At 41.1% G+C, this 144,179-nt stretch overlaps 1 protein-coding gene and 1 pseudogene across 1 annotated transcript; one reads left to right on the top strand and one right to left on the bottom strand.

The window, feature by feature from the left end:
* The first annotated feature begins 12,606 nt into the window (after window positions 1–12,606).
* On the top strand, window positions 12,607–19,305 carry LOC141496646 (E3 ubiquitin-protein ligase RLIM pseudogene; annotated as a pseudogene).
* A 27,011-nt stretch (window positions 19,306–46,316) lies between these two features.
* On the bottom strand, window positions 46,317–101,473 carry RALA (RAS like proto-oncogene A). The gene is made up of 5 exons (XM_074199217.1): window positions 101,374–101,473; window positions 62,626–62,776; window positions 61,565–61,773; window positions 56,101–56,275; window positions 46,317–54,020 (listed from the first exon to the last, which is right to left on the bottom strand). Exons 2-5 carry the CDS (start codon window positions 62,737–62,739, stop codon window positions 53,898–53,900), a joined length of 621 nt encoding a protein of 206 aa, XP_074055318.1. The 5' UTR covers window positions 62,740–62,776; window positions 101,374–101,473; the 3' UTR covers window positions 46,317–53,897.
* Window positions 101,474–144,179: the final 42,706 nt, after the last annotated feature.

Genomic DNA, 144,179 nt, shown 5'->3' with positions numbered 1-144,179 from the left:
GTGGTGTCTGAGGCCAGATTTGGACCTGGGTGCTCCTGGCTCAAGGGCCAGTGATTTGTCTGCCACCCAGCCACCCCTACTATTATTAGTAGTACTTTATTTTATTTTGGGTCTTTTGGGGTGGGTTTGTAGGGCAATGGGGTTGGGGTGGCTTGCATGGGGTCACATAGCTGGGTGATTGTTGGGTGTCTGGGGGCAGATTTAGGCTCGGGTGCTCCTGGCTCCAGGGCCAGTGCTCCTTCCATACCTCCTTCATACCTACAATTACTATTATTTTTTAATTTTAATTTTTTTCTCTCCCCTTTATTGCTTATGCTGGTCTATTATTTTCTTGGGGGAGGGATATTATGTTTACTCTTAAACAAGAATATTTTAGTAATGTATAAAAAAATTTGTACAAAATAAAAATAAATAAAAAGAAAAGAAAAGAAAGAACACTATGGAAGTGTTCAGCCCATCTCTCTAGAATCAAGTCTCTATCATTAATCAATGTGGATCCATCAGCACTGAATAGTGGAGATGCACTTTATCTTTGACCCATAAATAGCTTTCAGGGAATTATGAAAGCATTTTGGCTTATTACTGTCTACATAAAATTGAATTTCATCTGCCTTCTTACTGAGCCAAGAGTCCTGCACCTCTCTAAACTTCACTTGGACTTTACTTTTAATGGAATTAAATGCTGCCTTCTTAGAGATAGATGAACTATCCTGCTGGTAAATCCTGTGGAGTTCTCGTTTTTCATTTAGCAGCTTCTATATTTCCCTGTTGTTTTCATCAAATCAGTCTTGACGTTTATGAGTGTTCTGGCCCAGATGAGCAAATGCAGTGCTGTACACCAGATCTCTGAAAGCTGCCTATTCTTTTTCTGCTGCACTGTTGCTACCTGTGTGTTGCTTCAGTTTTCCCTCCAAGTTAGCAGCAAACTGTTCCCATTCAGCAAGAAATTAATCTCTTGATATTAATTTTTCTAGTATTCATTTTGCCTTCAGCCTACCACTTTGGTTGAATAGGAATATTTAGCTTAGAGAGGATAAGTCTGTGATCAGTCCAATACTGCACCACACATTGCCTTTGTCACTCTCACATCTTGTCTGTCTCTTCTCCTTAGAATCACACAATCTAATAGATGCCAATATTTGCTACAAGGATGCATCCAAGAAGTTTTATTGTGTTTAGGTAAATGGAAGACAGTGTTTATGAGATGCACAAATCTTCAGTAGAAGGTAACCATTGCTGCTACTGTTACCAATTCCATTCCTCCCAAGGACTCTCTGCCATGTCTGGTAATTTGAGTCCACTCTAGCATTAAAGTAACTAGAATTATAATCTTGTTTTCTTTTGGTACATTGATAAGGGTCTCCAAGTCTTCATAAAATTTTTCTTTAACTTCATCAGTGTTCATCATGGTGGCATGGCGTCTTCCTGGGAGTGATAATCTCATTGTCATGAGCCTGTCATTCACTCTTTTTTTGATAGGCCTTCAAGAATGTTGACTAAATTGGGTTTTCCCCCCCAAGGCAGTGGGGTTAAGTGACTTGCCCAAGGTCACACAGCTAGGTAATTATTAAGTGTCAGGTCAGATTTGAACTCAGATCCTCCCGATTCCAGGGCTAGTGTTCTATCCACTGCACCACCTAGCTGCCCCTGCCACATAGCTGCTCCTACTACATTAGTTTTGATTGCAAAACCTACCCCCGGTTCATTGAAAGTCCATCTTTTTCCCTGAAAGAGGACATTCATTTTTGCTGGGTAGTTGATTCTCGGTTGCATTCCAAGCTCTTTTGCCTTCTGGTATATTATATTCCAAGCCCTATGCGCTTCCAATGTAGTTGCTGCTAAGTCCTGTGTGATCCTGACTGCAGCTCCATGATATTTGAACTGTGTCCTTCTGGCTGCTTGTAATATTTTCTCTTTGACTTGGGAGTTCTGGAACTTGGCTATAATGTTCTTAGGGGTTGGATTTTGGGGGTCTCTTTCTCGGGGGGATCGGTGGATTCTCTCCATTTCTGTTTTGCCCTCTGCTTCTAGGATATCAAGGCAGTTTTCCTGTAGTAATTCTTTGAAAATGATGTCAAGGCTCTTTTCCTCATCATGACTTTCAGGTATTCCAATAATTTTTAAATTATCTTTCCTAAACCTGTTTTCCATATCAGCTGTTTTTTCAATGAGATGTTTCACATTTTCTTGTAATTTTTCATTTTTTTTGGTTTTGAAGTAATGAGTCCTGATTTCTCATAAATGCATCAATCTCCATAAGTTCTGTTCTTTGTCTGAAGGATTAGTTTTCCTCAGAGAGTTTTCTTATCTCTTTTTCCGTCTGTCCAAATTTGCTTTTTAAAGCATTCTTCTCCTCAATAACTTTTTGAACTGTTTTATCCATTTGACCTAAGCTGGTTTTTAGCATGCTATTTTCTTCAGCATTTTTTGGATTTCCTTGACTAGGCGGCTGACTTCATTTTCATGTTTTTCCTGCATCTCTCATTTCTTTTCCCAGTTTTTCCTTCTAACTCCCTCATTTGATTTTCAAAGTCTTTTTTGAGCTCTGTCATAGCCTGAGCCCAATTTCTATTTTTCTTGGAGTCTTTAGATGCAGGAGCTTGTGTTTCCTCATCTTCAGACTGAGTATATTGATCCTTCTTGGGATCATAGATAATGTATTTCTCAATGGTGTTCCTCTTTTTTCTCTATTTGCTCATTTTCCCAGCCTAAGCCTATTTTGGGGGTGCTTCCTGAGCTTTTGAGACACTCCCACAAGGGTGCTTGAGGCTCAGTCCTCCCTCCTGGTCTATGAATGACCATATGCACCCTCCTCTGCCACAGGCTGAGGTGGGGGGAGGCCCTGCTGTTCTATGGGGGGGTCTAGACTGCGATCAGGATCTGAATGTGGTCAGAGCCCCAGAGTCCTGTTCCAGGTGCAGAGCTCTGCAGTCTCTCTTCACTCCCCTCCCTAGGTTCAATGGGCTCATGCCCTGGGGGCTCCTGCTTACCAGCTCTGCCTGCTTATGTTTCCTAGATCTGGCAGAGGTCCCCCGCTGTTCCCCTAATTTGTGCTTGGTGCTCCCTGGGGTGTAGCTCAGGAAACTCACCCACTGCTGTGAGTTGCTGCTCCCAGCACCCTGGGGCTGCCTCTGAGAGGCTGAAGTTCTTTTGCTCTGGCAGGCCACCCCTCTGGCTGCCACCCCTCCAACCCCGGGGGAGCAGAGCCTTTCTGCTCTTTTCCAGGTTATCTTGAGTAGGAAAACTGCCTCACTGGGTCCCTCTGTGGGTTCTGTCTCTTGAAAATTTAGTTAAAGTCCTTAGTTTCAAAGATTTATGAGAGAGCGCCTAAGACAGGATCCCTCTTGTCACCATCTTGGCTCCGCCCTCTGTCCTTTATTCATTCTTTTTGAGCAGGTAGTCATTTGACTTAAGAGAAACTCTTTTTTGGTGTAGGAGAGGCTTTTTTTTTTGCTTCAGCATCTTCTGAAGATGAAACTCTAAATTCCCTATTCCTATAGTAACTGTTTATGGTTGGGTTCTTTTTCTTTTGTCAGTTCATTTAAAAAAATTATCAGTTATAGTTCAATATAGCTTATTATTATACTTCTAGTCCTGTGGTGTGGAGGATGGTGCCTGTGGCCTCAGGAGCTTTGTTCTGGGCCCAACCTCTGGCCTGAAACCAAGGCTGAGACCTCAGTTCTCCTGTAAGTGTCCACAGCCAGCAGTGTCCCAACGCTATGCTTCTGAACTCACCAGGCATGTCATGGTTTCTTCTTGCTGAGAACTTTGTCTAGGCAGCATAGATCTGTCTAGAGTCCTTTATCTCCAATGGTTCCCTCTTTTCTCTGCTCAGATACCTGATTCTCCACTCCCCACACCATTTGGGAGATAATTCCTGTGCCTGAGGCAGAGGCTCTCTCCTAAACTTGCTACCCTAGTGATTCCCTTTTGCTGTTTCAGGGAGTAGCCTGGGAGTGTTTAGACTTCACCTCAAACCTCAATGTCAGATCTTTCTTCTGATTGTCTCTCGAATTCTGCTGCAACTCTTTTTTATTTAAAGCAACCAAAAAGACATAAATATTGTAGAACCACAGTTAGGATCACACAAGATTTAATGGCTCCTATGTTAAAGGAGAAAGAGATTTGAAATATGATATTCTGAAGGACAAATGAACTAGGACAACAACCTAAACTTAATCTACCCAGGAAAATTTAAGTATAATCTTTAGGGGGAAATGAGTATTTAATGAAATGGAAGACTCAAACATTCCCGATGTTTGATCAAAGCTGATTTGAAAATTTGACTTTGAAATATAAGATTCAAGAAAAAGGTAAATATGAAAAAGTAATCATAATGGATTCAGTTAAGTTAAACTGTTTATATTCCTATATGGAAAGGTGATTTATTTAATTCCTAAGACCTATATATTTTTAGAGCTGATAAAGGAATTAGCATAGACCAGAGGCATGAGTATAAGTCAACAATCTTGGAATAAGGAGGAGAGGGGTGAGGAAAGGGATGCATTGAGAAAAGGGTGGAGGGAAATTAGAATGGGGAAATTTTCTCACATAAAAGGCATACAAAAGTGGAGGGAGAAATGGGGGAGGGTTGAAATATGAAACATGAAAGAAATTACCTTTCAGATATATGGATAAGGGTTTGAAGAAAGTAAAATGAATAATATCAATTATAAAAATTTGAAGGTTTTGCACAAATAAAACCATTGTAGCTAAAACTAAAAGCAGGAAATTGGTTAGGAAGGCAAATCTTCTTAGCAAATTTCTCTGAAAAAATCTCATTTACAAAATATATAGAAAACAGTGAAATTTGCAAGTATAAGAGGCAATTCTCAATTGATACGAGATTCCATTCCAACCTGGTTTGTTCAACTCTTAATTCATGATGTTATGCCCCTTGGAGTTCTGGCTCCATGTTCAATAAACTGTCCTTCAATTGAAACACCTCCTTATTTTAACTGAAACCCTTATGAATACCAGATCTCTTCTAGCCATCTCCAATAGAAGTCTACTTCATTTTCTGCCCATATATCTCTTGATTATATCTTAAATCCCTATGTGTTTCTAAAACTGCTTGATACTTAACATTTCTTCCACTTCTTTCAGTCAGAAAAGGGCATGAGTCAAAAGCTTCATAATCTGCCTGTCTCCTCAGCTTGAGTCAACTAGAGGTAGGACTCCTCCTCTGCTGTCATTCCTTTTATCATTTTCCCTTCATTTCACTCCTCTTTCCTGAGGCTAATAAGAAGGCAAATGCTCAACTGCAAGCACCCACCATGAAAAGATAGGACTCCATTTTTAAAATTATCTGCATTTTTATGAGATCTGCCTAACTGATAGTTAAAAATAAAATGCAGTACAAACAAAAGACAAAGTTGGTTCAGTATTGACTCAGGTAATTGCTTAAATATAAAACAAGACTAAAGAAAGAAGGATTCTAGACTATGACCTGAGGAATTACATATACACAGATACACACTGAGTTACATGCCGAGTTTGCATTTTTGCATGTTCTAGATCAGGGCTGTTCAATGCAAGGTGATTTTATGTGGCCTCCTATGGTTTCCTAAATGCATAAGTAAACTAAGCCAAACTATGGCAGAACTCTCAGTAAAATGGCAAATCAAAATATATTTTGTATGTTTCAATAAAAACTTTTAAGAGTAAGATGGGGGGTGGGGGTGACTAGGTGACACAGTGAATAGAGCACCAGTCCTGGAGTCAGGAGTACCTGAGTTCAAATCCAGCCTCAGACACTTAATAATTACCTAGCTGTGTGGCCTTGGGCAAGCCACTTAACCCCACTGCCTTGCAAAAACCTTTAAAAAAAAAAGTAAGGCCAGACAGCCCTGTTCTACATGCTTTTTACAATATACACAATGAAATATACTTGTCTTAATGTTTTGTGAATAAAGGGGTTTTTTTTAAGTTGATCAGACATAACCAAAGAACATACCTCAAAGATTTGCTTGACACAGTAAAAGGAGATAAAGGGGGTAAGGGAGGATGAAGAAAAGAGCTTCATTGTCACATAGTAGGAGCCCAAGATCCACATGGCTGCCTCTGCTCATTTCATACCCTCAAATGCATTCATCATAGATTTCTGACACCAACCTGGTCCCCAGCTCCCTCTCCTCCTCCTCCTCTCCAACTGCACCTTCCCATCAGCTGAGTAAATCTCCCATATTGTCAAGGAAGCCCAACCAAAAAAATCCAAGATTCAGAGGGCTTAGTAAGGTATCTGCCCATTTTACTGAAATGGTATGCTTACGTGTATTTCTCTGCTTCTATACATTTATTTATTGGAAATATGTTGCAAAGTTTACATTGCCTTTTGGATGATTCACAAGCTTACTGCTTTGGAGATGGTAGTGTTCCATGCCAAAAAGTAGGCCTTTGATTTAGAAGTACAGGATCATTAAATATACTATGAAATTCCTGAAGATAGGGTTCATAGGGCAGCTACTTGCCACAGTGGATAGAGCACCAACCCTGGAGTCAAGAGAACCTGGTTTGAATCCGGCCTCAGACACTTGAAACTTACTAGCTGAGTAACCTTGGGCAAGTCACTTAACCCCATTGACCCACAAAATAGTTAAAAAATACATCATTCTTGGGGCAGCTAGGAGGCACAGGAATCAGGAGGACCTGAGTTCAAATCCAGTCTCAGACATCTGCTATCTGTGTGACATTGGACAAGTCACTCTACCTCAACTGCCCTCCTCCTGAAAGACATAGTTCATCCACCTCCTGTTCTATTCTGGGCCCAACTAATTTTCTACTCCCTCCCCCATGACTATCAAAGAAAGGTATTCACTGAACAGTTTTCTCAGGTTTATGTTCAACTATTGAGTATATCACAGTCCAAGAAATAGGCATTCTTCATCTTGACTTTTTTCTATATGAAGTTAGACCAAACTTTGAGTGATTATGTATCTCATTTAGGTTCCAGGTCTTGATGCAATCAAACCAATGCTATCTGCAAATGCATTTGGATTCTGCAATGAATATCATCTATCACAATGGCAAAGACCACTGATGGGCATATATTTGCTTGTTTTGTGTTAATATTCCTGACCTTTAAGATTATCCCAGGGATATCTTTCAATAAATCTTGTTGGAATAGATATATTCATAGGAGAGGCTTTATTGGAATTCAATTCAATACAAATTTATCAAGCATGTGGCACAGTGCTAAGTACTTGGGATACAAAATGAGGCAAAAGACAGCCCCTGCTTCTGAGAGATTACAGTCTAATGAGGGAGGAGGACAACATGCAAACAGATATAAAGCTAGCTACATACAGAGTAAATAAGATATAATTAACAAAAGGAGGGCACTGGAATTAAGGAGGGTTGGAAAAGACACCCCCAGTGGGATTTTAGTTGAGACTTTTTATAGGAAGTTGGGAAGGAAAGTAGTCAAAATGGAGAAGGGAAAGTATTCCAGGCATGGGGGACAACAAGATAAAATGCCAGAGCCAGGAGATAAAATCATGCCTTATTTGTGGGAAAAGACAGGATGTCATTGGATTAAAGAATACATGTTGGGTAGTAAGATGATGAGCTAGAAGGGGGCTAAATTATGAAGTCTTTGACTACCAAACAGAGCATTTTGTATTTGATACTGGAAGCAAAAGGGAACAACTAGAGGTTTTGAATAGAGGATGACATAGACCTGTTTTATTTTTATTTTTTTTTATATTTTTAGGGTTTTTTTGCAAGGCAGATGGGGTTAAGTGGCTTGCCCAAGGCCACACAGCTAGGTAATTATTAAGTGTCTGAGACCAGATTTGAACCCAGGTACTCCTGACTCCAAGGCCGGTGCGTTATCCACTATACCACCTAGCCGCCCCTAGACCTGTGTTTTAGCAAAATCATTTTCATGGTGGAATATAGGTTGGATTGGTATGGGGAGAGACTTGAGATAGGCAGACTGACCAGCAGCTATTGCAATCATCTGGGTGTGAAGTGAGGAGCCAGTACAGAGGGAGAGTTTGAAAATAAGTGAGAGACTTAATTAACTCCTTGCTTGAATGAAACAAATACAAATATAGGAGTATCAGAAGGACATAAATTCCCTATTCCCAGGGAGTTGCTCTCTCTCTGCTAGAGAGAGTTACAATATTGTGCTGATCCAAAACTTTCTAGTGAACTTCCGAGTTCCTCAATTGTTTAGATGCTGCTGGCTGGGCAGTCTCTCTCCTGTATTGCCAATCTTTAACTCTCATGGTTCTTGTTATCAGTCCTGATCACCCTCTCTTATTCCCTTACATGAAAACTGACATGCCTATACTATCAACCCTTGAAATTCTACCCTTTCTAACCTCCACAAGCTCTCCCACATCATTGAACTATTAAGAAACAATATTTCCACCATCTCCATTTAAGTAGAAACAGGAATTCCCCTAAGATCATTCTTTCCCTTGTAGACCATCTCCACTGCTTACCACTCCTACTTCTTTGAGTCACAGCACCAGGAAAAGGAGCTGACTTTGTCCTTGCTCTCTTGTACCACTTATGTCTTTTTAAATCAATTCTATTTACACTGTCTCTTTTTCATTCTTTTTTGGGAGGAGATTTCTTTTTTGTTGTATATTTTATTTTATTACAATAATCTTGTTGTGAGAGTAAACATAACCCCCCCAAAAAAAGATGAGAAACCTCAAGAATAGTGAGAGAAAAAAATGTACTTCAGTCTGTGGTCAGATTCCAATGGCTCTGTCTCTGGGATGAATTGCCTTCTTAATCATGAGTCCAACAAAGAAGTTGCTTCAGTATTTTTCCCAAAGTTGCTATTACTAACTGTATTTCCCTCCACTCTATTCCTTCCCACTCTTATTTATTCTATTCTCTCTCTCCTTTCACCCCCTGAATACCCTCTCCCATGATCTTCCCTCTTTTCTATCCTCTATTCTCCCCCTTCCCTCCCCCATACCCCCCTTATCCCAACCCTTCTCATTTTTCTCTAGGGTAAAATAGATTTCTATAACCTACTAAATATGTATGTTATTTCCTCTCTGAGCCATTTCTGATGAGATTGAAGATTCACTCATTCCCCCTCGCCTTCCCCTGTTCCACTCCATATAAAAAGCTTTTTCTTGACTCTTATGTGAAATATCTTTCTCTTTCTCTCCTTTCTCTTCCTCCTAGTACTTTCCTTTATCACCCATTGACTCCATCTTTTTACTATAATATACCATTATATCTCAGCTCCTTCCTATGCCCTGTCTATATATGGTCCTTCTAAATGCTCTTATAAATGAGAAAGTTCATATGAGTTATCAGTACCTTCTTCCCATGCAGGAATACAAGCAGTTCAATATCATTAAGCTCCTCATAGTTAGTCCTTCCCATCCACCCTCTCTATGGTTCACCTGAGTCCTGGACTTCAAGATCAAACTTTCTGTTCACCTCTGGTTGTTTCAATAGGAAAGTTTGCAAGTCCCCTGTTTCATAGAAAATCCATCTTCTCCCCTAAAAGAGTATGTTCAGTTTTGCTGGGTAAATTGGTGAATTCCCTCAATTTCTATTTTAGTCTTTGCTTATAGGATCTCAGGGCAATTTTGCTGTATTATTTCTTGAAAAATGAAGTCTAGGATCTTTTCCTGGTCATGACTCTCAGGTAGTCCAATAATTTTTAAATTATGTCTTCTGGATCTGTTTTTGAGGTCCATTTTTTCCTCCAAAGAGATATTTCCCATTTTCTTCTAATTTGGGGTTTTTTTGGAATAGTTTTATTTCTTCCTGATATTTCACAAAGTCATCAACTTCTTTTAGTTCCATTCTGCATTTGAAGGAGTTATTTTCTTCAAAGATCTTTTTTTATCTCCTTTTCCAGTTGGCTAATTCTGCTTTTTAAGACATTCTTCTCAATTGTCTTTTGTGTTGCTTTTTCCATTTGGCCTAAACTGGTTTTTCACATTATTTTCTTCTGCCCCCACTTTCACCAAACTTCTGATTTGGATTTCATGATTTATCTGCATTGCTCTCATTTCTTCTCCAATTTTTCCTCTACCTCCCTTAATTGCTTTTCATTTTGAGCTCATCCATAGCCTGAGCCCAGTTTCTATTTCTTTTAAAGGTTTTGGATACAGAAGCTTCAATTTTGTCACATTCTGAATCTTCCATGGGACCAAAGTAAGTTTCTATGGTCAGAGTCTTTTTCTTTTTGTTTGCTCATTTCCTCAGCCTATGACTGATTTGCCACACTTCCAAGACTTTGGGGGATTTTAGGGACAACTCACAGGGACCTTAATTCCTCCAAGGTCTTATGAGAGGCTCTGACTGCTCTCTTGCCTGTGCTCTGGGATCTGGATGACTACAGGCCCTCTCATCTTCCCTGGAACTATGAGGAGAGTCCTTGTTCGGCTATGGTGGTATGGGAACCCAATATGCAACCTGGATTTGAGTGTGAGCAAACAGCTGAATCCTACCCCAGGGAGAACAGAGAGGCCTCTGCAGTCTCCCCTGACCCCCTTACTGTCTGTGGGCTCTGGGAGGTGCAAGCTAGCTTCCCCAATTCCCACTGCAGGTTCTTACCGCAGGGCTGCTCTGAGGCTGGTGCTCACTCCACACTCACTCGGCTGTGGCAGAGTTCTCTCACTACCCCTTGAAACTGTTCCCAGTGATCCCTGGGCCAAGAGGTCTGGAAACTGCCCCCTCTGCCACAGACTCAGGTGCCCAGCCAAGCTGTGCTACATTTGTGGCTGTAGCTGCGCTCCCAGTGGCTTTTTGCAACCCCCAGTCCCCGTGAAACAGACCTTTCCCATGGAACTTCTAAGATGTCTTGGACTGGGAAATTGTATCACCCAGTCTTCCTGTGAGTTCTGCCCCTCTAAATATTGACCAGAGTCATAATTTGACAACTTTTGGAGTTTTGGAGGGAACGAGTTTCTGAGAATTCCTGCCTTCACACTGCCATCTTGCCTCCACCCCCCTTTTACATCTTTTTTGCAGTCATTTTCCAATTCCCATGTAAGTTGCTCTCTTAACTTTCTCAATGGCTTTCATTGTTTTGATTTTAGTCTTTTAAAATTTATTTTTGTTTGTATTTGACAAACATTAACAAACATTTCTTTATATGAAGCATAGGAAAGAACTCTACTATCTACAGTTGGGATTTTTTAAGTATATAATAAATTCAACACATGAGATCAAAAATACAAATTTATATTATCTCACCTCAACCTGACCCTCAGTGATTCATGGCAAAAATTCTGTTCATCTTTGATTGACAATTTATCCCTCTTAGTAGTGAGTGTTCTCAATCAGAATTCTCTCTCATGCAAATAATCTTGATTCTTATGTTTAGAAGGTGAATATCATTTGTAATGAGCTTCTTCACATCTCCTTTCTTAATTCTGTGATAGAATCATAGGATGTTCAAGTATACAGGGTGGGTGTGAGAGAGGGCTGTTCAATTAGAAATATGTCAAATTCAATAAATAGCATATACTAATTGGCTGCAAATCACATTTGCAAGAAAGTTTAATATCCAAAACATCTTAGAATGACTTAAAGTACATCAAATATACAGGGTGTCCATGTGCATATTTAATAGCTTAAAAAGCTTCACTAGCTTAAAAATGCACTAATACTTTTGGGACACTGTTGGTCATATGCAATTTTGAAAGTGGCACATTTGAAAAGGGCACAGTGGCATAGAGCAGGAACTGGTAAATTAGATTTTGATTGACCTGGGAAGCTAGGACAACTGATCAAAATAGACATTATGACTAAAGAAGAGGCAATCTATAACTTTCACCTAAAGCAGTGATCCTGGAGGACAGTGACTGGGGAACCAATACAACGGAATCTAGGTTGGAGTAATACCATATTTCCCCATGTATAATATGCACTTTGGGGGCCCAAAATTTGAAAAAATTGTATTGCATAAAGCTATTGAACTTTTCTCAGTTGGAGGAGGACCAAACTTACGTTAGCAGCATGATTTCCTTTCACTTTTGCAAATTGGATCACTTTGACTTTGAATTCAGTACTGTATGAAAATCTTTTCTGAGCCATTTCTGGATAGAACATGATAAAATATAACCTAGTATACCTGTTACAAATGCAAAACAATGAATGCAAAAACAAGTGCAGGAAATGCACGTAAAAAATCTACAACAAAAAAAGCGGGAAATGAAAGTTAAAAAAAAATCTTCAACCACTGTATAAAATGTTCACAATTTTTAGACCTCAAATTTTTTGAAAAAGGTGCATCTTATACATGGGGAAATACAATATGTAGCTAAAGCTCATAGAGACTGAGTGAAGTTAATTGGAAAAGGACAAATTGAATGGAGTATATAAAATATAGATAAGTGACTTTGACTTGAATTCTTGACAAAATTCTGAAAGAAAATTAAGTGTTGATAGTGAACATCTTAAAAAACCCTAATCATTAAGATTAGATAATGCTAATTTTTTAGAATTTTTACCTTTTTTTTTTGAGACTCTGTATTATAGACTAAAAAGAGTGATATAGTGATATGTGTGTGTATATATATGTATGTATATATATATATATATACGTATATATATATATATATATATATATATAGAGAGAGAGAGAGAGAGAGAGAGAGAGAAAGAGATATTTACCTAGATTTAAATAAAACATGTAATGATGTCTCATGCTAATCCTCTGGAAAAGATAGATATTGTCTAGTACAATTCAGTGAATTCAGAACTGAATGACTAAGTAGTCATTAATGACTATATGTCAACATGGAAAGAGGTCTATTTTTGCTGATTGTGTGAACTGAGGCAGAAATGGATATGTACTATATTTACAAATGATAAAATCTGGGAGAGTAGCTGATATTGAAAACTAGTCAAAAAACTTTTACAAGTTAGAAAACTACCTAGATTTATGAAGATAAAATTTAAAATAGGATAAATGGATGTATTGGGCTCAAAATTAAACTCAAAGACAAGACCTAAAGATGCTTTAGACAGAAGTTCATTTGAAAAATGATCTTGGAATCTGTAGAGATCAGCAAATTTACTAAAAGTTAACAGTGCCAATATCACAGCAAAGATGAAAAAAATTTAAAGTCCATTGGGAGAAGGAAATGGCCACCTGAAAGATGTACAGAGTGGCAGTCAGCTCCATCATTGAGTTTTCCCATCCTGGTTCAGACAGTAGTGGCAGGGGTTGGGAAACATCACAGACCCTTTGAGGGAGTCTCATCCCAGCAGTAACACCTAATTTGGAACTTGGAAGAAAGAGAAGCAATGCACAGTGTGTTGTGGCACTTGAATGGTAATTTAGCTTACCTTGACCTCTTATTTCCAAAGATAATTTTTCCAGTCTTTCACTACAATGGAAAGATCAGATTCTAATGATAAATGAAATATTGATCAGTCTAGAGTTCAACAAACACATCAGCTGGATTGATTGGATTGAGGAAAAAACTTTTTATCACTTTGTAAAGAATCTGAATGAAGATTATAGATGATGAGTAACAATTTTCAAGGTATCCCAGGTGAGATTACTGAAAAATAAATTATTGAGAAGACAATCAAATAAAAAAAGGTCCCCACAATAAAACAGTGATGAGAGTAGAGAAATAGCGGGTGATATTTCTAACAGTGATTCCAACATAGACTGGTTAAATTCAGTTCAACAGATTAAAAATACAACAAGAAATGGACAGAGAAAATCAATCTTGAAGAGCAGGGAGTAGTACTAACTCAAATAGTAATCATTTCAGATTCATTTTGGAAATAAATGTGAACCATAATGGGACCTCAGATTCAGAGAAAAAACGACCCCGCTGGGGAAGATATTGAAAATAATAGCACAAGTGACTTCAAACTTCAAGAGTCAAATCCCCATTTATCAGGCAGCATGGATTTGAAATGAATGCCCTTGAGAAGATAACTTCCCAGAAAAGGGCAAGATGCAGGAATCCAGAGCAAGAGGATCCAAGCTGAGACCAATTGAAGTAAATCACTTTTGACTTCAGTAACTGAGTTTCCCTGAAGAGGCCATTACAATATCACATTTCAAACTTTTAATTATTCTATGTTAATGAGACTGAAAGGAATTCTAAAACTAGGTAGCATGTTACATTGAGGCAACACATGATGAAAACTGAACTGTCAAATGGAAATGCAATTTCACTTTCAACTTATATCCTTTAGACATCAGGTTCCTCAGAAACCAGTGAGAGTAATGAATCTCTAGTTCCTGAACAGAAATTTCCAACTGTAGTCCTTGATCTTCAAGTGAGAAGAATTTGTCCAGGGGAATATAGACAAAAAGATAGCATAGCTAGTAGAAATTGGTCAAGATCTCAGACAACAAACAATATGGTCAATTATGAAAGTGAACATGGAGAGTTTGTGAGCAAATTTTCATGTTCAGAGAGCAAGATTAAGAATTTATGTCTTCACTATCAGAATTCTTATTCCTAGAAACTTAAGTGATGGGATTGAAACAATGTTAAGGCAGTTAATGACTGATTTTGGTGAATTAAGGTACTTCATGCATAGTGATAGAAATACAGACTCTAGTGGCCTTAATGCAAGTCTTAAAGACCTAGAACTCAGAATTATTTATGTTTTTGCTTTGTTGCTAAGGAAATGGTTATGTTCAAGAACTAATGGTGCCATCACTGTAACAGGCTGTTTCTGTGGGAATGGGAATCACACTGATGGGGTCTTAAGAGGTATTCAGGTAAGAAGGGGAAGTATGTTCTTATGTCACTGGAGAGACTGAGATTATGGTAGAGGTGCTTCTCTTGGAATACTGACCTACAAGTCTGAAGGAGCCAGCACAGAGATTGACTGGGGAAAGCACTCCACATAAGTATATCCCACATAAGTGTTATATAAATATATCCTTTTTAAAAAAAGAAAGATTTAAAGAGATGGAGATTCATTTTACCTATAAAAATCTCTGACTCGAGATTTTTTCTAATTAAAATTTATAAGATACAAAAACATAAAATTCTATGATCAAGATGGACAAGCACAAAATTTGATAGGTTAGTTTGATCATTTTCATAGTTGAGTCCTTTCAGGATTGATGAGTTCTCTCCCTTAGAAATCAATTAGGTTTTCAATAACAAATGATGTGTAAAGCATTAACTTCAGGACATTTCTAAATTTCTTATTCAAATTCTTAATTTTACTAAGGAAGAGTGAAAGGGAGCTTTGTGTGCTTCCATAATTCCATACAAGATTATCTTAATATATAACATTTTGTTAGATATTATATGATAATATATCAGGACAAACATCCTTGTGCTAATTTTTTTTCTTCATATTAGAAGCATCTTGAACATTAGTCCCTCAGTGACTTCAAAATTTTATCATGCTCTGTATGTTTCTTCTCTGTGTACTTAGTCTAATCCAACAAAGTTTTCAGAACAATGAAGGGCTGAATTTCAAGACACATCAAAGAGGGAAAGATGTCAAATGGATTGGGGAAAGGTACAGATGATACTATTATTAAAAAAAATGACTGAGAAATCTCAGACACTCCTAGGAAGAGATAGGCTTGTTCACTTGTTTTCTCTTCTCCAAGACCAATAACCATCCCAAAGAAGGCTTTATGGTGAACTGAAAAAGAATAAAAAATGTTATTGTTGATGACTTGTTTGCAAGAAGTGCTTTAAAAGAATTCTACTTTGGAGTCAGCCACACTGAAAACAGAGAAGAGATATTACAAAAAGGAGCTGTCGACCCTTCCTCTTTTTCTTGCCCTTCTCCTCAGGGTCATGGACCCAAATATATCGAGCTTTAGTGACTAAAGAATCCATCATTGTGGCATCTAACTCAGCAGAACATATTCTGATGACTCTTACAATTTGGCCATTGGTTTTTCAGTTTAGTCATAATTGTGAACTATGGAGTCCAGATAGTTTTTCGCATGAACTTTTTTTTTATTTCAATGGGATAATTGGTGAAGCAGTCTCTGCTATGAGCCTCTGGAACCTGAGAAGGACCTCCAATGATTCTGCTTATTTTGTAAGACTACTGCTGCTGCTGCAGGTCTCATTTACATGCTTTGAAGGTCTATTTTGCATACTTAGTGGACCTTTGCTTCTCTTTGCATATGCATACAGGATGCCAGCAGTCAGTAACTTCATCTCAAGAGGCAAACTCACAATTATCACAGAGGATTTTTGCTTAGACGATTACCCTTTGCAACCCCTGACCTCAATCTCCCCTACCCCTATTTCCCTTTTCTCTGTTATGCATACAAAGATCAGAAAAAGATTTACTCTCTGTGAGGGGCTATATGTGAGCCATAGTAGTTGTGGAGAGACAGAGAAAAGTAAAGGATGAGGATGGGGTCATGTTAGTGACAATGCAGATATGTATTTTGATGAGTCAGCATGTGAGCTCAGCAATCAATCAATCTTTATTAAGTATGTTCTTTTTTTACTTTATGGCTCTAAAAGAAAGTATGGGAGAGAAGAGGTATTAGACTGACTAGCAAATGGAAGGTCTACAGAGCCACTGTGCTGACTTCATTGCTGTATGCCAGTGAAACCTGGACAGTCTACCAGTGCTGTGTCAGGAAACTGAATAGCTTCCATTTAATTGTCTTAGGAAGATTCTGAAGATCCCCTGGCAGGGAAAGATCCCAGACTCCGAGGGCCTTTCTGGAGCTAAACTGCTGAGCATTCCAACATTACTACAGAGAAAGCAATTAGAATGCCCAAGTGTATGTTTGCCCAAAAAAATTTTATGAAGAACTCACCCAGGGCAAGCAGTCACAAGGGGGCCAGAAAGAGCAATACCAGGATACCTGAAGGTCTCATTGAAGAACTTTAGAATTGATTGTATAGCATGGGAGACACTGGCCCAGGACTGCCCAGAATGGCATCAGGGAGGGGGCAGAATTGAAGGAGCTCAAAGAAAATGTGGCAGCCATAAGCTTAAAGTACCCACCCCAGGGGTACACAGGTACACATGGACTATTTGTGCCCAACCTGTGTTAGAACATTGTGAGTTCATATTCATCTGATCAGCCACAGCAGGACACACTGTAATTTGTCTCAAACCTAGTGATGTCATTTTGGTCTTCTTCGATAAGGAACAACTATAACTGTTTGCTTTGTGCTGTTCACTGTGTTAAGTGCTAGAGATGCCAAGGAGACAAAAGATAGTCTCTGCCTTCAAGAAGTTTTCAATCTAATGAAGAAGTCAAAATACAAGTAGATACAAAGTGAGTAATAGAAAGAGAAAATAGGAAATCATTGACAAGAGGGAAGGCACTGGAAATCAGATAAGTTGGGAAAGTCTTCTTGTTAAAAACTGAGATGTTAGTTGGGACTTAAAAGAAATCAGGAAAGTCTTTAGGTGGAATTGAGGAGAGAGAGCATTCCAGGCATAGGAGAAGACAGAGAGAAAATGCCCAGAATTGAAAAGGAGAGGGTCTTGATCCTGGAATTGCCAGGAGGGAGATGTCACTGGGGTTGGGAGTATAAGGTGTAAGACTAGAAAGGTAGGAGGGGGCTAGGTTATGAAAAGCTTTGAATGCCAAATATGGCATTTTGTATTTGATCCTTGAGGCAACTGTGAGCCCATGGATTTTTTAGTAGAGGAGTGACAAGATCAGGGCTTTAGGAAAATCACTTTGGTGGCTGAATGGATTGGAGTGGGGATAGACTGAAAGCAGGCAGACCCAGCAGCAGCTATTGCATAGTGCATGAGGTAATGAGGATCTGCCCAAGGATAATAGAACGTCAGAGGAAAGGAGGGAGTGTATTTGACATATGTTGTAGAGGTAACATTGGCCTTGGTAACTACTTGAATTTGGGGGATGAGAGGTAATGAGGAATCCGTGGTGTCTCCTAGGTTGAGAGCCTAAGGGACTGAGAGGATGGTGGTGTCCTTTCGCATAATAGGGAAGATGGAAAGGCATGAAGCTTTAGGGAAAAGATAGTGGGTTCTGTTTTAGTCATCCAGTTCAGGATGTCAGACAACACTTGGAGCTCAATAGATCGAGATCAGCATCAGCACAAAGTTTAGGGCAGGATAGGGCAGATTTGAGAATCATCACCAAAAGGATGGTAATTACATCTACAGGAACTGATATGATCACCAAGGGAATTGGTATGGAAGAAGAAAATTTTAAAGGAGCTTAACTCTGAAAGACATTCTGGCATACACCATTACCTATGTGAGGACACTGGAACAGCTAGTATCTCCTTGGCATTCTCTCTGCCAGATTGGAGTCATGTCTCCCTCTGCATATATATAGCTTATTTAGTTAGATGTAAATGTGATTTCCTACATTAAAATGTGAGATCCTTAAGGGTAGTGGCTACTTCATTTTCTCTTTGTCTTCCCATCTAGCATAAAGTAAAGAGTGTTTGGTGATGTGATTGAGTACTATTAAGCATTTACTCCATCCCTGGCTTAGGGTCCCACTAAACTTCCCTTTTTTCTTTCAGCAGAGACAGGAACTTCCCAATGCCAGCTTCATGGTCTACTGAACTAATAACTATTAGTGGAATCTATGAAAAAGAGAAAGAAGTGAATAGAAAAAGCAGGCGAGCTCAGATACCATTTCAAAGCCTTATATCTCACCCTTGGATATGAGACTAGTCAGGACATAATATATGTTCAAGTTGGAGCTCTAGAATGCCATCACTGGTTTTATGGAGGCTCTAACTTGAAAACTTAGCCTGTGGGTCATCAGTGGTCTATGACAGAGATCTGAATAGGTTGGGGTATCTGGCTCTTTGCCTTTTTTTTGGGATTTTTGCAAGGCAAATGGGGTTAAGTGGCTTGCCCAGGGCCACACAGCTAGGTAATTATTAAGTGTCTGAGACCAGATTTGAACCCAGGTACTCCTGACTCCAGGGCTGGTGCTTTATCCACTATACCACCTAGCCGCCCCGCTCTTTGCCTTTTGTTGTTGTTCTTCAGTCATCACTCTATACCAGTTTCCTTACACAGGTAGTGGAACCCCAGAGTTTTTTCAGAGAGAGATACATGGAGAGGACAGGCAAGAGAAACTAGATCCTCCAGCTGTTGCTGATTTTCAGCTTGCCTTCTAGGGTCACTAGAATGAGTTGTCTCATGTCATATTTGTTCCTCTCTCTAGTTGTTTGACCAAAAAAACCATTTTCTTGGGCATATTCTCATCCAAATAACTTCTCCACTTCCTTTGGCATGTTTGGATTAAACAAGTGAACTCACTGTTCTCTGTAATGGTCCTTTGGGCAAGAGGAAGGAATTAATGATGAGGAAGAAAAGCTTAGGGTTACTCTCCCTATTAAGAGCAATCAGGGGGCAGCTAGGTAGCATAGTAGATAAAGCACCGGCCTGGCAGTCAGGAGTACCTGGGTTCAAATCTGGTCTCAGACACTTAATAATTACCTAGCTATGTGGCCCTGGGCAAGCCACTTAACCCCATTTGCCTAGCAAAAACCTAAAAAAAAAGAGCAATCAGGAAAAATAGCATTAAGCCTGGAAATCCCAAAGGATACTACACCTACAACTAAAGCTATTTGAGGGGTGGCAGATAGATGTCATTCTAGTCTGATAGTCCTCTGAAAGATAGGAAAGGGAAGGGAGAGATAAATGTTCAGCAAGAGGCCATGCAGCATTCAAGAAGGGGAAACGTGTTAAAAGACGAGAGAGATCGGTTTCCCTATCACATAAATTGGGAAGTTTTCAATGTCATAAACAAGATTATAGTCGATACATGAAGCAATAGGGAGCCACCAAAATTTGTTGCTATTGAAGAGGAAGGATCAGAATTCCATCTCAGGAAAATTCCTTTAGTATTTGAGGGGGGGATGAGTAACAGGAGTTGAGAGAATTTGGGAGCAAGGAAACAAGTTAAGAGGTGATGAGATCCTGAACTGGGATGTGGGCCATGCCAATGTTAAAAAAAGGTACATATTGAAGAGATGGAGTAGGGATAGAAATACCAAGATTTGGAAGCTGCACTGTGTGCAGAGACAGAGAGTAAGAAGTCCAAGATGTCAATGAGCTTGTGAACTTGGGTGCCTGGGAGGATGTAGTGTCCTCCACAATAATAGAGAAGTTCAGAAAGGGAATCTTTTGGGAAAGAGGGAAAGATTTGGACATCTGTTTTGGACATGTTGAATTTCAAATGTAATGACTTGAATTTATAAGAATACAAATCATTCTCCAATTGATAAATGATCAAAGGATATGAACAGGCAGTTTTCAGATGAAATTAAAGCTATCTATAGTCATATGAAAACATAGTCTAAATCATTATGGATTAGAGAAATACAAATTAAAATTATTTTGAGGTACCACCTCACACCTACCAGATTGGCTAATATGATAGGAAAGGGAAATGATCAGTGTTGAAGGGGATTTGGTAAAACCAGGACTTGAATGCATTGATGGTAGAGTTGTGAACTGATGCGGTCTTCCTGGAAAGCAATTTGGAATTGCGCCTGAAGGGCAAGAAAACTATGCATCCCTTTGATCCAGCAATACCACTATTATGTCTGTATCCCAAAAAGATCACAAAAAAGGGGAAAGGAGTCACATGTACAAAAATATTTAAAGCAGCTCTTTTTTGTATGGCCAAGAATTGGAAATTGAGGGGATGTCCATTAATTGGGGAATAGTTGAACACATTGTGATGAATACTAATATTCTGTAAGAAATCACGAGTGGGTGAACTTATCCAGCCTTTCTGGAGAGCAATTTGGAACTACACCCAAAGGGCAACAGAAATGCACATCCCCTTTGATCCAGCAATACTACTACTGGATCTATACCCTGAAGAGATGATGAAAAAGGGTAAAAACATCACTTGTACAAAAATATTCATAGCAGCCCTGTTTGTGGTGGCAAAGAATTGGAAATTAAGTAAATGTCCTTCAATTGGGGAATGGCTTAGCAAACTGTGGTATATGTATGTCATGGAACATTATTGTTCTGTTAGAAACCAGAAGGGATGGGAATTCAGGGAAGCCTGGAAGGATTTGCATGAACTGATGCTGAGTGAGATGAGTAGAACCAGAAAAACACTGAACACCACAACAGCAACATGGGGGAGATGAACAACCTTGATGGACTCACTCATTCCATTGATGAAACAATCAGGGACAATTTGGGCCTGTCTGTGATGGAGAATGCCATCTGTATCCAGAGAAAGAACTGAGTTTGAACAAAGACCAAGGGCTATTACTTTTTTTTAAATTTTTATTAAAGATATTATTTGAGTTTTACAGTTTTCCCCCAATCTTGCTTCCCTCCCCCCACCCTCACCCCACAGATAGCACTCTGTCAGTCTTTACTTTGTTTCCATGTTGTATCTCGATCCAAATTGGGTGTGATGAGAGAGAAATCATATCCTTAAAGAGAACAGAATTCTCAGAGGTAACCAGATCAAACCATAAGACATCTGGGGTTTTTTTCCCAAATTAAAGGGAATAGTCCTTGTACTTTGTTCAAACTCCACAGCTCCTTATCTGGATACAGATGGTACTCTCCTTTGCAGACAGCCAAAAATTGTTCCCAATTGTTGCAACTGTTGAAATGAGCAAGTCCTTCAAGGTTGAGGGTGTACAGTGTTTTTCTGGTTCTGCTCATCTCACTCAGCATCACTTCATGCAAATCCCTCCAGGTTTCCCTGAAATCCTGTCCCTCCTGGTTTCTAACAGAATAATAGTGTTCCATGACATACATGTACCACAGTTTGCTAAACCATTCCCCAATTGAAGGACATTTACTGGATTTCCAATTCTTTGCCACCACAAACAGGGCTGCTATAAATATTTTTGTACAAGTAATGTTTTTACCCTTTTTCCTCATCTCTTCAGGATATAGACCCAGTACTGGTATTGCTGGGTCAAAGGGTATGCACATTTTTGTTGCCCTTTGGACATAGTTCCAAATAGCTCTCCAGAAGGGTTGGGTGAGTTCACAGCTCCACCAACAGTGTAATAGTGTCCCAGATTTCCCACATCCCTTCCAACAATGATCATTATCCTTCCTGGTCATACTGGTCAATCTGAGAGGTGTGAGGTGGTACCTCAGCGAAGCTTTAATTTACATTTCTCTAATAATTAATGATTTAGAGCATTTTTTCATATGGCCATGGATTGCTTTGATCTCCTCATCTGTAAATTGCCTTTGCATATCCTTTGACCATTTGTCAATTGGGGAATGGCTTTTTGTTTTAAAAATATGACTCAGTTCTCTGTATATTTTAGAAATGAGTCCTTTGTCAGAATCATTAGTTGTAAAAATTGTTTCCCAATTTACTACTTTTCTTTTGATCTTGATTACATTGGTTTTATCTGTGCAAAAACTTTTTAATTTAATGTAATCGAAATCATCTAATTGGTTTGTAGTGATGTTCTCCAACTCTTCCTTAGTCATAAACTGTTCCCCTTTCCATAGATCTGACAGGTAGACTAGTCCTTGATCTTCTGATTTGCTTATAGTATTGTTTTTTATGTCTATGTCCTATAACCATTTGGATCTTATCTTGGTAAAGGGTGTGAGGTGTTGGTCTAATCTAAGTTTCTTCCATACTAACTTCCAATTATCCCAGCAGTTTTTATCAAAGAGGGAGTTTTTATCCCTGTGGCCTGACTCTTTGGGTTTATCAAACAGCAGATTACTATAATCCTCTCCTGCTTTTACACCTAGTCTATTCCACTGATCCACCACTCTATTTCTTAGCCAATACCAAACAGTTTTGATGACTGATGCTTTATAATATAATTTTAGATCGGGTAGTGCTAAGCTACCTTTGTTTGCATTTTTTTTCATTAAGCTCCTGGCAATTCTTGACTTTTTATTTCTCCATATGAATTTACTTACAATTTTTTTCTAGCTCATTAAAGTAATTTTTTGGAATTTTGATTGGTAGGGCACTAAACAGATAGTTTAGTTTTGGTAGAATTGACATTTTTATTACATTAGCTCTCCCTATCCATGAGCAGTTGATATTTGCCCAGTTATTTAAATCTGATTTAATTTGTGTGAGAAATGTTTTATAATTGTTTTCAAAAAGATTCTGAGTCTGTCTTGGCAAATAGACTCCCAAGTGTTTTACACTGTCTGAGGTTACTTTGAATGGAATTTCTCTTTCTAGCTCTTCTTGCTGTTTCTTGCTAGTCATACGTAGGAAAGTTGAGGATTTATGGGGGTTTATTTTATAACCTGCAACTTTGCTAAAATTGCTAATTGTTTCCAGTAGTTTTTTAGATGATTTCTTGGGATTCTCTAGGTAGACCATCATGTCATCTGCAAATAGTGAGAGTTTTGTCTCTTCCTTCCCAATTCTAATCCCTTTAATTTCTTTTTCTTCTGTAATTGCTGATGCTAACATTTCTAATACAATATTGAATAGTAGTGGTGATAATGGGCACCCTTGTTTAACCCCTGATCTTATTGGGAATGCCTCTAGCCTCTCCCCATTGAGTATAATGCTTGTTGATGGTTTCAGATAGATACTGCTAATTATTTTAAGGAACAGTCCATTTATTCCTACACTCTCTAGTGTTTTTAATAGGAATGGATGCTGTATTTTGTCAAAAGCTTTTTCAGCATCTATTGATATGATCATATGATTTCTGATAGGTTTGTTATTGATATAATTGAGTATACTAACAGTTTTCCTACTATTGAACCAACCTTGCATTCCTGGAATAAATCCTACTTGATCATAATGTATTATCCTAGTGATGGCTTGTTGTAGTCATTTTTTTAAGATTTTATTTAGGATATTTGCATCTATATTCATCAGGGAAATAGGTCTGTAATTTTCTTTCTCTGTTTTAACTCTTCCTGGTTTAGGTAACAGTACCATATTAGTTTCATAGAAAGAGTTAGGCAGAGTTCCATCTTTCCCTATTTTTCCAAAGAGTTTATATAGGATTGGAACCAATTGTTCCTTAAATGTTTGGTAGAATTCACTTGTGAATCCATCAGGCCCTGGAGATTTTTTTTTAGGGAGTTCAATAATGGCTTGTTGAATTTCTTTTTCTGAGATAGGGTTGTTCAGGTATTTAATCGCTTCTTCATTTAACCTGGGTAACTTATATTTTTTTTTTAATATTCATCCATTTCACTTAGATTATCAAATTTATTGGCATAAAGTTGGGCAAAATAATTTTGAATTATTACTTTAATTTCCTCCTTATTGGTAGTGAGTTCACCTTTTTCATTTATAATACTAGCAATTTGGTTTTCTTCTTTCTTTTTTTAATCAAATTGACCAGAGGTTTATCAATTTTATTGGTTTTTTCATAATACCAACTTTTGGTTTTATTTATTAATTCAATAGTTTTTTGCTTTCAATTTTATTAATTTCTCCTTTGATTTTTAAAATTTCTAATTTGGTATTTGATTGGGGATTTTTGATTTGTTCTTTCTCTAATTTTTTTAGTTGCATGTTTAGTTCATTGATTTCCTCTTACTCCAATTTATTCATATAAGCATTTAGAGCTATAATATATCCCCTGAGATTTGCTTTGAATGAATCCCATAGGTTTTGGTATGTTGTTTTATTATTATCATTATCTAGGATAAAATGGTTAATTCTTTCTATAATTTGTTTTTTGGTCCACTCATTTTTTAAGATGAGGTTATTCAGTTTCCAATTTGCTCTGGGTCTATATTTCCTTGGCCCAGTATTGCATATGACTTTTATTTCATTGTGATCTGAGAAAGATGTATTCACTATTTCTGCCTTTCTGCAGTTGATCATTAGGTTTTTATGTCCTAGTACATGGTCAATTTTTGTATAAGTTCCATGTACTGCAGAGAAAAAGGTATATTCCTTCCTATCCCCATTCTGTTTCCTCCATAAGTCTACCATATCTAATTTTTCTAACAATCTATTTACCTCCCTAATTTCTTTCTTGTTTGTTTTATGATTTGATTTATCTAGATCTGATAGCGGGAGGTTGAGGTCTCCTACTAGTAGAGTTTTGCTGTCTATGTCTTCCTGTAATTCTTTCAGCTTCTCCTCTAAGAATTTGGGTGCTGTCCCACTGGGTGCATATATATTCAATATTGAAATGACTTTATTGTCTATGGTACCTTTTAGGAGGATAAAGTTTCCTTCCTTATCTCTTTTAACGCTATCTATTTTTGCTGCTGCTTTGTCTGAGATAAGGATTGCTACCCCTGCTTTTTTTACTTCTGCTGAAGCAAAATATATTTTGCTCCAACCTTTTACCTTTACTCTATATGTATCTCTCTGCTTCAAATGAGTTTTTTGTAAGCAACATATTGTAGGATTCTGGTTTTTAATCCACTCTGCTATTTGCTTACGTTTTGAGGGAGAGTTCATGCCATTGACATTCAAGGTTATGATTACCAATTCTTTATTGCCCTCTGTGCTATCTTCCCTCTGTTTGTATTTTTCCCCCTTCCCCCCTTTTATCCATATTTCCCAGTATTTTGTTTTTGAATACCACCCCCTTCAGTGTGTTTGCCCTCCTATATCACACCCTCCCCTTTCTTTCCCCTTTCCCTGTTCCCTTCCCTTCCTTTTGTTATTTCCCCTTATTTCCTCCACTCCCCTTCCCTTTCTCTATCCCCCCTCCCCTTTTCCCCTTTTACTTCTTGAAAGGTTAGATGTTTTATAAGTTAACTGAGTATGTGTAGGTTGCCTTTAAGCCAAGTCGGATGAGAAGAAGATTCAGGTGTTTCTCCTCTACTCCCTTCTTCCCCTCTATTACCATAGGTTTTTTGTACCTCTTAGTGTAATAAGATTTGTCCCATTCAATCCCCTCCCTCCTCCCATCTCTTTCCTGTCCCCCGTTTTAGGGAGGTAGTGTATTTTTTTAGATCATTCTATCTAAGTCATAGAAAATTCTGAGTGTCTGTCCCTTCTAGTTCAGTATATTTTGTTGAATAGAGTCAAAATTCCTGAGACTTATTAGTCTTTCTCCCCAGTGGAGTTAAAGCCAGTTACATCCCATTAGATATCAGTCTCATGGATAGGTCATTGATGTCCAGCATTTCTGGCTAGGTATATTCTCTCTGTTAGAGTTACATTTCTCAGGATTTATGAGAGTCTCTACCCCATGCCCCCATGCTGGGATATAGCCAGTTTCAACTTGCTGGGTTGCATTTTTTTCCTTTTATTGCGCCCCCCCCTTTTTTACCTTTTCATGTGTCTCTTGAACCTCCTGTTTGATATCCAAATTTTCTGTTTAGCTCTGGTCTTTTCATCAGAAATTTTTGGAATTCTTCCATTTCGATAAATGTCCATCTTTTTCCCTGGAAGAGAAGACTCAGCTTTGCAGGAAAGTAGATTCTTGGCTGCATTCCAAGCTCCCAAGCTCTTTGAAATATCTCATTCCAGGCCCTTCGATCCCTTAAAGTTGATGCAGCCAGGTCCTGCGTGATCCTTACTGTGGCTCCTTGATATTTAAATTGTTTCTTTCTGGCTGCTTGAAGGATTTTCTCTTTTATCTGATAGTTCTGGAGTTTGGCCACAACATTCCTTGGTGTTTTCATTTTAGGATCTTTTTTCTGGTGGGGATCAATGTACTCTTTCAATAACTACTTTGCCCTCCGATTCTATGATGTCAGGGCAGTTTTCCATCACTAGATCCTGTAATATTAAGTCCAGGCTTTTTTTCTCTTCAATGTTTTCAGGAAGTCCTATAATTTTCAGGTTTCCCCTCCTCGATCTATTCTCGAGGTCAGTGGTTTTGTTGATGAGGTATTTCACATTTGCTTCTATTTTTTCTATTTTTTGATTTTCTTTAACTGACTCTTGCTGTCTCGTGGAGTCATTAGTTTCTGTAGACTCCATTATTTTTTGGGGGGAGGAGTTTTCTTCATTAACCTTTTCCAATTGGTCAATTCTACTTTTGAAAGAGCTTTCCATTTGACCAACTGAGGTTTTGAGAAAATTAATTTCTTTTTGCATTTGCTCATTTGAGGATCTGAGAGAATTATTCTCATTTTGTAATTGTCCAATTCTACTTTCTAAGGTTTTGTTTTCTTGTTGCAAGGTATTGTCTCCCCCAAATTTTCCAGTTGATTTTTAAACTCCTTCCTTATTTCTTCAAGGAAGTCTTTCTGTGCTGGAGACCAGATGGTATTCTCCTCAGAGGTTCCAGGTCTCTCTGGGTTGGGGTCTTTCCCTTCCAGGAAGTTTTCTATGGATCCACCTTTCCGCTGACCCTTCTTCCTTATGCTAAGACCTTGAGTTGGGTGGGGCTGGTTCACCTGGGCTTGGGATCTCTAAAGGCTTTACTGAGTGCAGTTTCTCTGGCTGGCCAGTAGGAGGTGCTGGTTGCCCTCTCTGGAGTGTCTGTGACCTTGGTTGAGAGGCCTTCTCCCTTTGCTTGAGGGAGGGAATTGGAGCTATTGAATTCTTTTGCCTTCACTCACTGGCGGGCTTTACCCTGGCCTGAGGTGATTCCTCAGCTGGGCTGGTTCTTTTGCTCACACACCTGGGCCTGAGGCAGAAGTAATTTGCATTTGTTTGGGAGGAGGCCTCAGTGCAATGGAGGCGTGGGCTCAGAGTTTCTCAGACCTGAGGAGCCCAGGGATGGTGTCCTCTGCTCTCCTGCACCAGACCTCTCCCCGCAGCCCCTTCCTCAAGCTCCAGGGGGATAGCACCAACACTAGTGCCTCTGCTTCCCCGCAGACCCAAGCCCCCTTCGTCCAGCCCCACCGCTGCTCCAGCAGGTCCGGCTCTCGGGCCCTCAGACTCCCGGGTCTGATTCAGCTGTTGGTCTGGCTGATCTTCCCTGGGAGCTCGGACTCACCTGCCGGTCCTCAGCCCAGGCTGCTGCGGGAGACAAATCCTGAGGTAGATGTTCCACTCCTGGCTTTTCTTTCTGGGTTTCCTGGTTCGGATTTCTTTTAAGAGGTTTCTTTCATGTGATAGATGGGGAAGAGATCAGGAGACTTTAGAACTGTGCCTGTCTTCTCTCTGCCATCTTGGCCGGAAGTGGCTATTACTTTTAATTCAGGAAAAAAAACCTGATATCTTATTGTCTGGTCTTGCTATCTCTTATACTTTAAGTTTCTTCCTTAAGGATATGATTTCTCTCTCATCACATTCAATTTGGATCATTGTATACCATGGAAACAATGTAAAGACTGGCAAAGTGCCTTCTGTGGGGGGAGGGAAGGAAGATTGGGGGGGAAATTGTAAAACTCAAAATAAATAAAATCTTTATAATTTAAAAAAAGAAATCATGAGTAGGTGGACTTTAGAAAAACCTGTAAAAACTTGTATTAACTTATGCCAAGTGAAATGAACAGAATCAGAAGAATTGGTTGGTTCTTCTCCTTCATTATCAAAGAAGACCAAAATGACATTAGACAAATGATAGTGTGTCTGACTGTGACTGATCAGACTAATATGAGCTCAGAATGCTCCTCCACTGGTTGGGCATAAATGGTCCATGTTGAACCCCTGGGGTGGGTGCTCACTCTAAACTTACATATGTCACATTTCCTTTGAATTGCTTCAATTCTGCCATCCTCATTAGAGCGCAGCCCCCTCGGTGATGAGGGCACGCCATTCTGGGCAGTCCTGTGCCAGTGTCTCCCATACTGTACAATCACTTCTAAAGTTCTTCCATGAGACCTTCAGGGTATCTCGGTGTCACTTCTTCTGATCCTCTTGTGAGCACTTGTCCTGTGGGAGTTCTCCACAGAAGAGTGTTTTTGGCAAGTGTACATCTGGCATTCTAACAACATGCCCAGTCCATCCTAGTTGCCCTCTCTGTAGTAAAGTTGGAACACTAGGCAGTTTAGCTCAAGTAAGGACTTCAGTGTCTGGAATCTTCACCTGCTGGGGATCTTCAGAATCTTCCCAAGACAATTTAAATGGAAGGAATTCAGTTTTCTGACATGGAACTGGTCGACTGTCCAAGTCTCAGAAGCATATAGCAATGAGGTCAGTACAGCGGCTTTGGAGACCTACAGTTTGATAGCCAGGGCACATTAATAGCAATATTGTGTAATGATCAACTATTATGGACTTAGTTCCTCTCAGCAGTTCAGTGATCAATGACAATTCTAAAGGATTTGAGTGGAAAATGCCACTCATATCCATAGAAAAAAGCTATGGAGTCTGAATGTAGATCAAAGCATACTGTTTTCACTTTTTATTGTTTTGTTTTTTCCTTTCTTATGGTTTTTTTCCCTTTTTGGTTCTGATTCTTCTATTAAAAATATGTGAAACATGTTGTACATGTATAATCTATATCAGATTATTCACTATCATGAGGAGGGGCAAGGGAAAGGAGGAAGTTGGGGAAATGTGGAACTCAATAGCAGACAAAAAGATGAAAGTTGAAAACTATCTTTGCATGTAATAGGAACAAATAAAATAATATTCCAAAAATTGTTATGACTTGGGGATAGCCATAGGATCATAGATTTAAGAACTAGAAAAGATCTTACAGATTATCCAGTCTAACCCTGTCATTTTATAATTGAGAAAACTGAAGCTGAGAAGTTAAATGACCTGTCTAGAATCATATAGCTAATAGTCTACAACAGGTTTTGAACTCAGCTCTTCTTACCTCCAAGCACAGTATTTTGTCCGATAGGTGCTTGGAGATATGGGACTGTAGCTTAGAGAGACTAGATAAAAAGATATTGTAGTCATCTACATGGAGATAATAACTAAATTCATGTGAGCTAATGAGAGCATAAAGAGCAAGGTAGTAGAGAGAGAAGAGGAGCTAAGACAGAGCCTTGGAGCAACATTTGCAGTTAAAAAGGGTGTGACAGGAATGATGAATCAGCATGGAAGACTGAAAAGGAGCCCTGGGTCAAAAGACCCAGGAGAGAGGAAAAACCCAGAAAGAAGAAGCAGGAGGTATCCACAGTATCAAATTCCACAGATTTGAGCTCTGAGCAACAGCCATCCAATTTGGAGGCAGGACGTTGTTGGCATCTTTGGAGAGAGGGATTTCATCTGAATGATGAATTTGGAAGCCAAACCACAGGATGTCAAAAAGAGAATGAGAGGAGGGGGAGACATTGAGCAGAGACAGTTTGGTTAGAGTCTATCTGTCTGAGAAAGAGAGGAGAGATAGCAAATGAGAATTTCTGGAGATTGGAACATTCAGGGAGATCTTTTGAAGATACAGGAGACTTGGCCACGGCATAGGGTCTAAGGAAGGTGCTAATAGGAAGGGACATATTAAAGATTGGGGTGGGGGTAGTAAAGAGGGAGAAACAGAGACAGAGATAGAGAAAGAACAGATACCCATACAGAGACAGACAGAGAGATGGAAAGAGATAGAGTAGGAGGAAGGGAGAGAGAGAGGATGGTAGTAGAGCCAATCTTAAGGAAGAACAAAGATTTATTAAGTGCCTTTTCTTTGACAGGCACTGTGCTAATTGTTATATGAACATTTTATCCTCACAATAACTCTGAACGTAGGTTCTGCTATGACCCCCCATTTTGCAGAAAACTGAAGCAAATGGAGGCTAAGTGACTTGCTCACAGTCATACAGCTAGTAAGTGTCTGAGGTCAAATTTGAACTCAGGTCTTCCTGATTCCAAAACCAGCACTGTAGCAAGTAGCCCTTGCTGCTCTGTTTGGTTGCCTCATTCTGATGGTGACCCTGCCCAGTTTCAGGAGGCAAAGATCATTGCACAGAATCCCAGAAATTTCAGAGTTGAAGAAATTGAGACAGCCACAGATTAAGTGACTTGGCCAGGATCTGAAACCAGATTTTAGTTCATGACTTCCTGACTCTGGGGACAGAGCTATAGCCACAGTGCCAATCAGCTGCCTCCCAGACAGAAAGAGATGGGATTAAGAGGGTATATTGAGGGGCTGTTCTTGGTAGGTTTGATTCACTTTTTCATCAGATAAATCAGAGTCAAGGAAAGGGAAAATGGTGGGAGTAATGGCATAAGGAGGAGAAAAGAGAAGCTTTCAGTAACCTTGAATTTTTTAATGTATAAAAGTATGAGACAACAGCTCCAGCTAAAAGGGATGAAGGTATGGTTAGAAAAGAACATGCATTATTTCTAAGATGCCCAGAAGGCACTGCTGCCATCCCCACCCCAGCACTGAGGTCATATCTATCTTGTGGCTTCTTTCATAGACTTTACCCCAACCTGGGGGATGCATGGGACCCTTCTCTTCTTGGGATTTATATGATGTTTTTCAATGTATTGCTTCTAAGGGGGACATCCCATTCCATTTAGTATTAGAAATGACTACTGCTAAGTATGCATCTTATTATAGCTACTAGATTATATGGGTTTTGAAGCTTATTCACCCTTCTATCAAGTTAGGAAGACCTAGGGTCAAGTCTTAGCTCTGAAACATTCCACTTTGCTTTGGTAAATCACTTTCTTTGGGCCTAAGTTTCTTCATTCATGAGATAGTTGGATAACATGACCTCTAAGTTTTCTTCCAAATCTACATCTATGAAGTTTCCAATGAGTTTCTGCTTAGGGGGAGAGAGCTTACCTTCTGGAAATACTCTGTACCCATTAAACGCATCATTTCTCCCTAGTCTATACAAGAAAAAAATATCCTCTGTAGCCTCCCTCCTGCTTTGCTTGTGCTTATTACTGCTTGTGAGTGATGAAGAATTTAATCTCATCAACCTCCTTGGCTCTAACAGAGATCCTGACTTGGATCCTAACTTGCTTTCTTTATTCCTCTTGCCCAAAGAAATGATGAATTGTAAAAAGGACATGAGAGATGATGTCAGAAAAAGCACCAAAAGGTGCTGGAGTTGTGGACTTGATTTGTGTTCTCAGCATTTTAATCATTTTAATGGTTGTAGGAAACTTAGGGAAGTTATGGCCTTTCTGTGCTTTAAGAGGAAACTCCTCCTTGTCTGTGCAGAAGTTGGCATTTTTCCCTAGACAAAAGAAAGAATCACTGGAACTGTTTGGGAAGGAGAGATATGTGATGCTTTAGGAATATCAGTTTGGCAGCTGTATGAAGATGGATAGGAATAGGGAGTAAGGAGAGACTTGAGGCATAGTGAATGTCAATTCAATAAACTTTGGCAACTAATTGGATGTGAAGATGAGAGAGAGAGAGGAATGGAGGATGACTCCAAGGTTACAAACCTGAGTGACTGGAAGGATGGATCATGGTGCCCTCAAGATAAAGAAGGCAACAAGTGAAGGGGAGGAAATAAATAGGAGTTCAGTTATGGACATGTTGAGTTTGACCATATAGTCTGGGAATTGATGGAGACTGGATTTGGGAAAGAAGTAAATCTGAGCTAATCTAGATGTGGGAGTCCTCTGCACAGAGGTGTTACTTGAATTTATGGGTGCTGGTATAGGAAGAGAACGGAGCAAGATTATATTACCCTTCTTTTTGCAGCAGGAGGAGCAAATGGAGCCAACAAAAGAGACAAAGACTTTAGATTCTAAAAGTCAGACTATCTGCCAGTTTTTTCCAAGACATTCTAGTGAATGTGGGAGAGGAGTCCCCACACACTTCTGCCTTACTCTTCTGTTCCCCCTGTGCCCTCTGGAGTCCTGTTCTATAACCCTTCATATTACTCCTTTGTCCTCTCCCTGGAAAGTGTTTAGTGTATGTTTGGTATTTAATTATATTTGAACATGTTGTTTCCACTAATAGAAAGGAAGCCTCTGGGGAGCAGGGATCATTTTGTTTTGACTCGTGCCTGGCAAAGTAGGAACTAAATGAGTGCTCTTTGAATTGACTAGGACATGAGGCTGCTGCCCATGCATCCATGCATCCACCTTTTGGGCAGCTCTGCAGAGAGCCATAAAGACCACCTGTCCTCCTCACTACAGATGGCCTCCTCTTGGACATAAGGAGGCCACCAGGGCATCATCCTGGGCATGGGGAAGGTCAAATCATTGAGCTTTGGCAACTAAGTGTATGTGAAGATGAGAGCGTATTTCCAATAAACAAATTCTCAGATTGGACTTTGGTCCCTGCTGGAAGGAAGCTCTGTCGCCCTCTGGTGACCACTAGGAGAGAAGGACCTCTGGCTCTAACATGGTGGGACTCCCTCACTGCTTCCTTTTTGCCTTTGTTCTGAGTTGGAGGGGGCCCAGTCTGGTGACTTCGGCTGAGGAGGTTTTCATCATCAGTTCAATCAGCGAGAAATGTTTAATAATAGTGTGCCAGCAATAATCTAGGCTCAGGAAAGTCAAAGTCCAAAGCAAACATTGCCAGTCTCCAGCTTACACTCTCACTGAGGACTGGGGGATGGGGGTAGGTGGGGTGGAGAGGGAACAACATAGACTCCAATCCATAAATACCAGATAGACTCCCCCGAGTGACTAGAGTCCCTCTTCTGGACTGTGACTTCATGCTATCCTCACTCCAACTTCCCCCCTCTAGGTCAAGGTGGCCAGACTTGGTGCTGAAAATGAGGTATGGATCTGGTGAGGATACACTGGTGAGTCTGTCCTCAAGGGATCAGCTCTGTTCAGGTCATTGCGACTCATGCCCAAGTTGGCTGCCTATTATAGAGGGTAGCTCTGTGGTTTCTGTGAGGTGGGTAAAGTGGGGGGGGGGTGAGGACGACAGCACCTTCCTTTCTCTAGAATTTATACTCTTTTTCTATTATTTGTATGAGAATATGCTTTTGCATTTTAGAATTTTGGAACTACTTGTGACCAAATATAAATGAACATTTCACACTCTCTAGCACTATATGAACTGAGTCTACAAATACTTAGTATCTACCCTATTGCAAGCAGTGATGACTGTTAGGAATTCAAACAAGTATAGAAAGAAGACTTTCCCCTCCATAGGAACTTTTGTGGATGGGAAGTGTATTTCCCCCTTCCCTCCTGAATGTGAATGAGATTCTTTTGACCACAGAATTGCTCAAAGATCAATGACTGAGGTTAAGGGGCTGGACACGGGATGATGTGGTCTGTTAGTAAAGAATAGCCACATTAACCAAGTTACATGGAGGACTTTGTAATACCAGAGCAATTCTCCACAATAGAGATTAGGAAAAAAATTTTCAAAAAGGAGATGAAATAGCACTTAGAAGACTCAGAAGGGAAGCTCAGCCATATTTAAAGCATCTGATCCCCCAAAGATCTCAATACTTTCTGACAGATGACAAAAGATGGAATAACTTCATAGTTTACTTCAGCTCTCATATTGACAAACCCAGATCTGCAGGAGGATCTTATCACAGACCACCTACATCCTCTGTCTCTCTCTCTTTTTTTTTTTAGTTTTTGCAAGGCAGTGGGGTTAAGTGACTTGCCCAAGGCCACACAGCTAGGTAATTAAGTGTCTGAGGCCAGATTTGAACTCAGGGACTCCTGACTGCAGGGCCAGTGTTCTATCCATGTCTCTATCCTCTTACCTGCCTCTCCAGCCTCCTCCAAATCCTGCCAGTGCTCCTGCATGATGTTCAATGCAAAGAAGAGCTGTTCAACCAAGGGAAAGATCCAGGCAGCCCTTGGTGTAGTGTGTGTGTGTGTGTGGGGGGGGCTTGTCAGTGGTATCCACACCAGTTCAAAGGGCCTAGAACATCATTTACAGACAGGCCATAGGCCATGACCACTGTATTTGGTTTTCATATCTTCACTATTATCTATGTCCCTGGTTTGGCAAATCAAGGCTCTATCACAAAATCAGCATGTGAACCTATGATTGATCAATCAAACCCACAGACTTACCCATAGATCATCAAATTTGCAGTTGCAAAATCTCATTGACAGGAAGTTAAACCACTTACCTCAGATAACTGAATGGATTACTGGGGCCCAGTTGGTCACTCTTCATGGTGTGTGTCCAAGATGTCAGAGATAAATAATTCAGGTCACATTGTCTTATGCCTCTATAAAGACAAAGCTTGAAGGAATTTTTTAAAATTATTTATTTTTCCCAAATTACATACAAAAACAATTTTTAACATTCATTCCTTGAAACTTTTGAGTTCTAAATTCTTTCTTCCCTGTCCTTAAGAAAGCAAACATTCTAACATATATGCAGTCATGCAAAACATAACAGTCATGTTATGAAAGAAAGACAAAAAAGAGGAAAGAAGGAAAGAAAGAAGCAGGGAAGGAAGGAGGGAAGGAAAGGAAGGAAGGAAAAAAGTTTTTAAAAATTATGCTTTGATTTGCATTGATTCCATCAACTGTTTTTCTAGAGACAAAGAACATTTTTCATCATACTGAGTGTGTATTTTATTCCCTCTTTGAGCCAATTCTGATGAAATAAGGTTCAGTTGCTTCTGCCTACCTCCACCATTTTCTCCTCCACTGTAAAAGCTCTTTTGTGTCTATTTAATGTGACATGATTTACTTCATTTTTATCTCTCTCTTCCCCCTTCTTCCAACATTTTCTTCTTTCTCATTCCTTAATTTTATTTTTTAAAGATAACATCCCATCATATTTAACTCATACCCATGCCCTGTCAATGTATACTCCTTCTAACTGTCCTAATAATGGGAGTCAAAAGTATCATTGTCCCAAGTAGAATTGTAAATTGTTTAATCTTAAGGAAGTCCTTACGATTTCTCTTTCATGTGTACTTTTTGATGCTTCTCTTGAGTCTTGTATTTGAAAGTCAAAATTCTATTCAGCTCTGGTCTTGAAAGCTCTTTGTTTCATTGAGTATCTGTTTTACTCCCTGAAGCATTATATTCAGTTTTGCTATGTGAATGATTCTTAGTTGTAATCCTAAATCTTTTGCCCTCTAGAATATCCTATTCCAAATCTCCTAGCATTTAACCTAGAAGCTGCTAAATCTTGTGTGATTCTGAACACAGCTTTATGATACTAGAATTGTTTCTTTTTGGCTGCTTGAAGTTCTATTTGATATGGGAACTCTAAGATTTGACTATACTATATCTTGGAGTTTTCTTTTGGGGATCTCTTTCAGGAAGTTATTGGTAGATTTGTTCAATTTCTTTTTAACCCTCTCATTCTAGAATATCAGGACAGTTTTTCTTGATAATTTTTTAAAAGATGATCTTTTTTTATCAGAGCTTTCAAGTTGTTCATTTCTTCTCAATCTATTTTCCAGATCAGTTGTTTTTCCAATGAAATATTTCACATTTTCTTTTTTTAAATTTTTTTGATTTTGCTTTGTTTTTTCTTCATCTCATGAAGTCATTAGCTTCCACTTGCTCAGTTCTAATTTTTAAAGAATTTCCTTCACTGTGTTTTTGTAATTCCTTTTCCATTTGGCCAATTCTATTTTTTAAGGAATTCTTCTATTCAGTGAATTTTTGTGCCTCTTTTTTTTCATTGGACCTATTTTATCTTTTAAGATGTCTCTTTTGTGTCTCCTCTATCAAACTGTTAACTCTTTTTCAAACTTTCTTACTTCACCATCATTTCCTTTCTAAATTTTTCCTCTATCTCTATTATTTGATTTTGAAAATCCTTTTTGAACTCTTCCATGAATTCTTTTGGGACCTGAAATTCATATCCTTCCTTGAGACTTTGAATATAACAGTTTTGACTTTGTTGTCTTCTTCTGAGTTTGTGTTTTGATTTTCTCTGTCATGAAGTAACTTTCTGTGGTCAGGATATATTTTTTTTGTTCTATGTTCATTTTTCCATGGTATTTCTTGACCCTGCTCCTGGGGAGGAAGGGGCATTGACCTAAGCTACAGGGATTTTTTTGGTGTGGCTGTTTTCAGAGCTAATTCTGGGGAATCTGTATGGTTTCAGTTCTTTCAATGATATCATCTAAAGCAAGGTAGGTTTACTGCTCTCCCAATCTGTTCTCTGGTCTGTGAATGACCACAAGTACTCTTTTCTTCCCTGGAACTGTGGCCAGAGTCTGGCTCCCCCGCAGTGAGGTCACAAGCCTCATGCGCTCTAGTGTTCCTCCTCACTTGGGACTGTGACCCAGATCTGAATAGGAATAGGGGTAATGCAACAGGCCAAGAGCTTCAGAAGTAGTTGTTGCCACAGATTCAGATACCCCCGATGCCTACTGCTATTTTTTCTGTTGCTGTATTGGCATGGCCTGTGTTCTGCTCTCACCCCGGTGAAACAGACCTTACCTGATAACCTTCCAAGTTGTCTTGGGCTGAAAAATTCTTTTGCTGTCTCCTTTTGTGGGTTCAGCCACTTCAGAATTTTCTGTTTAAAGTTGTTTGTAGATAATTTTGATTACATTAAATTAAAAAGTTTTTGCACAGACAAAACCACTATAACCAAGATAAAAAGAAATGTAGTAAATTAGAAAACAAGTTTTACAACTAGTACTTCTGAAGAAGGACTTATTTCTAAAATATATAGAGAACTGAGTCAAATTTTCAAAAAAAAAGACATTTCCCCCAACTGACAAATGGCCAAAGGATATGCAAAGGCAATATGCAGACGATGAAATCAAAGTGATCCATAGTCATATGAAAAATTGCTCTAAATCATTACTTATTAGAGAAATGCAAATTAGAACATCTCTATTTACCACCTCACACCTCTCAGACTGGACAATATGACCAGAAAGGACAATGATCAATGTTGGAAGGGATGTGGGAGATCTGGGACACTAATACATAATTCGTGGAGCTGTGAACTCATCCAACCTTTCTGGAGAGCAATTTGGAACTATGCCCAAAGGGCAACAAAAATGTGCATACCCTTTGATCCAGCAATACCACTACTGAGTCTATACCCTCAAGAGATGATGAAAAAGGGCAAAAACATCACTTGTACAAAAATATTCATAGCAGCCCTGTTTGTGGTGGCAAGGAATTGGAAATTAAGTAAATGTCCTTCAGGGAGGGATGGCTTAGCAAACTGGTATATGTATGCCATGGAACACTATTGTTCTATTAGAAACCAGGGGGGATGGGAATTCAGGGAAACCTGGAGGGATTTGCATGAACTGATGCTGAGTGAGATGAGCAGAACCAGAAGAACACTGTATATCCTAACAGCAACATGAGGGTGATAATCGACCTTGATGGACTTGCTCATTCCATCAGTGCAATAATCAGGGACAATTTGGGGCTGTCTTCGATGGAGAATACTGTCTGTATCCAGAGAAAGAATTGTGGAGTTTGAACAAAGTATTACCCTCAATTTAGAAAAAAAAATCTTTTCATGTAATTTTGCTATCTCTTATACTTTATTTTTCTTCCTTAAGGATATGATTTCTCTCTCATCACATTCAACTTAGATCAATGTATAGCATGGAAACAAGGTAAAGACTAACAGACTGCCTTCTATGAGGGTGGGGGGAGGGAAGCAAGATTAGGGGAAAAACTGTAAAACTCAAAATAAATAAAATCTTGAATGATGAAAAAAAGAAAATTGAACTGTTTATAAAACAAATACATAAAATGCTTGAATTCAAAAAAAATTTGAAGTTGTTTGGAGGAGACTTTGGGAAAACTCAAATGACTCTCTGCCTTTTCTCCACCATCTTGTCTCTATTCCCTTAAAGGTCTTTTTACAGTTTTAGTCTCATACTATCCCAACAGAGGAGGAATGTAGCAGCATTGATCTCTCCATTTAAGGGGTCTGGAAAAGGAGGCTCAGCAAGTTTACTCTGACAGGAAAATATGAGCCAGTAACAGATAAAAAATGATGATAGCTAACATGCTTAAATGCTTTACAAATATTATCTCCGGGGATCCTCAGAACACTTCTGGGAGGGAGGGACTATGATTATCCCTATGTTACAGATCGAATCAAACAGAAGTTAAGTTACTTGTCATGTAGCACAAAGGTAGGAAGCGTCTGAGGCTGGATTTGAACTGTACTGTATCAGTTGGAGTGTGGGGCATAAGACTGGACATAGGTCAGGCTGAGCCCAGTCTTTGAAGACCTCATTAAATGTCCTGCAGCTTAGGAGGATCCCTCAGAAGGATGACCAGATTGTGGGGACTTCAAACGCACAAGCCATTCTCCAGTTCTGGGCAATTCAACAACTGAGTCAAGAGCTCAAAGTCCAGCACCAACTGCTAGGGATGGAGAAATAGAAATGAAGAGCAGTCCCTGCCTCCAGAGAGCCTGCATTCCACAAGGAGCAGATGTTCCTGAAATGGAATATTCCACCATATGTAAAGGCAGATGTATGAAAATCAGCTTGATGTAAGGGACCAAGAGCTGGCCTTGGAGTCAGGAAGACTGGGTGCAAGTTCTGCCTGTGAGACCTATTGGCTGTGTGACTTTGGATAAGTCACTTGGTTTGGCACTCTGTAGTTACTTATTACATGCTTATTGGCTTGTTGACCTAACATCTTAGTCCTCTGGACAACTAATTCCAAGCATCAACAGCCTGTATTGATAGAGAGAGGTTTCATTTGGGGCCACAGGCATGGGGCCTTAGATCTTGTTCCCCCCAAACCGTATCGACATGTAGGTTTCTATGAGCCTACTGGTCTTGGGCAAATGTATTCACGCTGCAACGATCCAGCAGTGGCCTTTTCTAGTAGACTCACCCACCAGTACTAGTTGTTCTTTTTTTTTGAGGGGCAATTGATGATTTTAAGGTTGATTTCATAAGCCACACTGTTGAAGTCACATCTTCTATGACACATCCAAAAAAATGCATCAGGAGATATTTAGTCTCCATTAAGCATTCCAGTGATGCCATAATTAAGTGGAAGAGAATAAAGAATTCATGGACACCACAGAATTAGAGTAAAAATAGAATTTTGTCCAAGTTCTTTGATAGTAACCCATCAGATCTGGAGTCCACATGTGTGGGGGCTGTGTGAATTTAATGATATAATTAATTAAATTCCATTTTACTTATGCTTACCCATTGATCATCAAGGCTACTCCAGGGAAACAAAGATCCAATCACTTAATAAATGCTTTTCCACCATTAGCTGAATGACTTATAGTCTTTGGAGGATGTCTGTCATGAGGCAAAAACAAAGTGATCTCCAGCTGAATTGGAATGTAATAGTACCCCAAGGGGAAAGCTCCAAGATGAGTCTACCAGTGGGCTATGTGTCTATTGTCTGAGGATCAATATCTCCCAACACCACAAGACTTATCACCTGTGGGCTGACCATCTGTTGATGAATTATTTTGACCACACCAACTCATTAAGAAACCTACTAAGGCAAAGAAGAACAAAAATGAGCAAAATGTGCACATACAGGGCTCATCCAGCCAAGGAGCCGCCTACCCTAACCCTTCCATCTGTTACAGATTTTCACAATAAGCCCTGTTGACTGTTCATAGTGGTTTGTTTTTGTTTGGTTTATTTTATTGATGTCTTTTGCCATTTGGCTACAGGGTGAATTTGTGCAATTAGAATTTTAAGATATTATCTAAATGGATTCTCTCTTTAGGAGAAGATCCCTCAGATGTCTGGTGGGTGGATTGTATTGCGCTAATTGCCTCAAACCAAGAACATATTGAGGAACCCCAAAGGAGATTGGTGTAATAATCCATGGAAGAAAAATTGACTGATAAAGAAGTCCTATTACTTGGTTTCTGACCTCATTCTTCCATTGAAACTGCTTTCTCCAAGGTTAAAAGGAATGGATGAGGAGAGTCCTTGAATATTTTGGTAAATACCCCCAGACAACTTGATGATATTATATGGCTTGTAGCTTGCTTTGGAGATACTGTAAGGGCATCTCTAGTGGAAGGAGGTATTTCTATTAGCACCTGAGGGAAGAGGACAGAGAGAGTTTCTTTGATTGCTTCCCATTGACTGGAACTACCTCCAAGACACTTAATGTTGGAGAATCAGGAGGAGGACTACAGAAAACAGATAATGATGGAGGTAAAAATGATCAGGAGCAAGTTCATGAAAAATTGAACAACTGGAAAGTCAGAGAGTAGTAGGGGAATCCATGAAAGTCTTGGGCACCATCACACAGCTACAAAATAAAGGATAAGAAATATTCCTCTGATACCTTCATCAATTAGGGCCTCCTTCTAGAGGCTCCTTGGGTTCAAGAAATTTAACAATAAAGAAGCAACTCAGTCAATTTTTCTTGACTTTTTAGTTTCTTTATTTGATAGCAAATGCCTCTCCCAAAGAGTGAGTCTATAGTAACTGCTTTTCTACTGAGCAGTGGTGGGTTGGGGTTTAGCAGAGAAGGAAACAGACATGTCTAAAGGATATTTGTAAAGGGCAGTTTTTACAGTTGGCTAGAGATAGAAGTAAGATACTGAATACCTCCAAATCTGCATTCTGATTGGAATGATGACAGGGTGTCTCCCTGGACAGAAATGATGTGATAGGTCCAAAGGTGACTACCACCATTCTTTTTGTTTGGGGAATGTCCCATTTCTTTTTTGAGATGCTGCTTCTTCCATGATGGTGACTGGGATGAAGCAAGATGTTGTTTGTGTAACACTGTCTTCAGGGCTTCCCTTCTCCTCACTTCCACTTGCACCAGTGGGCTGGGTGCCCAAAGAAATGGTTCCTCTGCATTCCCCACAAGGTTCTCCCAGTAACTCTGAGAGCTGAGATTTCTGTCACTCACAGGCCAACACTACTATACTTCTTATCATTCAGTTAATCAGTTTTTAGAAAAATTTTGCAAAGTTAATATAGAAAGGACAGTTATTGCAAAAACAATCCCCCAAATTGGTAGTATGCACTCCTTTTGGCACTCACAACTTTCCTGGGGAAAGTGGGTTCTGATTTAAAGTACAAAGTACTGAGTCGGGGCAGCTAGGTGGCATAGTGGATAAAGCACCGGCCCTGGAGTCAGGAGTACCTGGGTTCAAATCCAGTCTCAGACACTTAATAATTACCTAGCTGTGTGGCCTTGGGCAAGGCACTTAACCCCGTTTGCCTTGCAAAAAAAAAAACAGTACTGAGTCACATGTTCAGGAACATATGTAGCAAGGGGGTAACTATTAGCTCCCAGTCCCTGGGAGACCTTTCCTTTCCTTGTAAAGCCTTCATTGTCAAGTTTTCTGCTGGACACCAGGGATTAATGTCTTTTTAGAAACTGTGGTCTGTCCTCTTTTCCTGGAAGTGTCCAACTAGCCAGGGATGCCTTCACTAATTGTATCTCCTTCAGCCTCAGTATGTCCCAGTGAAGATGCTGCCCTCTGCTGCTGGGGCGCTGGGAACATGGCATTCCCAGGTGGACACTGATGGAAATGCCGGATCTTTGAACTGGGTGCAGTTGCATTGGGTCACAGTTCTAGGGCATTTTGTAGCTTCTGGTAAGGAGGGTCCCAAGGCCCAGGTCCAGGGTGGAGAAGAATGCTTGTGGTGGAGCACAAGGAAGTTGGAACCCTGGTTTCAGAAATGGTCCTTACAGAACTTTCTCTTTGTTATTTCCTCCCCCCCAGTCCTCAGTAAAGTGCAAGTCAAGGGCCAGGAATGTTTGCTTTGGACTTTGTCTTTCCTGAGCCTAGAATATTGCTGGCACACTATTATTAAACATTGCTCACTGACCGAACTGATGAGAAAACCTCCTCAGCCAAGGCCACCAGATTGGGGCTCCTCCAACTCAGAACAAAGGCAAGAAAGAAGTGAGAACCCCCCCCCCCCCCATGTCAGAGCCAGAGGGCCTTCTCTCCCAATGGGCACCAGAGGGCGACAGAGCTTCCTCCTAGCAGGAAACAAAGCTCAGCCTGGGAGTCTATTCATTAAAAATACCCATATATACAAAATGCAGGCTCATGGGAATGCCCTGGGGACCTTCTCTGACCCCAAGAGGAGGCTATCTGTGGTAAGGAGAATAGGTGGTCTTTGTGGCTCTCTTCAGAGCTGTCCCTCAACCAAAAGGAGGCTGGATACTTTGCTGCCTTATATCCTAATGACCCAGTCAATTCAATGAGCCCTTACTTAACTCCCATTCTGTCAGACAGTATGGAAACTGAGTCAAGACAAAACAATCCCTGCCCTCCATAGGCTTACTTTCTATTAGTGGAAACAACATATTCAAACAATTAAATACCAAACATACCCAAAACACTTTCCAGGGAGAGGGTAGAGGTCTAATCTGAAAGGTTAAAGAACAGGGCTTCAGAGGCCACAGCAGGAAAGTAAAGAGTAGAAGAGTAAGGAAGAAGTGTTGTGGGCCCCCAGATTCTCCTTGGAATACCTTGGAGAAAACTGGCAGGTAGTCTGACATTTGGAACCTAAAATTCCCTGTCTTGGAGGCTCCATTCATTCTTGCTGCATTCTCCTCCTACGCCAAGCTCCCATGAATTTAACTATCATCTCTCTGCAGAGAACTCCCACATCTAGATGTGCTCAGACCCCACCTCTTTCCCAAATCTTGTCCCCATCAACTCCCAGATTGGATGATTTGTAGACATTTCAAACTCAACTTGTCCATAATTGAATTCATATATACTTTTTCTCCCCTCCAACCCACTTTTCTTGCTGCCTTCTCTATTTTGACTGAGGGCACCATTATCTTTCCTTCCAGTCACTCAGGTTTGTAACCATTCTTCTCTCACCCTCACATCCAATTCATTACCAAAGTTCAGTTATTTGACCTCCCCCTTCCCTTTCTCTTTATTGATAGTTACCACCCCAGGTCAGCTCTCATTGTCTCTCCTCCAAATTGGTTTTCTTACTTCAAGTCTCTCCCCACTCCCTATTCCCATTCACCTTCATGCAACTACCAAATTAATATTCTTTTCTTTCTTTTTCTTTTTCTTTCTTTCTTTCTTTCTTTCTTTCTTTCTTTCTTTCTTTCTTTTTGCAAGGCAATGGAGTTAAGTGGCTTGCCCAAGGCCACACAGCTAGGTAATTATTAAGTGTCTGAGGTCAGATTTGAACCCAGGTACTCCTGCCTCCAAGGCTGGTGCTCTATCCACTGCATCACCTAGCCACCCCTCAAATTAACATTCTTAAAACATCATGTCACTCCGCTCCTCACACAGTTCTAGTGGTTTCCTTCTTTTGTCTAGGATAGACACCATCTCCTCTTTGGGTTCCAAAGTTCTTCTAGCCCACCTTTCCAGGCCAACAGGAAGTTTCTCTCCTAGCTTCAGTTCTATCCCATCTCATGGCTTTTCCCCAGGCTGCTGCCTCCCACTTCTGCCTGGGAGAATCTGCAGGTGATTCCCAAGCTCAGCAACAAAACCATCTCTTTGAGGAAGCCTGAGCAGATCCGTCCAGGTGCCATTGCTCTTCTCCCAGAAGTTACTTTGTAGATCCGTTTTATTTAGTGTTTCTAATTCCCAAGATGATACAAAGAGACCTAAGTTATTGGATGTGGAGCCCAGGTCCTCAGTTCCATTCTGAACTTTAAGCTACTTACTACCTATGTGACCTGGGGCAAGTTACTTTAACTTCTTGGGTCCTCAGTTTGCTCATTTGTGAAATGAGGATGACATGACCCCATGACCCTAAGACCCCTTGAGGGCAGAGGCTCTTTCTGTACCAGGACATAAATGCTAATGGAATTGAATGTTTCTCCTTTCAGTTTCTGAAGATGAATCTTCCATTTTAGGTTGCAACAGTGACATAAGCTAACAATTACAGACAGGCAAATTATTGAATCTTTTTGGCTGTAGAAAAGTGGGAATCACCCACACAAATGAAGTCTCTAGAAGCCTCCAGCCTGCATTCAGGACAGTGAACAGACTGGCGAATGGATAGTCTACACCATAGATAGTCACAAGGATTGGTCAAAAGAATGACCACAAAGAAGGCAAAAGCCAGAGGGCTTATTTCCACCAAGTACAGAGGGCAAGGGTCTATGAGATCATGGCTATCTGTTTCTCCTGGAATATGTGCAAATCATGAATTGTTCTCTATCCAAGAGCACCAACAAAAGGATTAGAAGAAGACATGCAAGGAAGACCATCTGTTAAGGACTTTGTAAATCTTAGAATGCTTTAAATGCTAGCTGTTATTAGCTGTTAACTGAAAAAGAGTTTGAGAAGGAGAGGAAAAAGAAAAGGATAGGAGGTAAAGCGGGGAATCCTGACCTGTATCCATAGACTTTAAGGTAAAGAAGAATAGAAAGAAGGAAAGAAAGAAGAACCCCAAAGCACTTGGAGTGAAGTCCTAGGTAAGAAGCTGTTTCTCTGTTTTTGGGGGGAAGGGGGATTGTGTAGACTTGGGGGCGGAGAAGGGATTTGGAATGTCTTAGGAAGGAAGCAGCTTCTTGCACTCTAAAGGATGGTGTGGATTCATTGGTTCCATTCATTGAAAGATTATGCAATAGTGATCGTTGGAAAATGACAGGAAGGGTGACTAAGGACTCCTTGCTGAAAGGTGTATTCATTATTTGTCGGTATCCATGTTACTATAACCTGTCCTGTCTCCACTCGCCAACCCCATAGATTCTCAGCTCCCTGAGAACAGGCATTATTTTATTTCTGTCTTTATTCTCCTCACCTATGCCCAAGAACGTAATAAAGGGTTGTTTAATTGAGTTGAGCTCTACTGTATGAAGTCATCCTAGGGGATTCAGGCTGGCCATGACAGGGCAGCTCCTCTAATCTGTTAAATTTGATGGTCTCCAACCTCCCCCCCACCAGCCTACCAAGTGGAGACAAATGACACCACCAGAAAGAATCTGGAAATCCTGCTAGGGCCCAACAAGTCACAAAGTTGGGGGGGGGCTTAAATGATCCTGCAGAGAAGTGCTCTGTAAATCTTATATGCCATTTCTCATTATCATAATCAGCATCACCAATCCTAAGAGAATATTGCTCTAATACCTCAGAAATACCTTTATTTTGATTTGGTATCTACATAGGCTAGTAAGGGTTTGAGGCCGGATTTCCACTTAAGTCCTTCTGACTGCAAGTCCAACCACTGAGCTACTATGCCAACTAACTAGCTCTTAGTTTTGTCATCTGTGAAATGGAGTCAGTAATACCTGTAGCACCTTCCTCTCAGGGATGGTGTGCAGTCAAATGAGATGTATGTAAAGCATTCTGTAAATCTTCAGGCCTTCATAGATGCCACAAGGCTCTGTTCTCCTAAGACACACACACTTGCAGGTGGGTTCTCAAGAGTTCTAGCCATGTATATCTCTACCTCAGGGTTCTAAGGGATTAGGGGTTTTTCTCTATTGGCTTGCACTTTCATACCAGTATGTTCTTCCCCGTAACAATGATCAGTTAATCAATATCTCCCCTATATCATGGATTACTCCAATGATTAGCACCTCACTATCAACTTAACCCATTAACATCAACTTGCTTTTACAAAGAGATTTTCTTTTTTAGGTTTTTTGCTAGGCAAATGGGGTTAAGTGGCTTGCCCAAGGCCACACAGCTAGGTTATTATTAAGTGTTTGAGACTGGATTTGAACCCAGGTACTCCCGACTCCAGGGCCAGTGCTTTTTCCACTGTGCCACCTAGCCGCCCCTACAAAGAGATTTTAATAACAAAATAGCAAAAAGTACAAAAAAATCCCCTCCCAAACTAAGTAACAATCTCTCTCATATCGCCTTGGTGCCTGAGGAAAATAGACTCAAACTTAGCAATGCAACACTCCTTCCTCCCCTGTCCCCCCAAACCCCCCATTCACCCCTGAATGTAGCCTGGCAGATGAATGACTGGGCTTGCAGGCATCTCTCTCAGTTGCTGGCCAGATTCCTGAGGGAACTGGAATGGTTTCTCCAAAGGACTACATTAATAGCTCTTCTGACCATTTGAGGCCTCACAAGACCCTGGATCAAGGAAGAAGACACAAACAAGAATTAGCCCCATACTGGGAGGAGGCTCTCTCCTCACCTGGAGGCTTGCAGCATCTTCTTTCCTTCACATTATCAGAGAGCAGTTGGTAGTTTTGCACTGCCCAGATCTAACTAAGCATTCTTCACTGTGCAGTAAACAAACAAAAAAACAATCATCCAATGCCACACAAGCTCGAGTCCATAGGGGGAATGACATCAGGTAGAACATGCCCTTCCTGCTCCTTCTGGCCAGTCCCCTGTGATGTCAAATTAATTTCTCTATTTCTTCTATTTCTCCTATTTCTGCTGCCCTCTCTTTTTTCTGCCTTTTCCAATGATGTCCCAATCTTGGCTATTCTCATCAAGTCAGTCAAATCTGGCCCATTACTCATTTCCACACCCAAGGTTGTCTGGGTAGAAAATACTTAGAGCCTCATCATTTCTATCAAGTCACACCTAAAGCTGAGCTTCATACAAGTTCAGACAAGGGACTTCTCTGTCTCCACCTAACACTTGACACTGTCCCCTCCCCACCTTGAGGGCTGGGCATTTCTTTTTGGTCTTCATGTCCCTAGATATTAGGATGTTGAACTGAACTGAATAAAATATGACTTATTTTGAAGATTGTTATTAGTAATACAAAACTTAAACTTTTTAGAGGTAAAAAACTTTTCAATCTGTACTGAAATTATCAACTTGCAAGAAAAATGCAACACAATCTGTGGGAAAATGTTTGGTATACAAATCAGTAAATCGTTCCTCACACAATGTACCATCTCTCATTTCTGTCTTTGCCCTGGCTACCCGCTTGCCCTACAATGTTCTGCCTCCTCCTCCTCCTCATCTCTTAGAGTCTCTTTTCTTCAAAACTCAGCTCAGATTATACTTTCTGCATCAAAGCCTTCCCTGGCTTTAAGGTCATCCATTAATTTTAAAATTATCTCTCCTGGTTCTATTTTCCAGGTCAGTTGTTTTTCTAATGAGATCTTTTGCATTGCCTTCTAGTTTTCATCCTTTTGGTTTTCTCAAGAAGTCGAGTTTCCATTTGCCCAATTCTGATTTTTGAGGAATTATTTTCTTCAGTGAGCTTTTGTACCTCTTTTTCCACTTGTCCAATTCTACTTTTTAAGTTTTTTTTCCTTCAGTGAATTTTTGTGCCTCTTTTTCCATTTGACAAGTCAGAGATGGGGGCCAGTAGGTAGTAGGAACTACTTGGGCAATGAATCAGAGGCAAAGGTGCATAGGGCATGTTTACAGATGTGTGGTCTGTTTGAATAAAATAGTTCCTCATTCTTTCCCTGTCCTCTCTAAGCACCAGGATCCCTCCTCGCCTTCCTTCCTTTTTCTTTTTTCTCTGCTTTGGTCTGTTCCAGCCACCACCTCTCTGTCGATGACTCTCAAGCCAAGTGTAACTAGAGACTGTCCAATGGCTGGCTAGTCCTTATGACTGTAAATAGGGTGCTCTGATAATTAAAGCTCCCATATGGACTTCTTCCTGGGGCATGTATTCTCTGATTGTTTTCTGCTTACCACATGGTGAAAACGGGGCCTTTCGGTTGACTGTTGAACTGGAATTGAAAGCACCCAACAAAAGTTTTCAATGACTTTACCTCACTCAGTCTTTTCTCTGGGAATGATTAGAGAAAATGTTGCTATAATCTTCTGGATTGCCAGAGGTTGATGCTAGAGATAGCTGCCTACTGCCCATATTGAGGCCTACCTATGGTCATGAATTTGTGACATCCTGGCCTTTTGTCTCTTTGCATTTGTTATTTCCTGTTCTTAGGTGAGGGAGTAGAGGAGATGGCTGTAGCTGTGTAAGCATCCAAAGATTGTAAGGCCAAGCTACCAAATGTCCAGGAACTTAGTCCATACCAGAGTTTTCTGGCAGCCAAGACTAAGGAGGAAGTCAGCTCTGAGGAACCACCAATAAGACCCAGTTCTATAGTGGATTGATCCTGAGATATGACCTGTAAGAAAGGGAATGACATGTCTATTGGCAATGCCACTTTCAGAGGCGAACCTGGTAAGGGAGGATGCTGCCTATTATCTGCTTTAACTTGGAGCCCTTTCTTCCTTGGGGTTGAGATGACATAGCAGCTTAGCTGACCTCTGGCATTGGGGAGAAATGCTTTGTAAGTTCAATTGTTACTGTTGTTGTTTGGCCTTCGTTTTTTTTGTACTTAAAGATTTTACTTATTTTGACTTATACAATTTTTCCCCTACTCTTACTTCCCTCCCCCCCCACAGAAGGCAATTTGCCAGTCTTTACGTTGTTTCCATTGATCCAAATTGAATGTGATGAGAGAGAAATCATATCCTTAAGGAAGAAACATAAAGTATAAGAGATAGTAAGATCAGTTTGTTCTTCATTTTTGAAGAGAACCGATGACATCCTGGGACAATGTTTTGACTCACATGTGAATTGGATTTAAGTGAGGCAGAGTTGTACAAAGTTGGGGGCCTGACTCTTCCAAAGTCATGAAAGTCCAGTGGCAAGACAAACCTAAGATGCAGAGGATGACCAAGCTCCAGGTGCTCCACAGCACCAATTTCTTCCATCTTCACAGTCCTTGGAACAAATTTTCATCTGCCCATTCGACTCGGGGGGGGGGGGGGGAGAGTCTTCATGTACTTTGAAGAAGACATCCTCTAACTCAGCAACAGGTTGGAGACCCCCTCAATTACCTGGTTTAGCCCATCTGCTGAGATGGTTTTCCTGGATGTAGCTGTTCACATGTTACAGTTTCTTGGAGTTACAGGTGAGAGTTGGGTGACAGGTGGACACTGAAGGTGGATGAACTTCTCTGAAGAGGGCTCCGTAAGTCCTCACACTAGTTGAGGGCTATTCCTCCCTAAATACTCCATGTGGAATTGTTACTATAGTTTCTCAGTAAATATTCCTGTGTAAAAGCTAGTTAACTGGTATTGATATGAGGAGCTGTTGGGTGGTTGAGGACCAAAACAACATCACTATATTGGGGTTCAGAGGCATAGTATGTCTGACTGTGGCTGATCAAACATCGATACAAGCTTGGAAGATTCTAACACAGGTTGGGCAGAAATAGTCCGTAGGATCATTTGGAGTGGAACTGTCTTAAGATTTGAGCGCCTCACATCTCAGAATTAATCAGTGAATCAATCAATGAGCCAGGGAAGAGACTGATTGTTAATAATGCAAAACACAATAGAATAGGGGTCTCAAGCTAATGCATCAGAGACAGAAACCCACTGCTCCTCAAGAACTCCTAGAATCCTTCAGGAGAGGTGTGGTCTCTGGTGAACTGACCTGCCACTGAAAGTAGAATTTCTACGGCCCAGGCCTATATCCCTGACACTCTTTACCGCTTCAGACCAGGCTTTTCAGGGGACCCCAGGGCAGCTCTGCAGATGCTGTTTGTCATATTGATCAAAACCAAGCAATCATATTTATGCCACACATCCTTCTCTCCCTGCCTCCCTAAATGTCTGCTGTCAACAAAAATGTTCCCAAACAACCAATCTCCACACCTAAAGCTTTGGCTCTTCCCTCCACCCTTCTTCATGGAGCCAATTGTTGTTGACGGCAATTATCTCATCCCCTCCTTTCTGTGCCCATGGCCTCTGCTGTAGACCTGGTCCTCTTCATCTTGTCCCTGGACTTTAAAAGGGCTTGCATTCTAAGAAAGGAAGACAAAATACATATAGGTGAGTGGTAGCCAGGGAGGGGAGTCTTAATCTGGGAAGTCCAAGGATGTGGAGTGGAGTCATAAGATAATTGTTTGTGACTATATCAGGGAGGAATAATGACCCTCTTGAACCTTAGAAAGATGAGTCCTCTCTAAACTTTATTTAATAGATTTCCCCTGATTTTCTCTAGTCCAGGGCTGGGGGCATAATGAGCAAGGGTATTAAAAAAGCTTGAGTTCTTCTCTTTAGATTTTCTCACAGCTGAATCTAATCCCAGTCAAGCTAGAGCAGGGATCCTGTTCTGAGATGGACCTCTGTGGGCAGCTGGTGTTGGGCAGCTGAAGTCAAGATCCTTGGACTGTAATTTGGAGGTCCGGCTGGTGTCCCTCACTCTTAGCTTTGGCAACACCACACCTGATTCTCCAATCATGTTTCCTCAGTTGGTCACTTCTTATGTTTAATTAGGACATCATTAGAAATATATTGCAACCTCCAGCTTTTGTAAATATTTGATTTTTGTCTTTGTAGCCCAGGCCTTAGGAGATAGTAGCCACTTAATAAAGGCTCGACTGATAAATGTTGTTGACTGTCCTTTGTTCTCAGAGGACCTGGACTTCAGGGAGGTGATGCCCTGACATGCAAGTGAGGAAGAGCTGGCATGCCAGCAGTCCTTTCTAGGTTGGTCAAGAAACGTGCCTAGACTATCTGTCCAGAGAAAGGACAAGGATTAGTAACTTCAGGAAGCACCCATCCCTCTTTAAAATGGGCCATGGCCCAGCTCCTCATGTGATGTTATGGGCCATGCTTCTGTACCACTGAGGAAGGTACCCAAGTGCCCACCACCCGACACTAGGAGCCGGGGGTGGGGTGTCTGAAGCAGGAAGATCCATTGACCCAGTGGAGGGAAACAGTCCTTTTGAGTCCCCCAAAATGGTGAGGTCTTTTCCAAGGTCCTAAATTCAGACCAGCTATTTTAAAGGTTCAGAGTTCAAAATTATTTCACTGCTTACTTTATAGATCTGGCAGCAACAGTTCTCATCCCAGATAATGGGGCTTGAGTGTAGTAGAAATTAATTGGGAAAAGAGGAGTCTTTAATTGGGACATCTCCCCAAGGACATCAGCTGTAGAGCATTTTTTTTTTGGTCTTTCAACAAACTGGGGATTTTAAGACTGGAGAACAAGGAGGGGAAACAGGAGAACTGTTTTCGGGCACTTGAATAACTATTCTATGGAAGAGTAAACAATCTGTTTAGCCACAGAACTAGAATTAATGTGTGGAAGTTACAAAAGGGAAAAATTAGGAATTCATTAAAGGGTTCCTGAAAATTAAGAGATGTCCCAAAAGGAAATGAAATTAAAGTGAGTCCCCTCCCATCTCACATCTGCAAGAATAGGTTGAAGGTCCCTTCCAATTCTAACTTCTATTAAATATCAAGTCCCTACTATGTGTTTGTCATAGCAGGTAAATAAAGGTTCCTGGTATGGATGAGAACTGAATGGATAGGCTGGGTAACTTGAAGAGGTGCGACAATGGCCTGGGAAGAGTGGTGGATTTGGAATCAAGAGATCAATTCTTGGCTCTACTCATCAATATGGGAGTCTCAGGCCACCAACAAACTACTCTTAAGTTCTAAATCTATAATCCCTGCCAATCATTCTGGCCCAACCAGGTGCTCATTGGGAGTCATCCACCCATCCCTATTTGTGCCAATGACCCTTCCCCAGGGGAGTTTACTAGCCTACAGCTCACCCTCCACACAAAGTTCTCCCAGACCCGACTGTGAGCCCACAAACCCATGCCAACGTTCAAGTCGATGCCCAGCTGGCCTGGAGCTCAAGTGCTTTGCTCACAGATGACTACATGGGAAAGATAGAAACATAACAGTATTTTCTAAACATGAAGGAACACCACGAGGATTTAAAAAAAACGGAAGTTTATTGGTCTTTAAATGGCTCAAATTGCAAGTAAAAGAATTGGGTAATGGCATCAGCCTAAGACATTAGGAAGTCTCTGTGTCCATTGGCTTCATAGCACCTCAGTACCCAGGATAAAAGTATTGAAGCAAAGTCACAATGTTAGTGGTTAGGTTCCCTGGTTTGATAAGACTGAAATGAGTACACATGAAGATAGACTGGCATTGCTGGCCATGGTTACAACAGGAACTTTAATTCTGCACATGGTATAGCCTACTAAATGAAAGATGTACATACAAAATCCTTCAATGATATAGGTAACACGACAAGCCGAAGCCCTAGGGGTCTACTTTGGATAGCTGTCGTACACACTCACTAGCCTCAACACGTTTTTGAACTGTTACAGGTTTACATTACACAGTCTCCCCTTGCTTCCTCTCGGAGCTCTACACAATCGAGATAATTGTAACATGATTTCTCCTCAAAGGGAGACCTCAGAAGACGCCTCTGCTGTGGGGCAGCACTGATCTCACTGTGCTCAGATTGGGGAGGCAGATGCCAAAAACAGGTTTCTGGAAAATTCGTTTACTCGATCCTAACTCCAAGTACGAACAGTTGGTGAGAATGTTCTTCGTGAACAAACACACTCCAACCTCCGAGACAAGCTCTGCAGTTTTACTGCAGCATCTAAATTCTAACATGGTCAATGCTATTTCCTTGGTGAATGTATGTTCAGTTATTAACCAGTGGCAAGGAGGACCCTTCCCCCTTGGCCTCAGCCGTAGGAGAGGGGCCCTCACCGTGCCCAACTCCAGAGCCAGGCACTCAAGGAAGATATTGAAGGGCATATTGAAGGGCAGCTCACCATTTCCTCAAGACTACTCTCTCAGCCCAAACATAAGAGAAGTCCGGAAGGGGCTTGGGCTGAACTTTCCTGCCTGCAGGTCCAGTTCATCTTCCCTCATGCCACACTGGCCTACCCTTTCAAACTTCCTTGATTAAATAGGATTGGCTCTGGAACCTGGTTTCCAAGAATCAGAGGATGGCACATTTCAAATTCAGATGAACAAAAGTAGATGAGCTCGGTTACTTAGCCAGAGTCGCTCACATAGAAACTGGTCCCCTCCCAGTATATCATGGGCCCAGAAACGGGAGTCCCATGGATTTCCATGTTTTCAGACACAACTGACTCAGAATCATGCAGCAAGCTGCTAGCTTCCAGATATTAAATTAAGGCATGTTCAAACATCTCCCCATGCAAGTTGACCCCCTCCTCTCTCAGGGAAGACCCCTGGCATCACAGATCCATGCAGAATGGATGCAGGGACATCTTTTGTTCTTTTGCCATTTCTATCATAACATCAGAAATCAGTTGGACACCCATTACTCGTTTAGCTATCGTATTCACAATTGTCATTTTCAAGGCAGTAGATTGCAACTTTTTAAATGATATAAAATTTATGCTTTACAAGAAACCATAAGAAGTCATCTTTTCTCCCCTGCTCCCCATCAACCACCCCCACCCCACCCCATCTTTATTTTAACAGCTCAAGAAACCCTGCCCATGAGACCCACCCACACGCACATGCACGCTTGCTCGCTCACACTCTCTACATTCAGGGGCTGTGATCATGGAGGCAATTATGAAATGGGCTGAACGGTGCTTCTGGTGAAGCCATGAATTTTTTTCTTTTCTCAGTGAGTGACTTTCAGTGCAGTCCCAATTCATGCTTTGAGTGATACATGACCATTTCCAAAAATGCTAAAGTAATTTCAGTCATTTGAGCCTTCCATGGCAATGCTTATAAATTATATTTATTAGTGTGGTCAAGATAAGGAAGAAGTTTGGACTTCGATTATAAAATGCAGCATCTCTCTCGGATCCGCTTGGCCAAGCTTTTCCTCTTCTTCTTTCCATTCTTCTCTTTGCTGTCTTCCATCTTTCGGGCTCGAATTTCCCTCATTAAATCAAAAAATACCTACACAAACAAGATGCCCATTAGATGACACAACCTGTGATAGATAGCTAGAAAAGGGTGGCCCCACTAAATGGAAGGAAATAATGTGTGGGGTAGGGGTGGGGGAGTGCCCTTGGAGGGCCACAGGTCCAACCTCCTCATTTTGCAGGTAATGAAATCCACAGGATTTGGGGATGAATGGCCCAATTTCCCACAGCTAGTGAGCTATAGACCAGACACTGAGAACTGGCTCCTAGATTTATAACTTGGAAGAGACCTTAGAATTCACCAAATCTAACTCCCTCAACTTTATAAGATGGGGAAACTGAGGCCCAGAGAAAGGGAGTAACTTGTGGAAAGTCACAGTGTTTGCAAGGATCTCAGGATCTGAACCCAAGTCATCTGGAATTCAGGTCCAAATGCTTACGCTACTGTAGTACAACAGAAACAACAACAGTAATTACAATATCACCTAACATTTATACAATGAAAAGAGGTTTGCAAAATGCCTCTCATCTACAACCGTGCTTTCATAGCACAGTTAGGCCAAGTCTCTGTGCTGACACTGGGGAGCTTGTTGAGTTCACCTCTCAGGGATCCTGAGGATTCAAATCCAGTCTGTTACTCTTCCACTTTCCTATCCCCCTCCTCAGAGCCTGGGACCTGAGGGGAGAGTTCTAATAAAAGGGGCTGCCCACAGAAGCTGGATCTAAAGGGTTATCCAGCAGCCTGTGCCTCTCTGCTCTGGGGCTGCCAAGGATGGTAGCAGAGTCCCGGCTCCTCCATCAACACGGCAGACTATTTTAGAATCCCAAATCAGACCACGTCCAACAATCCAGCAAATCAACCCATGCTGGCAGTGAGTCTCTGGGCTAGACTCTCAACTTTGAATGACAATATACTAAAGGAATTACTGATTCAACTCTCATGTGAAAGCAAACATGGGGCTTGGGAATAGCATGGCCTTGGAAAGTCTCCCATCAGGCTAGAAAAGGTCTTCAGATTACTGAACCCAAAACCACACTAAAAATTGTTCTTTTTCATAGTGTAGGTTAATTCTTCAACAATGGAAGAAATTAAGTCTCAAAAATCATGCTATTGAGGGGATATAAGAACAGCACATTTAACTAAACCAAAAACTCTTTCAGGATGTATTCATAAACACCCCAAATAAGACTCCCCCCCCACCCATGCCAAAGGATCTGTTCAGTGGCAAAGGCCAAGGAGGCAAAGATCTCAGAATTGTGTTGGGACAGGATCTCCTGCCCTCCCAGACAAACCCAGATAGCCACACAGATTCAAGAAGTGGTTAAAGAGCATTGGCAGTTTTCAGGGATGGGTGCTCTCTTCAAGTCAACTGAGCCTCAGAAGGGGAAGAATTCCCAAAGAATAAGGATCAGATTGACCTGAAGCATTGCAGTCCAAGGGAGAAGCCAGAGCCTTCCAATCTGCTGGATGCAAAGTGACCTCCACCGCAAATGAAGTCCAATGACCATGACAGAGGGCCAGGAGAAAAGAGGAGGAATGATGGGCCCCAGAGTGCCATTGCCCAAGAGTCCTGGACAAGGACGCCCAGGACCCGGGGTTCAATCTACCCTCCACTGGCAGGACCACGGGTTCTTCCAAGTAAACTTCCACATTCCACCCAACTCTTAAGTTCCTAAGCCCAAGAAGAAAGCAGCAGAAGAGGCCCTGGATTCTTGGCTCCCCACTTCTACTGAGCTCTGGTAGGGCCATCCCTCCATTGCCTCCCTCCTCTCTGCTGCTTTTCCATATGCAGGACTCATTTTTTCCCTCCCTCAGGACACTAGCAACCCTGTCCCATCTTGAGGCCCCTGTTGAATCCCAAGGCTGCCCTTGCAAGTCAGGGAGTCACCTGGCTTCCCTGGTGGTACTTGCTGGGTGAAGCTTGGCAAGAAACCACAGAAACATAATGTAGAGTGGGGATGGAACCCCTTCAGGGCTAAAGGGTTCCTCAAAATGACTGAAATCCTGCTTTCCTTGGGGAAAGATTCCCTGATACAGGAGGGAAGCAGCTTTGGGGACTCTGGGAAAGCGCTGCAGAGCTCAGGATATGAGGCCTAGCCAGGCAGGTGTTTACCTTATCAACATTTGCACGTGTTTTGGCCGAGGTCTCTACATAGTTGACGTTCCACTGATCAGCTCTGTTTTTTGCGTCTTCTATAGAAACTTGTCTTTTATCTTCTAAATCTGATTTGTTACCAACTAAAAGAAAGGGAACATTTTCATCTTCCTTGACTCTTAAAATTTGCTCCCTGGAAAAGAAGAAATTAAAAAGTAAAAATTAGGAAATAAAAAACTGAGTGGAAATGGACCCAGAGTAATGAATATCATTCTGACAATCACTTCTTATACTGAGTGCCAGGTGAGCAGGTCCACTGCCAAGGGCTAGCCAGAGATGCAAAAAAGAAACCTGCTCCGCCCTCAAGGAGCTGATGTTCTACATCAGAATACACCTAAGCATGCACAAAGAAAGTACAAGGGAGGAGGAGGAGGAGGAGGAGGAGGAGGAGAGGTAGGTTCCAGGAAAGGCTTCCAAGGGCCAAAAGGTGATGCTGGAAAGACAAGTGCATTCTAAGAGAAGGGAGTGCTGTCTGGCACAGGGGTAGGAGGGATCTTGGTTCCAGGATGGGGAGGAAGGTTGGAGCCAGTGTGCTGAGCCCTGGGGGAGTTAGGGCCTTTTTAGTTCATCAAACTGAACCCATCAGCTTCTAGCAGAGTTGATAAAGGGGACCTAAATTTGTACATTTCTTGCTGTAAGAATTATATTTACCACTTATGGGAAAAGCTTATATTTTATTTTTTTTATGGTTTTTTTTTTTTGCAAGGCAAACGGGGTTAAGTGGCTTGCCCAAGGCCACACAGCTAGGTAATTATTAAGTGTCTGAGACTGGATTTGAACCCAGGTACTCCTGACTCCAGGGCTGGTGCTTTATCCACTACTCCACCTAGCTGCCCCAAAGCTTATATTTTAAAGGAAACACAAAAGGATTACCAGTATCACTAGGATACTAAAACCAGAGAGGAAATCAACTTGCCTGTGATCCAGAGAACAATCCAAGAACTACAACCTTAAACAATTGAATCCTAGGTTTCAAAGTCTCCTTGTTTTTATCTTTACAGTCAGGGGACAGACCAGGTCTGGCTAACTGCTCAATGTCCCATCTCAGCAAGACAGGTCAGAAAGGAAGGAGAGTCACAGAAAAACTCCAGCCGCCAGCCAAGTCACCAAGCTCATTAAAAGAACAGCATTGGAGCGGCTAGGTGGTGCAGTGGATAGAGCACCGGCCCTGGAGTCAGGAGTCCCTGAGTTCAAATATGCCCTCAGACACTTAATAATTACCTAGCTGTGTGGCCTTGGGCAAGACACTTAACCATACTGCCTTGCAAAAACCTAAAAAAAAAAAAAAAAAAAGGCAGCATTGACAGCTATATGATAACCAGAGCCCATGTGGCTCTGAGGCAAACATTCCTATCATTATTTTACAAATGAGAGGTCAAGGGCTGGTGAGAGCCCCTCCAGAGGCCACAGCCTTCACCACTCTCTGCCACCCTAGGCTGGGATTCAAAGGGAAGGTTGTCAGGATGGACTCATCCTTAAGTCAGACAGTGCCTCTGGAAAGCTTGGAGGACTACAGGAAGCCAACAAGATAAATCTATGCATGAAAAAATGGAAAATGCATCAGGCATGCTGCACAATTTAAACATAGAGTGCCATCTAATGCTAGGACTGTTATGATACAGTAATATTATATTAAATATTTCAGAGCCTGTGGAGTCATGGGCTACCCGTGGTGACCACTGACTTTTCTTGGGTTGCCTCCTGTCAAGGTGACCCTCGACAGCTAGAGCAGAACATGAGCTCTGGAAGCTTGAACTGGCCAGGAAGGTTTTCAGACAAGTCTTGAAAATTGACCTTGTCCAGTATAGATCAGACAGCTGGACAACAAAGAGGGGCCCTGCTGGGAGGCTGCCAGTAGGTGAGAATTTCTTTGGCTATGGAAGTTCACAAAGTAAAAGTGAAGTATGTGATCTGGCTGTTCATACAACACCACCTTCCTCTATGCCCCAAAGGGAGGATTATCAAATGTAACAGCTCTCGGGGAGGTTAGAGGACCTCCCAAGTTGGCTTGCTGCTTAGTGGTTGAAGTGGCCACACCAGCACTAACAACCTTGTCAACCTTCACCCAAGATGACTACATTGTACACACACCAGTCTGCTTGTGAGTAGCCCTCAGCTATTGGGAGTCTTTCCTTAATTTTGAAATCATCTGTCTCTGCGGAGCTTCTCCCAAATGGCTATGAAAGCCGAACAAAATCAGTCCCTGCAAGGAGGAAGGGTGAGAAAGCATGAGCTAAAGGAGAGCTTTGGCCTAGAGGAGAACTGAGAGCACAGAATCGGGCCCTCAGAGGGAGTTGTGTCTTCCTCTCCCCAGAATAAGCAAGCTGCTATGTGATCTCCCTTGGAGGCTCTCCAAGTCTTTCCAAAAACATGGTCCCCAAACTCAACCAGAACAGAGGAGATGATCTGAGCCGGGCCCAGAACTATCACAGCTCCCTCCTTAATTCAGTCTAAGATTGTTTTCTCTTTGGATTATAACTGTCCTCAAGGACAATGAAATGAAAGTCATCAAAGACTTCGTTGAGATTTGGGTCACTAAATATGGATTTCACCTCATCACCAATTTCGCCTTGTAACTGGACCCCCATTACCAACCCTGTGCAAAAAGGTAAGGCCAGTCTGACATGTTGCTTCTCAAGCCATAGTAGTGCTTGTGGTCACTGCTTCCTTTTCTAAATGTCCACAAATGAGCTCTTTAATATATTATCAAATTCTTGTCAGGAATGGTATTTTCAGCTGTGACTCATGAAACATTACAAGAATCAAAACCTCACAACCCATGTTGAGAATATGGAAGCTGCCCAAAACACCAAGGAGAGCCTATGCATAGGAAGGACCCTATGCACCCTGAAGTCTTATACTGGAACTCAAGAAATATTAAAATACAGGCTGAAAACCCTTTAGCAGCAGATTGGGAGAAGTAAAGGGGTGTGTGTAAGGAACTGAGAATGGCCATGGACAAATTCATGGTTTACAGTACAGCCAAGCTGCATCTGCACCATCAAGGGGAATGGATTTACCAGAGATGCTTTTGTGCCATCTTTGGGAAGGCTTCCTCACACAGAGGAGGAGATGGTTTATTCACAACCAGTCCCTTGACTCTGCCATAAAGTTGTAGTCTATCCCTCATTTTTCAAATATGTAGAGAACTGAATTAAATTTATAAAAAAAAAATACAAGTTAATCCCCAATTATAATTGGTCAAAGGATATGAATAAGTAGTTTTCAGATGAAGTCAAAGCAATCTCTAATCATATGAAAAAATGTTCTAAATCACTACTGGTGAGAGAAATGCATATTAAAACAACTCAGATTCCATCTCACATCTAAAGGATTAGCTAATGTGACTAATATTGGAGGGGATGTGGGAAAACTGAGACCTAATGATGGTGGAGTTGTGAACTGATCCAGTGATTCTGGAGAGCAATCTGGAACTATGCCCAAACAGCAACCAAACTGTGCATCCCCTTTGATTAATTAATACCTCTCTTAAGTTTGCAAACCAAAAAGGTTTAAAAAAAAGAAAAAGAATTTAGATTTGCAAAAATATTGTAACTATTTGCTCTTTTTAAAGTGGTATAGAATTGAAACTCAAGGGGATGCCCATCAAGTGGGAATGGCTGAACAAGCTGTGTTAGAAAATTGTGATGGAGTTCTAGTGTGCTCTAATAAATGACAGGCAGGATGCTTTCTGGAAAACCTGGAAAAGACAAATGAATTGAGCAGAACCAGAGCATTGTCCACAGGAATGGCAATACTGCATGATGATCTACTGTGAATGACTTAGCTCTTCTCAGCAATATACCGATCCAAGACAAGGTTGAAGAACTCTGGGTGAAAAATGCTCTCCACCTCCAGAGAAAGAACTGACTGAGCATGAATGCAGATCAAAGCTGACTTTTTTTTGCTGCTTTTTCTTTTTTTCCCCAGAAATGACTGATATGGAAATGTTTTGCATGATTGCACATATATAACCTATATCAAACTGCCTGCCTTGTCAATAGGGGGAGGGGAAGGGAGGGAGAGAATTTGGAACTCAAAACTGAAAACAAAAAACAAAATGTTAATTTTATGTTTTATTAGGAAAAAAGTATATTAACAAAAAAAGAAACAAATCCTGTCAGAAATGTCTCATCAAAGGTGTTAACCCTGTCCCTCCATGAGAGGGCAAGATTTTGAGCTAGTTCAATGAGGTTGGAAATTTTAAAATGGAATGATATGAATTAATTTAATAAATATGAAAATAACTATCAAAAGTATAGTATAGGGGTGGCTAGGTGGTGCAGTGGATAGAGCACCGGCCCTGGAGTCAGGGGTACCCGATTTCAAATCTGGCCTCAGACACTTAATAATGACCTAGCTGTGTGGCCTTGGGCAAGTCACTTAACCCCATTGCCTTGCAAAAAAACCTTAAAAAAAAGTATAGTATAGAAAACTGCCTGCCTGCATGCTTGAAGTATTTCCTTGGCTTCCTTCAGAATTAAATTCAAATGACACCTTTTGCAAGAGGCCTTTTCCAGTTACACCTCCCATGTCTACTGTATCTATCACAAATATATGAAGAGGGAAGGACTAGGACAAGACAATTAAAATTAAATAAAGAGCTTTAAAAAAGAAAATAGGGGCAGCTAGGTGGTGCAGTGGATAAGGCACCGGCCTTGGAGTCAGGAGTACCTGGGTTCAAATCCAACCTCAGACACTTAATAATTCCCTAGCTGTGTGGCCTTGGGCAAGCCACTTAACCCCACTGCCTTGAAAAATCTAAAAAAAAAAAAAAAAGACATAACCAGAGAATGATCAATATTGGGAGCTGTCTACGTGGGAATGACAGTGACGTAAGGACAAACAGTATCAATTGTTTAGACATGGATGAATTCAACAAATTCAATAATCACCTACAGTTCTGGGAATCCCAAAACAATTCTTCTGGACCCCCTTTTCTCTGTATGATAAAGCTGGAAAGGGATGACCCTCCTCCACCACCCCTCCCTTTGCCAGGAGCTGTCCTGGGTGGTGGGGACACACCTGCCCTCAGCTGGCAAGCAACCTACACAAAGCTCCCCCCCCGGGGGGGGGGGCATCTTTGAACATGGTCTCCAAGTGGGACTGACCTACTGCACAAACAGATATTCCTCCTGATCTAGCTCCCTTTTTTGGGACCCAAGTCTCCCCAAACACTAAGGATTGGAAGAAAATGGCTGACCAGCCCAGAAAAGACTGTTGGGCAGGGGAGGCAGCGCATCTCAATAGGAGGACTATCATACAAGGTATGAGAAGAACGCCCTTGTCCTCATAGCCTGGTGTGGAACCACAGGATGTAATCTGAACTAGAGAACGATGATGACATGAGAGGGCAGAGGGAGAGCCTGAGAAGTGGGGACATGTCCCTCCTGTGTTTGGGCCAGAAGGTTCTGGGACCTACCTGAAGTCAGCAGTTGCTGCAAAAGATTCCAGCTCAGTAATTGAGAAGACACAGAGGAAGCCTTCCCCGCTCCGGAAGTAGTTGTCCCTGATGGCTGCATAGTCCTCCTGGCCTGCAGTATCAAGGATGTCAATCTGGACCTCTTCCCCGTCCAGGACGACCTTCTTCCGGTAGCTGTCAGCTTTAGTCGGCTCATAGTCTTCCACAAACTGGAAAAGAACAAACCCACAAAAGAATGGCTCAGACTGGGGAGCAAGTCTGGGGAAAGCCCACCAAGGGTCCCTCCCTCAGAAGGCCTGAGGCAGGAGCTGTGAGGTGGGGAGCCCTCTAGACTCTGAGCCCTGGAGAGGCTCTGGCTCTTCTCCAGGCCTTCTCTGCAGGAGCGCCCACCTTCCCGTCACCCCCACCTCAACCTCCATGGTGTGTCCTCCACATGAACAAAGGGCAGCTCCTCAAGCTCTTCTGAGGTGCAGAACTTTTAAAGCCTTTTTTCTATTCCTGCCCTTTGATATGGGAATTCCAGCACAAAAGCTCCCTCTCCCAATGCTATTTTCTGCATAATCCTTGAGGAGGCTTCCAAAGCCCTTGAGACACATAAAGTCCTTGCATTATCATTCTGAACACATGGGGACACTCAGACCCAAAGCCAGAATGACATCTGTCAACACCACAGACAGGTTGAGAGATGGAGAATTGCCAGGAGACACAGACCAATGAAAACCAGCATGGGCTCTAGGCCCATGGAGCCTGGGCCACAATCCCTTTACTCCCCAAGTCTCAGTCTTTTAATCTGTATCAGAAGGAGGACGGCCCCAGTCCCCTCCCCTCCAAGGAGTGCATGGAGTGGGGGGGGTCACAAACCCCAATAGGACATGAGAAGGCAGGGACTGGACAAGGGCTTGTCACCACACCTCCTCCAGCTTCTCAGAGTTTTGTCAGAAAGACCAAGAATCAATTCAGCTTCTGTTGCTTCAACTATCCAATGTGGATGGAGTGAAGTCATTGGACTATAGTCACTATAGTCACTCACAGAAGGACACTGATTGACACTTTCTACTCACCTCATCATACATGAACTGGAGGGTCAACGCAGATTTCCCCACGCCACCACTGCCCACCATGATGACTTTGTGTAGAGCCAAAGAGTTCTGGCCCTTGGGCTTATTTGCTGCCATCTTTGGTTCAGGAAGTAACCCGGGAGGAAAGAAGAATCTAAAGAAAAGGAAGATAAAAGGTTGAGCTCCATTCTTTCAAGGAGCTACAGTGAAAGGACAGGAATAACAAACCCACCAGGGCTGAGGCCCTCAGGATTCCAGGTCTTTCCAGGGATGGATGTGCATGTGTCCAAGGGGAGGGGGAAGTTCAGCCTCCAGGACAGAGACACTGTTCCTACAGCCCCAGACCCACCTGGGCTCATAACAAGCAGAGGCCCATGCCCTTGGCCCCCTGACTCTATTAAGTTAGAAAAATTAATTTTTTTTTTATTAATGGTCGATTAAAAAACAGGCACAATCTAAGCAGAGTTATTTTGATGCTCGACATATCTGCTCCTGCCCCACCCCTGGGGCATAGTCATCTCTATGCTGCTCCTTTCACAAGGCCCATGTTGGAACAGCCTCCACTGACAGCCCCAGTCCTGCTGACCCCCAGCCCTCCACCAATGTAGATCAATCACTACCTGCCTTGCCTTGGGTAACATGCCAAGTTAACAGACATCTCTTAAGGGCCTACTCTGGGTCAAGGGGTCCCTCAAGGAACTCCCATTCTAATGGGAGATGCAAGGGGTTAAGTGAAGATCAGCTAGTGGGAGAAACTGAAAGGCAAGGAGGGTCCAGAGGGGCTTCCTTCAGAGATGGGACTTCAGCTGAGCCCAGAAAGGAAGGAGGGAGAGAAAAAAAGGGGAAGTTTTAGGCCTGGATGGGGGGAGCAGAACAGCAAGGAAGGCTCTCAAAACCAAATAGAAGGTTTGCTCCCCAGGCCTTTCAGACTGGAAGACAGCTTATAGCCCCTTACTCATTAACCATCTGATCCATTCCAAACCACTCCCCCAGCACTGAAGTCAGCTTCAGGCTCTGTTTTATCCCCTTTTTTGAAAATCAAAATAACGACATTGAAATGAATCTAAAATTTTAAATCTGATAAGGAAAGATGTCAATATTACAGTTGGCTTCAAAAAATCAACCTCAGTAGAATATGATCGTGGGAAAGCAAAGAGAGAAGTCTGTCTGAACATCAATAGCTCCCAAGGTCAACTCCATCCACTGGCACGAGTGGGCAGCCCGGGAAGGCCCAAGGACCAGAGAGGGGCTGCTCTGAAGTGCACTGACCAAGTGGACGCACAGAAAAGGGAAACCAAGAAGGCTAAGGGGAATCAGTTAAAAGAACCAGGAATTCTTTTAATCCAGTCTATACCCTGAAGAGATCATGAAAAAGGGTAAAAACATCACTGGTACAAAAATCTTCATAGCAGCCCTGTTTGTGGTGGCAAAGAATTTGAAATTGAGTGAATGTCCTTCAATTGGGGAATGGCTGAACAGACTGTGGTCTATATGTCATGGAACACTACTGTTCTATTAGAAACCAGGAAGGATGGGAATTCAGGGAAGCCTGGAAGGATCTGCATGAACTGATGTTGAGTGAGATAAGCAGAACCAGAAAAACACTGTACACCCTTAACAGCAACATGGGGGTGATGATCAACCTTGATGGACTCGCTCATTCCATCAGTGCAACAATCAGGGACAATTTGGGGCTGTCTGCAATGGAAAATACCATCTGTATCCAGAGAAAGAACTGTGGAATTTGAACAAAGACCAAAGATTATTATCTTCAATTTAACCAAAAAAAAAAAAAAGGTATCTTACTATATAATTCTACTGTCTCTTATATTTTATTTTTCTTCCTTTAAGGATATGATTTCTCTCTCAACACATTCAATTTTGATCAATGTACACCATAGAAACAACGTAAAGACTATCAGACTTTGCCTTCTGTGGGGGGTTGGGGGAAAGGAAGCAAGATTTGGGGATAAATTGTAAAATTCAAAAATAACAATAAAAAAAGAACCAGGAATCCTAAGTTTGGAGAAGACTTGGTGGTGGGGAAGGGGGTGTGAGGAGAAGGAGGGGTTCGTGCTGGGGAGCTAGCCACCTACAAGTATGGAAGGGGATCACCCTTGCTCTACTCAGCTTCCAAGGGCAGAAGCTGGAGGTCTGAATGACCTGGATGCCTTGGGAAGTAGTGGGCTCTCCAAACCAGTGACTGGTAAGAACCACTATTCTGGGCAATTTTCAAGTGGCCATTGCCTTCAAACACCCAATTTACAAACTGATGAACTGGAAAACAACCTCCTTATAATTGAGCCATTATCATCATCCCTTATCCTAGGGGTCCTAATGTGGGAGCGGGTCAGGGTGGCCAGATGGAAGGAGAGAAAGATAATGAAGGTCAGTCCAAACCATGTCCCCAAGCCCCTCTAACTGTGGCTCCTCCATTCTTGTCATTCCAGCACTGGCCTTCTAGCCAAACACTTAAGCCAACATCAAAGACTCAGTGATTCAGAGCTTGAGACCTTCTCATTTAACCATGAGACATGGGGTGGTAAAAGGACTTGCCTAAAGTTCCACCAGTCATAAATGCCAGAAGCAGGATTTGAACCCAGGTCCTCAGACTGAAGTGAAGTTTCTTCATCTGGACCCCCACTCTGAGCACTCTTCTGAAATGCACTAAAGAGTCAGTCTTTTTTTTTGGCTCTGTTCCTAAAAGCCTAAACTCCTGCACATTTTTATCTTTTCTTATAGAATGTGGAAAAAAATGGGGGGGAGGAATAAAATAAAATATCAATTAAAAAAAGGGAAAGGGAGCTTTTTAAAAAAACTGTCATCTGTGCCTCAACCACCTAGAAAAGCTCAAATAGGCAGCAGTGTGCTGACTTGGGGGGGAGGGGAGGAGGCCCTGCTGGTGAAAGTGGGCACAAGCTGACAGGGCAAAACCACTCCAGCCAGAACCACCAGCTCCAGATGCCCCAAGACAAATGATCTAAAGCCACCTGGGTCACTGTTTGCTCACTATCTGGTCCCAAGAACACAAAGCCAAACACCAAGCACTGGGTTGGTTTCCAGGTTCAAGTCCCAGAGCTGTCATGTGCAGGACACTGGCTTCTGGAGTTTCCAACAAGAAAACAGTCCTGGACTTCAGGGTCCTTTCGCTCTACTGGCAGAAACAAGGGCAAGTGTATGAAGACAGGATGTGGAAAGAAGAGAATTCAAAACCACCCTGTGGGTGGACAGTGCTTGGGGCCTAAAGGCAGGAAGACCTGAGTTCAAATCTAACCTCCGCCCCTTCCTAACTGTGTGACCCCTGGACAGCTAGGTCCCAAGTCTTTGTCTTACTTTCCTTATCTGTAAAATGGTCATACCAAGAACACTTCCCTCCCAAGGCTGGTGTTAGGATCAATACACACAAATTCACAAAGTGCTTAACAAACCTATGGATGCTGTGATTACCCAATCCAAGCAGCCCCTTCTACAGATGAAGGGAAAAGGAGGCCAACAGACACCCCCCCCCCCAAACACAACCCGTCAAGAACAATGCAGGGATGAGGGAAACCAAGCAGTGAGAAGCAGCTCATCTGGCAGTGGACAGGACCTGCACCTGCAGCTCCTTGGTTCCTGGAGTCCCTGAGGCCATCAGAGAAGTTGCTGCCCTCCTGTCCTGGCTGAGTGCCCCCCCCAATCACCAGCTGCCTCCTTCTCCCTCAGACATGGGTACACACAGAAGAGTCAGCTCATGATCTCTGAGCTGGTAGTCACTAGATCAGTCACCTAGATTATTCCTTCGAGTCCAAGATAATCAGTTCTGTTAAAGAAACTAAAGCAAAATAACAACTGTAGCTTTTGCCTCAAGATTCAGTTGTTCCTCAATTCCATCTCCAAACTTTCCTGGACCTGCTCTGGTCTCTAGGCCATGACAGCAACTCTTCCTCAAACAACACAGTTTCCCACTCTTCCAGCCAGTGATCCACGGCTGGTTTCCCTGCCCCTCAGCACCCTCCTATCTTCTCCTTCATTCTTCATGGCAGTCTTCCCTTCCTCCATTCCCCAGTTAAGAGCTGTGACAGCTCTCTGCCCTATGCAGAGCTCAGCTGGAAGGGCACATAGTCTTGTGTCTTTGTGTGCATGGCACACTGTGGGCATCCAACAGGGGACTGAGAAACATGGATGGAAGGGCTAAGCACTATTAAATGGGGGGCAAGAATGTTGATCATGGGGTTATAGAAGTGAGGGCCTTGGCCCTCCCCAGAGACCAGTGAGCCAGGCCCCACACAGGCTGAGCATGGGACCACTCTTGTGGGCAGTGAGCCCACAACAATTTAAGAAAGGTGACTGCTGAAGAAGGCATCTCATGTAACCCTCAGACATACATGGGGAGAAAATAAAGTTATGCCATGGAGAAGGCGGCAAGAAGGGAAATACTCTGTAACTTATAAAGAGATCAATACATGAAGGCTGATAGAACTTAGAGAAAGAATTCATAGATATATGCATCGAATGGATTATACTTATCATCTCATTTTAAATTTTATCCTTAAAGCCCTTGGCTAAATTAAGATAGCTTTTAATAAAACCATATAATGTTTGTAGCACGAAAAATTTGATCAAAAACAGTTTAAAGATTTAATCATCAGGCTCCCAGGAAAACTCTAATCCTCATCTGCTTCAGATTCTATGGCAAATTAACTCTATGTTCACAACTAATGCATTCTACCATAAATAAGGGGTTTGAGCTCCAGAAAGAGGTCCAAGGGGAAGTCTTGTCCATGAGCTCTCATGGCATTCAGCCTCACTAATGTGAAACAGGAGGAAAGGGAATATGTCTGAAGGAAAAGCAGCCCCCCAGCTCCCAACCTGAATAAGGATACAGAAATCTAAGGAGAAATATTGACGCAAAAAATTTTAAATATAACACTAGCAAGGAGATGACAGCAATGTGTGACAAAGACCACACCATAGAACCAGGTGGGATTTAAATCAAGCATGAAAGATTGGTTCAATATTAGGAAAAAGATATTAGCATAATTGACCCTTATCATATGATCAGAAACCATTTCATTATCTCAATAGATGCTGAAAAAACTTTTAACAAAATATATCACACATTCCTATTAAAAACACTAGAGACCACAGTAATATATGGAGCTTTCTTTAAAATTATAAGTAATTTCTGGTTCAACCATTTTGGAGAATAATTTGGAACTCAATGAAACTCAAAACCTTACAAAAGCAATACCCTTCCTGGGTCTGTATCCCAAAGAGACCATCACAAAAGGAAAAGAACCCACATGGACAAAAATATTTATACCAGCTCTTGTAAAGAATTGGAAATTGAGGGAATGCCCTCCACCTAGGGAATGGCTGAACAAGCTTGTCTATGAATGTGATGGGGCACAATTGTTCTGTAAGAAAAGATGAGCAGGGCGGCTAGGTGGCGCAGTGGATAAAGCACTGGCCCTGGAGTCAAGAGTACCTGGGTTCAAATCTGGTCTCAGACACTTAATAATTACCTAGCTGTGTGGCCTTGGGCAAGCCACTTAAACCCCATTTGCCTTGCAAAAACCTAAAAAAAAAAAACAAAAAAAAAATGATGAGCAGATAGACGTCAAGAAAGATTGGAGAGATTCACATGAACTGTTGTTTAGTGAAGAGAAGAACCAGAAGAATATTGTCTACATTAATAACAACACTGGGTGGGGATCAACTATGATGGGCTTAGCTCTTGTCAACAGTTCAATGACCAAAAGCAATTCTAAAGGACTTGAGTTGGAAAAATGCCATTCACATTCAAAGAAGGAACTATGGAGTCTGAACGTAGACCGAAGCAGACAATTTTCAATTTTTTAAAATTTGTTTAATTTTTTCCCTCTCTTGATATTTTTCCTTTTGTACTGATTTTTCTTTCATAACATGATTAATATGGAAATATGTTTAACAAAGTTTAGATTACTCACTTTCAAGGGGATGGGGAAGAAAGGGAGAGGAAAATGTGGACCTCAAAACCTTACACAAAAAAAATGTTGGAAAGTATTTTTGTATGTAGCTGAAAAATTAAATCAATTTATTTATTTAATTAAAAAAAGAACTCATGAGCAGATATATTTCAGAAAAACCTGAAAAGACTTAACATGAACTGATACTGAGTGAAGTGAACAGAACCAAGAAAACATTATACACAATAAAAGTAACACTGTGTGAAGATCAACTGTGATGGGCCTAATTAGCTCTTCTCAGCAGCAGAATGATCAAAGATATTTCTAAAAGACTTGAGTTGGAAAATGCCATCCACATCCAAAGAAAGAACTAGGGAGTCTGAATGCAAATCAAAGCATACTATTTTCACTTTTTAAATTTTATTTTGTTTTTGTCCTTCTTATGTTTTTCCCTTTTGTTCTGATTCTTCTTTTACAATATGACCACTATAGTAATATGTTTACATTAGCTGTGTGTGAATAACCTATTGGATTACTCACTGTCAAGGAAAGAGAAGGGGAAGGGAAGGGAGAAAAAATGTAGAGGTCAATAGCTTTAAAAAAAATGAATGTTAAAACTATTTTTACATGTAATTGGAAAAAAATTTTTAAAATTAAAAAAAATAAAATAGTATCTATCTAAAATCATCAGCAAGCATTATCTATAATAGGAATAGACTAGAAACCTTTCCAATACTGTACTATATTGGTTTGTTTTCACCGCAAGAGAAGAAAGTGAAGGAATTAGAAGAGGCAATGAGGAAACAAAACTATCACTCTTTGCATATGGCATGATAGTATACTTAAGAGAATCTTTGAGAATCAACTAAAGAACTATTTGAAATAAATAAAAATTTCAGCAAAGTTGCAGGACATAACATAAACCCACATAAATCATCAGCATTTCTATATTGGCAATAAAGACCCCAAAAGATAGAAAAATTCCATTTAAAATAACTGTATACAACATAAAATACTTAGGAGTCTATCTGCCAAGATAAATCTAGGACATATATTAAGATAATTATGAAACATTTTTCACACAAAGTCAGATCTAAACAATTGGGAAAATGACAATTGCCCAAGTCAATATAATAAAAAAATGACAATTCTACCCAGTTTACTTATTCAGTGCCATGCCAATCAAACTACCAAAAACCTATTTCATAGAACTAGAAAAAATAATAACAAAATTCATCTGGAAGAACAAAAGGTCAAGACAAAGAAATTAATGAAAAAAACTGCAAAGACAAGTGGCCTAGCCAACCTAGATCTCAAATGATATTGTACAGAAGCATCATCAAAACTCTCCGTGACTGGCTAATAGAGTAGAGGAACAGTGGAATAGATTAGATACACAAGACATCAAAGGCATCAGTTTCTGGGATAAGAATTCACTATTTGAGAAAGACTGCTAGGAAAAACTAGAAGGCAGTATGGCACAATATATAAATCAACATCTTACACTCTATATACCAATATAAGGTCAAAATGGGTAAGAGTTTTAGAGATAAAGGGTGACAATGTAAAGCAAAGTAGAAAAAGAGGAATAGATGGAGAAGAGAATAGATGGAGAGGAATTTTTAATCATATGAGAGAGAGCATTACAAGATGTAAAAGAGATTATTAATGACTATATTAAATTTAAAAGAATTTGCACAAAAATTTAGGAGAGTAGAAAGTTGGGTAACAATTTTTATAGCAAGTGGCTCTGATAATGGCCTCTTTTTAAAAAATATAGAGAACTGAATCAAATTTATAAGAATACAAGTCATACCCCAACTGATAAATGGTCCAAAGATATGAATAGGTAGTTTTCAGAAATGGAATCAAAGCTACCTATAGTCATATGAAAAAAGTGCTCTACATAATTATTTATTAGATAAATACAAACTAAAACAACTCTGAGGCACTACCTCATACTTATCAGATTGGCTACTATTACAGAAAAGAAAAATGATAAATGTTAGAAAAGATGTGCGAAAATTGGAACACAAATACACTCTTGGTGGAGTTGATCCAACCACTCTGGAGAGAAATTTGGAACTATGCAGAGTTATAAAACGGTGCATACCCTTTGACCCAGCAATACCACTACTAGGGAGTGATGGACCCATATGTTCCATATGTTCATAGCAGCTCTTTTTGTGGTGGTAAAAAATTGGAAATTGAGGGGCTGCTCATCAACTGGGGAATGGCTGGACAAGTTGTAGTCTATGAATGTAATGGAATGCTATTGTGCTTTAAGAGATCATGAGCACGGGGTGGCTAGGTGGTGTAGTGGATAAAGCACCGGCCTTGGAGTCAGGAGTACCTGGGTTCAAATCCAGTCTCAGACATTTAATAATTACCTAGCTGTGGCCTTGGGTAAGTCACTTTAACCCCATTTGCCTTGCAAAAACCTCAAAAAAAAAGAGAGAGAGAGAGATCATGAGCAGGTGGATTTCAGAAAAACCTGGAAGATAAGAGATAAACGATGCTGAGTGAAGTGAGCAGAACCAAGAGAACTTTTTATTCAGTAATAGCAACATTGTACAATGATCAACTGTGAATGACTTAACTCTTCTCAGAAATTCAATGATGCAAGACAATTCCCTCATGATGGAAAATGCTATCCATATCCAAAGAACTAATGGAATCTAAATGCAGATTGAAGCATACTATTTTCACTTTTTTGTGTGATTTGTTTCTTTTGATGTTTCTTCTTTCACATGACTAAAATAAAAATTTATTTTACATGACTGCACATATATAAACTATATCAAATTGTTTACCATGTTAGGGAAGGAGGAGGGAAAAGTGAGTGGGAGATTATTTGGAACTCAAAAAAAATTTAAATGAATTTTTAAAATTATCTTTACATATAATTAGAAAAAACCAAAATACTATTTAAAAAATAAAAAATAAATAATAAATTCAATGAGAAATAATAGTAAGTGACTTCTGTTCCCCTGATAAAGCAGCAGGGTGTTTGGAAAGTTCTGGGGTACAGCATCTCACAGTGACCAGGCACCCCACTACTTAGGACAAATATACTCCAGGCACAAGAGCTCAAAACACCAAAAATCCAGAGATCTAACTCCAAGAGGTGGAGATCAGTACAGAAAGTCAGGACAAAACAAAATAGAATGAACCACTTCTCCCACAAGCACAGTGTAAAAGTTTTTAAAAACTTTTTTCCAACTGACAAATTGCCTTCTGTGGGGGGTGGGGGGAGGGAAGTAAGATCAGGGGGAAAAACTGTAAAACTCAAAATAAATAAACCTTTAAAAAATTTTTTTTTTCCTAAAAGAAAAACACAACAAGAAAATTGAATTAATTTAGTTTATGTCATCCAGTAATGAATTCAATATTATTTCAACAAATGTTCAAAGCATTATAGGTTTAGGGATGGGGTCTTCTTCCTGTCTTGCAGGGCGCCTTCTCACAGGTTGCCCCCCCCCATCTCTTAGAATCTCTAGTTTCCAATTCAGCTCAAAGTAGTTTCATACATAAACCCTCCTCCATCTTTCCAGCTCCAGAGGCCTCTCTCACAATCACTTTCTATTAACTTTGTATGTGTCCCTATAGGTAAACTCTTAGAGGACAAGGCACTTCCTTTTTGATGCGGTACCCTCAACCTGGGCAGTGTCTGACACTAGTAGTACAAGCCGATTGAATGAATGATTTGTGATCATTCCCTCCATTCCCACCAGCCACACAGACTGGAATAGACTCACACTTTCTCATCCTGAACGACTGCTATCGTTCTCCAAGAAATCTTCCAGAGAGATCTGCCCACAGTGCTGGGAGCCTCCCTGCCTTGATCAATGATCACCACCAGATGCAGAAGCCAACAAAGCGTCCTGAGGAGTATGCCCTTGCTTCTGCTAAGTCACTGCCTACCTCCTCTTACAGTCAACTCTCTCAGATGACAGTCTTTACACAATTCTTTGTTTGAGATATGTTGTAACCTGCCTATGCCTACCACATGCCTCTCCATTGCCCTTTGAGTGACCTTTAACTTCAATTCTTTGAGAATTATGGGATTTTAATGATTTGAAATCATATAACATCACTAAAAAAAGATATAAAAAGGATGGGTTTTGGTTGCAGGGTGAAGTCTGGAGTCATTATAAACAAGAATATTCATGAAAGCAATTCAGCACATTTTCCTCCTCTTACTTGGTGTGGATCACATTTATGGAGTACTTTCAGGTTTATCATGATCTTTACAAACATTATTTTGTTTAATCCTCACAATAAACCTGAGAAGTAGGTGCTATTACCCACATTTTATAAAGGAAGAAAAAAGGCTCAATTACATACCAAAAATTGTTTGTAGTGGAATTCAAATTCAGATCCTCCTACTTCCAAGCACAACTCTCTCCATTATACCAGACTGCCTATCTTTATCGTGCCCTGTATACATGCTTCATCCACTTAGATTTTCTAGTATGGATAGTTAAATCATGGGGCTTCATGCAATCCCCATATCACCCATAAATAAAAGCTCTTTTTCCCCATTGAGCCTAGCATCATCCATGACACTGGCAGCATAGGTTTCCCTATCATGCAACTACACTCTTGTTACTTTTTTTTTTAGGTTTTTCCAAGGCAAATGGGGTTAAGTGGCTTTGCCCAAGGCCACACAGCTAGGTAATTATTAAGTGTCTGAGACCGGATTTGAACCCAGGTACTCCTGACTTCAGGGCCAGTGCTTTATGCACTACGCCACCTAGCCGCCCCTCTTGTTACATCTTTTAAGGATTCTTAGTTTTGATAAATGAATAAGAGGTACTGATCAGAAGAAAGTCAGATTAAATGCTTTTAAAATCTGTCAAACAATAAGTAAGCAGAGTGGACTCTTGAATTCACGAAATTCCCTTCAGTCAAATGTGACAATAATGTCTGCTATGGTAACGATTTCAAAATCTCATCGGCTCCCTTCATGGTGAAAGACCTCCATGCCCAGGGACTCAAAATAGCATAAAACTGACTTGCTTTTTCGAAATCCAGGTGTGACAGCTATTACAAACAAGGTGAATTCAAGCAGACTCTCAGTTTGGTTTACAGGAGGGCAAGTCTAACTTTTATCCTTGGGTGAGTTAGATGAAATGAAGCCAGCCCTACACAACCCATCCTCTAAGGACACACTTAAGACTCCAAAGGAATATAGCTCCCAACAATATAGCTTAAGGCTCTTCACCAAGGCAAGTTATTTCAAGACCTCATTCTTCCACTGTTACTTAAGTCTAGGATTCACCTCGAACTTTTCCTACAACTAAGTCATGGCTGACTAGGATTTCTGTTCTCTTGTTCTCCTAGTGCTCTGGGAAAGCTTCCCTCATCTCTATTTCATAGACGAACTTCATATTTCAGCTGGGAAACATGATACTCTCTTTAGCCTGATCCCCTAGCACAAAGAAATCACCCATCTCTTTCGTCAAAGAAGAAATTACTTGGACCTCAAAGGTAAAATAAAGTAATTTAACATAAGCCTTTAAAACAACTATAAACAGGCAATTTACATCCTAGAGAAGTCTATAAGTTATCAGAACACAAAACAATCTGTCATAGACATTTTGTTTCTTGATTTTATTTTCTTTCAATTTTCCCTGATTACATGCAAAAAGGAGTTTAATATTCATTTTTAAAACCTTGACTTCCAAACTCTCTTCCTTTCCTACTAACCCACTCACCTTCATTGAGAAAGCAAGTTATTTGATGTAGGTTAAAAATGAGCAGTCACAAAACACATTATCATAATAGTCATGTATAGTCATGTATAGTCAAAGTAAACATAATCCCTGCCCCCAGTCCCAGAAGAAACCTCAAGAAAAATAAAGTGAAAAAATAAGCTTCAATCTGTATTCAGACTCCATCAGCTCTGGGATGAATAATATTCTTTATCTTAAGTCTTTCAGAGTTCTTTTGGGCCACAGCATTGCTGAGAAAAGGTGGGTCATCTATAGCTCATCATCCTACAACATCGCTATTTACTTTGTATAAGGGACATTTCCCACTGCATCTGCTCGTGTGAGTTTTTTGCTCAGAGCATCTTGTCCATTATTTCTTACAACAGAACAGCATTCTGTCAAGTTTTAAACCGACTGTTTCTTTTTTTTTTGCAAGGCAGTGGGGGTTAAGTGACTTGCCCAAGGTCACATAGCTAGGCAATTATTAAGTGTCTGAGGCCGGATTTGAACTGAAGACCTCCTGACTCCAGGGCAGGTGCTCTATCCACTGCTCCATCTAGCTGCCCCATGCCGGCTGTTTAAAGACTTAGAAAGGACTACACTTAGATATGTAAATAAAACATGGTCAAATGGAAGTTAAACTGGAAACTAGATTTTCATTTTCTAAATATCAAAATGGATTAATTTTTATGAGCCAGTCTTCAATGAAAGGGATTTACACTAACTCAGGGTTCTCTCCTTGTCATCTGCCGGCTCAACTTGCTGAAATGTAAATCAGGTTCTTGCTCATCTGGTGACCATGAGAGTAAGAAGGCAATTCTTCCTGTTCAGAATGACACAGAAGTCTGTCCTGCACCTAGCATGAGCATTTAAAAAAAATAACAGGAATCTCAGTTCTTGCATCCCATCTCCTTCTGAGCATGGAGGATGAATCATTTAGAAGCTGAAACTGGTGACACGTCCTCTGAGTCACTTCTGCAAATGGAGCAGCCACAATGCCCACCTGGCCCATGACTCTCAGCCTGAGGAAGCTGCCTGGCAAGGCCTCTGCTGCCCTTCTGCCCCTGGACTGCTCAGTGCATCCGCAAATTCTCCCCAGAGGGGGGAGGAAGGAGGAAAATGGCTGCAAGTGAGAAGAGTATTCAATGTGGGTGGAAGAGAGAGAGCTTGAGGCTGGAGATGGGGGGCAGTCAAAGGGCAAGGGCTTCAAGCAAGCAGAGGAGAGTGCTTTAGAACCTCAAGATGGGAAGAAAAGGAAGTGCAACAATCCAAATGGTGACATCATGGTCATGGAGACCAGTGTGGGTCACTAACCCATGATCCGGAGAACTGGGGTCTACGTGTCGGAGAATGTGAAGAGACTGGGGCAGAGCAAGGAACTGGCACTGGCATAGGACCTCCCAGTGTGGTGTGCACTCATCAAAGAGGGGGCTGCTCAATGGGCAAAGCAGAATTGAAGTGTAGCTCAAAGAAAACATGAGATGTACTAGTTTAGAGGGTCCACCCCAAATGTTCACCTAGCCTATTTGTACCCAACTGGAGGTGGAATCTTCTGGGGCTGGCACTGATCAGCCATAGTCAGACACGCCGTACTTTGGTTCTAATGTAGTGAGGTCATCTTGGTCCTCTTTGAAATTAAGGACCACAACCTAGATGGTGGTCAAGAAGAGACAGCATCATCAAAGAAAAGCAGATGACTGCAAAGACGGCAGATCTGAAGGCAGAAGGGACTTTACAAGACATCAGAAGCTGAGGCTGAGAAAGGCTAAGTGAGGGAAATGTGTCCATATGATGGGCCAGAAGGAGGAATGAGAGGAGGAGAGACAGAGAGGCTGGGAGACCTGGTTGGGGGGGGGTATACAAAGGAGTGAGGAATACCCTCATGATGGGACACATGTCCAGAGCAGTGAATCCAGAAACAGGGGCTGTCAGTTTGGAGTTTGGTGATAAACTAGGGGGCTCCTGGATCTTCAAGGGGAAGATAAAGATGACATGGGTAGAACTGATCTGGAGATGAACAGACAGGAGAGCTGCACGCCTGAGTCTGGGCCCAAGGATGCTCCACTGCCCTGGATAACAGATGGTGGTCTCATTGCCACAATGCTATAGGGGTGGGGCTGGGGAAGACAGAGAGAAATGTCCACTACCAGTGTTCTGGGTGCAGAGGACAGTGCTCCTGACTTCCTAGAAGAGATGCCCTGCAATGTGCCATCAGGAAAGGGAAGCTGCCAAGTCGTGTCTCTGGTGCATGCCTGGCGAGGCTTTCGCTGAATTATGCCAAATTAGAGGAATGCTGTGGGGGCACAATCCTGACCCCATGTGAATGGACAACCAACCAACCACAGCCCTCCCAGCTGCTCACTAGAGATTCCATCCTCTTCAGCCTCCTTTGTATTCAGGTCCTAAATTGTTGGTGTACGTCCTATCATTACAGCCTTGGTGGGGACCCTCCTCTGTTAACTGAGGGAGCCCAGATGCACTTCATAATCACAATTCTACTTAATCAAGGTAATTTGGGTATAGGAGACCACCATCTACGTGACTGCCACTTGGTTGTTAAGAAGAGGTCCTGTGAAATCTCAACCATGTCAAAAAAATTCTCAAGGGAGAAATCCAGATGCTGAGTCAAGTTTCAATATTCCCAGGACAGCACAACAACCCCACTCCTTGAAGAATAGAGCCATTTTTCATCCAATTTGAGTTTAACATCTCCTTCTACTCTTCCACAGTGGGAGACTGGCTGAGCGGGCACCATGCGCTCCCAGGACCTGCCCACCTCAGGATTTGGAGGAGGGGTTAAGGCTCCTGACTTACTCCCTCATGATACACTCTCAGAATGCCGCACATTCACTAGTGCTTTGGAACTACTGAGCAAATAACTAAATACTCAACAATTTTCCTCTCAGTTATCCTTCCTGATTTGACAAAAGTCTGTAGAAGATATTAAAAACAAATATATGCAAGAAGAAATAGGGAAGAATAAAAATCTATTTTTCAAAAAATTGGGGGTGAGAAGTGAGTGATATTCTTCAATCAGCAATGGTAGAGGCCTCCAAACTGAGGGATGGCAGAGGAAACCATGAACCCAGGCCTCAGGGGTCTTCTGGGAGCACAGGGTGTCTCAGCTCAGGCAGACCCTTGTCACTCTCACCATATGACCTGGAAATTGAAGGGGCTGGACTTGATGGTCCTGAAGACTCCTCCCAGCACAACATCTAAGATCCAAGCTGGAAGCTTCCCCCTTCTAAGCTTCCAAAGTCCTCTCCTACCCGGAGATAAAGACCATCCTTCTGTCAAAGCTCCTCCAGCCCCTGAATCTTGAGGAGTTTGGCCAAGGCCCTCCTGCCTCCAGGCCTCACCAACACTAATTAGCAGGATGAAGCCTCCATGGTGTGAGAGCCCGGCTTCGGCAGAAGGTTCTGGGACCCTCCTGGCTGGGCCAAGATCCTCTGGAGCTGCAGACAGCTCTCAAGTACTTACTGAGGTAACAGTAAAAGGGAAATAGCTCTGGCCATGGGGCCTTGCTTGGGTTTCAGGTGGAAATCAGCTGATGGCAAATGGCTTATTGGCTTCCTCTGCTTTACATCTTCTAATGTTCCTTATCAGATGGGTTTTCTGTTTAATTCTGTTTAAATGAAGTCATGGGAAGAAAACCTGGGGAGGCCAAGTCAAGCCTCAAATGTCCACAGCATGGGCTAAATTATATATATAGTCAACTTCATGTAATCTCATCTCTTCTGTATAGTAGCTAAATCTATTTTTAAAGTACAATTTAATTATCATCTTACAGAAATAACATAATTATTTAGATACAAGAGAAAAAGAATTCTATATAAACTGTGAGTCTCTAGTGTGTACAGCTTGTTTTAAACCCACGTACTAACTATAAGGCAACAGAGAGCAGCAACACTGCCCGGCTGCTGGGTCCCCTTTGGAACTCCCTGCTCCTCTCTTCTGGGGATTTTACTGTCTCATTGACACTTTTCTTTCTTTATTCTCTACCACTATGAGGCAGCTCAGTTGTCCAAAAGATGATGTGCCAGGCCTGGAGTCAGGAAGACCCAGTTTTGATATGACCAGACACTAGCAGTGTTACCATGTACAAATCAGCCTTTGCTTGACTCAGTTTCCTTATCTACAAAATGAGGATCCCCTTTGATGCTCACAGGCTTTGTAAGCACAATGCTGGGCTGCAGTCATTGTTACTATTACTATCCTTATTATCCCCACCCCCTAAAAGTCCTTCTCCCTTGTAGCAAATTCAAACAAATTCATACTGCTCCTTCAGAGAGTGTCTGTCCATCACTCCTTCTGGTGTCCCTCAGGGCCCCACCCTGTGGTCTCCACCCCCTTGTCCAGCCTCCCTTCCACCTCAATCTTCTGGTCAAACTTGACTATTGCCCAGCACTGAGTTCCCAGGTCTCCTCCTCTCATCTCACTGGCCATTCCACATGATGGGAATTTTCGGACAGCATTTGCTTCAACACACAGCTCCCCAAGGGGTTATACCTTCAGCTAAGCCTTTCTGGCTCTGTCTATATTCTCTCTCCTCAAATTTTCCAAGAACAGGGAGAACTGAAATCCAATATAAGCAAGAAGATAAGACCCTGTTCCAGGGGATGAATTCTAGAGATTGGATGCAGCAAAGAACTGGCAGATAGAAATAAGATGGTCAGGGGCGGCTAGGTGGCGCAGTGGATAGAGCCCTGGAGTCAGGAGGATCTGAGTTCAAATGCAGCCTCAGACACATAGTAATTACCTGACTGTGGGACCTTGGTCAAGTCACTTGACCCCACTGCTTTGCAAAAACCAAAAAGAAAAAAAGAAAAAAAAAAGAAATGAGATGGTGGGAAATGGGAGCAGGAATACATAGCTTAAAAAAAGGTGAGAGGCGTGAATGTGGAAACTCAAGGTCAGGGAACTTGACTCTGTGGCAGACAAATGTCACATTAAAAAGGAGCAGGAACAGAAGAGGGAGCCCAGCTTCAAGAACACTGAGTCATAAAGGTCACTTCTGGGGGGCACGGGCTTCCTACATTTGTTGACCCAAACAGCATATAAGCTTTTGAGGGAAGGGAGGGTTTCATTTCCCCCTTCAATTATGAACATCTAAGTCAACTTATTAGTAGCTACTTAAAGCCCATTTAATTATTTATGAGTTGCTCCAACTCTGCTTTTACCTCCGGAGTTCTCAGTAATTATAGGGTCAATTAAGGCTGGCATTCTCTAGCGGAGCTAGCTGATCCCTCAGAAGCCCCTCCACCATGCTGGAATCCCCAGCCCCCTGGGACTTCAAACAGAGCTTCCTGGGCTGCTCCAGACCCTTTTCTCAACCCATTAATTCTTCTCCCATGAAAAAGACACCCCCTCCCAGCTCTCAGCACAGGGCCCTGGTAGAGAGCAGGGACTCAATACAATGACTCAATACAATGTATGAGTTGCTAATTGGGGGAGGGTGGGGGGGAGCTTTTCAGTCCTAACTAAGCTAGCTGGTCTTTTATAAGCCCAAAGGGAACAGGTCTCTAAAATAAGTTTTCACACAAGGAAGCAATAATAAAGGGGGGGGAAGCATTTACATGCAGTCTCCACATTTAACTAGCGTGATTCCGCCTTGAGTCCATTTAGTAAATTATTCCTTCAGTGCATTATGATACTCAAATCTCATTTTTAAAATTAATTCAACATGAGGAAATCAGGTTCCATCTTGCTGGTAGACTGTGTCAAAGATTACATAAAGAAGCAACATTTCCTCCAGGAAGAGTCTGTGCAAAAAATAGAAGCAGACTGTCTCAATGAAAGGCAAAATTCTAAGGATCTTGTTTTCAAGAAGAGTGTTGAAAATGGAAGCATCTTCCTAGCAACAACAAAGAATTTATTAGCACTTAAAAACCCACAATGAGGAAGATCACTAACTGTATTATTCCTTAAGAAAATCCTATGGCATAATCAGTCCTTCAATAGGAAAACGTGGTCTCAGGCTTTTCTGATTGGTCAAGGAATGATTAATAAAGACAGTTTTGCCTGAATTAAGTCACGCAAAAGGTTGATTAGAGTATGGTTTCTGCTGCAGGAGAATTCCCAGACCTGTGATTTGGTTGGAATGTATTTCCTTTGTTAACACAGATTACAGCCCTTCCTTATTAATCTCTCTGCATTATTGTAGGCCAAAGAGTTTGTCATCTTGTATCTGATCTTTGGATGATGAACCTCTTCCAAGTGCCCTGAGTTGATTCTCAGACAAAAGACAAAGGTCTCCCTGGGCCAGCAAGACTGGACATGCCAGGCCAGGTCAGGCCTCCCATGGACAGCCCCTAAGAGCCTGTGGTCACCTGAGACAACAGAGGAGTCCTGTGGAAGCTACAAATGTACTTTGGAAACACATATAAAATCAAAAGTGTGTTATTAGTTCATTATTTTCATTCTTATTAAATTTTTATTAAATGCCAAACAATTTACTAGCAAAAGCAAGTTGAGTTTCACCAGGGCTAATCTGGGGGAAAGCCAGCAGCCTCAAGCCCTGAATTGGAATGGCCTGGATGACTGATGATGAGGCTCTGGCCTCTGGGAAGTGGCGCCCTCCCCAGCCCTCCTGATCTTCAGGACACTCCATGAACTTCTACCCTTCTGCTCACACTTACTGCCCCATTCTGCATGGTGTTTTGCTTGACCAGTATTATAGCAACATTAAGATGGACTGACTGAGGCAGCCAAGGTCGTTCTGAGAAGAGTCTGAATTAGAGAAGATTATAAAATAAATGCATTTTGATGAGCAAGGAGTCCTCAGCTGCAGAGACCCATGGGGGTCTTGCTCTTCTGCTCTTTTGGTCTATTATCCTCTGGGCAACAGCACACTCCAGACCTGGCTATCTGCTATCTGCTCTCTCACTGTGTCTCTGGTACCAAAGGGCTTTCTATCATTCTTACTACAGTTGAACCTGCCTCGGTGTCTTGTCATCCTCATTTAGAATGTAAGCCTCAAGAGCAAGAACTGTCCCGATTTCTTAGGTTATTTCCAGTGCTTGAGACACATAGCAAGCATTTAATAAATATCGAACTCATTAATATTTAATAAATATTGTAAAATAAATAATAAAGCATTTGGGGGTAGCTAGGTGGCGTAGTGAATAGCTCCAGCCTTGTAGTCAGGAGTACCTGGGTTCAAATCTGACCTCAGACACTTAATCATGACCTAGCTGTGTGGCCTTGAGCAAGCCACTTAACCCCATTGCCTTGCCAAAAAAATACAAAAAATAATAATAATAAAGCATTTAATAAGGATATCATTCATACCCATTAAGTTCATGTAATAACACAAGGAAAAAATTCAATTGCAGAATTGGCTCAGAATGAATTACAATGAAACAGGAGACCAAGGCAGACTGGTTTGTAGGACATCTAAACATTTAATTTGCTTACTAAGCTCCTTTATAACCTCATCCCTTTTCTGACCCCATCTAGTCTCCCCATGCAGGCACCTTCTTGCCAACTTGCCTGCCTCCTTATGCCTCACCTGGCTGCGCTGGCCCCAGCAAGATCATCACTGAGATGATCTCATCTATTTATAAGCTCTCTGTGTCCTCTTGACCTCTCAGTCTCTAACTGGAGCTCCCAACTCCCTCATTTTTCACCTGACTGATCCACCAGGTATTCCATATTCCTTTCCCCCTCCTGTACATCCTCCTTTTGTGTTTTGTCCCCCGCCACACATTAAATTGTAAGCTCCATTATCTGCACATGTTTATTGACTACTAACTCTCTCTACAAACTCTGGACCAGATCCCCTAAAGACCATGCCCTGGGGAACTTAGACCATCCAGTTTTAAAAATTCAGAGCTCAGTAGTCCAGACTGGCAAACTCTCAGAGGTCACACCTGGCTCACTGCCATGCTTCCCAATCCAATCAGTATCTGTTCTGGCCGCTTTCTTGACATCCAGACTGCAGCTGGGCCAGGAACTCTAATCAAATCAATATTACCATGATTTCTAGAAAGAGAGTGATGATCCACTAAGGCCTAACTTACTATCTCTGGGACTTCATCCCCATATCTTATCAATGCAAGGGAGATGTGATCAAAGTACACTTTAGAAAGATTAATCTGGCAGTGATGAGCTAGATGGAGAAGAGCTGGAGGAACAGACAAAGCAGTTAGAGGACTATCACAGTAACCAAGTCTGAGAAGGCAGAGGCTTGGAATAGAGTGGTGGCTGTGAATTGTAAGAGGAAGAGAGATCTAAGAGAGAGAGGACATAATAAAGAAGAAACAGACTGGTGACTGGCTCGTCTAATAATATGGCATATATCAAAGATAATTTAGGGGCTCCAGCTTAGAGGTGGGTGGTAGTGGGGGCTGGGGAGGGGGCAGGGGCAGCTAAGTGACTCAGTGGATAGAGCACTGGCTCTGGAGTCAGAAGGACCTGAGTTCAAATTCAGCCTCAGACACTTAAGAATTACCTAGCTGTTGTGACTTTGGACAAGTCACTTAACCCCATTGCCTTGCAAAAAAAAACAAAAGGGGGGTCGGAAGGGAGGGTGGAGGTAAACTTTGTAATTTGGAAATATACATGTACAAATGAATGAAAATAAATTTTTTTAAAAAATGCCAGATAGGCCCAAACATGGGCCGGATGATACTCACTAAGGGAAGCAAAAAGATAATTCTAGGCCTAATGGTAATTTTGTTGTTCAGTTTCTTTTTTCAGTCAAATTCAACTCTTTGTGACCCCATCTGGAGTGGTTTGCCAATTCTTTCTCCAGTTCAATTTATCAAAATGCCATTTTAGCCTTCATGGAATTCTCTCTCTGACAGAATTCAGGGCAAGAGATGATTGCAGACCCTTCCCTGTTCTCTAGTTTTGAGAAAGCAAGCGGCTCCATCCCCAGCCTGCGGAGGGAAAGCCTCCCTGTGACAGTCCCAGAAGCCTCCTCAGTACCATTCAACACTCCAGTTGACCCTGTCACACTCATGACAGATTACGAAGGACACAAGCACTGTCAGTACTGAGAAGGTCCAAAACATTTAGGATTAGGGTTCAGTTCCTTTAGAAAACTCTTTGTTGGGTCTTCACTGAACTGAATGGGAGGCAACATGACAGAGCTTCCACTACATTAAAAGTTAATGGTGGGAGGGGCGACTAGGTGGCGTAGTGGATAAAGCACCGGCCTTGGAGTCAGGAGTATCTGGGTTCAAATCCGGTCTCAGACACTTAATAATTACCTAGCTTTGGGCAAGCCACTTAACCCCATTTGCCTTGCAAAATCCTAAAAAAAAAAGGCAAAAAAAAAAGTTAATGGTAATCTGGGATGCAGCTGAGTATCAGACAATAGAGGAAGGATGGTCGCCAAGGTGGCGCAGTACAAAAAAGGATGCCACTTGGCTCATGTTAGACAAAACTGAGAGTAGAGGAGTTAATAATTCCTGTAGAAATGAACACTTGGAGAAAACCACTAAGCCCACACTATTCAGCATCAATATTCTAAGACTGGATCTCCCCCCTCCAAATCTCATGTGAGTATGTGCAAGCGTGATGCTGAATCAAAGGTATAAATTGGAAACTGGCTCAAGGTCCTCTCGGCTCTCCTGGGCATCAAGAAAAGTAGAGAAGACATGGCCTTAGGATAAGGAGCCTGGATATAAAGCCCACCTATGGCCCTTTCAAGGTGTGAGACCAGGTGCCCCCTAATGAAGTTCTCTGAAGCTGGGGACAGCAGCCTCACAGGCCTGCCTCGGGGTGCTGTGAAGCCAGACTCGAACCTGCTCCTGCCTGAGACAGCAGAGAACAAGTAAGGGAGAGGAGTTCAGCTTAGTAGCGGCATGGCCACCGCTTCCAGCCAGACTGCAAAGAAGCTTCCATGATTGAGCCTGTTAAGAAAGGGCTTCCTACCTTCAATGTGTTATTTTAACAAGCTTGACAAGACATCAAAAGCACAGTGTTGTCTCCAACCCTAGAAGAGAAATGAAGGAGGTTCTGTAAATTTTTGGAGTGACTCTGGGCTGACCGCAGGCCCCTCTCTGAGGTCCAGTAAGGGTCAGCTGCCTAGGAGGACCAGCCAGGACCTTCTCACCTGGACAACCTAGGCTGAGGGCTGTTGCTTGAGGCTGTCTTTGTTTCTAGAAGGTCCAGGGGGCCAACACTAGAGGGTCTCACCAAAGTCATAGGAAGAGTGGTAGAGAGGCCCTGAGTACAGCAGTTCTCTACTCCTCCTGCCTGTATCTGAGCTCCATTGAAGGGATGGAGTGAAGGAATGGGAAGGGACTGCATGTGCAGCTGGAGAAGTGGGCCTGACTAAGGGGTGAGGCAGGGGTGAAGGAGGTGGTTCTGGGGAGCGGCCTCCAGTCTTATGTAAACTGAGAGTGGGGTGAGAGGAGCATGGGTGGTCCAAGGAAGGAAGAGCTGTTGCAGACAGTGGCCTGGGGAGCTGACAGGGGAGAAGCAGGGACCACCGAGCTTTGTAGTGGACCAGGCAGAACAAGTGTAGGAGCAATCCAAGGCTGAGGTCTAGCAGGGGACAATGTGCGCCAGGGGCCAGGGATTTGAGACAAGGACTTCTGAAATGTTCCTGCCTCTCTCCCCACTTTTCAGAAGTCCTTGGAGGTCGGATATGAGACTTGTCAGAGGCATGCCAAGAACAAGAGGAAGAGGGCAGACCCAAAGTTTTTCCTGGGAGGAAAGCACTAATTTTAGCCCCTGGAGTCTTGGGATGCTTTACTGGATACAATCCTGGAAGACCAGGAAATCCCATCTCATCTCTCTGTATTAGAGCTTTACTTTCCATAAAACAGGGCTAAAACTTGCTATCAGAGCTGAAAGGGCTGCGTGAGGATAAAAGAGATAAACTAAAATGAGAGGCCCAAGGGCAAACGTAGTGATTTATGGCTTCTGTTTCATTCTTATTTCCCTAAATCCAAGGGAGCACAATTAGGACTATGTTATGACTAGAGATGTTCGCTCTCCCTAGCCAGGATTTTCCATGAAAAAAAAAAAAAGAATGTGGCTCACAGCTGTTTGCACAGAGACGTCCTTACCACCTGACAGGAAACTCAAACGACCCCCAGAATCCTAAACTGGAAAGGTCCTTCAGACCATCTGGTTCCTCTGGCCCCGAGGAAGCATCCTTCCCCAAAAGAGCCCCTCAATAGATGACCCATCAGCCCTTGCTCCCAGTTTGGTTCACAGCACATTTGGCTCCTACATTATCGGGTGGTTTTTTCATTCAGTCTGAAACATCCAACAAATACTCTCCTTGTCTGCTCAACTTATGGAAGGGGGTGTGGGGTGCTACCTGCTAAAATGGGGGACAAGGGCTTCTGGTTAGCCAGAACAAGTTTTCTTCCTTCCATTCAGAAAAACTACCTTAAAGATGATCCTTCACCCACAGTCCACCCCTAACAGCACTGAAGAGTCAATCCATCTTCCTCCAGTAAGCCCCAAAGCCTACAGTCTCAACATTTCCACAACTACCCTTTATTCAAGAACTTACTCATTTCCCTCAAGCCTAACCCATCCATTTAACTGATAGCATTTGCCAAGGACAAGATCTAGGTTGGATCCATCACACCAAGGTTCTCTTTGGATCTAGTTTCTGCCCACTTTACAAAACAAAATATAATAAAGGAAAATGAACTATATAAGAAATCTGACTTTAAATAGCCAGGAAATCCATGACATTTAAACAAACAAAAATGTATATTTTACATCATAAGAAACCAATTGAAAATAAAGGCAATATTTTTTTAAATTACCAAAGTTATTTAGGGATGGGAGGGGAAATGGAAAAGAGTCTAAGTGTGTGTACTGCATACATAAATGTAATCAGTTTTCAAAATGTTTTATGGATGTCTCTTCCCATTATAGCAATCATTTCAAAACCCTTCTCCCCAACCCTGACCCTCAATTGATCTCTCCTAAGGGAGAAAAACAATTAAGAAAAAATACTGGGCTGCCCCAACAACATATACAGTATTTTCTCCCTCAGTCGCTTTATAGGAGTGCATTAGGTGTGTTGCGGGGTTCAGGAGGGGGGGGAGCACTTTTCATCTCTTCTCTGGGATCTTCACTGGTTAGGTTCCCTACATCTGTCAGTTGTAAAATGATACATACGGCTTGACTGCTAAACTTCATTTATGAAAGGCTGCTTGTTACTGATGTTTTCATCAATGAAACCCTAAATTTGTATACAGATGATTCATAAAAAATTTCATACAGTTAGAAAAGGAGGCACAATGGTGAGGAGTTACTGAAATGATCTCGCCTTTTAGGAAGTATAACAAGAGTTGAGATTTTTAATCAACCCTTTGGTGTTTTATTCTCTTTCAGACCTTAAGCCCATCAATCTCTCAAAGTCATCACAATGCAGCCTCTAGTATTTCTCCTCTGGAGTAAAATTCTCTAGGGTAAGAGTCTAAAACATTCTCTATCTTGGTTCTCTTTAATAATATTTCCTCCTTTTCTAGAAGGAAGATATCTATCTGGGGATATACTGATAGGGTTCAAGTTTGGTGGTTCCACTGTTCTTGAAGAAGAATTTGATAAAATATTCTTTACAAATCTTTTTCATTTTTCTTATTTAAGGTACTCCAATTTCCATCTTTAAATGCCCCAGCTTAGGCTTTACCTTCCACTGTTTCTTTCTTCTTTAGCAGCAGGTATCTTTCATAATCATCCATCTTTGTAAGATTTTTCAAATGACTTTATATTCTAACCTAGTGATGACTGTGGCAACCCTCTTCATTTGGCCAGCCAGATGAGTAAGATGCTTTCTAGGATTTCTTGGTCTCCTTGTTGAGACAACCAATTTGCATTGTTAAACTTCCGGACACTAATTTTGGTGTGGATGTCATCTCTGTTGTCCATTTTTCATTTTTTATTTTTAATTGTTTATATAGCTGATTAAATGATATGCTATATCTATTTCTCAATATTATTCAATTTTTGAATGTGATTTTTTTCCCAATTACTACAAAGATTATATTCAACATTCATTTTGTTAAATTTAGTTTTTGCAAAGCAATGGGGTTAAGTGACTGGCCCAAGGTCACACTGTTAGGTAATCATTTAAAGTGTCTGAACTTTGAACTCAGTTCCTCCTGACTCCAGGGCTGGTGCTCTAACCACCGCAACACCTGGTTACCCATAAACACTCATCTTTTTACTATTTTTCTATTCCTCTTTCATACCTTCCCCTACCCCATGACAGTGAGTAATCTGATATGCTGTACGTGTAGAATCATGTTTAACATATTTCCCCTAATATTATTTTTTTTAATTCTGTTCTTAGCTTTCATGAGCTGAGAATCTGATAACACACAGACAACTGACTCAAGGATAAATTCAGTATTAATGATCAGTCTTTTTCTGGCTGTAAAAATATGGTTATTTGGTGCTGCCCATACCCAGAGATGAGCAATTCTTTTTTAGAGCAAATCTTAATATAGGGGTATGAGGTTTCAGAATGTCTAAATGTTTTAGGCTCCTCTCATTCTTTCCTTTCCTTCTCTCTATCCTTACCTTTTCCCATCCTTGCATTAAAGTCACCAAGTATTAGTAGAATATGTTGATTTCAATGGACCTAAATTCTGCATCATTTCTCTATCATGTTATCCTCATCAACCAATGTACATTATAAATAAGATGTCTGAAAATCACAACAATGACTGACACCCAGAAGGCGATAGAGAAATGCTGGCTTCTTCCATCAGCCTCCCTCCACCCCCTTCCAGTCAAGCAGAAACCTGTATTAACTTAAGTTGGACATGTCTATGATGAGACAATATTGTAAAATGCCATTATATTTGTGCTTCATTGCTTTTTTTTGGCTAACCCTCAATTGAAAGGCAACTAGTTCTCTGCAACAAACAAAAAGCCCGCTTTGAATATTTTAAAGTATGTTGAATTTATTGTTATCCACTTTTTGTTAAGAATGAGTTTGAGATGTCAAAGGCCATGGGCAATGTAGTAACTCTTACTTCACTGTTTCAAATATGTCTGGAATGGTTGGACGATTTCTCAGTTCTACTCAAGTTGTTGTGCCTGTGTATCCATAGCCCCTCCAGATTAACATTTCTTTTGGCATCTCTGTTAAATTATATGGTATATTTCAACTTTTTTATTGAAGAGGGCTCAAATAGATTTTTTTAATCAAAAGTATGCAGTTCATATGCTCATCAGAACTAAATTAATATTAATTAGGGAAAAATAATTTGAGGGACTTATTTTGGGGATTATGTAGAATAGTCTGAAATAGATGTATGAAATAGTATGAAACATTCTATTTCTAAGATATCCCATATAGTATGAAGATCAGATTGTCTTATGGTACCTCCTGGGGATTCCAAAGTGAACAGATTCTTGTTACATAATGAAAGAAGTCATTATCAACAAATGGTTTTTAACTGAACGTTGATTATGGGTAGAACCACCCTGCTGCGCCAAGGATGTTTGGCAGAAGTGATGTTACCCAGAGAATTTTAGGCTTTATTTTACCATGGAAAATCTTAGACCCAAAATTTGTGGCTAAGAATAAAAATGTAAGAGAAAAGCAGCAAGCATATCTCTTATACTTTATTTTTCCTCCTTAAGGATATGATTTCTTATCACATTCAATGGAAACAATGTAAAGACTAACAGACTGCCTTCTGTGGGGGGGGGAGCGAGATTAGGAGGAAAATTATAAAATTCAAAATAAATAAAATCTTTCTTTTATATACAAAAAAAGAAAAGCAGCAAGCATTTTCATTTTAAAGTTAATATAGTATAAATATGTAAATACTTTTTACATACATAACCTTTAGCAGACTGCTTACCATCTCAGAAAGGGGGAAAAATATCTCTATTGTTTAAAAAGAGATACAGACAAACAAAGGAGAAGGGAATGGGGGTTTCAAACTGCCTAAACCCTCACCATGCCAAAGCATTTAAGGTTAGAGTTTAAAAATATGGGAATTAGCCGAGATCTCAGCCTTTTTAAGGTGGTAATATACAGAATAATTCTGTCATGGCAATTACTTGCACCAATTGTAAATATTGTATCATAAATACAATGTATTGTAAATAAAATTCAAATATGGAAAAAATTAATTAGGTAGAGAGAAGAAAGACAACAAGATGATTAAGAGTTGGCAATTATTTATTTCCTTGTTTCAATATTTCAAGGTACACACATATACACACATTCAAACTAAGCATAGGGAGAGAATATATAAAATAACTGTTCTTAGAGTAAAGAGGCTCTGTCTTGGTCAAATGCCCAATGTTTGCCACATTCTATTGGATAGCTTATTGTGAAGCAAAGTTAATATTCTATGACAATAAGTGATAATATCTTTGAATTAGAGGTGAACACTTGAGAAGATTTCTAAAAGAGAGGAAACCCTCTTGTGGAAGACAGCCAATACTAAGTGCCCTGGCTGCAAGTGGGGACAATCAAAGACCTTGCCTCCAAAGTTGTAGCAAGGTCCAAACAAGATGGAAAGCCATCCAATAGAAAGGCCTCCATGGAGGTCCAGAAAACAAAAAGGGGTGGGGGTAGGGAGGGGCCTGATGATGAACTTCCCATACATGTCTAGGGCACCTAACCACTTATTATAAAATTGTTCAAACTGTAGTCAATCACTATTCTCTGTCTTCTTAGTAAAATTTGTTAGAAAAATGTAGGCTTAAGGCGGGTTAGAGGAGTAGATAAAGGACTGATCTCAGAATCAGGCAAAGCTGGGTTCCAATCCCTCCAGTAACACCTCCAGGAGACAGGAAGTCATAGGAGCTTAAGTGCCCCAGGCAAGTCTCAAGGGCTATCAAGTGAGGAGAATGTGTGGGCATGCATCAGCAGAAGGAGCTGCTCCCTGGAAATTTCCAATACCAGTGAAATACCAAAATAGGTTAAACAAAAAAAAAAAAGGGTGACAAGGAGAGAGAAATACCATTTTTGTTCCCCCTTGGCTACAAGTTTTGAGTTGCACAGAGAAGTTACCAATAATAAATATAACACATATTTATTACACACTTGGCAGCTAACAGGATGCTTCCACACATAGCCCTAACAATCCTGTTATCAAAGTCTATCTCCAACAAAGCATCACCAATTAACAAATGGAACTATAAACAGAATGAGAAGCCCATGAGTTGAGGGATTTGACCATGGTCCCAATGCTAGTCCACATATGACAAAGCCAGGATTCAGATCAGACCTTAAGTGCTACTTCATGGCAGCAATGTAGTTACTGAAATTCATTTCCATTTAGACTGTAATAATGATGCCTGCTGAATGGCCCTATCACTTAGTAATATTTTACCACCATAGCCAAATGGAAGGTTGCTGCATAACAAGGAACCCTTAAGCAAAATAGAGGAATAACAACATATCACAGTAAATAGGAATGAGTCCATAGTGAAGGTAAGAATTAGGGTTAGGTACTCAGGGGCCACCCAATAAGTGTCTTTGAAAAGAACCACACCAAAGAATAGCAATTAGGTGCCCACCCCTTTGCCTTCCAAGTCATCTTCTCTCTAGGACAGCTGATCTTAGGTAATGGGGTCTCATGGAGCCTCCAGTAAGCTAATGTCATCCCCTTCCCTGTGGGTTGGATACAATTTGAAACAATTAATGTGATCACCCCAGATTCTGACAATTAAGTTTTCTTAGACCCAGGTGTTACAAAGAGACCAGACAGACAGACATCCAGGCTTGGGCATGATTAGGCTCAAGGGCTGAAATCTCAGCCAAGAAAGAATGAGGAGCCCAATCTGTGAGAAAGCCTGCTTTACCCAGAGTGTGTGGAGAGAAGGCAGAGACATCCTGTGTACAGAACAGAAAGATGAATGCTTATGGCCTTAAACTTTCTTTTTAAATCTGACTTCAGGGACACACACACACATAGACATGTACACTCTATTTCCAAAAGTCAAAGAGCTTCCCCAGCTGTGCTCTTGGCAGACCATTCTGCCATACTGGGTGACTTCTCATCCGGCCAAGGCCTAAGGCGTGCAGGGCAGAGGAGTCGCCTACACTGGCAGCCCCACTCTGCTTCCAAAGACCTATGTGGCCTCGGGCAATTCACCCAACATACAGTAGAACTATATTATTGCTTCTTCCCTTCTCCTTCCCTCTCTTTATTTCCTATGTATCCTGTACCAGGCTTGCTTGCTAGTTATTTTCTCCACTAAACTGGGAGCTCCTTGATGGCACGGACTGGCTTTGCCTTTTTTGCATCCCTAGCACTTAGCAGGTGCTGAATCATTTTATTACCAACATAACCTGCCTGTGGTGCCTTTCATTTACTGACAGAAACACTGGGATGGGATAAAGGAAAGAAGCAAAATACAGAAAAGCCCAAAAGTGAGCTGGTGTATTAGAGTATGCCTAAAAGGAAAAGCTGGACCCATGAGATTTACAATTTCAGACAATCCCTTTTGTTCTATCCTGCTTTGTATATGGAAATGCTCATTGTATTTGTTCAATATTTTTTTCTTTATTCTATCCATTTTATTTTTGTTCAATATTCTTAAGAGGGTAAAACAGAAATTGAAGGAATCCATCAATCACCACCTGAAAGAAATCCCCCAAAAGAAAACTCCCAGGAATATTATAGTCAAATTCCAGGGCAACCACCTCTTAAAACAGCTACATAAAACCCCTGAAGCTTAGAACAATGCCTCTCTATGCTGGAAACACAGTACAACTTTAAACTAAAATTAGAAGTCAAGAAATAGGCTGAGAAAATGAGCAAACAACAAAAAAAGAACCAGACCACATAAAGTTACTATGGGTGAGGAGAGATCAAAACACAATCTCAGAAGACAACAAAACAAAACAGTTATATCCGAAGTCTCAAAGAAAAATGGAAATTGGTCTCAGGCCCCAAAATAATTCATGGATAAGTTCAAAAAGAATTTTCAAAACCAAGTAAGAGAGAGAGTGGAAAAACTGAAAAAAGAAATGGCAGTGAGGTAAAAAAAATTATGAAAAAAGAGTCAACCGTTTGGTAAAGAAAGCAAAAAATAATGAAACAATCCATTAAAAAAAAGAATAGGCAAATGAAAAAGGAGACAAAAAAATCCACTGAAGAGAAAAACTCCTTAAAAAACAAAATTGGCCAAATGGAATAGGGGTGTGGAAAAATTCATTGAAGAGATGAACTCCTTAACAAAGTAGAACTGATCAACTGGAAAAAGAGACACAAAAGCTTAATGAAAAAAAAATCATTCCTTAAAAGTTAGAATGCGGCAAGTGTAAACTAAATACTCCATGAAACATCAAGGAAAAAAGCAAACTAAATGAATGCAAAAAATAGATCAAGAAGGGATAACTTAAGAAGTACTGGATCACTTGGGAACCATGATCAATATCATTTTTCAGTAATTATTAAGGAAAACTGCCTTGATATCCTAGAACCACAGTCAGGATAATATAAGATTTGCCAGCTTCCATGTTAAAGAAGCATAGTATTTGGAATATGATATTCTAGAGGGAAGGGGGCTAAGATTACAACCAAAAAGCATATACCCAACAAAGCTAAGTATAATCCTTCAGGGGAGAAATATGGATATTCAATGAAATAGGGGACTTTCAAGCATTCCTGAAGAAAAGACCAAAGTGGAATAGAAAAATCTGATTTTCAAATGCAAGGCTCAAGAGAAGCCTAAAAAGGTAAACAGGAAAGGGAAATCATTAGGAATTCCACAAAGTTAAACTGTTTCTATTCCTACAAGGGAAAAGGATACTTGTAACTCCTAAGAACTTTCTCATTATAAGGCCAGTTAGTATATATACAGACAGAAGGCACAGGTTTTTAAGTTTAAGATGATAGGTTGATATGTAAAAAGAAAAGAATTTAAGGGATGAAAATGAGGTATGACTATGATAGGGTGATATCTAAAAAATTAAGGGGTAAGAAAGAGAAATTCACAGGGAGGAAATGAAAAGTAGAGTGACAACTATATTTCACAAAAAAGAGGTACAAAAGAAATTTTATAGTAGAGGAAAAGATGGAGGTTGGTGTCAAACACTTAAAATGTGATCTCATAAGAATTGGATCAAAGAGGGAATTACACATGCTTAGTTATAGAAATCTATCCTACCCTAAAGGGGAAGAGATAAGGGGGGAGGGTGCAGATTGCAGGAGATAGAGATCAGATGCAAAACACTTTTGAGGTGGGAAAGGGTAAAAGGAAAGACAAGGATAATAGGGGGGGAAAGGAATGAGAAAAATACACAGTAATAATACCTGTGATAATTTTCTTTACAAGTATTTCTGATAAAGGCCTCATTTCTCAAATATATAGAAAAAAACTGAGTCAAATTTATAAGAAAACAAGTCATTCTCCAATGCAAATTAAAACAACTTTGAGGTACCACCTCACTCTTATCAGATTGGCTAATACAACCAAAAAGGAAAAATGACAGCTGTAGGAGGAGATATAAGAAAACTGGAATAGTGAAGCTGTGATCTCACCCAACCATTCTAGTGAACAATTTGGAATGACAAAATGGCTATAAAACTGTGCATACCCTGTGACTTAGCAATACCATTAGAAAGGCTTTATCCCAAAAAAGATCAAACTAAAAAGGAAAAAGACCTATATGGACAAAAATATTCATACCAGCTCTTTTTGTGATGGCAAAGAATTGGAAATTGAGGGGACCCCCATCACTGGGAATAGCTGAAAAAGCTGTGGTTCATGGGGCGGCTAGGTGGCGCAGTGGATAAAACACCAGCCCTGGAGTTCAAATCTGGCCTCAGACATTTAATAATTACTTAACTGTGTGGCCTTGGACAAGCCACTTAACTCCATTTGTCTTGCAAAAAAATAAGTTGTGGTTCATGACTGTGATGGAACACCATTGTAATATTAAGAAATGATGGGCAGATGTATTCAGAAAAACCTGAAAATATTTCTCTGAACTGATAACAAAGTGAAGTAGGCAGAACCAGGAAAACACAATACACACCAGCAGCAATATTATACAATGATCAGTTGTGAATGACTTAGCTATTTTCAGCAATACAATGAAGACAATGCTGAAAGACTTGGAGGAAAAGTGTTATGCACCTCCCAAGAAAAAACTGATGGTGCCTACAGATTAAAGCCCATTTTTAAAAATTGGGGGGGGGGGGTAAGAGGAGGTTAGTCTGTGTCTTCTTTCACAACATAACTAACAAGTTTTGCATGATTCTACATATATAATCTCTATCAAATGCTTGCTTTCTCAATAATAAAGGATGAAACATGAATGTTAAATGATAAAAATTGTTTTCACATATAATTGGGAAAAAATAAAATATTAAGAAAAAAATGTAGCTTTATAAAACTCTTGAGGACACCAAAGAATAACCAAATATGTGCAAGTGTGGGTATGGGTGAGGGGATTGACTGTCATCACAGTCTTTTTTCTAGATGATTCACTGTTGTTTTTTTCCATGTCAGCACACAACACACACACACACACACACACACCCACACACACACACACCCCATACTCCCACACTCTACCTCTCAAAGCTTCTTTGGGTCTTAAAAGGGATGCTACTGGTATATTCTGTGTAAGAAAGCTACTTGGAAAGTTTGGACAGTTCTATGCCTATCTACACAACAAAGAAAACAACAGCACCATGTTTGGTATGATAGTACATGTATAACGGATATCAGAAGGCTTTGCTATCTTGGAAAGAGGGGAGGGAAGGGAGGGAAAAAATGTGAAAGTCAAAATCTTATTTTAAAAAATGAATGTTAGGGGGCGGCTAGGTGGCACAAGGGATATAGAGCACCAGCCCTGGAGTCAGGAGGACCTGAGTTCAAATCCGGCCTCAGGCACTTAATAATTACCTAGCTGTGTGGCCTTGAGCAAACCACTTAACCCCATTGCCTTGCAAAAACTAAAAAAAAACTAAAACAAAAAAAAATGAATGTTGAAAACGATCTTTACATGTAATTGGAAAAAAAACACCATTAGGTGGGGAGAAAAGGGAAGGAAAACAGCAGCACCCTTGCACCTTCCCCCCTTGATCTGTGTTTCTGGACTTGGTTTCATTGGCACATTTGCCACTGAAATGAAAATACTACAGACTAAAGTATCTCCAGCTGGGTGTTCACAAAGTCTTGATCAGTTAAGTCCAATTACTTCCTTAAAACCAAAACAGGGGAGGAAGCAGCCCTGCAGTAACCTCATCTCCACAGAAAAGCAGCGCAGATGGTCTACCAGGCATTACAGCAACCAGCATCTAACTCCCAGCCCGTGGGGTCATCAGATTTCAGGTGCGTCTTCCTTAGTTACTATGGACACACGGTACAGTTCCATAACAGATCACTTTTCCAAACAGGAGCTCTTTCCATCCTTCAGTTCCTCTCTGAGGTTCAAGCTAAGATTGAGGTCTTTGCAGCAGAGTCCAAGAAAAGCTAGAGAGTGATCCACTCAATTCTGAGCAACTCAAAGTCAACTTCCCTCCAACTGGATCTGGACATATAAGCCTCTGGATGCGTAGGATTAACACAGAAATTCAGTATTTAAGACATGTCCCACATAGATCATTATGGTATGTACTTATAACCTCAGGTACTAGACTTGAGTTAGGAAGATATGAGTTCAAGTGCAGACTCAGACACTTTCTAGCACTGTGACTTCACTTGCATGCCTCAGTTCACTTCAACTACAAAATGAGCATAATAATGCCATCTACCTCCCAGGGTTCCTGTAAGGATGAATGAGGAATGAGACTCATTAGGTGGGTGCCTAAGTACTTCTCATTTCCTGCCCTTTTTTTTTCCTGGTGGTCTGCTGAGAACCCCCCACGGCCTCTCTCAATGCCACAGAGCCTTGGAGGTGGAAGATCCCCAGGGATCTCCTGGACCACTTGCTGGAGAGCAGCTTCATGTTCTCTCCAAAGGGCTCCAGCCTCACTTCTCTGGAATCACAGTTATAAAGGACCCAGTAAAGTCACCTCCTTCAGTCCCCTTCCTATTGCAGACTGAGCCCAGTCACAGCTAAGTCAGATGAGGATCCAAACTCAGACCGACCCACTGACTATAAAGGCAGAATTTGCTCCAATCTATTACACAGTCATCAGGCAGTTAGAACTTGCAAAAATGCAAATTTGTTCTGATGTGATTATTAGGGAATAAGGTATCTATTACAGTAGGTATCTTAGGGGACATTTTGGGCTTAGCAGGAATTTTGCTTTCACAACATCAAATGGCACCACCACACTATAATCAACAAGCTGCAGCACCCCCCCTCCCACAAGCACTCTTTGGGTCTTGATCAAGGTCAAGGTTTCTCCATTTATTTATTTATTCTCCATTTTCTGGGGCAGGGGGAGCCTGCCTAGCAGTCCTCTCCTTATCTCCACCATCCTCTGAGCACTGGTCAGTTCACAGGGATTAGGGGATGACTTCTTGCAGTCTTTATAGATTTCTTACCCATTTGACAAATGTAAAACCTTTATTTTGATGTGTCACTAAGAAAATGTTTGTGACCCCATCTCATTTTCCCAATAAAACTTGTGGTCTCTCTAAATACTGTGCAGTCCTTTTGGGAAAACATAATGGGTTCCTCTGGGTTATCACTCCCCCCCCCCCCCAGAAAAAAGCAACTGGAATAAAAAACTGGAAACCAAAAAATCTGGAAGCTACTGCCAGTCTATTGACTACATTTATTAAGTGTTTACTATGACACTGTGCAAAGTATTGGGGATGCTGAAAGGAGTCAGGAGCCCTCCACAAGGTACGCTGGGCTGTTCAGAGCTGCTAACCAAGCAGAGCTAATGGGAAAGGGAGTTAGCTGGAAAACGCTGTGCCCATTAAGAGGAAGACTTTAGGAAGAGCCAAATGCTTCCTCCTCCTATCAGAAGACAGGCACCTAAGGGGGCTGAGGAGGTGATGAGTACCAAAACTGAATTAATCTCCAAGAGGATGAGATTGTGGGTAATGTGCTTATCCTGGGGGTGAGGGGCCAGCAGGATGTTCCAAGCAGAACAGCTGATGGGAAATGGGAATCAAGGCTGAGATGGAAGTCACGGATAAAAGACCATTCAACAGCACTGGGTATGGGTACCAAGGGCACTCATGGGAAATCTCCTTCCTAACACATTAGTCTTGAGGCCTGGTTATTCAACCACAGCTGAATCCACCTAATGATATTAACTTCAAAAAAGGAAATAGGAGAGGAAGGGGTGACCTAACCTGTTTTGGATGAAGCTGGCTGGCTCATTGTGAGCAAGGCTTCCTCTGCTACATGTTCCTTTATTGTTCCTTAATAATAAGTTCTAGAGTTTCTTTGCTACATATTCTCTTTATCATTCCCTTAATAATACATTCTAGAGTTTTCCTGGGAATCTAGGTCGAGTTCACAAGGTGAGAGTTGTAGAGATAGTGCTCCTTTCCCATTTTTAAAACACTAATAACAACTACCACGAAAACCCATGCTATCTGCCTTTCGTCGGTCCTGTGAGCACCCCTGCCCTTCTCTACAATGACCAAGGCCTGATGACTTGAAGGCACCAGAGACTGGTCAAGTCAGCCTGCATTGGAAGGGTCAGGCACCATGCTAAGTACTAGGGCTACAAAGAAAGGCAAAAGGCAGACCCCACACAAGGAGCTCCAGGTCTAATGAGGAACACATGACACAAACAGACAAACAAGTCTACTTGGCATGAAAAGGAAAGGCACTAGATTTCCAATCCACAGTCAGTCTCCTTGGCAGAGAACACAGAAGTGGATTTGCTTCTGCCTGTGTTCTGGTCATGGGGGCAGCTTGCTGACTATCTATTCCCAGGAAAGTTGAACAAATTATGGTACGTGAATGGAACAGACCATCATTACACCATAAATCAGGATGAATGAGGAATTTTGGGTAGAACAGAACACCAAATACAAAATAAACAAATGACAATATCATAAATGAAAAGTTCGTTAAAATGAAACCAAAGGTTGAGAAGAACCAAGGAAAAGGAGGGCTACAGGTACAGAACACTGGTAATTATAAAGAGACTGTGTTATAGGGGTGTCTCAAATGGATGGGGTGAAAGATATATGGGAAATAATTCAGGCAGAAGGGTCACACCTGGGATATGGCCCTGGAAAATTCCCTAGGACTCTGAAAGAGTCTAAGCTGCAAAGAAGGTGCCAGGAAGCACTAGAAGTGGGAGTTTCCTCACCTCTATCAGGAGTATCAAATTCAAATAGAAAAACAACCATATAAATGAAATAGAAAATCAAATATTAACATTAAGTGTGTTTTATTGTATTTTAATTCCACTATTTCCCAATTACAATTTCATCTGGTTCAGCTGCCCTCAGGAGCATTTGACACTTGATTTACAGCCGTGAAATCACAGCTCTAACTGCTACCCACAAAAACCAAAAGGATCAAGAAGGTTAAGAAAAAATTAAAATCAAGTCTGAGTTGAAATGGCCGATTCTGGTGAGGTCCTACTAGAAATTTCTCACTTTTCAAAATCTCATTTCTCACAGTATCATGCCATTCCTCAGTGGGGTGTGTCCCCTCAAGAATCTTAGACCATGGGATCCTACTCACCTTTTTTCTGAACTCCCCTGAAATCTCCCACACTCAAATCTAGGACAAGTAAGCCACATTCAGTTTTCCTTTCCTTTGCCAATTCTCCGCAAAGGACCCAGTTTCTCCTTCTCTACAATCAAGTCTCTTCTGCCAGAATTCATACTGTCCAGGAAAGCAGTCAAGTGCATCCTGATCACTCCCTAAACCACCAGGTGGATTGGTTAGTTAAGGCAAGGCACATTTTATCCCCTCTGCTTATTCTGGCAGAGGAACAATTGTGGATTTTCAGGTAAAGTCCTCCACAAAGAATGGGTATTTATGAAATGTTTGCTCCCAGTCCCAACATAGATTTCAGTGAGCTGGAAAGGATGGTTAGAGCAAAGCAGATGGGACTGTGTTTTCCTTAAATGTCATTTGAAGTGATGAGATCATATCATATTTCTGGTGTCAGCCCAGGTTTTTGGGAGAGCTCTGATTGTACTACTGTAACAATTCCCAATTATCCATCTGATGAAACACACCTCCTCCTTGTCCTTCCCTCCCAGGCTCCTATCTACCTGCTAGCCATGGGCATGGCCCACTGGGTGCCACTCTTCAGTCAATGTATCTTATTATTGCCCTCATCTCCCTTCTGGGGGCCTCTGTGCAGGAGACTTAAGACCCAGGACACTCTCCCCTCAATAACTCTTTCTCTTTACTCCATTCTTCTGCCTCTTAACGGCCCTCAAAGTTCAGTTTAAACTCCACCCCCCCCCCACACACACACACCAAGTTTCACCTTTAAAACCATCAGGTATTCTGCACCAGAATGCAAGCTCCTGGAGGGCAGGCTCATTTTGTCTTCGAATCCCCAGCCTGTTACAAAGAGTTTCAATGCTAAGAGCTGGCGCCCCGTGATCACTACCTAAAGCGGTCGGGTCAGGAGTGCATTCTCCCCAAGGGGCCTCCAGTTGCACCTCCCTCGAACTCAGTCCCCTTCCTCTTCACCCAAACCTCTCCCAGGCTTCCCAGCTCCACATCCACCATTCGGCTTTCACCGGAGGAACTTCTGGGGTCGGGACTGGCCCGCTGCAGGTTCCTAGGGAGCCAGGCGGCCTCCTATTCCGAGCTCTGGTTGCCACCCATTGGCGGGCTGGAGCTGCTCTTCCTACTGTGCCTCCTTCCTAGGGGTCTAGCCGCTGACATACAGGTTGGCAGCTCTCGCCTTCACTTTCCATTTTATTTATGATGAGATTTTTTTCTGTAGCATTTTCCGGCTACATCCTGTCCCTAGTCATTCCCATGTTTTAAACCACGACCCAGAAATGCGGCTTGTGCTTGAACAAGGCAAAGCACTCACACGGCGGGGGCACGGGCAGAGCTGCCCGGCTCACAACACAAGCATGTGAGATGCCCATCCAGAGACCTCTCCACGCCAAGTCCTGGCAGGGACTGGTCAGAGGCTGCGCCTCAACTCTGGGAGAAGCAGCCCGTGTGCCCAGCGGGCAGTGCCAGCCCCAGCCCAGTCAGGGATCTCCTCGGGATCCTCCGGGCAGGCTCCGTGCCTCAGGTCCCCCCTTTGGCGAGCTCAAGTCCAAGCCCCAAAGGGAAGTCCGTCGTGCCCCCGGCTCACACGGACAGAGGCCCGGAGGGGGCGCGGGCCCGGCCGCCCTTGGGCACAGCTCCGTGGTCACCATCGAGTTACCACGGGGCAGCAGCGGGGGCCTGCCCGCGCCCCGGGCCCAGGCCCCCCGGAGCTGCCCGTCCGCAGGGCCCTTCCTCGGGCGTCCCCGCCCCGTGCCCAGCCCGCCCGCAGGGACGAGCCCCCCCGGCCCCCAGCCCCCCGCCCGCAGGGACGAGCCCCCCGGCCCCGCCCCCCGCAGGGACAGCCCCCCCGGCCCCCAGCCCCCCGCCCGCAGGGACGAGCCCCCGGCCCCCCGCCCGCAGGGACGAGCCCCCCGGCCCCCGGCCCCCCGCCCGCAGGGACGAGCCCCCCGGCCCCGGCCCCCCCGCCCGCAGGCAGGAGCCCCCCGGCCCCCCGCCCCCCGCCCGCAGGGACAGCCCCCGGCCCCGCCCCCCGCCCGCAGGGACAAGCCCCCCGGCCCCGCCCCCCGCCCGCAGGGACGAGCCCCCCCCCCGGCCCCCAGCCCCCCGCCCGCAGGGACGAGCCCCCCCCGGCCCCCCGCCCGCAGGGACGAGCCCCCCGGCCCCGCCCCCCGCCCGCAGGGACGAGCCCCCCCGGCCCCCGGCCCCCCGCCCCCTCCTCCCGCCTCAACTCTCCAAAAAGGGCCGCGAGCCGAGGCCGGGGCCGGGGCCGGGGCCGGGGCCGGGGCCGGGGGCCGGGGCCGGGGCCGGGGCCGGGGCCGGGGCCGGGGCCGGGGCCGGGGCCGGGGCGGGCCCAGGGCGTGGCAGGGCGGGGCCCGGGGAAGCCGGGGCGCGGGGCCCCCCGGGGCTGCGGAACCCGAGGCGCCCGGGAGCCGCCCCGCCCCCCGCAGCAGGCGTGCCCGCGCCGCCCCGGGCAGCGGGAGGCCGGGGGCCGCCCCTCGGGCCCGGCGCAGGGCGGGCGCCCCCGGGCGCCCTTCGCCCGCGCTCCCGGACACACCCACCGGCGCCCCGCGCTCACCTGCAGCCGGCCGGAGCGGAGGCGGGGCACGCACGCGCGGCCGGGCCGAGCCGGGGCCGGGGCCGGGGCCGGGGCCGCCGCGGGGCCGGGGCCGGGCAGCTCGGGGCTTCTCCTGGCAGCCGCCGCCGCCGCCGCCGTCGCCGTCGCCGATCACTTCCGGAGCGCGGGGGCCGGGGTCGCAGCACCCGAGGAGGCCCCCCCGCTCGGGAGCCACTTCCGGCGGAGCGCGCAGCCTCGGGGCCGGCCGGGCCGGGGCCGGCTGCAGAACAATACTGGGAGCCCCGGCGCCGGGCCCCGCCCGCCGGCGGGGGCGGGGGGCCGCGGGGGCGGAGCGCCGGGCCGCAGTGCGCAGGTGCGGGCGCCCGGGCCTCCCCTCCCCCGGCGGCGCCGGGATCCCGGCCCGGAGTCCCGGATGCTGACGTCACCGGCGTCCCGAGGCCTCGGCCGGCGCGGGCTCGTGCTCCCTCCGGGCCCCCCCCCCCGCCATCTTGGGCGTCGAGGGGGGGGGCCTCCCGGCCGAGGAGCCTCCCCGCTGCGTGTGCATCCGCGGGCGCCGGCGCCCCCTTGGAGAGGGACCTTGGGATGGGGGCCGGGCCGGGCCCCGGGGCCTCCAGGGCCGCGGAGGAGCCGCCCGAGCCGGAGCCCGGCAGCACTCGCACTCGGCGCCTCCGCTTTAGGCCCGCCCGGGCCGCTCGTGCCAGCCCCGCGCGCGTCTGGGGCCCCAAGGCGCCAGGCTGGGGCTTGGGGCGCCCATTGGGATGAGCCCCGGGGCAGCCCGCGTCGGGGGCGCGTTTGGACGCGGGCACCCCCCCCCGCAGGAACGCAGCGGGCACCGGCCGCGGGGCAGCCGTCACCGCGGGTGAGACATGGTGAGGAGATGCCCAGGACCCCGGCCCGTGCCAGGCTTGGGGGCGCCGCGCAGATGCTCGTGCTTTCCCCGCAGCAGCTTTTTAAAAGGCAGTTCGAGGGTTGAAGGAACATCCCTTTTAAAAATGAAGTCATATTTATAAAATGATCAAAGAAAATTAATAAAAATACGCTGTTTGCTTATAGGACGACATAAAAACACGTATACGATCAGGTCAAGGTCTAAAGATAAAGAATTAAATTGACTAATGAATGTTTAAATTATTTTTCTCCTCCAAAGAAAATAATTTGTCAGAGGCAGCCTTGATCAGAGGCAGACCTGACTTCAAAATCCACCTCTCACTCATTTTAGTAGAGGACTCTGGGCCGGGCCTTGAACCTTTCATCCGTTGGGACACATCTCTTAAGTAGCAGAAAAAGTGTCTGTTGCCATCAAGATGCATAGATGGAATGTTCTTCCTGCTAATTCCTTCCAACATTGAAATTATATCTCCATCTTTGAGAAGTAGGAGTTTAATTAGAGTTAGACTTTATTTCTAGCATGATTACTTTAAGATTCTATTTTACTTCTAGAATTCCTCTTTTCATTTCTCCATTCCCTCCCCCCCTTATTCTCACTACAACCCTACTCCCTACCCCACCTTGCTTTCCCCGTGCAGTAGCCCTGCTCTGATCTCACTTGCCTCCTACCACTTTCTTGACAAATTAAATATGTACCTTCCTGTATCTTGGTCATTATTTCGCTGATAATCCTTATTTTCACCATCTGCCTTCTCTTTTGAACACAGTCTTCCGCAAGAATTATCACTAATAATATTGATTCTGGGCAGCTGGTTGGCACCACAGAGCATAGAGCCTCAGGCCCAGACTCATGTGTCTAGGAGTTCAAATCCATCCTCGGATGCTTACTAGCTATATGATCCCAGTCAAGTTACTAAACCTTGTATGCCTCGGTTTCTTCATCTAAAATGAGCCAGAGAAGGAAAGGGCAAACTACTCCAGCCAGCCCCATATGTGGTCAGGAAGAATCCGACAAGGCTGAACGACAACTGAACAACCATCACAAACTGAGGTCATCAGTTAACAGTACCTGTTGGTGAGTTGTGAGCTGACCCAACCGTTCTGAAGAGCAGTTTGGAGCTCTGCCCAAAAGGCTATTAAAATATGCATACTTTTTGATCCAGCAATACCACTACCAGGTCAGTAACCCAGAAAGATCATAAAAAGGGGGAAAGACCTATATGTACAAAAATATTCATAGTGGCAGTTTTTATGGTGGAAAATTGAGGGGATACCCATCAATTGGGGAATGTCTGAACAAGTTGTGGTATATGAATGTGATGGAAAACTATTTTTCTGTATAAAGATTGATGAACAGGTGGATTTCAGACAGACCTGGAAAGATTTACATGAACTGTTGCTGAATCAAGTGAGCAGAACCAGGAGAACGTTGTTCACAGTAATAGCTACATTAGGTGATGATCCACTAGGATAGACCTAACTTTCCTCAGTAACGTGGTGATCAGAGACAATTCTAAAAGGCTTGCATGGAAAATGCCATCCACATCCAGAGAAAATGAGGGAATATGGGTGCAGCTCAAAGCTTACTGTTTCATCTTTGAAACTTTTTTCTTTCTCATGGTTTATACTGATTCTTTTTGCACAAAATGACATGGAAGTATGTATAACATCATTATGCATGTATAATCTGTATCAGATTATTTGCTTTCTTAGGGAAAGGGGAAGGAAGAATGGGAGAGAAGACTTTACAGAAATGAATTTTGAAAACTATATGATTGGGGAAAAAATTGGAAAAAAAAAGTCAACTAAGTGGCAATACTCCAAGTTTTCCTCCTTTTTCTAAAAGTCCCCAGAGCATCACCCTCACCCATCATCCTAACCTCCTCTGCTTTACTGATAAAATCAAGATCATTCATTGAGAACTCCAATATCTCTGCTCCCCATCTTCTACAACTATACTTATATTTTTTCACTCTCATGTCAGCATCCTAGGAAGTGATGACCTTCTTGATAGGACCAGACCTTAAAATTGTGTACTTAAGATTATTCTCTCTGTCTCTGCCTCTGTGTCTGTATCTCAGTATCCTTCTGTTTTTCTGCAATAGAATGTAAAGTCTGCAACACCTAACACACCTGGCACATACCTGGTATTTAATACTTATTGATTGCTCTCTCCCTTTCAATCTCCCTATCTCCACTTTCACCCGCTATGAACTTGGGCAACTCTGATTAGTATTTTTAAAAAAAACTTCACTTGACCTTGCTATTCTCTCAAGCAATTGTCCTTTATCTCTGTTCTTTAATTATCTCTGTTCTTTAATTATCTCTATCCCACAGTCAGGGAAAAAAAAATAATCTACCCTCAATGTTTCTACTTCCTCATTACCCAATCTTTAGCCTCAACATTCTGGTTTCAGACTTCTCACTGACTAAAATTTCACTTTCCAAGATTTACCACTGATGAATGAATTGCTTAATCTAGAGACAGATTTTTAGTCCCCGTTGTTCTCAATCTCTCTGGTTTTCTTCTTACAGCTGACCACCTCTTATTATTCTCTCCTACTTTTGCATCTTCTGTTTCTCCTTATGTCTATACAACTGGTCCTTTTCAGTTTGCTCTGACTTTTTTATTCATTGTAGCATCCCCTCTAGATATTCTCCTAACATTGCTTAAACTGGAAGATTGATGATGGGCGGCTAGGTGGCATAGTGGATAAAGCACCCACCTTGGAGTCAGGAGTACCTGGGTTCAAATCCGGTCTCGGACACTTAATAATGACCTAGCTGTGTGGCCTTGGGCAAGCCACTTAACCCCATTTGCCTTGCAAAAACCTAAAAAAAAAAAAGATTGATTACCCCATAAATAGTTGGGATTTGGTGAGACATGCAGATAGGGAGTTTATTGCTGGCTCTTTTTGTCTCTTTTGAATTTTTGGTATCTCATCTGTTACTTATTGTTCTTGGGAAATTTTTTCCTTCCTTCTTCTTTGTTAACAGTAACAGGTGAGGTAAATATAAACAGATCCTACACTTGCCTAAGAATTATAATTTCACTGACTGAAGAGGAAAGGTAAAAAAAAAATGGATAGGAAATCCCAGAGAAAATCTGAGTAACCAGAGCATACATCACTTTTAAAGAGTAGATGTAATAATGAAGGAGAAGTAAAGGGAAAGCTGTACAGTGCTTAGGAACACTTCAGTGTCTGAAAGAATCCCAGCCTAGAAGGTCCCATTGTTAGAAGCTCATTGTTTTTGTGTGGCAAGGAACTAAAACCCATTCAAGGACATCTGTGCTAAAAAAAATATAAACCAATATTTCAGATGAGAATAGAAACAAACCCTTGTCTATCTGGGGAACACAGAAGACACTGAGAAATAGCTAGAGTAGGCAACTGTAGGCACTTGTGTCTACAGTAATGGCGTTTATTTCCACTGTACTCCATCAGTCTCATAATTTGATAAATATGGAGAATCAAGTGCTGGGCAGATTTGTATTTTACTAAACATATCTTGGATTTAAATTCTGTAAAACAGTTTTGGTTTGAGGTCTGGGATATTCAAATCTGCCTTTGCAGTGGAGAGATAGGAAGTTGTAGGCATGACTTTGAGTGTACAACAATGGGACTTATCAGTATCCAACCATTCCTGCCCCTCCCTATCGCCTCCTTAAATAACCAGTCACCCGGGAAGAGATAGTCTCTGTAGCACCACTACATTCTTTGGTCCCTTTTGCTCCTGCTTTTTAGCTGCAACCTCACCTATGCTATAGAGAAGGGGAGAAAAAAAAAATCTTTGCCACCTTTCCAATTCTTTATAGTAAATTAAATACAGGTTAAAGGACTAAATATTTCATTTTTCAATGGACTTTAAATAGCTAAAAAATGAGAAAACTACATATGAACATTTGCAGTCTAAGTCCTAAAAATCTTAGCATTGAGATGGTTCTGCTAATGCAAGAGTTTTTAACGTGGCATCTTTTTTAATTGTTTTGATAACTGTACTTTGCTGTAATTGGTTCTATTTATAATCCTATTTATTTTATTTCATACATTTAAAAATATTATTCTGAGAAGGGATCCGTAGCCTTCATCCAACTAGCACCAAAGGTTTTGGTCACACAAAAGATAGAAAAGGGGGCCGCTAGGTGGCGTAGTGGATAAAGCACCAGCCCTGGAGTCAGGAGTAGTACCTGGGTTCAAATCCAGTCTCAGACACTTAATAATTACCTAGCTATGTGGCCTTGGGTAAGCCACTTAACCCCGTTTGCCTTGCAAAAACCTTAAAAAAAAAGAGGTAGAAAAGGCTGCCCTGCAGTTCTCTTCCCCCTGGCCTTGTTCTGTTGGTATGTGCTCCAGCATTCTATCTGTTCTCCTAGACCAAATCAGAAAACCTAAAAGAGAAACAGGATTTCAGTTCTTAGAGGTGGAAGGGACCTGGGTCAGGCACCATCAAGTCCACTCTCCCCCAGGTAGGAGGCTTTCTCCATGGCTAGGCAGTTTCGAAGTGAACATTTCTACTTCCCCATAACTATTCAACTCCTAGTTTCCCCTCCATTGCTGCCCAAAATGAAACTTGTAGCACTAGGAGGAGCTTAGTAAATATTTAACTTAATTCATGCCACTGTTCAGCCAGGCAAGATTCAAAAGGCAGAAAGGAGCATGGGACTGAGAAGGGCAGATCTTGGTAGTCTGTGGTCTGTGAGAGTGAAGGTCTGCAGTAAAGGAGCATACCCAGTTTGGTATAGAATCCAGAACACCCGCAAAAGGGCTTGAAGAGGGAGCAGAGAAGGGGAGAGTCCTGTGTGGGCACAGCATTGGACATATCACCCTAGGTTGAATGAAAGAACATATAAATTTTATAAAGGGCTGATAAGAGGCCAAGTATTGTATTAAAGAGAAGATAGTCTTTGCCCTTGTGGAGTTTATATTCTAAAAAAGGGGATCTACACAGAGATGCTAGGAGGTGCTAGGCCAGGGAAATATATTAATGGGCAGGGATTCTGGTAGGGTGAGTGTATGGAGCCTTTGGGGAGTTCAGCTTTGAGATCAGAACTCATCAGCTCCAGAAATCTTGGCTTCTCAGCAAGTATTCTTTTTCCCTAGATATTTCCAAAACAGATGATTTGAGATATTTAGCCTCGTGCTAGCCTTAAAGTCCTCTGGGAAAAAAATATTGATAAAATGATTTCCAGTTCTTGATGACCTAACATATTTGCTTTATCCTTTTGCCGGAGTTATCAACTGTCAATTCCAATCCACAGATGACCTCATTCTGACACTAGGGACAGACCAATGTTAATCTATTAAAATTTCCCAGTTCTATTTGCTCCCCTTCCTCCAAATAGTTTGTGAAAGGCTTTGTTGTATAGAGGAGAGAGCTGACCTCAGTGCCAGGAAGATGGGAGTTGACCCTCTCTACTCTGCACAAGTTGGCTGAGTTATCCCTCTACTCTGCACTGGTTGAGTGAGTTGTTCCTGTACTCTGCACTGGTTGGATGGGTTGTCCCTCTACTTGGCACTAGCTGGGTGGTCACAGATAAACCTAATCAAGTTAAGACTTATCATCAGTGAGCATCTATTAAGCACTTACTACATAGCAGACAAAGTGCTAAGGGCTGGATCTAGAAGAAAAGCAATCCCTAGTCTAGAGGAATTCAAATAATGTGCATTCAACTATGTATGGACATAATATAGACAGGATCTCACACACTGAGTAAGGAGTCGGAAAAGCTTCTTGTGGAAAGTGGGACTAGAGCTGAAGCCTCAGGGAAGCCAGAGGTGAGGAGGGAAAAGACTCCAAGAAACAGAAAAACCAATGTCATTGGATCGTATGGGACATGAGAGGAGTGAGAGGCAAAAAGATAGATAAGGGGGGCCTCATTATAAAGGACTTGAAAAACCAAACGGAAGATTGTATATTTGGTCCCCAAGGTAGTAGAGAGTCATTGATGTTTATTGAATAGAAAGGAATGACAGCAGATTTACACTTTAGAAAAAAATAATTTGACAGCTGACTGAAAGAGGGACTGGTGTGGAAAGAGTTCAATCAGAAGGCTATTGGAATAATCTAGGCATGAGGTGATGGGATCCTATACCATAGTATTGACAGTGTGAATAGAAAGAATGGGTCATAAAGGAGGGATGGTAAAAAAGGTCAAAATGTTAGACCTGGGAAACTGGATGTAGGAGCTGAGAAAGAATTTGGAATCAAGGATGAAATCTAAACTATGAGCCTGGGAGACTGGAAGGATGGTAGTAACTTTAACAATAAAAGAGAAATTAGGAAGAGGGGTGGTTTGGGGAAAAGATGAGTTCAGTCTTGGACATGTTGAGTTTAAGATGTCTATAGAACATCCAGTTTGAGATGTCCAACAGGCAGTTGGAAATATAATGCTAAAGTCAGGAAAATGATATGGTTAAATATATATATATATATATGAAACCATAGATGTTTACAGATATTCACTAAGTGAAAGAACGTGGAGGGAGAAGAAAAGAGGACCAGGATAAAGCCAATGAAATGGATGAAGATGGGACAAAAGAAACTGAGCAGGCATATGGAGAAGAACCAAGAGGTAGCAGTGTCATGAAAACCTAGTGAGAAAATAATATTAAGGAGGGTGAATGAGAATGCCAAAAGCTATAGAAACTTCAAGAAAGACGAGGATTGAGGGGAGGCCATTAGATTTGGCAATTAAGAGATCCATGGTAATTTTGGAGAAAGTAGAAAGATGGGGGTAGAGGCCAGGCTTTAGTTAATTGCAGAGAGGTAAGAAGAAAGCAAGAAAAGATCTCAATTGTAAATGACCTTCTTGGGGAGTTTAATCATGAAAGGGGAGATGATGATACCTGGTGGGGATATTGGCTCAAACAAGGTTGTTTCTGAGGATGGAGGGATATATGGATGTGTTTATAGACAGTAGGGAAGAGACAGATTAAAGTTAGGATGATTGGGGGGGGGGGATGACCCGCTGGTCAGGATAGGATAAAATGGGATCATTTGAGTATATAGAGAGCTTTGCCTTGAGAAAAGGGTTACATCTTCATGGAAGATGGGAAGAAGGGAAAAGGGAAAGATATCTGAGTGATATGGGATTAGGAGGGAGATGATTAAGCTCTTGGTAACAATCTCAATTTTTTCATTGAAATATAAAGCAAGGTCCTTAGTGGACAAGATGGGGAGAAAGGAAAATCATTGTTTGTAGAGGAATGTAAAAATTTGGAAAAGCCACTGTGGTGACTGGTAGAGAAAACTGATTAGAATAACTGCTTTGCTACTGTTAGGACTCATATGGCATATTATACATTTGTACTAAATCCAGTCATTACCATTTGTGAGTTTGGTTTTTTTAGCTTTCTTCAGTAATACATAAATAAGAGCAAAGACTGCATAGACAACAGCTACTAACCTAGATTTGGTTATAATTATGAATTGAGTGACAGTGGTAGAGGGAGAAATCAGTAGGATGGGGAAGGGAAAGGAGATTGTGAACGAAAATTTAATCAGTCCTGGAAAGGGCAGCCAAAGAAGTAGAAGAGATCAAGAGAGTGCCTGGACCCCAAGAGCACAAAAAGATGGAAGAATTGGGAAAGAAATTTAATTTGTACCCTATAGAGCAGGATGGGAATTGAGGGAGAAGCTGTAGATGCTGGGGTGGGGTGGAGCCTTGGTTGAGAGGGATGGCAATAAATAAGCAGTGTTGACTGGAGGATTGAGTGAGTTAACCTCTGCCCCAGGCAACTCTCTAAAATTGGAATAAATGTTGAAGAGAAGAAATGGATCTGAGAAAACAAAGCCAAAGCTAGCACAGCTTATTTGTGCCTATGAGTTTCATAACCAAATTTTGAAAGTCAGATTATAAATAACAGAAACATCCTTAAAAGACCACAGAAATAGACAATTCCCTTAGGATCAAGGTTGTCTTTTCAAAACCCTTAAATTGCAGAGATTCTCTATCTAGACTTTTGAAAAAACATTTTTTTTGAAAATTGAATTTCAATGTAATTGATTTCCTTTGTAATCCAATAAATTTTATTCATTTTAAAAAACATTCAGAGGAGTTTCCCCAAATTCCCAAAGGGGTCCATGATACAAAAAAAGATTAGAAATCTCTATCTTACTAAAATAATTCAATGAGGAGTTGTGGGTTGGAGCCTGAGGCTTGGTGAGAGTTGTTTCTACCTATGCTTACAAAGAATGGAGGTGATTACTAACAGTTTGAGATTGCCACTCTTGAGTCATTCCAGCTTCCAACTTGTCTACCAATCTCCTACATTTGTTTGGTGCCTTTTTAGACATTTCCTCTTCTTTTTTCCTTTCAAGGTTATACTGGATTTGATTCTCATTTTTATTTATTTATTTGATTTTTTTACAAGGCAATGGGGTTAAGTGTCTGAGGCTGGATTTGAACTCAGGTCTGCCTGACTCTAGGGTTGGTGCTTTATCCACTGCACCACCTAACTGCCCCTGATTCTCAAAACAGATTGCAAGTTGCAGTGAAGTAACTCAGTCCCCTGAGCACCTAGACCTGGAGTTAAGAAGACCTGAGTTCAAATCCAACTTCAGACACTTACTAGGTGACTCTGACAAGTCATTCAACCTCTGCCTACCTCAGTTTCCCTAACTGCAAAATGTAAGTAATAATAGAACCTGCCTTGCAGGGTTGTTGTGAAGATCAATATTTCTAAAGCACTTGTTGGTCCAGTTATTTATTAACACAGAATAAAGGTAAGGTAAGTGGTTATTCCTTCCCTTCTTTATAAAGTAAAATCAGACAAATTGTGAGATGCCAAAAAAGAAATAATTTGTATGTTTTTGATGAATTCGATGTTTCCAAATTCAGCTGGAGACTAATCAATCAACAGGCCCTTACTAAGTCCCTAATATGTATCAGGTGTTCTCCTGGGCATTGGGAACCCAAAGACCAAAACCAATGACAACTATTTTGATAATTGAATATTAAAAACAAGGCCAGAAATGAAATCAAATATATTTCCCTTTCCCCAGTTGTAGTTGTAGTTGTAGAAAGCACTTGAACCCAAGGTAAGTAAGGTGTGTCTACATTTACTGCAGCCATGGAAACTGGGAGAAACAGGGATGTATGAAATAGAAAAAAAACCAAATACCAAGTTTGTTTGTTTTGGGGGGGAGTAGATGGGAATGGAATCATCAAGAAAGACTTCCTGACTCTGCCCCAAAAGCAATAAAACTGATCATACCCTTTGATTTAACAATACCAATACCAGGCCTAAATCTAAAAGAAATCACAAAAAAAAATTGGAAAAATTCCCCTATGTTCAAAAATATTTGTAGCATGGGAATGCAGGGAAGCCTGGAAGGATTTGCATGAAGTGATGCTGAATGAGATGAGCAGAACCAAAACAACATTGTACACCCTAACAGCAACATGGGGGGTGATGATCAACCTTGATGGACTTGCTCATTCCATCAGTGCAACAATCAGGCATAATTTTGTGATGGAGAATACCATTTGTATCCAGAGAAAGAATTGTGGAGTTTGAACAAAAACCAAAGGACTATTACCTTTAATTTTAAAAAAATGTAATTTTACTCTTATACTTATGTTTCTTCCTTAAGGATATAATTTCTCTCTCATCACATTCAACTTAGATTAATGTATACCATGGAAACAAAGTAAAGACTAGCAGACTGCCTTCTGGGGGGGGGTGGACAAGATTTAGGGGGAAAATTGCAAAATTCAAAATAAATAAAATCTTTAAAAAATATTTGTAGCAGCTCTTTTTTTTTGTTGCAAAGAATTGGAAATTGAGGGAATGCCCATCAGTAAGGAAATGGATGAACAAGTTCTGGTTTATGAATGTTATAGAATTCTATTGTTCTATCCAGCAATACCACTACTGGGTCCATACCCTGAAGAGATGAGGAAAAAGAGTAAAAACATCACTTGTACAAAAATATTCATAGCAGCCCTGTTTGTGATGACAAAGAATTGGAAATCAAGTAAATGTCCTTCAACTGGGGAAAGGCTTAGCAAACTGGTATATATATGTCATGGAACACTATTGTTCTATTAGAAACAGGAGGGATGGGAATTCAGGGAAGCCTGGAGGGATTTGCATGAACCAAGATGAGCAGAACCAGAAAAGCATTGTACACCCTAACAGCAACATGAGAGTGATGATCAACCTTGATGGACTTGATCATTCCATTAGTGCAACAATCAGGCATAATTTTGTGATGGAGAATACCATTTGTATCCAGAGAAAGAACTGTGGAGTTTGAACAAAGATCAAAGATTATTACCTTTAATTTAGAAAAAAAAAAAACCTGATATCTATTATGTAATCTTACTATCTCTTATACTTTATTTTTCTTCCTGAAGGATATGATTTCTCTCTCATTAGATTCAATTTGGATCAATGTATAACAATGTAAAGACTGGTAAATTGCCTTCTGTGGGAGGTGAGGGGAGGGAAGCAAGATTAAGGGAAAAATTGTGAAACTCAAAATAAATAAAATCTTTGAGAGAAAAAAAAAAAAAAGAAAATCTATCAAAGTAAAAAAAGAATACTATTGTTCTCTGAGAAGCCATGAATGGTTGGACTTTAGAGAAGCATGGAAAGAATTACAGTATCTGATGCTAAGTGAAGGGAGCAGAACCAAGAGAACACTGGATACATTAACACCACCACTATGAGTTGATCAACATTGATGGATGCAGCTACTCTCAGCAATCCAGAAATCTGGGACAACCTTGGGAGACCTGTTATTGACAACACCATCCACATCGAGAGGGGAAAAAACAAAAATCACAGAATCTGAAGGGATACTGTGTCATTTTTTAAAAAATTGCTCTTCTAACTGATGCTGAGTGAGATGAGCAGAACCAGAAAAACACTGTACACCCTATCAGCAACATGGGGGTGATGTTCAACCTTGATGGACTTGCTCATTCCATCAGTGCAACAACCAGGGACAATTTTGGGCTGTCTGCAATGGAGCACACCATCTGTATCCAGATAAAGAGCCATGGAGTTTGAACAAATTTCAAGGACTATTCCCTTTAGGGGAAAAAACCAGATATCTTATTGTCTGATCTTTTTATCTCATACTTTTTGTTTCTTCCTTAAGGATGTGATTTCTCTCTCATCACACTCAATTTGGATCAATGTACGACATGGAAACAAAGACTAACAGATTGCTTTCTGTGGGGGGAGGGAAGTAAGATTGGGAGAAAAAATGTAAAACTCAAAACTCAAATAAAATCTTTAAATGTTCTTATTCCATGGTTTTCTTTTTTTCCTAATCCTAATTCCTCTTATATAAAGTGATCAATATGTAAACATGTTAAACACAAATATAGACATATAACTTTTACCAGACTGATTACTATTGATGGGAGTGGGGTGGGATGGGGGGGGTATAGAAAAATTATATATATATATATATGTATATATATACATATATATATATATACAGACATATACATATATAAGTGGATGAATGTTGAAAAACTTTCATAATATGTAATTGGAAAAATAAAATAAAATGGCACAAAAAAAAACAAAGAAAGACTTCTTGGAGAGGGTGGCAGAAGTGAGGGGGGCTCACATTTTGGGAGATGGAATGTTACCTACAGCAAACATCCAGCTCAATTGGCCTGGAATATGAAGATAGGAAAGTGTATGATCTAATCTATACTAAGTCTAGAATCAGGTGGTGAAGTCTTCAGACAACAAGCAGCAATTCTGTCCTATATCCTAGAGCCCCTGATCAGACCCATACTTTAGGAGAGTCATTTTAGCACTAGAGTGGAGGACAGGACAGGCTAAAGAGGGCAAGGGCTATTGTGATCGTCTAGGTGAGAAGTGATTTCTGAGCAGAGAGCAGAGATGTGATGAGACACAGGAGATGGGGTCAGTGAGACTGAGAAATGGTCAAGGTTGGCACATCACGTATCTCCAATGCAAACCAGCACACTCTCATCTTCTCATTCAATGGTGGTTTTTATTTGTTGAACAAGGTAGATGTGCTGATGGACAAATGGAGTAGTCAGCTCTTCTACCCCCTGCATACAACAGTACAGACAGTGGGCATCGGCAGTCACTTGGTTTTGCCATGGATTGTTGGGTCCACCTCTGAATGGTTGGGCATTAGTCCTCTGGGATTTAATGTCATCAACATGAATGTCCTCTATAGCTAGGACACCACCAGCTACAGGACATCTCTCTTCAATGGGAATCTATGTAGAACTACTTTGGGTGGTGGAGCATTGTTTATGCCTTAGGCCTTGTTGATAATAATGGGATTACTGGGTAAACTAGAGGCTCAGAAGAGATCATAAATATAGGAAATGTTTTGCAAGGGGAAGCAAGGTGGTACAGTGGAAAGAGTATGGGTCCTGGAGTCAGGAGGACCTGAGTTCAAATGTGACCTCAGACACTTAATACTTAGCTGTGTGACCTTGGGCAAGTTAATTAACCCCACTGCCTTGCAAAACAGCAACAATGAAAAAATGCTTTGCAAACCCTATAGTCCTATATAAATATCAGTTATAAGGTGGTGATAATGGTGGTATTTTTGGTTGTTAGTTATTGTTCTCCATGACCCCATTTATTTGGAGTTTTCTTGGCAAAGATCCTGGAATGGTTCACCATTTCCTTCAAAAGTTCATTTTACAGTTGAGGAAACTGAGACAAACACAGTTAGCAAATGCCTGGGATCATATTTGAACTCAGGAAGATGACTTTTCCCAACTCCAGGTCTGACACCCTATTCACTGCACCTCCCTGGTGATATTACTTAATCTAATTAAATGTACATCTTATGAAAGATGACATGAAATATAAGAGTGGACAATTTAAACAATCTACTCCAGGAGTTGTATCTTGGCTAAATAAAAGGCTGCATCTCATTCTAAGAGGCACATACAAATACACGCACACGCACACACAAACACAAATTTTCTCTCATTTCCAAATGAAGCATTTATAATACAAAATTATCCATATGAAATCAGCTCTTTATGCAGGATATTTGATCAGAGTTAAAAAAAACTGCATGGCAATGCTCAGTGAACAAATGACTTTCTGGACTCTTGCAACAATTCTCCAGCCTACAACTGGGGCAGCAGTCAATTTTCACTTCCCATTCAATTTGGAGACTGGGGAGATGTGGGCTGAAGTAGATCATTCAAAGCAACCTGTCTGGTCCTTTATTTTTTGATCATTGGTAGCATCCTTGAAGATTCCTCTGTAAGCAATGAATATCTGCCTCCCTCCCATAAGGTATAGTTTGGGGTACAAGTGCTATTGCCTAGTTTCCCAAGTTTTCAAATGATTAGGATATTATTATTAGGATCTTGGAGAACTAAAGGTGGGGAGGAAAGAATGTTTGAATTTGTGATCAGAAACTAATTGCAACTTATCACCTTTGGGTGTGTATGATCTTAGGCCATTCATATGATCCTCATCACTGGTCCTCATCTTCCTCATCTGCAAAGACCCCATGATGGGATCTTAGGTCACTCTTCAAGGCCAACTGTTCCAGCACTCTCATTTTACAGATGAGAAGAACTGACTTTCCAGAGGCTACAATGGCAGAATCCATATTTACATTTAGCTCCTGAAACTACAAGTTCATCACTCTTTCCCCTTTCAACTCTGGTTGGTTCCAACTTGATAGGACAACATGACCCTCCAAAAATAAGCTTATTACCTCTCATTTTTGCAGCTTAGTCCTTAGATACAGCGCTCCTTCTCACTTCCCTCAACCTCTCTTTTCCTCTGATTGGGAGGGCTGGAAGGCAGAGCATCCAACTTTCCCCAAAGTCTTCCTTCAAGGAAGCCAGGAACTGAACTTTAAGCTCATTGCACACTCCTACAAGATGGTATTCCCTAGTGTAACCCTCCAATTCTGCCACTAGCTTTGGTTTGTGTGTTCTTTCCCTATTAGAGTAGAAGCTCCTTGAGGGCAGAGACTGTCTTTCTCTTTCTTATTTGTATCTCTATGCCTTAATAACATTGCTTAACACATAGTAGGCATTTTATATGTGTTCATTGAATTGGACACATTGTTCTGTTCTTTTTTTAATCATCACTTAAATTTTCTTTCATCTCCAAATCCTCTAAGTTTCTGAATTGTGGGTTGGTAAAATTAGATGATGAGAATCATTTACTTTTTAGCTGTTTTTCTCCATTTATTAGGTCTGTGGTCTGTGATGTCAGTCACCAAAGCACATCTAATGTGAAACTGCATTTTCTTTTTCTTATTTAACTTTTAAAAGTCTTCCCTGATGCACTTCTGGTAGAATACTTTCTTTTTTTTATTAATTTATATTGAAGATATTATTTGAGTTTTACAATTTCCCCCCCAATCTTCCTTCCCTCCCCCCCCACGGAAAGCAATCTGTCAGTCTTTACTTTGTTTCCATATTGTACCTTGATCCAAATTGGGTGTGATGAGAGAGAAATCATATCCTTAAGGAAGAAACATAAAGGATAAGAGATAGAAAGATCAGACAATAAATTATCTGTTCTTTTTTTCCTAAATTAAAGGTAATAGTCTTTGGTCTTTGCTCAAACTCCACAGTTCTTTCTCCGGATACAGATGGTATTCTCCATCACAGAGAGCCCCAAATTGTCTCTAATCGTTGCACTGATGGAATGAGCAAGTCCTTCAAGATTGATCATCACTCCCATGTTGCTGTTAGGGTGTACAGTGTTTTTCTGGTTCTGCTCATCTCACTCAGCATCACTTCATGCAAATCCCTCCAGGCTTTCCTGAAATCCCATCCCTCCTGGTTTCTAATAGAACAATAGTATTCCATGACATACATATACCACAGTTTGCTAAGCCATTCCCCAATTGAAGGACATTTACTTGATTTCCAATTCTTTGCCACCACAAACAGGGCTGCTATGAATATTTTTGTACAAGTAATGTTTTTACCCTTTTTCTTCATCTCTTCAGGATATAGACCCAGTACTGGTATTGTTGGGTCAAAGGGTATGCACATTTTTGTTGCCCTTTGGGCGTAGTTCCAAATAGCTCTCCAGAAGGGTTGGATGAGTTCACAGCTCCACCAACAGTGTAATAGTGTCCCAGATTTCCCACAACCCTTCCAACAATGATCATCATCCTTCCTGGTCATATTGGCCAATCTGAGAGGTGTGAGGTGGTACCTCAGAGAAGCTTTAATTTGCATTTCTCTAATAATGATTTAGAGCATTTTTTCATATGGCTATGAATTGCTTTGATCTCCTCATCTGTAAATTGCCTTTGCATATCCTTTGACCATTTGTCAATTGGGGAATGGCTTTTTGTTTTAAAAATATGACTCAGTTCTCTGTATATTTTAGGAATGAGTCCTTTGTCAGAATCATTAGTTGCAAAGATTGTTTCCCAATTTACTACATTTCTTTTGAGCTTGGTTACAGTGGTTTTATCTGTGCAAAAGCCTGGTAGAATACTTTCAATACTCCCATTGTCCAGAAAAGGAATTTTCCAAACAATCTCTCACTTTGAACTTAGTTTGGTTTGAATGATGGCTCCTTCTTCCACAGAGACTTAATCACTAAAAAAAGCTCAACTTGTTTTAGACAAAAGCAAAGTTGACTGCAGAAACCTCCCAAGGCTCTGTCCTTTGAGACAGGAAGTTGATGTTTGTAATATGCACTGAGGATTCTTTTTTCCATAACAGGAATGGGTTTGTGTTCATCCATCCACACACATGGCACAGTGGAAGGAGACCTAGACTTACAGGTCTCTGCCCTGTCACCTTTGTGTCCCTGGTCAAATCACTGGACCTCTGGGTCTCTGTTTTTCTACCTTAAAATAGCTTTGAAATGTCCTTCCAGCTCTATATCTATGATTCCATTATCATGCCCAGAAAATAGTTTCAATCTTGCTTCTAAAAAAAGGAAAAACAGCAGGTACTGATATTTCTGCAGTGTTTAAGGTTGGACTTTGTACACATCCAGTGTGATTCTGACAACAATGCTGGGAAGCAGGCACCATAGTTAAACCCCCCCCCTTTACAAAGGAAGAGATTGAGGATCAGAGAAGATACATAGCAACTTAAGTATCTACGGCATTATTTGAACCTAGATCTTCCTACTCTGAGTCTAGCCCTTGATCCTCAACCATGTTGAAGGCTATTAAAGGCAACATGATGGGATTTTGTTTTCAAGGGTATTTCCATTCACCTTTCTATAGAGAAACCCAGGAGATTCCAGTATAATAGCTAGAATACCAAAATAGCTTTCTGGTTGAATGTCTTTATTTCACTGCCTTCCTTTTCAGCTCCATAGTTTTGTAGCCTCATCACTGTTGCCATTCTCACCCCCTAGCAGGTGAAATGACTTGTCTCACCTTCCTTGCCATTTCTTTCCCTACAGCCAGGGGAGTAGCTCTTTGCCCTCAAACCCTGGACCCTTCTTCTCTTCCTTGGACTATGTAGATGAGCCTAAGGGGATCGTGTAGGAACATTCTTTGTTGTCTTTTAACTGGGGCTCCTGGGAGTTAATTTTACTTGACCTTTGGTGTTAGACTAAAGACCCCCCCCCAAAAAAAGAGCTAAAACCAATAAACCCACTCTCTTAATGTTCCTTTTAAGGAGTGAAAAAAGTCTTTATGTCCAAGAGTTCTTTTGGATCATCCACTATTCCTTGTTCTAATATTTGTAACTCAGGACATCGTTGGTGTTACTGCTAGTGCTTGTGGGAGTCAAGAGCAATGGAAATGCAAAGGATGAGAAGATAGGGATGATCAAAATGCTCCTCTCAGAAAACTTACATTCTGGTATTAATGGTGGAAAAGAGGCTTACAAAAATCATGAGGATGAGATAAGTGAGAATGTCCAGGAGATCCAGAAAGGTGCTCAAAGTTTGAGATAATAGACTTGAGCTGACAGGAAGGAGGGTGGCAGTGATAGGAATAGAAACTTAGAAGTTAGGGGAAGGGAAAGATTTAAAGGCAATGGAAATGTTGAGTTCTAGGTTTGCTTATTTGGTTTTTCACTTCCTAAAACTCATTCTATATTTCCTTAAATTCTTCCTATTCATGATTTCTTATAGGGAAGTAATATTTCATGGGAAATACCTGGCACATACCATGGTGGCTGTTCTTCAGAAAGCAAATATACCACCTCCTGGGAAATATATTTTTCAGATCCATGTGGAATTGGTATAAGAAGAGGGGGACAGAAATAAACTTGTCTTGGGAAGACTGGAGGGAAGTGGGGAGTAATTTCTTTTTTCTTTTTGAGGATCAATTGTTTAGAGTTAGCAGAAGGTTAATCTAATGGTAACATCCTGAAGAGCAGTGGTCAAGAGGCAGTTACCATTTCCAGACAACAAGGAGAAAGAGGAAAGACAATGGGAACTGCCAGGGAGATTATAAACACCATTTGTAAGATTGTTTGATTTTTACATAAACTAACTTCCCTACAAATTATGACTTGTTAAGAATTTGATCCCTCTTTATATTTTGAAAGACATAATGTTCTTTAGCTTTACTAATGATTTTTAAATCATTAGATTATTGAACAATTTGGAATGTATTGCAGTATATGGTGAGATGCTGGGTTGTACATACTTTTTACTAAAATTACTGCCATTTTCCCCAAAAGTTTTTTTTTGATTGACAAAGGCTTTCCCAAGTACCAGCTTAGATTTATCAAGCCCTAGTCTGTTGTGCAACTGTTCTAGTTCATTATTGCCCAAACTTTTTCACCAATCTGTTTCTCTTATGTTTTATCTACTATCAAATAGTTTGGGAACTGTTTTCCAGTACTGTTTGTTGAAGCAAATAATTAGAAACAAAGTAGTTGTTCATTGGGGACTGGTTAATGAGAGTGGTTTATAATTATTATTACTGAGCTATAAGAAACTATGAATAAGAAAAGTAAAGATAATGAAAAAAAGTGTAAAAGAAGGTGGCTTAGCCCTACCCCAATCTAAAATTATATTATAAAGCATCAGTCATCAAAACTGTTTGGTATTGGCTAAGAAATGGAGTGGTGGATCAGTGGAACAGATTAGGCTCAATAGCAGGAAATGATTATAGTAATCTGCTGTTTGACAAACCCAAAGAGTCCAGCTTTTGGGATAAAAACTGTTTCTTCAATAAAAACTGTTGGGAAAATTGGAAGTTAGTATGGCAGAAACTTGGATTAGACCAAGACCTAACACCCTTTACCAAGATAAGATCCAAATGGATACAGGATTTAGACATAAAAGGCAATATTATGAGTAAAATAGAAGATCAAGGAGTAGTTTACCTGTCAGATCTATGGAAGGGAAGCAGTTTATGACCAAAGAAGAGATGGAGAATATCATTAAAAACAAACTAGATAATTTTGTTTACATTAAATTAAAAAGCTTTTGCACAGCCAAAACCACTGTAACAAGATCAAAAGAAATGTACTAAATTGGAAAACAATCTTTACAAATAGTATTTCTGACAAAGGACTCATTTCTAAAATATACAGAGAACTGAGTCAAATTTATAAAAAAAAAAAAAGCTATTCCCCAATTGACAAATGGTCCAAGGATATGCAAAGGCAATTTACAGATGATGAAATAAAATGTTCCATATTCATATGAAAAATGACTCTAAATCATTACATATTAGAGAAATGCAAAATAAAGCTTCTCTGAGGTACCACCTCACGCTTCTCAGACTGGCCAATATGACCAGAAAGGACAGTGATCAATATTGGAAGGGTTGTGGGAAATCAGGGACACTATTACATTGTTGGTGGAGCTGTGAACTCATCCAACCTTTCTGGAGAACAATCTGGAATTATGCCTAAAGGACAATAAAAATGTGCATACCCTTTGATCCAGCAACACCACTACTAGGTGTATACCCTGAAGAGATCATGAAAAAGGGTAAAAATATCACTTGTACAAAAATATTCATAGCAGCCCTGTTTGTGGTGGCAAAGAATTGGAAATTGAGTGAATTCCAACAATTGGGGAATGCTGAACAAATTGTGGTAAATAGATAGATAGATAGATAGATAGATAGATAGTATGGAACACTATTGTTTTATCAGAAACCAGGAATGATGGGAATTCAGAGGAGTCTGGAGGTATCTGAGTGAGATGAGAAGAACCAGAAGAGCATTGTACACCATAACAGCAACATGGGGTGATGATCAATTTTTTTTAAAGATTTTATTTATTTTGAGTTTTATCATTTTCCCCCAATCTTGCTTCCCTCCCCCCACCCTCCACAGAAGGCAATTTGCTAGTCTTTACATTGTTTCCATGGTGTACATTGATCCAAATTGAATGTGATGAGAGAGAAATCATATCCTTAAGGAAGAAACAAAGTTTAAGAGATAGCAAGATCAGACAATAAGATATCCGTTCTTTTTTTTTCTAAATTAAAGGTAATAGTCTTCGGTCTTTGTTCAAACTCCACAGTTCTTTCTCTGGATACAGATGGTATTCTCCATCACAGAGAGCCCCAAATTGTCCCTAATTGTTACACTGGTGGAATGAATGAGTCCATCAAGGTTGATCATCACCCCCATGTTGCTGTTAGGGTGTACGGTGTTTTTCCAGTTCTGCTCATCTCACTCAGCATCAGTTCATCAAATTCCTCCAGGCTTCCCTGAATTCCCATCCTTCCTGGTTTCTAATAGAACAATAGTGTTCCATGACATACATTTACCACAGTTTGCTAAGCCATTCCCCAATTGAAGGACATTTACTTGATTTCCAATTCTTTGCCACCACAAACAGGGCTGCTATAAATATTTTTGTACAAGTAATGTTTTTACCCTTTTTCATCATCTCTTCAGGATATAGACCCAGTACTGGTATTGCTGGGTCAAAGGGTATGCACATTTTTGTTGCCCTTTGGGCATAGTTCCAGACTGCTCTCTAGAAAGGTTGGATGACTTTACAGCTCCACCAACAATGTATTAGTGTCCCAGATTTCCCAGAACCCTTCCAACAATGATCATTTTCCTTTCTGGTCATATTGGCGAATCTAAGAGGTGTGAGGTGGTACCTCAGAGAAGCTTTATTTTGCATTCCTCTAATAAGTAATGATTTAGAGCAATTTTTCATATGACTATGGATCACTTTTACCTCTTCTTCTGTAAATTGCCTTTGAAATATCCTTTGACCATTTGTCAATTGGGGAATGACTTTTTTTTTAATTTGACTCAGTTCTCTGTATATTTTAGAAATGAGTCCTTTGTCAGTAATACTAGTTGTAAAGATTGTTTCTCAGTTTACTACGTTCCTTTTGATCTTGGTTACAGTAGTTTTGTGGTGATGATCAATCTTGATGGACTTACTCATTCCATTAGTGCAACAAGCAGGGACATTTCTGGGGTATCTGCAATGGAGAATACCATCTGTATCCCAGAGAAAGAATTGTAGAGTTTGAACAAAGACAAAAGACTATTACCTTTAAAATTTAAAAAATCTTATTATGGAATTTTGCTATCTCTCATATTTTATTTTTCTTCCTTAAGGATATGATTTTTCTCTCTCAACACTTCAATTTAGATCAGTGTATAGCATGGAAACAATGTAAAGCCTGACAGATTGCCTTCTGTAGGGGTGGGGGAAGGGAAACAAGATTAGGAGAAAAATTGTAAAACTCAAAACTAAATAAATAAATTTAAAAAAGAAAAGTATAAGAACCATAAAAATGATGCCATAGATTAACCTAGAAAAAAAACAATACTACAATGATTTTAACCATGTGTGTAGAAAGAATAATGACAATTAAAAACTAAACATTGTGTGCAAAAAAAAAACCCAACAAAAAACTCAATCACTGTGCAATAATGACCACTTGGTCCTGGTAAAGAGTCGAGAAAATGCACCCTCCCTTACTTTGTGGGTTTGGAATATTTCATATACTATCAGAGTCGGTTAATTTGTTGGTTAGATTTACAGAAGTTTGGTTTTTCTTTTCTGTCTTTGTTTCATTATAAGGCATGAGGAGAGGGAGAAATTTATCTAGAAACGAAGGTAATATAAAAATAAAAGATATCCAAAACTTTTTAAAGAGAAAAAATATGTCCCTAAAGAAATTCTGATAGATAGCCTCCATTTTCTATCTCAATGGTCGCCAGTTTCATCTATAGTTATTCTTAGAATTACATGGTTTAATTCAGCCTCATGACAAATTTTTTATATATTTATTCTGTTATAGTTGTGGGCAGGATACCAACAGAACCTGGAGCAGCTTCTGTTAACTTCCTCATCCCCAAGTCACTAATCAGAGCTGTAAAACAGATATAGGGTAGTTTCAGTTAATTTTGCCAGCAGATGACCCCAGGAAATGGAATATCTTGTTTGAGGAATAGCTAGGAGAGCAGAGTCTCTGTATCAGTATATCAGTATCTGTGAGGGGAATTAAGTCTAAGAAGCCTGGGAAGATAGGAGGGACCAGGTTTAAAGGGCTTTGAATATCAAACAGAAGATTTTGCATTTGATCATGGGAACTGAGAGTGAAATACTGGTATTTATTGAATAGTCAGGGAACATAGAGCTACACATTAGGAAGATTAAATTAACAAAGGAATAAAAGAGAATTGAAGCAGGGAGTCTAACCAGTAGGATACTGAGTAGTCCAGTTATAAGATGATAAGGGTCTGCACTGGAATGTGGGCAGTGTCAGAGAAGAGGTGTCCCACGTGTGAAAAGTTATGAAGATAAAGTTGACAGGCTTCAGCAACATATTTTTTTAATTTTTAAATTTTTTATTTTTTTGGCAACATATTGCTATAAGATATGAGGGGTCCAGCTATGAGGGGTCCAGGACAGCACACAGTTTTCTATCCTGGGAGACTGCAACAATGGTGATGCTTTCAATATTAAGAGGGAATTTCAGAAAAGAAGAAAGAATTTTTTGGGGAAAGAATGAATTCCCTTTTGGACATGTTGAGTGTAAAATATCTATAGGACACCTTGTTTGCTATATCTACTAGGCAGTTGGAGATATGAATCTGGAGGTTGGAGCTGGATGATTTGATCTAGGAATCATCAACATAGAGATAATTGAAACCATTGTTGCTGATGAGATCACCAAGTACAGTAGTCTAGGGAGAACAGAAGAGAAGAGGGTGCAGGACAGAATCCTGAAGGAAACCTTACTGACCTTAAGAAAGATCCAATAATGGACTTTCCGGCAACAACAACTCAAAAAGTTTCTGTTAAGACATAATTGGTGTTTCCATCCATATCCAGAAAAGGAACAATGGACTTTAGATGCCCAATAAAGCTTATTATCTTCAATTTAAAAAGAAAAAAGGAAAAAAAAAGATCCAGCAAAGGAGAGTAAGAAAGAGGGGTTGGACAGGGAGAAGAAACCTTAATAGAGGAGTGGAATAATCAGATTGATTCTGTATGTTTTTTTACTGATCTTATTTCAAGTTGATTGATTTTTGTCCTGTAGCTACTTAAATTATGGTTCTTTGAGCTTAGTTCAGAAATTCAACTGACCTACAATGAGTGATGTTTAGAAATCCAGTTTTCCTGCTAATCATTGTTCTATTCTTGCTTCAAGGAAATCCTGCTGTCCCTGAGGGATGAGGGTAGACACCAGTGAGTCTGGTCTGGTATCTTTACTCCACCAGACTAGCCTTCAAGGATATCTAATTGTTAACCAAAGAAGTCTGGTCCCCCTATCTCTAACCCTGCAAGTGAATTCCAACAATGATCTTCTCCCTTGGTGGGGGTCAGTATCACCTAACACCTCTTAGTACAGATTCATGACTCATAGCATTTGCCTCCAAGTAAAAACTTATGACAATCCCATTAAAGCTGAGAACAAATGAAAAGTTGCTGTTAGTGTTTTCCTGGGGGGGGGGGGGTCCCAGATCCCCAAAGACTCATTCTGAGCTGGAGATTTTGGCTTCTGAGGACTGACAATCAGGAATCTCTCTCTGCTCTTAAGAGACGGGAGGGTAGATGGCTCAGACCTGGGAGCCTGGTCATCTGGACATCTCCTGTCTCTCAGCCACTGATGTGTTACAAGGGGTACAGAGTGCAAGGGGATACGAAGGTAAAAAAGAAAGTCAGTACAACTTTAAAAAGTGGTTTGAAGGTAACAACAATAATGACAATAGTTGGCATTTATATGGGGCCTACTTTGGCTCAGCCATGTTTTCCTCATTTTGTAGCCAAACCTGGAGGGGGTGGGGGAAAAGAGTGAGCCAGAATACTGGTACCTTACAGAGTTTCTGTTTGTACTTGTTTATATTTCCTTACATCTAAATGTAAATTCTATCATTAAATATGCTAAAATTTATCAGCATGATTCTTTGTTGTAACAAAGTATCTTATTTTATTTAAAAAAGATTATTGAGGGGATTATCATTTATGTTTTAAAAATTCACTATTATTCTTTTTTAGTACCTTTCCATCCATTATCTCTTCTGAGCCTAAATAACCTTGAGAGATAAGTATTGTAAGAGGTTTTATTCCCATTTTACAGAGGAGGAAACTGCAGCTGGGAGAGGCTAAGTAAACTGCCCATGACCCCATGGCCAGGAAGTGTTGGAAGGGAGATTCTAACCTGTAGTTTCCTGATGCTGAGTCCTGTACTGTACCTGCAATTCCACACGACCTTTCCTATATATGTCTTTAATTAGCCACACCTAGACTTTTAGACCAAGTTATTGTTTCCCAGCTGCTAGTGGCTTAGCCCTGTAAAAATGCCAGCAAACATTACCATATATATTAAGTGACACCATTACCTAACAGGGAAACTGAGGAAATTACTTAGAAAATCTTCTCCTGAACCCTTCAGGGACAGAAAATTAAGTTATGTATTTACTATTATAGCCATTTTCTGATTTCTATTGTTTAATACCTTGCATTTCTCACCTCTGGGGAAGTGCTGTTAGGTAAGGAAGAATCATAGAGAAGTTGTTGATAGTGGGGGGGATGTTGAAAAGTTTCTATATCCTTTTCTTCTTAAATTTGGGGCAATAGGGTATCACATGCTTCAGTTTCTCAATCTAATTCTATTAAAAGCTAGGAACACTGAACATTTTAAAGGAATGTGATCCCCCTGCTCCAGCCCTCTGAGTTCCATCCCAGGCCTTGAGCCAATATGTACCCAGAAAATGAAAATCAATTTCCACAAAAGAAAAAGTAAAACACTATGAAATCACACCAATATTCAAAAGGGGAGCCAAAGGGCAAAAATGAGTGTGGTCTATGCCCTGCCTGGGCTTCAGAGAATTGAGAGTTCACCATATGTATATGATGATTTTGTTTTAAATGAACCCTGTTTTTGTGTATTTGGGCAAAATTTCCAACTTACCCTCTGTTATCTTCTCAATATAGCCCCCACTCTTCACTCTGAAGACCTTTGCCTAGCCTCTGAAGTAGAGGTAAGTGCTTTTTTCTCTCTTTTTTTCATTTAATAGTATTTTATTTTTTCCAATTATATGGGTTTTTTTTTTTTTTGGCAAGGCAATGGGGTTAAGTGATTTGTCCAAGGTCACACAACTATTAAGTTTCTGAATCTGGATTTGAACTCAGGTACTCCTGACTATCCACTGTGCCACCTAGTTGCCCTTTTCCAATCATATGTAAAGATAGTTTTCAACATTCATTTTTATAAAATTTTGAGTTCTAATTTTTTCTTCCTCTCTCCCTTCCATCCTCTTTCCCCAAGACAGAAAGCAGTCTTATATAGATTATACTTGGACAATTCTATGAAACATATTTCCATATTGGTCATGTTGTGAAAGAAGAATCAGAACAGAAGGGAAAAGCCTTTTAGGAAAAAAAATTTTAAAAGTGAAAATAGCCTGCTTTGTCTGCATTCAGACCCCATAGTTCTTTCCCTGGATGTGGATGGCATTTTCCATTACAAGTTGTACAGAATTGTCTCTGAGAAGAACAAAGTCTATCATAGTTTTTTTTTTCAGTTTTTTTTACAAGGCAAATGGGGTTAAGTGGCTTGCCCAAGGCCACACAGCTAGGTAATTATTAAGTGTCTGAGACCAGAGTTGAACCCAGGTACTCCTGACTCCAAGGCTGGTGCTTTATCTGCTATGCCACCTAGTCACCCAAAATCTATCATAGTTGATCATCTCACACAATGTTGCTGTTACTGTGTACAATGTTCTCCTGGTCCTTCTCACTTCACACAGCATCAGTTCATGCAAGTCTTTCCAAATTTTTCTGAAATCTGTCTGTTCATTATTTCTTCTGGGACAATAATATTGGCATACGCTCAATTTCCAATTCTTTGCCACCACAAAAAAGCAGTAGTATAGATATTTATTTACATGTGGATCTTTTCCCTTTTTTAATGCTCTCTTTGGGATGCAGACCTAGTAGTATAGTCCTTTGGGCACAGTTTCAAATTGCTCTGTAAAAAGGTTGGATCAGTTCATAACTCCTTCAACAACACATTAGGGTTTCAATTTTCCCACGTCTTCTCCAATGTTTGCCATTTTCTTTTTCTGTCATATTAGTTAATCTGATAGATGTGAGGTAGTACCTCAGAGTTGCTTCTACATTTCTCTAATCATTAGCAATTAGAGCATTTTTCATATTATCATAGATAGTTTTAATTTCTTCATCCAAAAGCTACCTATTAATATCCTTTAATCATTTATTAATTGAGAAATGTATTATATTCTTTTAGATTCTGTAAGTGCTTCTTTCTCTAATATTACAGAAGGGTTTGAGTCTCCAGGGTCCAGCATGCATCTTTGACAAGGCCTCTACTTTAGAAATGATCTGCCTTTGGTCATTTATACCACCAGACTTAGATAAATTTCCCCACAGCTTCCTCTTTGGAGGCTCCCCTCAATTCTCACTTGTCTAGAATCTGTAGACACATATGCTCTCCTGATTTATAAAAGGTGGGCATGTTTTCTATTTTCTGAATCTTAAATCACACAGATAATTTCCATGGCAGGGAGGGTATCTGACTAAGCCCTCCACCAGATCTTTCTATCAGCAGTACTGTTGCTAGAGACTTACATCTCTAGCCTTTTCTACCTTGTCCCATACTTTCCTCTTAACAGAATTATTTGCAGAATTTTTTTTTTTTAGGTTTTTGCTGGGCAAATTGGGTTAAGTGGCTTGCCCAAGGCCACACAGCTAGGTAATTATTAAGTGTCTGAGGTCATATCTGAACTCAGGTACTCCTGGCTCCAGGGCTGGTGCTCTATTCACTGTGCCACCTAGCCGCCCCATTTGCAGAATCTTAAGAGAGGAAGAGATTGGAAAATACCAGAGATCTGAGAGAACATGACCATCTGACCTTCTGATCATGGACAGTGAATTCAAATCATGGGTTCAGAGGTGAAAAGAGTGGGGGGGGGTCATCAATTGAAACAATTGACTAGATGGCACTAGATAAACCTCATGCCAATTGAGTCTTAGACCCCAAATAAAATGATCATCTCTTTTCTCACTAAAAAACTTAAAACTAATCTAGAAAATATGTACCTGGACTTCTTGGCATCAAATCAAAATATTTTATTCAAGCGTTATAAAATTAAAAATGTACATCTTTAACTTTAACATCCAGGATTCCCCTCCTCTGGGCAAAGGAAATAAATAACCAATACATCTGACTTTGTGATTTGATTTTAATAAATAGGTTGTATCAACATAATATCAACAGGCTACATTTTAAAATTTTTTACATGCAATATCATTTGATTCTCACAACAGAACTCCCTGGGAGATGCTGTAATTAGCCCATTTTCTAGATGACATACCCAAGGTTCAGAAGGGTGAAGGAACTTGTTATGCATATTGGTGGGATCTGTTTGGGTATTCCCTCTACAGATACAAAATGCATTCCCTCCACTCCTTTATAGAGAGTCTTTAGAACTTGTTGGTGCTTACTTTGTGATCCAGTTGCTTTCCTGTGTTAGCACAAGTTCACAGGTAATACCAGGAATGACCTTGAAGCCTTTCTGACTTGGCAAGATCAGATGATACAGTCTTCAATAATCCAGTCACCACAATGCAGTGACAGAAAGTTGAACATGGCATCAGGGAGAAATGAGTTCAAATCCTCCTGTAAACAAAGATTCACTAGCTGTGTGATCTTGGCAAGTGACTTAGACTCTGCATCTCAAATTCTTCTTCTGAAAAATTAGGGGCTTGAACTGTAAACCTGGAACTTAGAAGGGACTGCCTGAGGTAGAGGTGGGTCATACCAAAGAAAAATACTGCATTGGTGTGGCTCCCCAAAGCATAACTGGGCCATGTTCAAGAAACTCAGTCTGTTTGCTAAACCCAGAGGAAAAACTTTCCAGGCAGTTCTGATCCAGAGAACCAGAGAAGGTCAGATCTGGGGAGAGCCCAGAGAACCCAGATATTCTCTGACCGAGGCTGCCCTCCTGTCTTTGCTCAGTTCACCCCCAGATCCTTCAGGTATAGAAATGTGATTGAAAAGGGCAGGAAGCTGAGTCCCCTTTTAAAGAGTTCTACTGATGCCCTTTTATATCACAATTATTTCTGAGGATCTTCCTCTAAATTACAAAAACCACAGAATTAGAGAATGAAAAGGGACCTTGGCAGTGAACCAGTCCAACCTCTGTTTGAAAGAAATCCCCACTATCACATAATCAACACATAGTACCTTTAAACAAAGCTACTCAGCACAGTGACTGAGTCTGACTTTGGGATGATTTTGTACATGTCTTGAATGCCATATTTATGTATATTTCTCCATTAGAATGAAAACTCCTTGAGGTAAGGGATTGCCTCACATTTGTCTGTATCTCTAGTGCCTCATACACAGCGAATGGTGAATGGTAGGAGTTTAATAAATGCTTGTTGATTGACAAGATGTGCAACCTTCTATAGGTTTCATCAGCTACTTCCCAGGATCTTCATTGTTTTTAGTCATTCATAGTTGGGCTTCCTTTTCCTGATCTTTGCATTTATATGGTTAAAGTCATGCTTTAAGTTGTTCTGGTCTTCCTTATTCAGTCTTTCATCAGTTCATACAAATCAAAGATTTCTCTGAATTCCTTATAGATCAGCTTTATAGAATGGCTCCTCCCACTACTATGGCAACCAATTCCTTCTTTCTTCTTCCTCCCCTCCTCTTCCCCCCTCCCCCTCCCTTCCTCTTCCTTCTCCTCCTCTCTGCAAGGCAATGGATTTTAGTGATCTGCTCAAGGTCACACAGCTAGTAAGTATAGATTGTCTGAGGCTGGTTTTGAACTCAGGTCCTCCTGACTACAGAGCCAGTGCTCTATCCATCTAGTTGCCCCCCAATTCATTCTTTTTTTTTTTAAGTTTTTGCAAGGCAATAGGGTTAAGTGGCACAGCTAGGTAATTATTAAGTGTCTGAGGCTGGATTTGAACTCAGGTACTCCTGACTCCAGGACCAGTGCTCTATCCACTGCGCCACCTAGCTGCCCTCCCCCAATTCATGCTTAATCACTGAGACATAGAGTGGATCAAACCTCACATCCTTCATAGGGAGATGAACTGATCAGAGAACTCAACCTCTTACATATAGGTTGGGTAGAGAACTGGTCCAGTTTAGGCTTTTATAAACCTGTTAACATACATCGTATCTAAACCTTGATCCACCCCCCACCCCCAACCTCCTTTCTCTTCATTACTAGCAATGTTTCTGTTTACACTCTCAAAATTTCAATCTTAGGAGCTTCCCATTGTTGGTGGATAGCAGAATTCACCCCTTTGTCATGTTAGATCAAAGAATTCTACTCATCTTTTCCCTGAGTCTATTGACATTTCCTCTCCAGTAGTCTAGGGTATATGTCCAACTCTTTTCTCAAACAGATTCTAAGATGTGGTGTTCACTTCTCCTCTGGGCTTCCTCAATTTCTCTCCTAGCAGTTAGTTCCTCTTTTGCCAGACAGAATCAGTTCTGGGATTGCAGTTCCCCTCATAGTTTCTATTACCTTTTTTTTTAAATGACTTAATAAGATAAAGGTCACATCCTTCATAATAGAACTTTTCCCAGTATGAGAATGGAGTCAGTTTTATTCTTGTGCTATTCAAACTTTTTTCTTTAATTTTAATATGGCTGGATTCTATGATCTAATGTTGAATTGTTAAGATTTGGATCAGGGGATGTGGGTTTGAATGGCAGAGTTAATTTGCCAGGACACTCCAACAAACATTTATCTAATACCCAATTTGTGCAGAATACTGGGAAGGGCAAAACATTTAAATAAGAAATTATCTCTGCCTGACAATCTAGTAGATCAAAACAGAAACTCAAAGTCAATATATTCAAAGCAGAGTTTACTATTTGCACTGCACCCCCAACTCACCCCTTTTACTAACTTCCCTCTCTGTACAGAGGCACCACCCTCTTTGGGGGCAGCTAGATTGTACAGTAGAGAGGACTGACTCTGGAGTTAGGAGGACATGAGTTCAAATCCAGGCTCAAATAAGTATTAGTTATGTGACTGTTGGCAAGTGACTGAACTCTTGATTGCCTCAAAAAAAAAAAAGGCACCACTTTCCTACTCAGATCTCAAACTCCAGTCATTTTCCTTTATCCCACTCCCCTGCTTGGCCAATCAGTTGCCAAGTCTTATTCATTTATTCACAACATCCCTCTCCTCTGCCCCCTCTTCACCCAGAAGGCCACCATCCTACTTCAGACCCTCATCATCTCTTGCTTAGGCTATTGCAGTAGGCTCTTATAGGTCCATCCTCCACATGACTGTTAAGACCGATGTCCCTGGAGAAGAACCTGACACTTCTCCTGCAAGAGAACCACAGCGACTCCTTGTTGCTGCTGGAGAAAAGAGAAGCCCTTCACATGTGGGCTCCAGTTGACCTCTACAGCTTCCCTACCTCTCCCAGCCTTTCATGAATATTATGCTCTGTCTCACTGGGCTCTGAGGTGTTCATCACTAGAACCCTTGGGTCTCCTGTCTCTAGCCTGTGCCTAGAAGCTCTCCCTCCTCCCCTTCTGGCTCTCAGTTTTTGCCCTCCTTCAAGGCTCTTCCAGAAGCCTTCCCTGATCTCTCTTTTCTTATGTTGAGGTCCTCCTTGTTATTGATATCACTTTGTATACCCTTTTTCCTACTTATTTGTTATCATATTATATATACATGAGGTAGAATATAATCTCCTTGAGGGCAGGGACTGAGTTTGACTTTTCTTACTTAGCACAATATCAGACCCAAGGTAAAGTGCTTAATAGTCTTTTTTTTTTTAGGTTTTTGCAAGGCAATAGGGTTAAGTAGCTTGCCCAAGGCCACACAGCTAGGTAATTAAGTGTCTGAGGCAGTATTTGAACTCAGGTCCTTCTGACTCTAGGTCTGGTGCTCTATCCCCCATGCCACCTAGCTGCCCTGATGATAGACTCTTTTTTTTTTGGATCCATCTCAGATTTTTATTAGCTATGTGATCCTGTATAAGTCACTTAATCTTTCTCTTTCTTTTGTAAGATTTGATTAATTTTGAGTTTTAGAATTTTTCCCCATTCTTGCTTCCCTCACCCCACCCCCCACAGAAGGCAGTCTGTTAGTCTTTACATTGTTTCCATGGTGTACATTGATCTAAGTTGAATGTGATGAGAGAGAAATCATATCCTTAAGGAAGAAACATAAGTATAAGACATCACAAAATTACATAATACGATTATTTTTCTAAATTGAAGGTAATAGTCTTTGGTCTTTGTTCAGACTCCACAATTCTTTCTCTGGATATAGATGGTATTCTGTATTGCAGGTTGCCCCAAATTGTCCCTGGTTGTTGTACTGAAGGAATGAGCAAGTTCATCAAAGTTGAACATTACTCCCATGTTGCTGTTAGGGTGTACAATGTTTTTCTGGTTCTGCTCATCTCACTCAGCATCAGTTCATGCAAATCCTTCCAGGCTTCCCTGAATTTCCATCCCTCCTGGTTTCTAATACAAAAATAGTGTTCCATGACATACATTTACCACAGTTTGTTAAGCCATTCCCCAATTGAAGGACATTTACTTAATTTCCAATTCTTTGCCACCACAAACAGGGCTGCTATGAATATTTTTGTACAAGTAATGTTTTTACCCTTTTTCATCATCTCTTCAGGATATAGACCCAGTAGTGGTATTGCTGGGTCAAAGGGTATGCACATTTTTGTTGCCCTTTGGGCGTAGTTCCAAATAGCTCTCCAGAAGGGTTGGATGAGTGCACAGTTCCACCAACAATGTATTAGTGTCCCAGATTTTCCACATCCCTTCCAACACTGATCATTGTCCTTTTGGGTCATATTGACCAGTCTGAAAGGTGTGAGATGGTATCTTAGAGATACTTTAATTTGCATTTCTCCAATAAGTAATGATTTAGAACCATTTTTCATATGACTGGCTTTGATTTTCTCATCTGTAAATTGCATATCCTTGGACCATTTGTCAATTGGGGAATGGCTTTTTTTTTTGAAAATTTGACTCAGTTCTTTGTATATTTTAGAAATGAATCCTTTGTAAGAAATACTAGTTGTAAAAATTGTTTTCCAATTTAATACATTTCTTTTGATCTTGGTTACAGTGATTTTATCTGTGCAAAAGCTTATTAATTTAATGTAATAAAAATTATCTAGTTTGTTTTTAGTGATGCTCTCCATGTTTTCCTTGGTCATAAACTGCTTCCCTTTCCATAGATCTGACAGGTAAACTACTCCTTGTTCTTCAAGTTTGCTTATAATCATGTATTTTATGTCTAAATCCTGTATCCATTTTGATCTTATCTTGGTACATCGAAGAGAGAGTTTTTATTCCAATAACTGGACTCTTTGGGTTTATCAAACAGCAGATTACTATAATTATTTCCTGCTTTTGCATCTAATCTATTCCACTGATCTATCATTCTATTTCTTAGCCATTACCAGACAGTTTTGATGACTGATACTTTATAATATAATTTTAGATCTGGTGAGGCTAAGCCACCTTCTTTTGCACTTTGTTCCATTGAACCCCTGGAAATTCTTCACTTTTTATTTTTCCATATGGATTTACTTACAACTTTTTCTAACTCAAAGTAATTTTTTGGAATTTTGATTGGTAGGGCACTAAACAGGTAATTTGGTTTTGGTAGAATTGTCATTTTTATTATGTTAGCTCATCCTATCCATGAGCAGATGGTGTTTGCCCAGTTATTTAAGTCCGATTTTATTTGTGTGGGAAGTATTTTGTAATTGTTTTCAAAAAGTTTTTGAGTCTCCTTTGGCAGATAGACTCCTAGGTATTTTATATTGTCTGAAATTACTTTGAATGGGATTTCTCTTTCTAGCTCTTCCTGCTCTATCTTGTTAGTCATATATAGAAATGTCATAGATTTATGAGGGTTTATTTTATATCCTGTAATTTTGCTAAAGTTGCTAATTATTTCTAGTAGTTTTTTGGATGATTTCTTGGGATTCTCTAGGTAGACCATCATGTCATCTGCAAAGAGTTGAGAGTTTTATCTCTTCCTTCCCAATTCTAATTCCTTCAATTTCTTTTTCTTCTCTTATTGCTGAGGGTACCATTTCTAATACAATATTGAATAGTAGTGGTGATAATGGGCATCCTTGTTTCACCCCTGACCTTATTGGGATTTGCATATAATGCTTGTTGATGGTTTCAGATAGATACTGCTTATTAGTCTAAGGAACATTATTCTTACACTCTAGTGTTTTTAGTAGGAATGGATGCTGTACTTTGTCAAAAGCTTTTTCAGCATCTATTGATATAACCATATAATTTCTGATACATTTGTTATTGATATAATTAATTATATTAACAGTTTTCCTAATATTGAACCAACCCTGCATCCTTGGAATAAATCCTACGTGGTCATAGTATATTATCCTAGTGATAACTTGTTGTAATCAATTTGCTAAGATTTTATATGTGATTTTGGCATCTGTATTCAATTAGGGAGATAGGTCTATAATATTCTTTCTCTGTTTTGACTCTTTCTGGTTTAGGTGTCAGCACCATATTGGTGTCATAGAAAGAGTTAGGCAAAGTTCCATCTTCACATATTTTTCCAAAGATTTTATATAGAATTAGAACCAATTGTTCCTTAAATGTTTGTTAGAATTCACCTGGAGATTTTTTCTTAGGGAGTTCAATAATGGCTTGTTGAATTTCTTTTTCTGAGATAGGATTGTTTAGGTTTTCAATTTCCTCTTCACTTAACCTGGGCAACTTATATTTTTGTAGATATTCATCTATTTCACTTAGATTGTCAAATTTATTGGCATAGAGTTGGGCAAAATAATTCCGAATTATTAATTTAATTTCTTCCTCATTGGTGGTGAGTTCACCTTTTTCATTTATGATACTAGCAATTTGGGTTTTCTTCTTTCTTTTTTTTAAATCAAATTGACCAAAGGTTTATCAATTTTATTGTTTTTTCCATAAAACCAACTCTTGGTTTTATTTATTAATTCAATAGTTTCCTTGCTTTTGATTTTATTAATTTCTCCTTTAATTTTTTAGAATTTCTAATTTGGTATTTAATTGAAGTTTTTAAATTTGTTCTTTCTCTAATTTTTTTAGTTGCATATTTAATTCATTGATTTCTTCTTTAATTTATTCATGTAAGCATTTAAAAATATAATATATCCCTGACAATTGCCTTGACTGAATGCCATAGGTTTTGGTATGTTGTTTCATTATTGTCATTATCTGGGATGAAATAATTAATGATTTCTATAATTTGTTGTTTGATCTACTCATTTTTTAAAATGAGGTTATTTAGTTTCCAATTATTTTTGGGTCTGTATCTCCCTGGTCCAGTATTGCATATGATTTTTATTTAATTATGATCTGAGAAAGATGGATTCACTATTTCTGCCTTTCTGCAGTGCCATGTACTGCAGAAAAAAAAGTATATTCCTTTCTATCCCTATTCAGTTTCCTCCATAAGTCTATCATATCTAGGTTTTCTAACAATCTATTTACCTCTTTAAATTCCTTCTTGTTTATTTTATGATTAGATTTGTGTAGATCTGAGAGTGGGGAGGTTGAGGTCTCCCACTAGTAGAGTTTTGCTGTCTATGTCTTCCTGTAGCTCTTTCAACTTCTCTAAGAATTTGGATGCGATACCATTGGGTACATACTTATTCAGTATTGAAATTACTTTAATTCTATGGTACCTTTTAGGAGGATATAGCTTCCTTCCTTATCTCTTTTAATGCTATCTATTTTTGCAGCTGCTTTGTCTGAGATAAGGATTGCTTATTTTTTCACTTCAGCTGAAGCAAAATATATTTTGTTTCAACCTTTTACTTTTACTCTATATGTATCTCTCTACTTCAAATGAGCTTCTTGTAAGCAGCACATTATAGGATTCTGGTTTTTATCCACTCTGCTATTTGCTTAGATTTTAAGGGAGCATTCATCCCATTCATATTCAGAGTTATAATTATTAACTCTTTATTGCCCTCCATGCTTTCTTTCCTCTGTTTGTATTTCCTCCTTTCTCCCCTTTATCCATATTCCCCAGTATTTTGTTTCTGAATACCGCCACCTTCAGCATGTTTGCCCTCCTGTATCAACCCCACTCCCCTGTCTTTCCCCTTTCCCTTTTCCCCTCTTCCCTCTCTTCCTTCTGTTAGTTCTCCTTTTTCTCCCCCTCCCCGTCCCCTCCCTCCCCTTTCCCCTCTTTTTAATACTTGAAAGGTAAGATAAGTTTCTTAACTTAACTCAGTGTATGTGTAAATTAACTTTAATCCAAGTCTGATGAGAGGAAGATTCAGGTGATTCTCAGCTCCTCCCTTCTTCCCCTCTATTACAATAGGTCTTTTGTACCTCTTAATGTAATGAGATTTACCCCATTCAATCTCCTCCATCATCCCACTTCCTTACTGTCCCCCTTTTTAAGGAGGTATTGTTTTTAAACTTATTTTTATTAAAGATATTATTTGAGTTTTACAATTTTCCCCCCAATCTTACTTCCCTCCCCCCACCCCCACCCCCATGGAAAGCAATCTGTCAGTCTTTACTTTGTTTCCATGTTGTACCTTGATCCAAATTGGGTGTGATGAGAGAGAAATCATATCCTTAGAGAAGAGACAAGAAGTCTAAGAGGTAACAAGATCAGACAATAAGATATCTGTTTTTTTTCTAAATTAAAGGGAATAGTCCTTGAACTTTGTTCAAATTCCACAGCTCCTTATCTGGATACAGATGGCACTCTCCTTTGCAGACAGCCCAAAATTGTTCCCAATTGTTGCACTGATGGAATGAGCAAGTCCTTCAAGGTTGATCATCACTCCCATGTTGCTGTTAGGGTGTACAGTGTTTTTCTGGTTCTGCTCATCTCACTCAGCATCAGTTCATGCAAATCCCTCCAGGTTTCCCTGAAATCCCGTCCCTCTTGGTTTCTAATAGAACAATAGTGTTCCATGACATACATATGCCACAGTTTGCTAAGCCATTCCCCAAATGAAGGACATTTACTTGATTTCTAATTCTTTGCCATCACAAACAGGGCTGCTATAAATATTTTTGTACAAGTAATGTTTTTATCCTTTTTCATCATCTCTTCAGGATATAGACCCAGTAGTGGTATTGCTGGGTCAGAGGGTATGCACATTTTTGTTGCCCTTTGGGCATAGTTCCAAATAGCTCTCCAGAAGGGTTGGATGAGTGCATAGCTCCACCAACAGTGTAATAGTGTCCCAGATTTCCCACAACCCTTCCAACAATGATCATTATCCTTTCTGGTCATATTGGCCAATCTGAGAGGTGTGAGGTGGTACAAGGAGGTATTGTTTTTAAAGAAAAGTCATGAGTGCCCATCACTTCTAAGTATATTCTCTCTAATACAGTTACAATTCTCAAGAGTTATGAGAATCTTTCTCCCAAGTGGGTATATATAGCCAGTCTCATCTTATTGGATAGCAGGTTTTTTTTAACCTTTTCATGTGTCTCTTGAGCCTCCTGTTTGATGTCCAAATTTTCTATTAAGCTCTGGTCTTTTTTATCAGGAAATGTTGGAAGTCTTCCATTTTGTTAAATGTCCATCTTTTCCTCTGGAAGAGAAGGCTCAGCTTTGCTGGGTATTGGATTCTTGGCTGCATTCCCAGCTCCCTTGCTCTTCAGAATATCTCATTCCAGGCCCTTCGATCCCTTAATGTTGATACAGCCAGGTCCTGTGTAATCCTTACTGTGGCTCCTTGGTATCTAAATTGTTTCTTTCTGACTGCTTGCAGGATTTTCTCTCTATCTGATAGTTTTGGAATTTGGCTACAACATTCCTTGGTGTTTTCACTTTGGGATCTCTTTCTGGAGGGGATTGATGTATTCTTTCAATAACAATTTTGCCCTCTGGTTCCATGATATCAGGGCAGTTTTCCATCACTAAATCCTGTAATATTAAGTCCAGGATTTTTTCTCTTCAATGTTTTCAGGAAGTCCAACAATTCTCAAATTGTCTCTCCTCATTCTGTTCTCAAGGTCAGTGGTTTTTACATTTTCTTCTATTTTTTAAAATTTTTTTGGTTTTGTTTAACAGACTCTTTCTGTCTCATTAGTTTCCACAGACTCCATTCTTTTTTTTAGAGAATTTTCTTCGTTTACCTGCAGCTCCTTTTCCAATTGGTCAATTCTATTTTTGAAAAAATTTTTCCATTTGACCAATTTAGGTTTTGAGAGAATTATTTTCTTTTTGCATTTGTCCAATTGTATTTTCCAATGATTTGTTTTCTTGTTGCAAGATTAATTGCCTCTCCCAAATTTTCCAATTGATTTTTAAACTCCTTCCTGATTTCTTCAAGGAAGTCTTTCTGTGCTGGAGACCAGATCATATTCTCCTCAGAGGTCCTAGGTCTCTCTGAGTTAGGGTCTTTTCCTTTTAGGAATTTCTCTATGGATCCTCCTTTTCTCTGACCTTTCTTCTTTTTTTTTTAATTTATTTTTTTATTCTCATTTTGTACAAATTTTTTTTTACATTAATAAAATATTCTTGTTTACAAGTAAACAAAATACCCCTCCTCCCCCATGAATATAGATAGACTTGCTTGGGTGAAAAAAAGTAAAGGGGAGAGAAAAAAATTAAAATTAAAAAAAGTAATAGTAATAATTGTAGGTATGGCCTTTCTTCTTTTTTCTAACATTTTATGTTGCCAAGGGGCTGATTTACAGAGGTTTGGTGTTGAGATTCCCTAGAGGTTCACTCACTGGGTTTAGTAACTCCAAATGTGCTGGCCAGTAGGCTGTGATGGTTGCTTTCTCTGGAGTGTCTGTAACCTTAATTTGAGGTCCTCTCCCTTAGTCTGGTGGGGGTGGTTGAAGCTGTTGAGTACTTTTATCTTTGTCCAATGGTGGGTTTTGCCCTAGGGTAAGGTAAGTGCTCTCTCTATTCACAGCTGAGGGAAGTCTGCTGCTCTTAGCCTGGGGCAGAGGTGGGTAGTAATTGTGTTTGTTCTGGGAAGAGGCTTCTGCTGAAATGAAGGTATGGCTGCAGCTCTCCCACACTGGAACCACAACCAATGCCTCTGCTCATTAGTTGCCCCTGTGGATGATCAGGCTTGCCCCACTTTTAGGCTTCCAGGCTCTAGTCTGTCCCACTGATCAGGCTAGTTGAGCTCACCAATGCCCCCCTGCCAATCAGGTTAGTGGAGCTCTCAGGCCCTGACCCTGTCCTGTGCTCCCAGCAGAGTCCACCCTCTGCACCCAGACTCTCCCACAATCCTGGAGGACAAACCTTGAGGTAGATCTTCCTTCTAGTTTCTCTTTCTGGGTTTTGTAGATCAGATTTCTGTTAAGAGGTTTGTTTCATATTATATGTGAGAGAAGATTAGGAGACTAGCACTGTGCCTGTCTTCTCTCTGCCATCTTGGCTGGAATCCGATGGTAGAATCTTAATGAATATTTTGTGAGCTGAACTGAATTGAAATGGGCTTAATCTGGTGCTGATATCTGTCAGGGAAGGTGTCCCAGCAAGATTATGTGCCAGGCAGCCAGTAGGTAGCTGAGGAGGGAGTAAAGGATTCTTCTAGCTCTCCAGTGTCTAACATCATGCATCATTTACAGTAGGTATTTAATGAATGTTTCTTAAGTTGAAGTCAGACCAAGTAAGAATTCACTTGTGTCAGTTCCAGAATTTTAAAGGTAGGAATGGGTTGGGTACCCTGGTCCTAATCTCAGTTGTCATTTTTAGATGTCAGAATTATTTTAAATTGGTTCATGCCATTCAGTTTATTTCATATTACTCTGCATTCAAGTAGGAGTGGGTGGGCAGAATAGGCCACACCTCTGCTATTAGATCAGTAAGCCCCTCAAGTGTAGGGATTGCTCTTTGTATCCCTGGCATTTAACATAGTAAACTGGAATATAGTAGGAGTCTAATAAATACTGGTGTAATCCAGCCATGACATGAAGAAAATGGGCATTCGTTTTTTAGACAAATTGTTTCCATTATCTGGGACTCATTTTTCTCATTGGTAGAATAAGGGAGTTGGACTCATTTTGGTGTAATGGGAAGTGACTATGTTGTCAAAGGACTTGGGTTCAAATCTCTTTTCTTTTCTGATGGTGAAATGGGTACAGTGACTAGCCCAAGATCACACTGTTAGTATCAAATGTCTGAGGCCACATTTGAACTCAAGTCCTCCTGACTCCAGGGCTGGTACTCTAACCACTGCACCACCTAGCTGTCCCTTGGGTTCAAATCTCTCCTCTGGCACTTGCTACTATATAATTTTGGACAAATCACTAAACCACTTTAAGCTTCAGAGTCCTTACCTGTAAAAGAAGTTAAGAACTCTAGATGATCTTGGAAGTCCCTTCTAGAGCTATAATTTTATGATCTACCTCATATTGAGATTTAAAAGATCTACTTTTTATTTTATTTCCTGGATGTCAGGATTCAATTTAATTCAACAGATAACTTCTCAGGGCCTGGTTTTGAATTCTGCCTCTGTTATTTACTCTCTGTGTGACCTTGGGCAAGTTACCTAAATTCTATAGGCCTCCAGTTCTTCATCTGTAAAATGAAGGGTCGGTTTTAGATTTCAAGCTCACAATCTATAAGTTCAAGATTACAGCTCTTCTCCCCATCCACTTTGGCTGTTCATTTGAGTGGTTTTGACTCCTCACTCATGACTTTTGTTCTTGTATAAAAACCAAAGAAGGGAGAAAAGCCAGGATAGAGCATCATTTGGAGGACATTCCAGAATGAGATTCTCAGATGACAGAGAATGGCTCTGGAACTAGGATAGTGCAGGCATTGTGAGTGGAGATTGTTAGGTCTTGGAAACCAGGGGAAGGACAAGAGTGAAAGACTTCTATTTTTTTTAAAGTTGAGGGGCTGGGGAGGGGGTGCTGTTCATGCAGAAATCAGGTGGTTGAGTGGAGGAGCAGGTTCAGGTTTTGGCCAGGTTGGGTTCCAGAGGACAGAGAGATGTCCTCAGGTGATGTGCAGTAGGCAGTTGGACAGGCAGGACCATAAGTCACTCAGCTGATGATTCAGAGATTCAGAGCAGACCATCATAGGAGAGAATGAGGGCAGAAGGTGGAGGGTGGGGCCTTGGGGGGTGGGAAGAAAAGGATAATGAACTATTGGTGACCTGGATGAAGGCAAAGTTGCAGCTTGTCATGCTTAGGATATTTATAGATGCTGCCATGAGCCCAAGAGGACTAGTTAGCCTGCTGAAGAGCATCAGGATCCAAAAAGATTGAGATAGAAAGATGGGGCATGTCCAATAAGGTGAAATTCTAGAAAGAATTCATTTCAATTCTACAAACTATACTGAAATGCCTCCTATGTCCAAAGCAGGGGGCTAGGTGCCAGATACATATAAAAACATCTATATGTGAGTAAAAAAATAAATAAACTGTGCAAGTAGAGGAGGGGGGAACCCAGATATCTAACATTTCAAGTGGAAGAGATCTGGAGATCTGAGTGGACCACAAGGTCATCATGTCAGAGTGCAATGAGACCTTATGAATAGAGACTTAGGGTTTTAATGAAGCAGGTAATGGGTGTCTAATATGTAGTCCTGGTCTGATAGTAAGATAGTGTAATGGCGTGATGAAGTGACAAGATGTGTGTGTGTGTGTGTGTGTGTGTGTGTGTGTGTGTGTGTATGTGTGTAAGAGCTAGAGAGATAGACAAAGACAGAGACACAGGTAGAGATAGAAAAGAGAGGGAGAGATGAGGAAGGAGAGTAAAGGAGAAGGGAGAGGAGGAAGAGGAGGAAAGCAAAAAATCAGAATCAGATGCTGGGAGAGATTGGGCTGGATATGAGCTTTTCTGCCCCATGGCCAGAAGTCAGAGGTCAGAGAGCCATAGTTTGTGGCCCTGGTAGCTCAGTTCTACAAAAATTGGAGCAGAGAAGGCTGATGGTAGCTGTGACCAGGCTTGAAGACTTTGGTTTCTCAACAAGATCCTGGTCTCTAAGGAAAAGTTATAAAACCTGTTCTTAGCAGAGAAAACTAGTTCCCATTGCCCCTGGAAGGGAGCTGTGTTGGCTCTTGGTTGTGGAAGGTGAACTTGTTACATGTTAACAAGGGTGGGTGAAGGGAGTGGATGTGGGTGAGATTGTCTTTCCTATAAATTTTTAAATAGGACAGTAATTAAACTTTCCCAGACAAAGAAGTACAAATAGTTATCCATTTTTATGAGAGAAATGGATAACTTAGAAAATCTCTAATACTTCTGATGAGGGCCACTCCCTTCAAAGGAGCAGATAACAAAGGTCACCAGCCATCCCTGCCTTCTTATCAGGGGTGCTCTAGTAAATGTTTAACAACAGGCTCACTGTGTATGTGTGTGGGAGGGGGGAATGGGAGAGAATGACACAAAAATTATGCAAGACATACACACTTTTAAGGTGAGTCTGCATTATTAACATTTTCTCCATTGCTTTCTTAGACAATTAGCAAAATAAGGGCAACTAGATGGTGCAGTGGATAGAGCACAGGTCTTGGAGTCAGAGGGGTGGGAGTTCAAATCAGGCCTCAGACACTGACTAGCTGTGTGACTTTGGGCAAGTCACTTCACCCTGACTGCTTCGCATCCAGGGCCATCTCCAGTCTTCCTGATCCACCTCTGGTCACTGGACCCAGATGGTTCTGGAGGAGAAAGTGATGTAGCAGCACAGCAGCCCCCTACTTAAATCCAATTCATATGCATGTCATGGCAGCACCTACCTGATGTCATGGACTTCTTTGAGAACAAAGGACAATCATTATTAGCAAAATAAATCAAGCCCTGATTTGCAGAGTTTATCAAAATCTGAAGTGGAAATGCTCACTCTGAAAATATAACCATCAGCTCTGAGAGCCACTTGGAGCTGGCTTCAGAACTTGGGCCTCTTACCCTGTCTGGAGGCTTTGGTCCAGGTCCCCTCACAAATCCTTCCCAGGTGTCCTTCCAATGTCTTTTCTCTAGATCTCTTTACATTGCGAGGACACTAATGGGGTACCTGGCCTGGGGAGTCCCAATCCCTTGCTCAAAAACTTTCACTGGTCCCTATTGACCTTAGGACAAATCACCAACTCTATTTGGCATTTGGATCTATAAAATCTGCTTCTAGTCTACTTTCCTTCTTGGCACTGCCCAGTTCTCAAGTCTGGAACACATTTCTTCCTCCTCTGGACCTCTCAGAATCCCTCGCTCCCTGCCTCCCTGCCTCAGTTTTTCTCTGCTTTTCTTGACTCCCTATTCCCTCCCCAATATCCCCCCTCTTCTGTATTTTGTGTCCACCCCATCGGGAATTTGTATGTGCTTATCTATATATATCCTTTTCAGCAGAATGTAAGCTCCCAGAGGGCAAAGTTGTTCCATTTTTGCCTCTGTATTCCTGGCATATGAGGGTGGCAACATCCAGTAGATTCTTATTGAAGACCTGTTGTTGGAACATGCAGGCTCTCCTTACTCTCAGGACAGGACTATCCCCTTTGGGTCACACACCTCCCTGGAAAATCTCTGGGGCCTTGGGCCTTTGAAAAATAATTGAAGAAGTTATTTTGGTTCCATCAAATTCAACAAG

The sequence above is a fragment of the Macrotis lagotis genome, chromosome 8 (assembly GCF_037893015.1).
Source record: "Macrotis lagotis isolate mMagLag1 chromosome 8, bilby.v1.9.chrom.fasta, whole genome shotgun sequence".
NCBI classification, from domain to species: Eukaryota; Metazoa; Chordata; class Mammalia; order Peramelemorphia; family Peramelidae; genus Macrotis; species Macrotis lagotis.
Note: the sequence above shows the minus strand (reverse complement) of the source record. Positions and strands in the feature narration are given on the sequence as shown.

Bases quoted from the DNA above. Each gene is read 5' to 3' on its own strand.
- RALA (XM_074199217.1), bottom strand. From the start codon at position 62,739: ATGGCAGCAAATAAGCCCAAGGGCCAGAACTCTTTGGCTCTACACAAA. The intron at 61,774-62,625 runs GTGAGTAGAAAG...GTTCTTTTCCAG, and splicing joins TCCAGTTCATGTATGATGAG to TTTGTGGAAGACTATGAGCC. The intron at 54,021-56,100 runs GTAAACACCTGC...TTGTTTGTGTAG, and splicing joins CACGTGCAAATGTTGATAAG to GTATTTTTTGATTTAATGAG.